Here is a 140,544-nt window from a genome sequence, read left to right as displayed (position 1 = left end):
TGGGGTGCCCCTCTCCCCCGACTCAGGATTGGTTGCTAAGGCTGCTGTCTGAACTTGAAGAGACAGCATGCCAACACACTCACTCGCCCCCAACACACAGTCTGTCTGTCTGTCTGTCTCTCTCTCTCTCTCACACACACACACACACACACACACAACCTGTCACACACTCTTCCTCCTTCCCCCGCACAAACACTTTAGTTGAAAAGCAGCTGACAATCTAGTGGGATGCCCATGGAAAAATGTGATTAAGAAACTCACATCATGTGACACTGTACCTGCTCCATGAGGCATTGCAAATCCTTCCCAAAGCATCCTGCAGCCAGTTGTACAAAGGGTTAGCTACCCACAGTGCACTGCTCTCTGTGTCGATGCAAGAGCTGCTAATGTGGATGCATTATGCTGACAGAAGGAGCATACCGTGACATGCAACAGCGGTTTAATTAAAGCGCTTTAATTAAAGCAGCATAACTTTTGTTGACAAAACCGTAGTGTAGTTAAGGCCTAAGACACTCAAACACGGATGAGCAGCATCTCTGTGCATTAGATGTGAGATGGTGCTTGGCAGTCTATCTGGAAAGAATGAAACCATTTTGTTCATCACCTTGACATAGTCTTTTATGTGGATTGGATGAAAGGTCAGTTGGTCTTCACATATACAATTTCCATGTGGATAACTTCCTGTATTACCATGGTTTATGGAGTAGTTCTGACTATGCCTCCATGGGCATTATAGGCTCATTCAACAAGAGCCCAAGCAATATTAATCACATTTCTCAGCAATGTTTCAATATTGAACATTTGCAGGGCTGCTACATGATCTTCCATGAATGCTTTTACCAAACATTATGCTAGTACAATGGCATCTAGGTCAGATGCAAACTTTGGGAAGGCAGGTCTGCAGTCATTGTTTAAGTAGACCCCAAGCCCCACTGTCTACTGCATCTGATTGTAAGTCACGTGCGTGAAATACATATCCACAACCACCTGAAGAAGAAAAGGTGGTTATGTACTTGTATTGTAAATGTTCTTCAAGATGTGGGTGTGGATGTGTATTCCATGACCCCTGCCCCTCCATCCCCCATGCATTGGCATCTCCAGCTTTGGATTCTGGTGCAAAGGAACTGAGAGGGGATGGGGCCGTGCCAACCTTATATAGACATTGGAGGGGCTATGAGGGTCAGAGGGCACTAGCACCATCCCAACTAAGCAAAGTTCTACAGCTTCGGTGCACTAGGCATACACATGCCTGAATGGAATACACGTCTGCACCCCCATCTTGAAGAACAACAGTTACAATACAGCAGCAAAGAATCCTGTGGCACCTTATAGACTAACAGACGTTTTGGAGCATGAGCTTTCGTGGGTGAATACCCACTTCCTCAGATGTATTCACCCACGAAAGTTCATGCTCCAAAACGTCTGTTAGTCTATAAGGTGCCACAGGATTCTTTGCTGCTTTTACAGATCCAGACTAACACGGCTACCCTCTGATAAGTTACAATACAGGTAAGTAACAATCTTTTGCCTGCTCATCCTGTGATACTTTAATACTTCTAAACAACAGGGACACTAAATGCCTGTTTTGTCTGGGAGAAAGCCACATCCTAGATAGTGAGGTATGCCAATCTTAAGTTGTTGCTGTTGGAGTGTTTTCTTAAAGGTACCTTGAATTCAGAGAGCTGTGACTTACACAAGGGACATTCCTTTCAAAAGTCCCATTCTGCCAGTGTGACTTAACTGTACCCCTAGAACCCAAGCTTCTACATAACTCCTCACCTGAGGGGCATTGATCCACCCAGGTCCCCATTGATCAACCTGTAACTTCTACTGACCATGGCAGGAAGGAGTACTGTTTCAAGACTGGTTCTCAATGCTGATATTCAATGCTCAGTCCTCTAAGACTGACTCTCAGTCTTGGTATTGACAAAAAAGACAGAAGAGCCACTATAAAGGTTCTACTACAGTTCCATCCTTGAAACCTGACCATTAGCAGAGATCTTGCTCTGGCTTTGACACGAACATCAGGCTAGAGATTTGGCACCAACTACATACTGATCATCGTTGCCACAGATTCCAGTCTTTGACTGCCCTTCCTTGACACACATGTCCTCAGCACATATGTCCTTGGCACTGGTAGGTTCCATGCCATTACCCACCACATCAATACCCTTTGTACAAACCTTTATAGCACTGACTGCCTTCATAATATGCGGGAACTTTACCATTACTCCAGAGACAGAGTCTCCACTACATAACCCAGCAATAGCAGTAATTCTTAATCCATCAGTACCAGAATTTAAGGTACCTACATCGAAAATCTCCATCCACCAAGCTTCATTGATGTCCCCTCCATCCAAGTCTCTTTGCCAACAGATGACACTTGATAAAACAGCTACATCTTCTGAAGAAAATTACTTTTCCTCACTGTGATGGGATGGTTGCCCCACATTGGCAGAAAAGGGGTTAAAAGGAGCCCTAAGGAGACTGCACCAGAGCAGCCTATTAGAAAGGGGATGAGAGGAGCAGCCAATCATGGCCACACAGGCTCATAAAAGAAGGGCTGCAGGGCAGATCAGAATTCAGTAGCTGACTGGAGCTTGGGAGCAGACCAGGCTCCCAGCAGGAAGGAGGAGTGCCAGCACTTTGGACAGAGCGCTGCTGCAAGCTAGACAGAGTTCCTAGCTGGCTGCTAGGGCCTGCAGGCTGAGGCCCTGAGGTAAGGGCAGAAGAAGGTGTGGGAGCTGCATCGGAAGCAGTCCTGGGAAAATGGACTGCAGTTGCCACTGAAGGAGTGGCTGGACAGAGGTTGCAGGTCCCCTGGAAGAGGGGAACACAGAGTGTGGCACAGCTGGAGGACAGTGTCACTGAAGACGATGCTGCAGGCCTGGGAGTGGCGCAGGTCCTGGAACAAAAGCGATGGCAGCCAGGCACCACCAGAGGAGAGCACCCTAGCAAGCAGAGCTAATTCCCATGACAGCCAGCAGGAGGGGCCAGAGTGGTGAATCTCACCCCATTACACTCACCATCAAACCAGAGTATGGAGCCATCCCCTAGGGTATTCTCTTGGTCACCTAACTTTGACCCAGAATGGGACTCTGAAAGAAAAGGCAGCCTACACAATAAAACAGAGACCAAGTGTGTGCCAAATTCCATGGCCTCACATTCCTTAATCATATAATATTCAAACCTGGCCCTATTGGCTATCTTAGAATCATCATCATTTTCTATCCTCATACCCCAGCTCTCCTTCCCCTATCAGACTTCTAAGGCATTAAGAGCTACTCCATCTGCAGAGCTGCAAGGCCTAGATCCTGATGAGGTTCAAAAGGAAGGTGACTAGGAAGGAGATGAATTGAACCCCCTGGTTCCTGTGGTGATTTCATTGTGATGGGTACGTGGTAAATAATAATGAAGAGGACAAGTCTGATTTAGAACAATTTGGATCACTTGGTAAACTGGGTGCAAGCAAACAATATGCATTTTAATGTGGCTAAATATAAATGTATACATTTGGGAACAAAGAAGGTAGGTCACACTTACGGGATGGGGAACTCTATCCTGGGTAGCAGTGACTCTGACGAAGATTTGGGGTTCATGTTTGTTCAGCTAAACATGAGCTCCCAGTGTGACACTGTTGGCAATAGAGCTAATCTAATCCTGGAATGCATAAACAGGGGAATCTTGAGTAGGAGTAGTGAGGTTACTTTATCTCTATATTGGGCACTTGTGCAACCACTGCTGAAATACAGTATCCAGTTCATGTGCCCACAGTTCAAGTAGGTTGTTGATAAATTGGAGAGCGTTCAGAGAAGAGCTATGAGAATGATTAAAGGATTAGAAAACATGCCTTATAGTGATATATCCCAGGAGCTGAACCTATTTAGTTTAACAAAGAGAAGGTTAAGGGGTGACTTGATTACAGTCTATAAGTACCTGTAACCCTTCTGCCCCTCTGAGTTGGCAGCAACAAGGGCCGGGTTCAGTATCCAGGGGTTCCGTTTCAATAACACAATGCAAAACCGGCTTGAGCCCCCACCCAGTGACCTGGGACAATTACATACCACCCCCCCCAGGTGCCTCTAGAAGGCAATACTTCCCCACTCGCAAGCACGGAGTCTGAGTGTAACAAAATCCTTTTAATAAAGGAGGGAAACAATGCGGCATGACGTTGGAGAAACACCACAAACAGGATTATAACATAAACCATAAGCAAAAAACCCACCTCCAAGTACATTTGGCAATGTCCTTTCCCCCTTAGGTCTTAAGTATAATCACCCCAAAGTCCAACAACCCGAAAGTCTCTGGTCAGTGCCACCCCAGAGTTCAAGGGTTTATCTGCAGAGTTTTACCCCCCAAGCCTGGGTGGAAATGGGGGGGGGTACACACAGGGTGTTAAGGGGCACCTTACGTGGGCCAGGGCCAACTGCTCCACCTCTCCATGGAGTTCTGCTGCAGCCTTCACCATGACCAGCTCCACTCCACCAGCTGTGCCGCTCCTCCAGCCGACCCATGAGCCACTGCAGCCATCCCCACAAACCGCTCTGCTCACTGTTCTGTGGGCTGCTCCAACATGTTGCACAAACTGCTCTGCTCTGCCAGCCGCTTAGCGATAGATCTTCAGGCTCCCCCACAAATTAACACAGCACTCAGCAGTGATCTCAGCTCAGTAAGCTTAGCTCTCTTAGTGATTTCAGCTTGTAGTAGGGGAGCCCTGGTGCTGGTGCACCATTGGCCCAACGTGAATTCAGCTCAGCAGCCTCTAGATGGACTCTTAATGGAATAAAAATTAGCTCTGCTCTTCAACAGTGGAGAGAGGAGGATGTGCAATTGGTGTTCCAGGCCCCCAAAAGGAGCCCATACCATCAGGTACACACACCAGTCCCCAACCTCTCTCCTCTCACTGGGTTTTGGCACCTATGTCCCTTGTCTAGCAAGTGCTACTTAATTGATGTTGAGACATCTCTGTCATAAAGCAGTCTCACAGGTCCTCATTCACATAATCAGGGTGACAACACTTTATTTCTCCTTCCCCAATAACAAAGAAATTGGGGATCCCAGAGCTGTCAAAATAACCATCCCAGGCTGCCATAGCCTATGCAAGGTGGGGTGGGTGTGCCAATGCAAATACCTGAAATTCTTTTCCACACTCCCCATAATTCACCACCAGATGTCAGGGTAGAGCTCATCCTGATTCTGCTTACATCTCTATATGGGGAACAACTAGTTAAAAATGGGCTCTTCAGTCAAGCAGAGAAAGGCATAACATGACGCAATAACTGTAAATTGAAGCTAGACAAATTCAGACTGGAAATAAGGCATATTTTTTTAAGTGAGTAATTAACCAATGGAATAATTTACCATGGGTCGTGGTGGATTCTCCATCACTAATAACTTTCAAATCTAGACTGGATGTTTTTCTAAAAGTTATGCTTTAGGAATTATTTTTGGTGAAGGTCTATGGTATATGGGAGTCACACTAGATGATCGATGGTCTCTTCTATGAATCTTTATTTTATGAGACCTGTGGAGAACTAGGAAACAGCTGTACTATTTTTTATAAATATCACATACCCGTCGTGTGTCTGTGTGATATTAGATAAAATGGAGTTGTTAAAGAAACCAGGCAGGAAAGATAAAACAATGGCCCAGATAAGGAGCCTCCTCTCAAACACAATAGCCACGCTTATAGCCATGAAGAGGGATTCCTCAGATCCCAATCTGAAAACAAGGCTATGTCATGTCAAGGCTGAGAAGAGAGAGAAGCAAATACACTAGTCTATAAAAAGATGCCTATGGCAGAAAGGCAGGGGTGAAGTGGTCATCTCAGCTGTAAGTGGACAGAGAGAGCATGTTGCAGGCTGACGCAGACACTGACTGCAAGCTAGGGTCTGCAGCAAGCAGGCTACAACTTGGTCCCAAAGAGAATAGGGGACACTAAGGCTAAATTATGTGTAACTAAGACATTGAGGGGAGTGTCATGCATGGGTAAGATAATAAGCATGTCAGCCTCTTTTTTATTTTAAATCCACTTTTCTAAGCACTATGTACCTTTGGGGTAAAATAAATCATACTTTGTTTTGGAGAAGCTGTTTCTGTTCTATCACTGTTCAAAGGCTCCCAAAGGAGAACTCTTGCAGGTGACAAGTCCATTGGGTCTGATAAGCATCAAGCATGCTACCGGGAGGTACAATCAATCTGAAGACTGAGTTGGGGAATGGTTGGGCTGTAGGGCCCCATATCTCAAAGAGTAGTGGAGGCATGCATGGGCCTGCCACTTGAAAGAGTATTGGAAAAGTGATTTCAGCAAGGACAACCTACCCAGGGATTGTGACAATGCCATTAACTCAGCTGTACCTCCCACAACAGATGATTTTAAGGTCTTTCAAGATCTGTTAAAATGCATGGAAGATACATTAGATATCTCTTAAGATTGGCTGTGTTCATTTATGATGGCATCCTTGAACCAAAGACTTGTGGCAGATGCCAGCCTCAATTCTTGACAGCTCTAAAAGAGCTGATAGCTGTTGTCTGGTCCCAACTAAGGGCTTTGAATATTTTTATACTCACTCTATTTCTGATTCACTGGTAGCTGCTGCAGTGCCTGAAAAATCTAAGCAGCAAAGACCTCCTAAGATTGCACCAAAGGAAAAAGATCTGAAAAAGCAGGACTTCTTGGGAGAAAGGTCTGCTTCCTGCTGGCATATATCAAGCATTTGTAGGCAAATCCAATTATGTGCTGTGGAACATTATGGATAGGTTATCACAGGATTTGCGAGATGTATTGAAATCTATTCTTTCAGATAGCCAGTTGATATGAAAGACATCTCTTAAGGCTGTTGTAGATACTTCAGATGGAACTGCTAGAGCTGTGACTACATCAATTGCTATATATTGCTCTTCTCAGTTACAATCATTAGGAATTCCAAAAGTAATGCAAGTTGCTAGTGTGGATCTGCCATTCAAGGGTTCCAAGTTATTCAAGTCTATTATGGGTGAGGCACTTCACTCCTTTAAAGATTTCAGAGCCTTTTTACTCTGTCTCAAAGGAGGACTGTAGTGGGGAAGATGCCCCACTTTGGCAGAGGAGGAGAGCGGCTGCGCAGAACCCAGCCAATCAGAGAAGGGCAGAAAGGTAGCCAGTAAGGGCCAGGCTGGGCCCTATATGAAGGCTGCAAAGCAGAGGAGACAGGAGTCTCTCCCTGACAAGCAAGGAAGGACAACTGGCTCCTAGGGGTAGCATCTTAGATAGAGAAGTGCTGGGCAGACTCAGAGTAGCAGAGGGAAAGCTCCAGCATGATATATGCGGGCTGAAAAGGTGCAAGGGCCAAAGGGAAGTGACCCAGGGAGCGCAAGCAGTAGAGGGGAGAGAAAGAGGGCAGGACATGGCTACCGCCAGAGGGTCCCTGGGCCAGGACCCAGAGTAGTGGGCAGGCCTGGATCCCTCTCTCCCACCTTACACTGCACCTGACCATGGAGGAGCATGGCTGATGGACTGTGCCTTGTCCCTGAGGCAAGGGACTAGACTTTGGGGCAGCAGGTGGCCACGAAGGCAAGTGCAGACTGAGGACTGCTGATACCCCCCGTAAGGGGGTAGGGGGAAATAGAGGTGGGGCACAGCTGGAAAGCTATGTCCAGAAGAAGACGCCGCAAGCCAGGGAGTAACGCGGGTCTCAGACAGCATAGCCGAGCAGGCAACGGGCAGGACACCACCCGCAGAGGGCGCTCCACAGAGCTAATTCCTAGAGCAACCAGCAGAAGGCGCCACCGTGAGTGTGCAACTCGTTACAAGGACACAAAATAGATCTCAAGGCTCCTTTAGATGGTGTCCTTAACTGATATATTGCTGCCAGCAGAAATCCACTGAACCGCCTAAAAAATTTTGTTTCCAGAAAAGAAGTAGTTCAATCTCTTTCTCGGCTACCATTCAGTCTGTGTCTTCATCTAGGCAGCAAGCTTGACATCACAGCTGAGAGCCCTGTTTTGATATCTGTGCATCTGTAGCCCCTCTCCACCTCATTTGGCAACCACCTTTAAGTCACCTCAGAGGCCTGGGCTAGAACCACTATGGGCCATAGGGGCTTTGAAGTTGTCAGTACAGCTATTTGGTCCAGTTTCGGTCCTTGTGACTCCACCACCCTCCTTCCTTGTCTCTCTTAAGGGATGCCTCTAATGAGACATTGTTAAAACAAGATGTAGATTCCCTTTCACAATTTAGGGCAGTGGGGGCAGTGCCCTCTCAGTTCAGGAGCAGGGGAGGTTATTCTCATTTTCTTATTCCAAAAAAAAGAAAAAGAAAAGAAAAAAGAGAAGGGTAGCATCCCATTCTTGACCCTAGTGACAATAAACTCATCCAGCATTTCAAGTTCAAGATTGGCATCCTGCTTTCCATAAATCCTTCCCTAGCTCCTCAGGATTGGTTCATAGCTCTCAGCCTTTAGAATGCATACTTCTAGGGGTCTATTCATCCAGCACATGGGAAATCACTCTGTCTTATGGTGGGAAATGCACACTAGAGTCCTTCCCTTTGGACTTTCCAAGGCACCAAGACTGTTTACCAAGTGCCTATTGGTCATGGCAGCTCATCTAAGAAAACAAAGTCTTTGTATTTACAGGTGTCAGAGTGGTAGCTGTGTTAGCCTGTATCAGCAAAAACAACAAGGAGTCCTTGTGGCACTTTAGAGACTAACAAATTTATTTGGACATAAGCTTTCATGGGCTAGAACCCACTTCATCAGATGCATGGAGTGAAAAATACAGGAGCAGGTATAAATACATGAAAGGTTGCTTTACCAAGTATGAGGTCAGCCTAACATGATAAACCAATTAACAGCAGGTTCTTCTTCGAGTGCTTGCTCATATCCATTCCAGTTAGGTGTGTGCGCGCCGCGTGCACATTCGTCGGACATTTTTACCCTAGCAACATTCGGTGGGCCGGCAGGGCGCCCCCTGGAGTGGCGCCGCTATGGTGCCAGATATATACCCCTGCCGGCCCCTCCGCTCCTCAGTTCCTTCTTACTGCCCATGTCGGTCGTTGGAACAGTGGAGCGCAGCTTAGCTGATCTCCACCATCCTAGCGATTCGCTCGTTTCTGTTGTATTTCTGTATATAGTTCGATTTCTATCAGTATAGTTAGTGTTTAGTTGTTAGTTCTGTAGTAGTTATTGTAGATAGTTAAGAGGGATCGGGGTCTAGCCCCTTTTTCCCTCCCCCGGTACCAGGGCCCATGCCCGGTTCACCGGGTTTCAAACCGTGCTCGGCCTGTCATAGGCCGATGCCCACAGGAGACCCTCACGACTCCTGTCTTAAGTGCCTAGGTGAATCCCACCTGACGGACAAGTGCCGCATCTGTAAGGCGTTCAAGCCCCGGACTAAAAAAGAACGAGACATTCGCCTAAAACAACTACTGATGGAGGCAGCGTTGACTCCCCAGTCCTCAGCACTGTCAGCGGCACCGGGAGCAAGTGCCTCCTCGGCACCGGAGCACACTCCAACAGTGAAGGCTCCTCTACATCAGCCATCACCAGCTCAAGCTTCTACCCAGCACCATTCGCTCTCACCACAGAGCAAGAAGCACAAGCCTCCTGCGGCTGCTATATCTACACCGCAGTCTGAGCACTTAGCCAAGTCGGACTGCCCGGCACTGTCAACTGCTACGGCACCGGCGTCCTCTGCACCGTTGATTCCGGCCTCGCTGGAGCCGTCGAGTCCAGTGCTCACCAGCTCCCCGGCACGCGCCGTGGTTGAGCTTGTCGTGCCCTCCACTCCAGAGAGGTTTTCCACGGCACGGGACTTGATTGCCTTGAGTGACCCTGAGCTGCCTCAACCCCCAGCGCCGCCGGTGCGGGTTCCTCAGTCTATAGGCAAGCCAGCCCTCATGAGACCTTCTTCGCTCGGTACCACAGAACGTCTCCGGTCCCGATCCAGGTCCCGCAGGCATTCCCAGTCCCGCCATCGATCCCGGTCCCATGGCCGCTCGCAGTCCCGGTACCGTTCCCCATCGAGGTACCGGTCGTACTTGCGGCACTGCTCGAGGTCCCAGTCACCGTCCAGATACTACCGGCACCGCTCCAGATCTTGGCACCACTCGTGGCACCGGACTTCTCGCAGCCGATCTCAGCACGGCGATTCCAGGCACCGGTCGACCTCCCAGCACCACGCTGGTCGCAGGTCCCGGTCCCACTCCTGGCACCGTCACGACTTTCAGTACCGTTCTCCAGCACCGCGTAGGGACGGTTCGAGTGGATGCAGAGACATACATCAAATGGTCTCCCCTCCCTCGTGACCGTCTCGTCATCCGTCGATCTCCTCCCATGCAGACACTGCATCATACGGGGATTCAGATAACCACCAGGGACCTCATCAGTGGCCCTTTTGGACACCTTGGGCCTACCACCAAACCCAAGGTGATCCGCATATACCATCACGCTCCGGCCCTTCTGAACATTGGGCGCTAGAGACCACAGTGAGCAGACCTCCCCCACCGAGTACGGAGGAATCTCCAACACATGTGCCAGACCCTCAAGATCCACCGCCTCAGGACATCCCCCAAGACCAGGAGTCGATCCAAGACCCACTGGTTCCCGGGGTTTCATCCTCTTCCTCCCCGGATGAAGTGGTGGCGGGGACGTCTACATCTGGACCGCCCCCAATCGACCTCAGGTCACACCAGGACCTTCCGCGCCACATCACCCTCAATATCAACTTGCCTGTAGAGGAAGTTCCTGAGGTGGATGACCCGGTTGTCAGTATATTGTTGGTGGAGGCTCCAACCAGGGTGGCCCTCCCCTTCATCCGCTCGATACAGGTTAGAGCGGATGCCATCTGTCAATCCCCGGCATCCATACTGCCCACAACCAGAGGAGTTGAATGTAAATACATGGTGCCCTCCAAGGGGTACGAGTACTTGTATGTACACCCCCCTCCTTGTTCATTGGTTGTTCAATCCGTCAATGAATGGGAGTGCCATGGCCAGCAAGCCCCTGCTCCTAAATCAAGGGAGGCCAGGCGAATGGATTTGTTGGGGAAAAAGATCTATTCCGCAGGAGGCCTCCAGCTTAGGGTGGCGAACCAGCAAGCCCTCCTGAGTAGGTACAGTTATAACACCTGGGAGGCAGTAGGGAAGTTTGTAGAGCTCGTCCCGCAGGACTCCTGCCAGGAATTCACAGCTCTCCTGGAGGAAGGGAAAAAATTTGTGCAGACCTCCCTCCAGGCCTCGCTGGATGCCGCCGATTCGGCAGCTAGAACCGTCGCCTCTGGGATTGCCATGCCGCGTATATTGTGGCTGCAAGTGTCAGGCCTGCCACCTGAGCTCCAGTACACGATACAGGACCTACCCTTTGATGGCCAGGGCCTCTTCTCCCAGAAGATGGACCCTCGCCTGCAGAGTCTGAAGGACAATTGCGTAATCATGCATTCACTGGGAATGTATACGCCACAGACTCAGAGACGATCTTTCCGGTCGCAACCTCAGCGCCCCTACCCCCCGCCTCAGCCAAAGCAAGACTTCACCAGAAGGCGAGGTCGTACCTCTTGCAGACGACAGTCTGGATCTCAGGGGGGTAACAATGCCGGTCCCACCAAGCCACCGGCGGGACCGAAGCCAAACTTTTGAGGGTGCACCTGAGAGCACTGTACCAGTGACCTCCCAGAATCCCTTTCAGTTTGACAACCGCCTTGCCGCATTCCTCCCTGTGTGGTCCCAGCTGACTTCGGACCATTGGGTCCTCCGCACAGTGGAGTCTGGCTACCGCCTTCAGTTTATTTCAACCCCTCCTCCCCACCCTCCCTCCTCGTCCCTCTTCAGGGACCCCTCTCATAAGCAACTCCTTCTGCAGGAGGTTTCAAGGCTCCTTGCGATGGGAACTATAGAGGAGGTTCTGGAGGAATTAAGGGGCAAGGGGTTCTATTCCAGATATTTCCTAATTCCCAAGGCAAAAGGGGGCCTCCGGCCTATCCTGGACCTGTGAGGATGGAACAAATTCATGAGAAAGTTCAAGTTCCGCATGGTGTCCCTGGGGACCATCATCCCTTCCCTGGATCCCGGAGATTGGTACGCTGCTCTCAACATGAAGGACGCATATTTCCACATCGCGATTTACTCTCCGCACAGAAGGTACTTACGCTTTGTGGTAAATCGTCGACATTACCAATTTGCTGTCCTCCCCTTTGGCCTCTCTTCGGCCCCTCGGGTGTTCACGAAGTGTATGGCGGTAGTCGCCGCCTCCCTCCGCCGTTGTTGAATACACGTCTTCCCATACCTTGACGACTGGCTTATTCGAGGGACCTCCGAGGCTCAGGTCCCCGCTCATGTAAACGTCGTCAAGGGCCTATTCACCCGTCTAGGCCTGATTATCAACCTGGACAAATCCGTTCTGCTACCTACGCAGAGGATAGAATTCATAGGGGCCATGCTGGACTCCAATCGTGCATCGGCCTGCTTGCCCCCACAGTGCTTTCAGACTATAGTCTCGCTTATACAGTGACTGAAAAGCTTCCCAACAACTTCTGTCCACACCTGCGTCAGCCTCCTCGGTCACATGGCTGCATGCACCTTCGTCACGAAGCACGCGAGACTGTGCATGCGTCCTCTCCAGACTTGGCTCACCTCAGTCTATCGTCCACACAGGGATGCCATGGACATGGTAATCACGGTTCCACCAAGCGTTCTGGGCTCCCTCAACTGGTGGCTGACGCCCTCCCTGGTGTGTGCCAGTCGTCCCTTCCATCCACCACAGCCCTCGGTGTCTCTGACAACAGACGCTTCTTCTCTCGGCTGGGGTGCTCACTTGGGGCACCCCCGCACCCAGGGTCTTTGGTCTTTTCAGGAGCTGGCGCTTTACATCAATGTCTGTGAACTGAGAGCAGTCTGACTGGTGTGCCAGACTTTCCAGCATCACTTACAGGGCCGTTGTGTTGCAGTTTTCACAGACAACACAACTGCCATGTATTACATAAACAAGCAGGGAGGGATGGGATCTTCCCCCTTTGTCGAGAGGCGATGTGACTGTGGGACTTCTGCATAGCCCACTCGATAGACCTGGTAGCCTTCTTTCTCCTGGGAGTCCGGAACTCTCTAACGGACCACCTGAGCAGGTCCTTCCTGTCCCACGAGTGGTCCATCTGTCCGGACATCCTCCTTTCAGTATTCCGGAAGTGGGGCTTTCCCCATATAGACCTCTTTGCATCCCAAGAGAACAGGAAATGCCAGGCGTTCTGCTCCCTGCAGGGTCGCTCCCCAGGCTCCCTCTCGGACGCGTTCCTAATTCCCTGGGAAGGTCGTCTACTTTATGCCTTTCCACCCTTTCCCCTAGTCCACAGAGTCCTGCTCAAGCTCCGCAGGGACAGGGACAGGCTAATCCTGATCACTCTGGCGTGGCCGAGGCAGCACTGGTACACCATGCTGCTCAACCTATCTCTAGCGGACCCGATACCTCTGCCACTCTACCCGGACCTGATAACGCAGGACTTCGGCAGACTTCACCACCTGGACCTGCAGTCCCTCCACCTGACAGCATGGCTGCTGTCTGGCTAAACCAATCCGAGTTGCGCTGTTCCACCCCGGTGCAACAGGTCCTCCTGGGAAGCAAAAAGCCTTCAACGCGGGCGACATATCTCACCAAGTGGAAGCGCTTCTCCCATTGGTGCACCCAGCGTAACCTTACTCCCGCAGGCGTATCGGTCCCCATTATCTTGGACTACTTATGGTACCTCAATGAGCAGGACCTGGTGCTCTCTTCGATAAGGGTGCATCTGGCCGCGATTTCCACCTTCCATCCTGGGGAATCCGGCAGTTGGATCTTCTCTCACCCTATAGTTTCCAGGTTCCTTAAGGGCTTGGAGCGACTCTACCCTCCGGTTAAGCACCCTTCCCCTACCTGGGACCTCAACCTTGTACTAGCTAGGCTCAAGGGCCCTCCCTTTGAGCTGTTAGCCACATGCTCGCTGCTGTACCTGTCCTGGAAGATGGCCTTCCTCGTCGCTATCACCTCGGCCAGATGAGTATCGGAGCTTCGTGCTTTGATGGTAGACCCCCTGTATACGATCTTCCACAAGGACAAGGTACAGCTGCGACTGCACCTGGCTTTCCTTCCCAAGGTGGTCTCTGCCTTCCACATTAATCAAGACATTTTCCTACCAGTCTTCTTCCCGAAACCGCATACATTGCGCTGGGAACAACAACCACATACTCTGGATGTCCGCCGGGCCCTCGCCTTTTACATTCAGAGGACCAAACCCTTTAGACGCTCGCCTCAGATATTTGTAGCGGTCGCGGATCGCATGAAAGGCATGCCTATCTCTTCCCAGAGACTCTCATCCTGGGTGATGTCCTGTATCTGGACATGCTACGACTTGGCCCGCGTTCCGACTGGCCATCTCACTGCCCACTCTACTCGGGCTCAAGCCTCGTCTGCCGCTTTCCTGGTCCATGTTCCCATCCAGGAAATATGTCGTGCAGCTACCTGGTCTTCCGTCCATACTTTTGCATCCACTATGCACTGGTCGAGCAGTCTAGAGACGATGCCGCCTTTGGCTCAGCGATCTTACATTCCACAACGTCTCGCTCTGACCCCACCACCTAGGTAAGGCTTGGGAATCACCTAACTGGAATGGATATGAGCAAGCACTCGAAGAAGAAAAGACGGTTACTCATTTTTGTAACTGTTGTTCTTCGAGATGTGTTGCTCATATCCATTCCACACCCGCCCTCCTTCCCCACTGTCAGAGTAGCTGGCAAGAAGGAACTGAGGAGCGGAGGAGCCGGCAGGGGTATATATTCGGCACCATAGTGGCGCCACTCCAGGGGGTGCCCTGCCGGCCCACCAAGTGTTATTAGGGTAAAAATCTCTGACGAACGTGCATGCGGCGCGCGCACACCTAACTGGAATGGATATGAGCAACACATCTCGAAGAACAACAGTTACAAAGGTGAGTAACCGTCTTATACCAAGGGAGGCAAAATAACAGGAGTACTTGTGGCACCTTAGAGACTAACAAATTTATTTCAGCATAAGCTTTCATGGGCTACAGCCTACTTCTTCAGATGCATAGAATGGAACACACAGAAAGAAGATATTTATACATGCAGAGAACATGAGAATGTGGAAGTAGCCATGCCAACTGTAAGAGTCCAATCAATTGAGATGAGCTATCATCAGCAGGAGAAAAAAAACTTTTGACGTGATAATTGAGATGACCCATAGAAGGTGTGAGGAGAACTTAACATGGGGAAATAGATTTAATTAGTGTAATGACCCAACCGTTCCCAGCCTCTGTTTAAAACTAAGTTAATTGTACCTAATTTGCATATTAATTCAAGTTCAGCAGTCTCTCTTTGGAGTCTGTTTTTGAAGTTTTTTTGTTGCAAAATTGCCACCTTCAAGTCTGTCACGGAGTGGTTAGAGAGGTTGAAGTGTTCTCCCACTGGTTTTTGAATGTTATGCTTCCTGATGTCAGATTTGTGTTCATTTATTCTTTTGTGTAGAGATTGTCCAGTTTGGCCAATGTATATGGCAGAGGGGAAGGGAAGAAAAATTATTTTTGAGCTGGTAAGAGAGTGGCCTATTACAGACAGTTGACAAAAAGGAGTGAGTAACAGTTACTGACCTCACACTTGGTAAAGCAACCCCTATCCATTCATGTATTTATACCTGCTCCTGTACTTTTCACTCCACTTTCATTCCCATTTGTCAAAAATTACTGATCTTCTCTGACTCTCTTTCATGCAGGTGATGCTGTGCTTTCCCCAGTGGCTTGCATGTGGCCCTCCTGCTACAGGATTTGACATATATCAGATTTTAGCAGTGCTCTATTTCTTTGTGGCATATAAAATTACTGGCTCCTCCACCTGGAATACTAACCATCAAAAGTCTTCACCTCTTTTTTTTTTTCATTTTAAACACAGTACTTCTCTTAGTATATTTTTGTTTTATTAGAATTATTTAATAGCATCTGAGTGATTGTATCCCATATGGTGTCATTTGCTAGAGTTTATTTTATATTTTAATCAACTGAACACTACTGCAAAGAGATGACACCATCCGTTATCTGTATAACATCAGCTGTGACTCCAAGTCTATTAAGGTTTCCTGGTTTTCCTTCAATGCTCAGTCACTTCAGGTAACACATGAAGCCAATTCTGTGAGAAATAGATTTTTAAAGGAGAAAGCAAATTCAGTTTTTATCCAATGAAAGAAAGCACACAATGGACAAAATCCAACCTGTGGGTGCACAAAGCTGCAATTGCACCAATTGTATATGTTGGGACTAGTGTGCCAGAAAAACATTCACTTGCAGGAGGAGGCCAAGAGGTAAGTAACCTAGATGTCTTGTATACACCACTTGGTTTATAAATAGATTCAGGTAGCATTTTAAACCAAGTGCAGACTGGGCCATAAAAATTAATGGTGATGAGTTATTTTACAATCCCATGGTTTTTAATGGAAATTAGTTAATTTTGATAATGGGAGTTTGTGCATGACATTGGTGTGTTGTGTAGCTTTTCTCTTCCTAAAATGGACTGTGTAACTAGTTAAACCAAACTATTAATTTTAAAGGATTGAAACACAATATTTTTGAAAGTGATTAGGTTAGATTTACCTGATTTTATTTATGTTAATTTTAAACAAATTGTTAATGTACTGTATTCTGTTTATCTAATTTTACATACCATATGCAGGGAAGGAAGCTCAACAGTTACCAGACATTGAAATTTGTCAGAAGAAAAAGATAGTAAAGAAATCTTCCATTTCACATAATAAAGACCTTAATAAGGGTAACCTTTTTCTTATGTTAACATCACTGCACAAAAATCTCAAACTGTGTCTCATTTTGTATTCCAGTTAGTGTTAAAGGGGCACTGTCACTTTAAAAATCTCACATGTCCAAAAATGTTTTACCATCTTTTCTAACGTGTAGCACCAGAGATTATTAAAATTGAGAGATTAGAAAGAAATAGTTATATTCAGTGTATTTGTTTGTGCATTGGACAATGCTCTGAGAAGAGTTTTATTGCTGTGTTGCTCTGTTTTACATCCTAGTTTTAAGCACCAGCTTAATTACATTACCATAATGAATTGTTTCGGGGAGGAGATCGTGGTTATGTGCCTCTCGACACATACAAGAGACTATATAATAGTAACCCTGGAACTGAAGTGCTGTTGGGACTATAAGGAAGCTATTTTTTCCCCTGGACTTCTGGGAAAGGAAGAGGATCAGTAAGGAGGATAGTTTTTCATTCTCCCAGGACCCTACAAGGTCATTTTCAGCCGTTGTTCCCTTCATTAAGCCAGGGAGGATATCATTCCTCCCTCCCCTAATCATACAGTGAGGTGAGAGAGGGAGGAGGAATGTGAGACTGGCTCTGTTTCTGTCCCGTGGCCTTTCCAAGCGGGATGAAAGATGAAGAGGAAGGGAAGTGGGGAGAAAAACAGCCAGTAGGCCCCCTGGCCTAATTTAAGGATAGGAGAATCAGTGGGCCTTGACGAGTCAGTATAAAACCTTCCCTACCAAATCCTAGGGAGCACACGGAACTTAATGGAGGTAGGAGACTCCTTCACTAGCTGGGCTCCTTCATGGACCCATTGAACCCCATGCACTGTATGCAGCAAGGGTAGTGCGGGGGCTAGATAACAGAGGGCTCTTTCACCACCTGCCCCCAGCCCTTTACTGGCCCAGGAAACACCAGGAGCCTGTGAGGAGGAGCCCCTTCACACCTCTATGAGGCCAGGTGAGGCAGAAAGAGCAGCAGAAATGAGTAAGGGCCCTGGGGAGAAAGACCAGTAACAGCGGGTGGTGGTAGCCCAGAGCAGCGGGAACAGGAGACATACACATCCTTCATATTTCATGGAGAAGATGCAGGGGGCAGGAAGGGACCTCCCCATTTGCCTCTTTGCAGGGTCTGGGGAGAGACAGAAGCAGGGCTGCTGGGGGGGGGGCAGGTGGGGCAATTTGCCCCACGGCCCGCAGGGGCCCCCATGAGAATATTGTATTCTATGGTATTGCAACTTTGAAGGGGCCCCTGAAATTGCTTTGCCCCAGGCCCCGTGAATCCTCTGGGCGGCACTGGCTCCAGAAGTGGCTGAAACAAACATACCCATTCTTATATGGGGCCAGGAGGATGAGAGCAGCTGTCTGGCAACAGGGACAAGAAGGATATCCTTCATCCAGCCACAGGGCTGGGAGGGAAAAGAGTAAGAGGGAACCCACCTTTATTCTTTCCATGTAACCAGAAGAGATATGATAGATCCCCCTCAACTCCTTCATGGAGTCACATGAGTGTCATGAGGGAACACAGTCAAGCACTTATCCTCAACTGTTTCTGAAGCACATGCACAGTTTGACATACTCTAGTTGGGATTGGGCTCCTATTTATTGTCAGTACTTAGAATAAACAACAATTAGTCTGAGAGATGGTAAATAAGCATGGTGACGGAAACATTCTCATCCGGTGAGTGCACTGGGCTCTGGCTGTAGGACCTATGAGGTTGACTGCATTGTAAAATATTTATTCTACGCAATAAGTGTTTTAAATTAACTTGCATGCCAGACTATAAAACTAATGTGCATTAATTTTACAGCATACCAGAATATTTTAATACAAATATTTATATTACAGTAAGATTTAATATTGTACTATATAAGTTTTTTAAACCAACGGTTATCCTTTTTATTACCTCAAATCATAAAATACTGAGAGGTATAGATAAGCTTCTATGCTAGGTATTATATAAGTATTTATTTTGATTTTAGGAGCCTTACAGAGTCGTCAGAACACAGGCAAGGTGAGTAGATGCAACTTATTTAGAAACACGTTATCATTCACCTGCACTAATTCAGACAGCACTCTTAAATAAATGAACACAATTGAGATGGGCTTCTTGAAGAACAGACTGAGTCACTCAAGATGCTTTGAGTATTTAAACTATATATTTATTCTCATAACCCTAATTCTAGTGCCAGGGTCATAGTTCTACCATCTGTGGCCTTTCTTTTGTCCTCTGTGACAGCTGTACTGGAAGGGAAAAGCTAGCAAATGACTGTGGTGCTTAGCGTGTCGCATGCTTTATAAGAAAACAATTGTGATAAGAGATGTAGAGTTCAGTCCCTCCCTACTAGAAAATATGAACTAGGAGGAAAAATCTGTGGCTTTAAGAGATTAGAATAGGTCAGGTAAACCAAGGAACAGATCAGTTCAAGAGCACTGTGGGAGAAATTTGTGACCAGACTTAAATATTTAAAATGTGTCTACATGACTCCCTGTGCTTGGATTAAAAGACAGCTCCTCTGATAACCAGTAATCTTGGAAAGTTATTGTTCTTCTCTTACCCTTGAATCTGTTGCAGATGGTGCACTTGCAAATGATGGTGTCCTCCAGGTTTGCAAGGGATGTCTCAAACACTTTCACTACATATAACAGTACTATGTACATTTATGACTATTAACCTTGTTTTGTGGATCATAGTTAAGTTTGGCTCTACTTTGTGATAGTTCCACGTGTCCTATGCATGTCAGATTAGATTTATTTTTTTTTTAACCAGCGCTCTCTTTTGGGGCCACCACCCCTGTACTTTAGATGTTCTCATACCTGTATCTGAGGGCATGAAGGGTAGAGTAAGCCCAACCATCTCTGTTACTTCTTACCACCTGTGACAGCAAGAGGTAACCCTGTCAGTATGTGCCACCTTCTCTATGCACTGTGTTAGCTTTGAGTATTGCTAATTAAATAATTGGTAATTATAGTCTTTTTGCCCATTGTCCCAAAACAACACCAACCCCCCAAAACTTTGTCAGCTGTTTAGTTTAGTGGCTAGACTTCCCTTTGCATGCAGGAACAATAGGGCGGACGTGAAATCTCCAGGATTCAAAACCTGCCTCTTGTGTGAATGATACTCAAGGTCCTGAAGAAACTGAGGCAAAATGCTGGATTGAAGATCTTGATAGCCATGGCAGTTCTGGCATTCAGATCTGTTGAACCTCTCAGTGAGGGCTCATTCACTTTTCTCACTCTGATCATCAGTCTTCAGAACAGTGAGATCCTACACTCAGATACAGCATTGTTACACCTGACAGTAGTTGGTGACTGGCTGTTATACATTGAAAGAAGTTGCTCATGTGATGGTCAGAACATTTTGCTCCAAAGCAGGAAAACCTCAACTAGACTGTCTTATAAAACTAAGTGGCAAAGGTTTTCTATTTGGGAATCTCAGTGCTCGCTGTCTCCCTTGAGAACACTCATTTCAGGAATATTGGACTATTTATTAACTCTGGAACAATCTGGACTTTGTTAGATCCATGAGTCCATCTAGCGGCAATATCTGCAAATAATCTTCCAGTCCAGGCCCACAATGTGTCTTTTTCATCCTACAGTGGCTAGATTCCATAAGGGCCTTATTCATGTTTTTCCCCACAGTTCAGGAGTCTCCTCCGGACTTCAGTATAGTATTAACAGGGCTGATGCTTCCTCTCCCCTTGGAACCCTTAGCAATCTATACCCTTTACCAACTAAAAAGCACTCTTCATTGACAGTAGCCATTACATCAGCTAAAAGGAGAGGGGAGATTCAGGTCAGGGTTACTCTCAGTTCTTTCCAAAAGCTGTTTCAGAGTTCCAGGTGAATCAGTTTACTCATCTTTTAGTTTCCTTGTCCAAGCCTCATTCAACCCTGGGAAAAGAATCTTCATAAACTTGATGTAGTAAGGGCATTGTCATATTACCATATCAGGACAAAATTATTCAGGAACATACCTAGACTGTTTGTGGCCTTTGCTGATAGGGTTAAGGATGGACAATATCCTCATTAAAATCTCCAACTGTATAAGAACAAGTTACAAAACAGCCAAGTTAGATCCACTTAGCCACATTAGTACTCATTCCACTAGAGCTCAGGCCACCTCTGCTGCTTGTTTGATGAATGCAGCTGATTCTGAAATTTGAAGGGCAACTACCTGAACCTCAGTCTACACATTCACAAGATATTTTTCTTGGGCAGAAAATTCCAGATTGGATGCTCAGATGGTAGGGTTATCTTGCAGTTGTTTAAGTAGGACACCTAGGACCTATCTCCAAGCCCACAGACAAGAGTGGAATCCATGTGGACAATCAAAGAAAAAAGGATTACTTACTTTTACAGTAACTCTGGTTCTTCCAGATGTGTTATCCACATAGATTTCGTGACCTGCCGTACCTCTCTGTTAACTGCCCTACTCTTTTGGGATTTTGAATTGGTGAAGGAACAGAGGGATGGTGGGACCTGCTTTGCCCTTTATGTCCTTGGATGTGTATGTGTGTACTAGGGTGAAGGGTGGTGTGAGACATCTAGAGTGCAGGTGCTGTCCCAATGGACAGTGCTGGCCAAAAGAATCTGATCTTACATGCATGGGGTATACTCTCACCAAGAATTGAATCTGTGTAGCCAATACAACTTAGCTTTCAGTAACTGTGGGTTTTAAAGTAACTGTTCTTATTTTTGGAATGTATAAAGTTAAATTTTATATCAACATTGTTAAGCATGTCCATACATTAAAGCTAATAGTTAGACCAGTGGTCACCAACCGGTTGATTGTGATCGACTGGTCAATCCTGAAGACTCTTCCAGTTGATCACCATCTCTGGTGGTGTGGCAAGGCTGCCACTTAACCAGGCTCGTCTGCACCAACCCCACGCCGCTCCAGGAAGCAGCCAGCGCAGCCTTGGGGCCCTGAGGGGGCGGGGGGCACATGATGCTCCTGCCTGCAAGCACCACCCTTGCAGCTCCCATTAGCTGGAAACAGGGAGAAGTCGGAACCACGTTGGTCCCTTCTGGGAGCGGGGCCACCTAAGATAATTGCCGCACCCTTCAATGAGCAGGTTCTGAGTGACTCTGCAGCATTAAGACCTAGGAACAGCATGAGTACAGCAGGCCCAGCTCTGCTGGACCAGCATTTCTCTTCTTCCACCCAATCTGCAGCCTCCCAGAGCCAGCCCCCAATGCCCCCTCCTGCCCTGAGCCCCCTCCCAGAGCCAGCACCCTGTACTTCCTTCTGCACCCCATAACCCCTCCTGCACCCCACCATCCTGCCCCAACCTAAAGCCCCCTTCTTCACCCAAACCGCCTCCTGTACCCCAACACTCTGCCCCAGCCTGGAGCCCCCTCCTGCACCCAAACTCCCTCTCAGAGCTTGCACCCTTCACCTCCTCCTGCACCCCAAACCCTGTCCCAGGCTCAGCCCAGAGCCCCCTCCCACACTGTGAACCCCTCAACCCCAGCCCAGAGCCTGCCCCCCCAAACCACAATCCCCTACCCCAGACCAGTGAAAGTAAGTGAGGGTGGGCGACAGTGAGAGACGGAGAGATGGAGGCATGGAGTGAGCAGGGCAAAGGGGAAGAGGCAAGGTAGATTTTGGGTTGCCCTTAAGTTCAAAAAGTGATCTTGGGCATAAAAAGGTTGGAGACCACTGAGTTAGACAATAACAAAATAATATAGTAACCCCCCGAGCCATTATTCACTACAGCAACCTTGGCTGTTAGACAATTTTTTATGTGAGAAAGTAAACTGTGTGGTTTTAAATATATATTCAGGTATTCTGTACATTTTGCAGTTCTGTAAAATACAGCAAAACTTTGTTTTGTTTTCAGGAAACACTCTGTATTTCTGGAAAGGGTTATAGTGTGCTGAGCTCAAGGTCTTCAGAATTAAAAAAGGATCCAAAACATTACTGAGGTCGTTCTATCTTACTTGCTCATTGCAGAACAGTTCAGTGATTACAAGCTTATAGTATAAATAAAAAGTCGATCGTAACTGTACTCCGGTTTGGAAGCCTTATTACTTTACATATCAATGTACAGATCAATCTGGCTCTCAGTGCTCATATGACAGTTGTAGAAGAAACTACTTGCACAGAAATGTTAATTATAACAGACAGAACCTGAACACAAAAGCTGAGTAAAGCCATCTTTTTATTTTTAATGATTTAACAGAATTGATTTGATTATACTAGTTCTTAACTAGACTTGCATTTTTGTATCACATGTAGCACTTCCTGCCCTAGGATAAGACAACTGATTGAGAATACATATTTTAGAGTTGGTTCTGAAGTAAGTCTATGGTCCTTAAATGCCTTCTTGCCAAATACTTCTGATTTTAGAAAAACAGCTATTGTACATGAAGACTATATCACAGCAAATTGGGAAGTGCTGCAACATATGCTGTATTTTATGCAGGTGGCTAAGAGAATGTGGTGGGTTTTTCCCCTTCCTTACCATCTTTCCAAGCTAATAAACAAAAAGTTTGGGCCAAATTAATAGGCTTCCAGGCACTCAATATATAAAACGGTTACTCACTTTCTTGTAACTGTTGTTCTTCGAGATGTGTTGTTCATGTCCATTCCAACCAGGTGTGTGCATGCTGTGTGCACGCCAGCCAGAAGATTTTTCCCTAAGCAGTGTCCATAGCATTGGCCTGGGCCTCCCCCTGGAGTGGCGCCTTCATGGCACCTAATACAGGGCCCTGCCAACCCTCCACCCCTTCCGTTCCTTCTTGCCGGAGAGGAGTAGAAGAGTGGATATTGGAATGGACATGAACAATACATCTCGAGGAACAACAGTTATGAGAAAGTGAGCAACTGTTTTTTCTTCTTCAAGTGATTGTTCATGTCCATTCCAACAAGGTGACTCACAAGCCAAAGCTCAGGTGGTGAGGTCGGAGTCATGCATTGATTGGAGCACAGCATGTCCAAAGGCTGCATCGTCTCTGACCTGTTGTGTAATTGCATAGTGTGTCGTGAACATATGTATCGAGGACCACACAGTAGCCCTGCAGATTTCCTGGGTGGGGACTTGTGCCAGGAATGCCACTGAGGAGGCTTGGCCCTGATAGAGTGGGTAGTAGTCAGCGAGGTGGGCACCCTCACCAGGCCATAACACTCAGGAATGCAGGATGTGATTGTCATAACCTTAGTCTCAGATTTGGACCTTAGCGTCCAAAATATGGGGGTTAGCATGAAAACCTCCAAGCTTAGCTACCAGCTTGGACCTGGTACTTGCTGCCACCACCCAAAAAATTAGAGTGTTTTGGGGCACTCTGGTCCCCCTGAAAAACCTTCCCTGGGGACCCCAAGACCCAAATCCCTTGAGTCTCACAACAAAGGGAAATAATTCTTTTTCCCTTCCCCCCTCCAGGTGCTCCTGGAGAGATACACAGACACAAGCTCTGTGAATCCAAACAGAGTGACTCCCCCTCTCCGTTTCCAGTCCTGGAAACAAAAAGTACTTTCCTCTTCACCCAGAGGAAATGCAAAATCAGGCTAGCATATTCAACACACACATATCTCCCCCCCTGATTTCTTCCTCCCACCAATTCCCTGGTGAGTACAGACTCAATTTCCCTGAAGTAAAGAAAAACTCCAACAGGTCTTAAAAGAAAGCTTTATATAAAAAGAAAGAAAAAATACATACAAATGGTCTCTCTGTATTAAGGTGACACAATACAGGGTCAATTGCTTAAAAGAATATTGAATAAACAGCCTTATTCAGAAAGAATACAAATCAAAGCACTCCAGCACTTATATTCATGCAAATACCAAAGAAAAGAAACCATATAACTTACTATCTGATCTCTTTGTCCTTACACTTAGAAACAAAAGATTAGAAAGCAGAACTACTTCTCCAAAGCTCAGAGAAAGCAGGCAGCCAGAAAACAAAGACTTAGACACAAACTTCCCTCCACCCAGAGTTGAAAAAAATCCGGTTTCCTGATTGGTCCTCTGGTCAGGTGCTTCAGGTGAAAGAGACATTAACCCTTAGCTATCTGTTTATGACAGTGATCCATGATGAGATGCGTTGAGAAGAGACAGGGAGACTCTCCATTCTGTCCACCACAGCCACAAAGAGTTGGATGGACTTTGGGAATGACTTAGTCCTCTCTATGTAGAAGGCTAGGACCCTACGTACATCCAGTGAGTGCAGCCTGAACTCCCTATTGGAGGAGTGTGGCTTGGGATAAAACACTGGGAGGAAGATGTCCTGGCTCATGTGAAACTGGGAGACAACCTTAGGGAGAAAGGTCAGGTGAGGTCTGAGTTGGACCTTGTCCTTATGAAAAACTGTATAAGGGGGCTCGGATGTGAGGGCCCTGAGCTCCGATACCCGTCTAGCCGAGGTAATTGCCATGAGAAACGCGACCTTGTATGAGACATAGAGCAGGGAGCATATTACCAGTGGTTCAAATGAAGGGACCATAAATCTGGAGAGGACTTAGATTAAGGTCCCAGGCTGGGACAGGCTGACACATCTGCGGGAAGAGCCTGTCCAGGCTCTTGCGGAAATGACTGACTGGAGGGTTTGCGAAGACCGAGAAGCCATCTGTGCCTGGATGGAAGATGGAGATGGCGGCTAAGTGGACTCTTATTGATGACAGGGACAGGTTTTGTTGTTTTAGGTGAAGGAGGTAGTCCAGTATGAATGGTATGGGGGTGAGCAATGGCAACTGACTGCATTGCTCCGCCCAGATGTAGAACCTTTTCCATTTGGCAAGGTAGGTTGCCCTGGTGGAGGACTTTCTACTACCAAGGAGGACTTGTCTGACTTGATCCAAGCAGGACAGCTCCACAGTGTTTAGACATGGAGCATTCAGGCTGTGAGGTGGAGCGACTCTAGATTTGGGTGCCGGAGTCGGCCATGGTCCTGTGTGATCAGATCCGGGACCAGTGGTAAAGTGAGCAGTGCCACTACAGACATTCCCAGGAGTGACGTGAACTGGTGCTGACATGGCCACATCGGCGCTCTCAGTATGACTTGAGCCCAGTCCCTGTGGATATTGAGGAGCACCTTGTGGAGCAGTGGAATTGTGGAAAAGCATAGAGCAGGCAGCCCCCCCACAGGAGGAGAAAGGCATCCATGATGGACCCCGGACTGCGACTCATGAGGGAGCAGAATAGTTGACATTTCCTGTTGCCGTGAGTGGTGAACAGGTGTATCTGGGGAAAGCCCCAGAGATAGAAGATTGAGCTCACCATGTCCAGCCAGAGGGACCACTCATGGCCATGGAAAGTCCGGCTGAGACTGTACGCCAGCTCGTTCTGCACTCCTGGGAGGTATGACGCCTGCAGGTGGATCAAGTGCTCTATGTAGAAGTCCCACAGCACGAGGGCTTCCTGGCAAAGGGGAGAGGAGCATGCCCCCCCTCATTGGTTGACATAGAACATCGCCGAGGTGTTGTTTGTGAGGACTGCCTGCTATGTGGGTTTTGAAAGCGTGGCATGCCAGGCGCACCACTCTCAGTTCTCTGACATTAATGTGCCGAGCAAGGTCCACCTGAGACCAGAGGTCTTGAGTCCTGAGGTCCCCAGTGAGTGAAATCTGGCTTCCGGGAGGTATGCCCTAGCTTGAGTCTAGTCTAGGACTGCGCCTATAAACTCTGTTCTCTGCATCAGGGACAGAGTACATTTGGCCTCATTTAAGAGGAGACCTAATTCAAGGAAGGTCCTTCTTATGAAGTTGACCTGACTCTCCACTTGGGCTCTGGAGGAGCCCTTGATCAGCCAGTCATTGAGGTAAGGAAAAACCTGTATCCGGCGCTTGCGCAGGAACGCCGCGATGACTGCCATGCATTTTGTGAATGCTCAGGGAGCTGTTGATAGTCAGAATGGGAGAAAGGCAAACTGACAGTGGCCACTGCTCACCACGAATCTGAGGTAGCATCTGTGATGTGGGACTACTGCAATGTGAAAATATGCGTCCTTCAAGTTGAGGGCAGTGTACCAGTCTCCTGGATCCAGTGAGGGGATAATGGAGGTTAGTGAGATCATGCAGAACTTGAGTTTCTTTACAAATTTGTTGAGCTGCTGCAGGTCCAAGATGGGTCTGAGGCCCCTTTTGGCCTTCAGTATTAGGAAATACTGGGAGTAAAGCCCCTTGCCTCTTAGCTCCTGAGGAACCTCCTCCACTGCCTCCACTGAGAGGAGAGACTGCACTTCTTGAATTAGAAGTTGCTTGTGAGAGGGGTCCCTGAAGAGAGATGGGGGAGGGGGTTGAGGGGCAGTGGGGGGGCACAGAATTGGGTGGAATATCCCCTCTCTACCATGCAGAGCACCCAGCAGTCTGAAGTAATTCGGGACCAGGCATGGTAGAAAGGGGATAGATGGGATGAGAAGGTAAGAGGGGAAGGATTCAGAGTCCTGGCGAGCCCTACGCGACCACACCTTCAAAAGGGTGGTCTAGGCCCCGGTGGAGGCTTGGGCTGGCCAGAGTTTTGCCAGGAGGGATGTTGCCTCCTCCTCCTACTTCTGTTTCACCTATGCGGAACGTCCTGGTGGTTCTGTGGCTGGTAAGGCCGAGGGGCAGGCTGAGGCCTAAAATGCCTGTGCTAGGTAGCTGGTGTGTGGAGCCTCAGTGAGCACAGAATAGCCCTAGAGTCCTTCAAACTGTGAAGTCTCATCTGTTTTTTCAGAGAAAAGGGAGGACCTCTTGAAGGGGTGGTCCTGTATGGTCTGCTGGACTTGTGGCACAGTCCAGAGGCCTGTAGCCAGAAGCTTCACCTCGTCACTACCCCTGTGGCCAGTGTATGCAAGGCTGCATCCACCACGTCCAGAGATGCTTGCAGAGAACTCCACCCGAGTGTCCTGAGGCAGGAGCTCTGTGAACTTAGCCATTGCCGAGCAGGTGTTATGTCGGTAGCTGCTTACAATGGCCTGCTGGTTGGCTATGCGGAGCTGCAGGCCCCTGGTCAAATAGACTTTTCAGCCAAAATAGGTCCAGCTTCTTAGCATCCCTATTTTTAGGGGTGGAGCCTTGGAACCCCTGGCACGCTCTCTATTGGCTGCATCAACCACCAAAGCATCTGGGGGAGGGTGGGTATAAAGGTGTTTGTACCCCTTAGATGGTACGAAATAGCGCCACTCAGTTTTCTTGGCCCTAGGGGCCAGAGAAGTGGGGGTCTGCCACAGATTTTTGGACGTGTCAACTACTGTTTTTATCAGTGGCAGAGCAACCCTGGATGGCCGGAGAGAGCAAGGATGTCCATAGGGTCCAAATTCTCCTTTACCTCCTTGGCCTGTATCCCCAGGCTTTGGGTGGCCCATCTCAGTAGTTGCTGGAGAACATGGTTGTCCTTGGGAGCCGGGGCCTGCGACCACTTCATCAGGCGAAGATGAAGATGAGAGGATTGGCAGCGGGCCCTGTTCGCTACCCTCAGCCCCTCTGGGGTCTCTCGGCACATGGTACTCGAGCTACAGTGCCGGTGCTGATGGGGGATTCGGCACCACGGCTGGTGCCAGGGCTGATAAATCCAGCGGTGCTGAGCCTGATAGTGCCGGTGGGATCGAAGCTGGAGTCCTTGGCAGTGCCGTTGCCTGGAGAGACGGTGCCACTGGTGGCAGTGCCGGCGCTGTCTGTGGCACGAAAGATGCCAAAGACACCAACACAGTCCTGAATTGCAGACCGTGGACTTGACCCTGGCTCTGATGGTAAGCCCAGGGTGTCCAGAAGGGCCACTGAGCAGATGGCTGCCACGGTGCTGGGTATGGCTGGTAACTCTGTCGAGACCTGGACCTCCTGCTCTGCAATCTGCTGGAGTGATCAGAGTCTGCCTATGACTCCAAGGTCTCCGAGTCAGAGGACCACGGAGGAGCAGGACCCTGGGTCACCGGTGAGCAGTGCCGTGAAGCCAGGGAATGGTGTGGCCCTTCTGTCTGCACGGGCAGGGGTGCTGGTGATGGAAAATGGTGGGCCATCATGGCGGGCTTGCCCCTGGAGTGGAACGGGGGGCGCATGGTCACCAGTAACTTGTCCCTCCTCTGTGCATCAGGTCTGTAGCCGCCTCGAATGCCTCCAGTGTCAACGGTAGCTGTATGTCCCCTTGGTGGTCCAGGGACTGAGGAGGGTTCTCAACTGGACCTCGGATGCACCAGGAGTCAACAAGACCCTGGGTGAAAGCAAGGAGGGGATGGTCTGTCCTGAAACACTCGTGGACACTGCAGACCCTTTAGGTTTTGAGCAGGGTGATCAACCCCTTACCAGACTCCTCTTCTTTACCGGCACCGGGGATGGAGAGCAGTGCCGTGCTGAGGCCGACTTCTTAGGGCTTGAGCTGTGGCGGTGCTGGTGGGGCCTTAGAGTCCTTAGTTGGGGCCGTTTTGCACACTGTTGGTGCCGGAGTGCTGCACACTGATGAGGATGTGCTTGGTGCTGGTTCGGTGGGTCCCGGGTGGGAGTGTGGCCTCAATGCCGCCTTCACTAACAGAAGTTTTAGTCTCTGTTCCCAGTCTTTGAGGGTTCTGGGATGGAAACCCTTGCAGATATGGCACTTCTCCTTCTGGTGACTCTTACCAAGGCACTGCAAGCAAGAAGAGTGAGGATCACTCTTGGGCATAAACTTGCCACAGACCTCGCAGAGCTTAAACCCTGGAGACCTGGGCATAACCCAGAAGGGGAAACACTGTCAGGAGGGGGTCCCCCCTGTTATAACCTTAGTCCCAGATTTGGACCTTAGCGTCCAAAATATGGGGGTTAGCATGAAAACCTCCAAGCTTAGTTACCAGCTTGGACCTGGTACTTGCTGCCACCACCCAAAAAATTAGAGTGTTTTGGGGCACTCTGGTCCCCCTGAAAAACCTTCCCTGGGGACCCCAAGACCCAAATCCCTTGAGTCTCACAACAAAGGGAAATAATCCTTTTTCCCTTCCCCCCTCCAGGTGCTCCTGGAGAGATACACAGACACAAGCTCTGTGAATCCAAACAGAGTGACTCCCCCTCTCCGTTCCCGGTCCTGGAAACAAAAAGGACTTTCCTATTCCCCCAGAGGGAATGCAAAATCAGGCTAGCCAATTCAACACACACCGATCTCCCCTGATTTCTTCCTCCCACCAATTCCCTGGTGAGTACAGACTCAATTTCCCTGAAGTAAAGAAAAACTCCAACAGGTCTTAAAAGAAAGCTTTATATAAAAAAGAAAGAAAAATTACAAATGGTCTCTCTGTATTAAGATGACGAATACAGGGTCAATTGCTTAAAAGAATATTGAATAAACAGCCTTATTCAAAAAGAATACAAATCAAAGCACTCCAGCACTTAGATTCATGCAAATACCAAAGAAAAGAAACCATATAACTTACTATCTGATCTCTTTGTCCTTACACTTAGGGCTTGTCTACATCAGAAAGTTGCAGCGCTGGTGAGGGAGTTACAGCGCTGCAACTTTGAAGGTGTACACATCTGCAGGGCACCACCAGCGCTGCAACTCCCTGTTTGCAGCGCTGGCCGTACTCCCGTTTTGTCTCGGGTGTAGAGGATCCAGCGCTGGTGATCCAGCGCTGGTAATCCAATGTAGACAGTTACCAGCGCTTTTCTTGACCTCCGTGGAAGGAGGAAGCCTCTGGTAATCAAGCTGGTTTCCTTTCCCGGTTTGCTCTCTCGGTCCCGGAGCCAGCCAGCAAACCGCGGGGAAGGAGACCTGCTTGCTCGGGGTTCCGGGACCGAGAGAGCAAACCGGGAAAGGAAACCAGCTTCGCCGCGGTTTGCTCTCTCGGTCCCGGAGCCAGCCAGCAAACCGCGGGGAAGGAGACCTGCTTGCTCGGGGTTCCGGGACCGAGAGAGCAAACCGGGAAAGGAAACCAGCTTCGCCGCGGTTTGCTCTCTCGGTCCCGGAGCCAGCCAGCAAACCGCGGGGAAGGAGACCTGCTTGCTCGGGGTTCCGGGACCGAGAGAGCAAACCGGGAACGCCGCGGTTTGCTCTCTCGGTCCCGGAGCCAGCCAGCAAACCGCGGGGAAGGAGACCTGCTTGCTCGGGGTTCCGGGACCGAGAGAGCAAACCGGGAACGCCGCGGTTTGCTCTCTCGGTCCCGGAACCCCGAGCAAGCAGGTCTCCTTCCCCGCGGTTTGCTGGCTGGCTCCGGGACCGAGAGAGCAAACCGCGGCGTTCCCGGTTTGCTCTCTCGGTCCCGGAACCCCGAGCAAGCAGGTCTCCTTCCCCGCGGTTTGCTGGCTGGCTCCGGGACCGAGAGAGCAAACCGCGGCGTTCCCGGTTTGCTCTCTCGGTCCCGGAACCCCGAGCAAGCAGGTCTCCTTCCCCGCGGTTTGCTGGCTGGCTCCGGGACCGAGAGAGCAAACCGCGGCGTTCCCGGTTTGCTCTCTCGGTCCCGGAACCCCGAGCAAGCAGGTCTCCTTCCCCGCGGTTTGCTGGCTGGCTCCGGGACCGAGAGAGCAAACCGCGGCGTTCCCGGTTTGCTCTCTCGGTCCCGGAACCCCGAGCAAGCAGGTCTCCTTCCCCGCGGTTTGCTGGCTGGCTCCGGGACCGAGAGAGCAAACCGCGGCGTTCCCGGTTTGCTCTCTCGGTCCCGGAACCCCGAGCAAGCAGGTCTCCTTCCCCGCGGTTTGCTGGCTGGCTCCGGGACCGAGAGAGCAAACCGCGGCGTTCCCGGTTTGCTCTCTCGGTCCCGGAACCCCGAGCAAGCAGGTCTCCTTCCCCGCGGTTTGCTGGCTGGCTCCGGGACCGAGAGAGCAAACCGCGGCGTTCCCGGTTTGCTCTCTCGGTCCCGGAACCCCGAGCAAGCAGGTCTCCTTCCCCGCGGTTTGCTGGCTGGCTCCGGGACCGAGAGAGCAAACCGCGGCGAAGCTGGTTTCCTTTCCCGGTTTGCTCTCTCGGTCCCGGAACCCCCCTTGAAGCCGCCCAACAGCGCTGCAGTGTGGCCACATCTAACACCACTTGCAGCGCTGGTTGCTGTAAGTGTGGCCACTCTGCAGCGCTGGCCCTATACAGCTGTACTAATACAGCTGTAACAACCAGCGCTGCAAAATTTTAGATGTAGACATGGCCTTAGAAACAAAAGATTAGAAAGCAGAACTACTTCTCCAAAGCTCAGAGAAAGCAGGCAGCCAGAAAACAAAGACCTCGGACACAAAATTCCCTCCACCCAAAGTTGAAAAAATCCGGTTTCCTGATTGGTCCTCTGGTCAGGTGCTTTAGGTGAAAGAGACATTAACCCTTAGCTATCTGTTTATGACACGCCCCCCAAATTGCAGACAGTGGGGAAGCTCACTGGCGGCGATTTCCTTCTAGAACTTGAAAATAAACAGATTAATACAACACATGCACCTTTACATATACTAGTAAGTATATAACTAACAGACTTTTACATTTTAAGAACACTTTTTAACTACTGGATTCTGGGAAACTCTCACGGGAGAGTGCATCAACAACTTTGTTAGAAGCTCCTGTGATGTGTTGAATTTCAAAATCAAAATCTTGGAGAGCTAAACTCCAACGAAGAAGTTTCTTGTTGTTCCCCTTGGCAGTATGAAGCCACTTTAGTGCAGCATGGTCAGTTTGTAGTTTGAACCGCCGTCCCCAAACATATGGGCGTAGCTTTTCCAGGGCGTACACAATGGCATAGCATTCCTTTTCACTGACTGACCAGTGACTTTCCCTCTCAGACAGTTTCTTGCTGAGAAACACGACAGGATGGAAGTTGTGATCTGTTGCTTCCTGCATGAGCACTGCTCCTATACCACGCTCAGATGCATCTGTGGTTACTAGGAATGGCTTGTCAAAGTCCGGGGCCCTGAGCACAAGGTCAGACATGAGCATCGCCTTAAGCTGGGTAAAGGCCTTTTGACACTCATCAGTCCACTTAACGGCATTTGGCTGGGTCTTTTTGGTCAGGTCGGTCAATGGGGCAGCGATTTGGCTGTAGTGTGGTACAAATCGCCAGTAGTATCCGGCCAAGCCTAAGAAGGATTGGACCTGTTTCTTTGACCTTGGGACAGGCCACTTTTGGATAGCATCCACTTTGGCCTGTAGGGGGTTTATGGTTCCTCGACCCACCTGGTGCCCCAGGTAAGTCACTCTGTTTTGGCCTATTTGACACTTTTTGGCCTTAACAGTTAGTCCTGCCTGCCTGATGCGCTCAAAGACCTTTTCCAGGTGTAGTAGGTGTTCGGGCCAGGAGTCTGAAAAAATGGCCACATCATCGAGGTAGGCAACTGCAGATTCTCCCAGTCCAGCTAGTAGACCATCTACCAGCCTCTGGAAGGTGGCGGGTACATTTCGAAGGCCGAAAGGAAGGACATTGAATTCATACACCCCCGCATGGGTGACGAATGCTGACCTCTCCTTGGCAGGTTCATCTAGTGGTACTTGCCAGTACCCCTTGGTTAAATCTATTGTAGAGATGAACTGGGCACGTCCCAACTTCTCCAATAGCTCATCGGTGCGTGGCATTGGATAGTTGTCCGGACGAGTTACAGCATTTAGCTTACGGTAGTCCACGCAAAAGCGTATTTCCCCATCTGGTTTGGGTACCAGAACCACTGGAGATGCCCATGCACTGGTAGATGGGCGGATTATACCCATCTGTAGCATGTTCTGGATTTCTCGTTCTATAGCAGCTTGGGCATGAGGAGACACCCGGTAGGGTGGGGTTCTGATTGGGTGAGCATTACCTGTATCAATGGAGTGGTATGCCCGTTCAGTCCGTCCTGGGGTGGCTGAGAACAATGGGGCGAAGCTAGTGCACAGCTCCTTGATTTGTTGCCGCTGCAGACATTCCAGGGTGGTTGAGAGGTTCACCTCTTCCACGCCACCGTCTTTTTTCCCGTCGTAGTAGACACCGTCAGGCCACTCAGCCTCATCTCCCTGGACTGTAAACTGACAAACCTGTAAGTCTCTGGAATAGAAAGGCTTGAGAGAATTAACATGGTACACTTTAGGCTTTAGTGAGGAATTGGGAAATGCTATGAGGTAGTTTACAGTTCCCAGGCGCTCTTGGACCGTGAATGGCCCTTCCCATGATGCTTCCATCTTATGGGCCTGTTGCGCCTTCAAGACCATAACCTGGTCTCCTACCTTGAAGGAACGTTCTCTGGCATGTCTGTCATACCAGGCCTTTTGCTCTTCTTGAGCATCCTTTAGGTTCTCTCTAGCAAGGGCTAAAGAGTGTTGGAGGGTGCTTTGTAGGTTGCTTACAAAGTCCAGAATGTTAGTTCCTGGAGAAGGCGTAAACCCCTCCCATTGCTGCTTCACCAACTGTAATGGCCCCTTAACCTCGTGACCATACACAAGTTCAAATGGTGAAAACCCTAAACTGGGATGTGGTACAGCCCTGTAGGCAAACAGCAACTGCTGCAACACTAGATCCCAATTATTGGAGTATTCGTTGATGAATTTTCGTATCATGGCCCCCAAAGTTCCATTGAACCTTTCCACCAGGCCATTGGTTTGATGGTGGTACGGGGTGGCAACCAAGTGATTCACCCCATGAGTTTCCCACAGTTTTTCCATGGTCCCTGCCAGGAAATTAGACCCTGAATCTGTAAGGATGTCGGAGGGCCAACCTACCCTGGCAAAGATGTCTGTTAGGGCCAGGCACACAGTGTTAGCCCTGGTGTTGCCTAGAGCTACTGCTTCTGGCCATCGGGTAGCAAAGTCCACTAAAGTCAGTACGTACTGCTTTCCTCTGGGCGTCTTTTTTGGGAAAGGGCCCAGAATATCCACAGCTACTCGCTGAAATGGGACCTCAATTATGGGGAGTGGCTGGAGAGGGGCCTTGACCTGGTCTTGAGGCTTTCCCACTCTTTGGCATACCTCACAAGACCGGACATACTTGGCAACATCCTTGCCTATCCCCTCCCAGTGGAAGGACTTCCCCAACCGGTCCTTGGTTCTGTTCACCCCAGCATGGCCACTGGGATGATCATGGGCTAAGCTTAAGAGCTTCCCCCGGTACTTAGTTGGAACCACCAACTGTTTTTGCGGCTGCCATTCTTCCCGGTGTCCACCAGAAAGAATTTCCTTGTATAAAAGTCCTTGGTCTATAACAAACCGGGATCGATTAGAAGAGCTGAGAGGCGGTGGGGTGCTCCGTGCCGCCGCCCAAGCTTTCTGAAGGCTGTCATCCGCTTCCTGCTCAGCCTGGAACTGTTCCCTTGAGGCTGGGGTCACCAGTTCTTCCTCAGACTGTGGACTTGGGCTTGGTCCCTCTGGAAGCGATGTAGGTGATGGGGTTGTTTCCGTTGCTGGTGAACCGCTCTCCGCTGGTGCACCTGAGGGTATTTCAGGCTCTGGCTGAGCCTTTTGGGTATGGCTGTCTTGTGCTTCTGCCAGTTCTGGCTCGCTGGCGCCCTCTGGCGTTGAGTTTGAAGATGTGGTTGCACTTGCTGGTGCTGGTTGCTGTTCCAGTTCCGGGCCTGGGACTGGAGATGCTGTGGCTGTTTCAGTGGTAGGCATGGAATCCGGGTCCACTACCTCTGTCTGGGTCTCTGGTAACACAGACGGGGCCTCTGTGGACGGCTCAGGAACAGGAATGGGTCTGGAAGCTTGCCTGGTTTGGCTACGTGTAACCATTCCCACTCTCTTGGCCCGCCTCACCTGGTTGGCCAAGTCTTCCCCCAGTAGCATGGGGATAGGATAATTGTCATAGACTGCAAAAGTCCACATTCCTGACCAGCCTTTGTACTGGACAGGCAGTCGAGCTGTAGGCAAGTCTACAGCTTGTGACATGAAGGGGTAAATTGTAACTTTGGCCTTTGGGTTGATGAATTTGGGGTCAACGAAGGATTGGTGGATAGCTGACACTTGTGTCCCCGTGTCTCTCCACGCAGTAACCTTCTTTCCGCCCACTCTCAAATTTTCCCTTCGCTCCAAGGGTATTTGAGAGGCATCCGGGCCTGGGGATCTTTGGTGTGATGGTGGTGTAATGAATTGCACTCGCATGGTGTTCTTGGGACAGTTGGCCTTGATATGTCCCAGTTCATTACACTTAAAGCATCTTCCATCTGATGGGTCACTGGGCCGAGGTGAGTTACTGGAGACTGGTGAGGTGGAAGAGTAGGGTGTCTGTGGCTTTACTTGGGTGGTATGTGGGGTCTTTGGCTGTCCTCGGTTGTAGGGTTTATGGTCTGTGTGCCCCCTGTGGTAATCGTTCCCCTTGACAGTAGCTTTCTTGCTTTCTGCCAGTTCCATTCATTTGGCTCCAATCTCCCCCGCCTCAGCGAGATCTTTGGGTTTTCCATCTTGTATGTACCGTGTGATGTCTTCAGGAACACCATCCAAGAACTGCTCCATTTGTATGAGGAGGTTCAGTTCTTCCAAGGTTTGAATGTTGTTTCCTGTTATCCAGGCCTTATAGTTTTTTGCAATGTAGTAGGCGTGTTTGGGAAATGACACCTCTGGTTTCCACTTTTGGGTTCTGAAGCGCCGACGGGCATGATCTGGGGTTATCCCCATCCTGTATCTGGCCTTGGTTTGAAAAAGTTTATAGTCATTCATTTGCTGCTTAGGCATTTCAGCTGCCACCTCTGCTAAAGGTCCACTGAGTTGTGGCCTTAATTCTACCATGTACTGGTCTTCGGGGATGTTGTACCCAAGACAGGCTCTTTCAAAATTTTCCAAGAAGGCCTCGGTGTCATCACCTGCCTTGTAGGTGGGAAATTTCCTGTGCTGTGGAGCAATAATTGGCGCCGGGTTGTTAGGGTTGGCTGGCACATGCAGCCCAGCTTTTGCCAAGTCCAGTTCATGTTTTCTCTGTTTTTCCTTCTCTTCATTCTCTTTTTGTTGTTTTTCCATTTCTCGGCGGTGGGCCGCCTCTTCTTCTTCTTGCTTCCTTCTGTGGGCCAACTCTTCTTCTTCTAGTTTTCTTTTGTAGGCTGCCTGTTCTCTTTGGTAGGCTGCCTCTCTTTCTCTCTCTCTTATTTCCATCTCTGTTTGTTTTATTTCCAGTTGTCGCCTGTGTTCAGCTTCTCTGAATTGGTCTTCGGCCTCAATTTTTGCCTTGTTAGACATGGTTCCTGTTTTCTTGTGTTGGGGTGCCCTCCGGTGTTTCTCTTCTGAACTGCAGGCTCTCTGTTGCCTCCTGAAGTCTGCCTAGCAACAGTGCCTTTAGCTAATCTTCAATGTTAAGTAAACCTGAAAAACCACTTTATTTGCATTTATATAGTGCTGGTATGACTCTCAATAGGAGTGCTATTGTGTGACAAAAGACTCGTGATAGCACCTTAACGACTTCTTGCTTAACATGCAAGCCACAAACTGCCAGAGAGAGCAGAGAAAAAAAAAATTTCTCTCTGGTTCCCTTTTAAAACCAAACTGTTTCTCTCTGCTAAAAAGCCCTTAGCAGAGAAAAGAAAAATATAATATTCCTACTGGCTTCTGTATTCTGTCTGTCTCCCACCCGCATCCACTCATGTTATAACCTTAGTCCCAGATTTGGACCTTAGCGTCCAAAATATGGGGGTTAGCATGAAAACCTCCAAGCTTAGTTACCAGCTTGGACCTGGTACTTGCTGCCACCACCCAAAAAATTAGAGTGTTTTGGGGCACTCTGGTCCCCCTGAAAAACCTTCCCTGGGGACCCCAAGACCCAAATCCCTTGAGTCTCACAACAAAGGGAAATAATCCTTTTTCCCTTCCCCCCTCCAGGTGCTCCTGGAGAGATACACAGACACAAGCTCTGTGAATCCAAACAGAGTGACTCCCCCTCTCCGTTCCTGGTCCTGGAAACAAAAAGGACTTTCCTATTCCCCCAGAGGGAATGCAAAATCAGGCTAGCCAATTCAACACACACCGATCTCCCCTGATTTCTTCCTCCCACCAATTCCCTGGTGAGTACAGACTCAATTTCCCTGAAGTAAAGAAAAACTCCAACAGGTCTTAAAAGAAAGCTTTATATAAAAAAGAAAGAAAAATTACAAATGGTCTCTCTGTATTAAGATGACGAATACAGGGTCAATTGCTTAAAAGAATATTGAATAAACAGCCTTATTCAAAAAGAATACAAATCAAAGCACTCCAGCACTTATATTCATGCAAATACCAAAGAAAAGAAATCATATAACTTACTATCTGATCTCTTTGTCCTTACACTTAGAAACAAAAGATTAGAAAGCAGAACTACTTCTCCAAAGCTCAGAGAAAGCAAGCAGCCAGAAAACAAAGACCTCGGACACAAAATTCCCTCCACCCAAAGTTGAAAAAATCCGGTTTCCTGATTGGTCCTCTGGTCAGGTGCTTCAGGTGAAAGAGACATTAACCCTTAGCTATCTGTTTATGACACCCCCAAACCAACTATAACTATAAGGAACAACTATTAACTCACTGAGAAACTATATACATGCTGTGCTGTCAGACACCGCTAAAGCACTTACTATATGAGCGAGTGAAGTTCCAGCAAGCTGTCATTGTCACTAAGAAGGAACTGAGGGGGTGGAGGGTTGGCAGGGCCCTATATTGGGCACCACAAAGGCGTCACTCGAGGGGGCACCAAGGCCAACCCTACGGATGCTGCTAAGAGAAAAATCTTCCGGCTAGTGTGGACGCGGTGCACACACACCTGGTTGGAATGGACATGAACAATCACTTGAAGAATTAATTGCTGTCATGGTTGGAAAACCTGCCTAACTTGTAGTAGGATTTTTTAGTCAGTTTAGTCAGTATTGAGGAGATATAGCCTGACTTTTAATCCTGTCTGCAAAAGTCACAAACTATCTAGGGGAATTCCTAAAAAGTCTAGGCCTATCTAGATAAAATGGTTGTGCCCACATTCACATCAAGGGAGTGTAATTTAGCTTTCCCTTAATTTGTTAGATCTAGTAGGCAAAGCTTGGAGGTGAATAAATTCCAAAACAAATTTGGGCAGAAACTTCAGGCTTGATTCACTTTATCTTTATGGACTACTGTGTAAAATGGACCAGCCACGAGAGCCTGAATTTCCCCTACGCCCTCTCCCCAAGGTGAAGGCAGTCTTCATGAACAGGAGTTATAAGATTAGGTCACTGGAGGAGACGAGGCAGCTCATTAGATCTGTTAACACTTAAGTGAGGTTCCAAGAAGGCAGAGGCTCCTGTACTCAAGAATAAGTGTATGAGACCTTTGAGGAATTTAACAGCTATAAGATGAGAAAATATGGTATTTGGCTCTGAACGGGAGAATAGTTTGCAGAAACTGGTGCTAAATATATCCTTATAGACTGATGGAAAGTGTCACTAGACTAAAACACCAGAAATAGGATTTTTCAAGGGAGGCAGGTGATGTTTTTGTATTTGGGTAACCAAACAGAAAAACCTCTTCCACTTTGCTAAGACAGTCTAGTTGTATATGGTCAAGAGTAGTGAGGGTACAGGGGCAAGGCCATGTGCATAGATGTTTCATCTGGCTCTGTATTTTTTGTGTGTGTATGTTGGCTAAAGCAAAGAGTGGTTGTTTTAGAATTTCTTTTGTAAAGCCTTTGGGGCCACCTTTTCTGGGGTGCTAATGTGCCCATATGTCTCTTCTACCTGTGAGGGTGAAGGAGCCATTACCAGTATCACAATTTTTTCATGCAGTACTGTTGTGATAATGGTACTGTGAAGTTGGTGCCAGGACAGATGTGGTCTGCAGATTTAGCTGATAGCACAGGCACTTGTTTCACAGTCAGTACTAAGGCATCAGAAGGACCCATCTTAAGCCATTGGCTACTACTTTGATTGTGGTACCTGAGATTAGTCTAACACATGTTAACTTTTTTGTCTTGCTTTCATAAATACCAGAAGGGGTGACTTAAGTCTTGGTTCTAGAGGAGAAGTTGTTCTGCCACTTTCAGAAGCTCTTTTACAAATGAGCTTGAGAGTTCAAAGTTCAGCTGTAGCTCATAGGAGCACTCAGGGATGAAGCCTATTAGAGCCTTTTCCCTCTGGATTTGAGGAGGTTCTGATAGAACACTCCAGGAATATTAAGTTTAAGACAAACCTCTCTCACCTTCTCAGTTCTTTTAGAAAAAGAAAGACAAACTTGTTAGTGTCACAGCCCTAGGCAGCTTTTGCCCTGGCCTCCATGTTCAGGAAACGAGCATGCACGTACTCTCAAGTGAGAAGCATTTCCTGAAAGTAACCGTTGGGGTTAGGCAAATTTTGTGGTCAGCCAGTTCCAGGAACGCGCCCCCCCCCCCCGAGGGTGGTAACGAGGCATCTGTAAATCTCCTAATTAGGAGAAACCTGGCCAAAAAACTAAACACGTCATTACCCTTATAAATTGCCCACCATGCAAGCGGTGGGCAGGGAGAAACGCAGAAACCTGTACCCGTAACCGAGCCTGATCAACTCGAGGTCTCCCTCGGCTCCATGTTCTCTGAAGCCTACCCGGTTGCCGGCGGTGATGAAACTTTTGTGGTTTGTATGTGTAAGTATGCCTAGCTGCTAATTCTGCTAACTGACTGAGCCTGTAATCGTCTGTGTAAGCCGGAGACGAAAGCTGATTCTAGCCGCCCCAAGGCTCCTGTGAAGGGAAACCCACAGACCAGGAAACCTTGAATGCAAGGGGGATTGGCCGGAGTCTCACGGCAATCTTTAACTGTCTTACTGCATTTTTTTACTTAGACAAGTAATTGCATTTATGCTTAATAATAGCACCAATAGCACCTTTACTAACCCTTGGAAGGACCTGAATAACTACTGGGACCTAGAGCGGTACCAGGGTCAGCTTCTGTTTGTAATTGCAGTATTTTTATTATTTGTTCTAGTATTATATTGTAGGCCCAAGTTGTAACTAGTATTAAGTTGTTCCTCATCCGCACTTGGGACCCATTCAATAAACCCTCAATTTTAACCCCACGATTCATTGTTTGCGTTATCCCCATCGCCACCTTCGGGGGCACTTGTCACCCCTTCCGAGGACATCTAGTGATCGAGCCTCCGCCCTATCCCAACGGTAGATAACGGGCACCTTGTGACCATACCGGTGGAGCGAGGGGCGAGAGTAATCAGTGATCAACAAAACTGAATACATACTGGGGATAATGGATTAAATAAAAAAGATACCGAGTGAGAGCTGTTCATTGGACTAGCCACATCACAAGAAGGGGCAAATTTGAACCCCAGGAACTTAGCTTTAGCCATGGAGGTTACTGTGGAGCCTGTGGATCCTATTACCATGGAAGACCATATAATATTAACAGATCTTTTCTTTTTTAAGGCAACAGGCATAAAAATAATCAGAGAAACTAACAATTGTACTATCTAGATGAGGGGTTCTCAGCCTTTTTCTTTCTGAGCCCCACCCAACATGCTAAAATAACTCTACAACCCATCTGTGCCACCACTACTGCTTTTCTGCATATAATAGCCAGGGCCAGTATTAGGAGGTAGCAAGCAGGGTAATTGCCTGGGGCTCCAAACCACAGTGGGACCGGTGAAGGGGGCATATACACATGCCAGAAATGGGATCCATATGGACAATTACTCAAGAGAAAGTTGCATGCTACTTTACATTGTGCATAAACAATATTAATAACTGTTTGAGATGCCAAATATTACTGCTGAATAAATGCATAGAAGGGATTTCACGAATCTCACTGTCAGGGATCATGAGAAGCTTGCAGTACTAGCAGTTAGAAAAATCTGGGTTTGTATATAGCACAAATTGCAAAGCCTTACAGTATAATACTGAATACATTTTTTCAACAAAGTCTCCACATTTAAATCCACAATACTCTACACATTGTATTATTCTTTTTTTTGTCACCACTATAATTCATGCATTTCCCTATAATCAAGAGTACCAGTTCACAAACAGAAAAGAATGGTATAATTACTAGAATAGATTTTACAGGACTAATTTAAGATTGAAGTAAATGAAACAAAAGGTGGTCACGTTACACTACAGAATAAACACTGCTGTGTTAAGTATCAGAGAGGTCCGTGTTAGTCTGGATCTTTAAAAACAGCAAAGAGTCCTGTGGCACCTTATAGACTAACAGATGTATTGGAGCATGAGCTTTCGTGGGTGGATACCCACTTCGTTGGATGCAACTGTTTTTACTGCTGTGTTAGACTCTAAGCATCATCTTCAAGTGGAACCTGATGGTAGAACCTTCCAAGCAGTACCTGTTAGCGTGCACATGCACTCTCTTCTACCCCTCTCCTCAGCATATCTGAACATTCTGTGGACAAAGCTATATAAGGTGGCACTGCACCCTCTATGGCCTCAGTTCCTTCCAACCTCTGTATCAGATGGAAGTGAGCCATTTGGATCAAGGGTGTTTTTTTTCCCATTTATAAGTGCCTTTGATGATTTATAGTTGCCCTTTCTTTTTAGTATAAGATAGTTTAGTATAGTTTGTAAAGTCAGTTCCACATAATGGCAGAACCAGAATAGAGGAAGAAACCAGGTTTTAAGAGGTGCTTCATGCCCAGTTGTCTCCCTGGCAGTGACAACCACATTACATGCCTTATGTATCTTGGGGAAGGCCACTCTCCTTCTGGGTGTTCTATTTGCCAGACTTGCAAACTCAGAGTGCACAAGGAGAGGCAGAACAGACTGCAGGTGCTTCTGCTTAAGGGGGCTTTTGCTTCTAAGCCATCCTGTTCCCTGGATCCAAAACTAAGAAGCCTGTTTTGGCTCTGGTGGCTTACTCCAGTAAGGCAGAGCTGTCTAAAGGTTCCAGGAAGCTTACTAGATCGCAGGCCCTGGTTCTCATGGGAGACTTTAATCACCCTGATATGTGCTGGGAGAGCAATACAGCGGTGCACAGACAATCCAGGAAGTTTTTGGAAAGCGTAGGGGACAATTTCCTGGTCCAAGTCCTGGAGAAACCAACTAGGGGCAGAGCTCTTCTTAACCTGCTGCTCACAAACAGAGAAGAGTTAGTAGGGGAAGAAAAAGTGGATGGGAACCTGGGAGACAGTGACCATGAGATGGTCAAGTTCAGGATCCTGACACAAGGAAGAAAGGAGAGCAGCAGAATACAGACCCGGGATTTCAGAAAAGCAGATTTTGACTCCCTCAGGGAGCTGATGGGCAGGATCCTCTGGGAAAATAACACGAGGGGGAAAGGAGTCCAGGAGAGCTGGCTGTATTTTAAAGAATCCTTATTGAGGTTGCAGGAAAAAAACATCCCAATGTGTAGGAAGAATAGTAAATATGGCAGGTGACCAGCTTGGCTTTACAGTGTAATCCTTGCTGATCTTAAACACAAAAAAGAAGTTTACAAGAAGTGGACGCTTGGACAAATGACCAGGAAGGAGTATAAAAATATTTCTCAGGCATGCAGGAATGGAATCAGGAAGGCCAAATCACACTTGGTGTTGCAGTTAGCAAGGGATGTTAAGAGTAACAAGAAGGGTTTCTTCAGGTACGTTAGCAACAAGAAGAAAGTCAAGGAAAGTGTGGGCCCCTTACTGAATAAGGCAGGCAACCTAGTGAAGGAGGATATGGAAAAAGCAAATGTACTCAATGCTTTTTTTTGCCTCTGTCTTCACAAACAAGGTCAGCTCCCAGACTGCTGCACTGGGCAGCACAGTATGGGGAGAAGGTGACCAGCCCTCTGTGGAGAAAGAAAGAAGTGGTTTGGGACTATTTAGAAAAACTGGACGAGCACAAGTCCATGGGGCCGGATGCGCTGCATCCGAGGGTGCTAAGGGAGTTGGTGGATGTGATTGCGGAGCCATTGGCCATTATCTTTGAAAACTCATGGCGAACGGGGGAGGTCCTGGATACCTGGAAAAAGGCCCATCTTTAAAAAAGGGAAGAAGGAGGATCCAGGAAACTACAGTCAGCCTCAACTCAGTCCCTGGAAAAATCATGGAGCAGGTCCTCAAGGAATCAATTCTGAAGCACTCAGAGGAGAGGAAAGTGATCAGGAACAGTCAGCATGGATTCACCAAGGGCAAGTCATGCCTGACTAGCCTAATTGTCTTCTATGAGGAGATAATGGGCTCTGTGGATGAGGGGAAAGCAGTGGATGTGTTATTCCTTGACTTTAGCAAAGCTTTTGACAGGGTCTCCCACAGTATTCTTGCCAGCAAGTTAAAGAAGTATGGGCTGGATGATTGGACTATAAGGTGGATAGAAAGCTGGCTAGATCGTCGGGCTCAACGGGTAGTGGTCAACAGCTTTATGTCTAGTTGGCAACCCGTTACAAGTGGAGTGCCCCAAGGGTCGGTCTTGGGGCCGGTTTTGTTGAATATCTTCATTAATGATCTGGAGGATGGCGTGGACTCCACTCTCAGCAAGTTTGCAGATGACACTAAACTTGGAGGAGTGGTAGATACGCTGGAGGGTAGGCATAGGATACAGAGGGACCTAGACAAATTAGAGGACTGGGCCAAAAGAAACCTGATGAGGTTCAACAAGGACAGAGTCCTGAGCTTAGGACAGAAGCTGTTACACTGTTACAGACTAGGGACCGAATGGCTAGGAAGCAGTTCTGCAGAAAAGGACCTAGGGGTTACAGTGGACGAGAAGCTGGATATGAGTCAACAGTGTGTCCTTGTTGCCAAGAAGGCTAATGGCATTTTGGGCTGTATAAGTAGAGGCATTGCCAGCAGATAGAGGGATGTGATCATTCCCCTCTATTCGACATTGGTGAGGCCTCATCTGGAGTACTGTGTCCAGTTTTGGACCCCACACTATAAGAAAGATGTGGAAAAATTGGAAAGAGTCCAGCGGAGGGCAACAAAAATTATTAGGGGTCTGGAGCACGTGACTTATGAGGAGAGGCTGAGGGAACTGGGCTTGTTTAGTCTGCAGAAGAGAAGGATGAGGGGGGATTTGATAGCTGCTTTCAACTACCTGAAAGGGGGTTCCAAAGAGGATGGATCTAGACTGTTCAGTGGTACCTGATGACAGAACAAGGAGTAATGGTCTCAGGTTGCAGTGGGAGAGGTTTAGGTTGGATATTAGGAAAAGCTTTTTCACTCAGAGAGTAGTGAAGCACTGCAATGGGTTACCTACGGAGGTGGTGGAATCTCCTTCTTTAGAGGTTTTTAAGGTCAGGCTTGACAAAGTCCTGGCTGGGATGATTTAGTTGGGAATTGGTCCTGCTTTGAGCAGGGGATTGGACTAGATGAACTCCTGAGGTCCCTTCCAACCCTGACATTCTATGATTCTATGAAGCTGGGATCATCATTGGCGAGTTCCTGATTTGTCACCTGATCAACATGTGGCATAGCTTCTGCTTCTTCCACTTCTGAAGATGCTTTGCAGTTCCATGATTTGGTGGACTGCATGGTATCCCCACTGAACTTAACTTCAGTAGCTATGGAGGAAACCTCCCACCCACTATTTGACATCCTTGAGGACAGCGTCACAAATAGGATGTAGATTCTGGATGGTCTTTTGCAGCCTGCTACGACTGTTTGGTCAACACCTGCTTCCTGCCACCTTATTTCCAAAAAAGTGAACAAACTGTATCAGATACCCCATGAAGGGTTTTCTTACTTTCAATACCCATCCTGTGCCTAATTTCCTGGCTGTGTCTGCAGCCAGTACCAGGCTTAGCCCTGGACTACACTACAGAGTTAAGTCGACACAAGGCAGTTTATGTCGACCTAACTCTATAAGCATCTACACTAAAATGTCACTCCCGCCAATATAACTTGCCTGCTACTCTGACTTAACTCTACCTCTGTGAGAGGTGTAGCACTTAGGTAGATGTAGTTAGGTCGATACAATGTCAGCGTAGACACTGTGGGTACATCTATACTACCTGCCAGATCCACTGAGGATTATATGCCATCCATCTGGAGCTGAAGATTTTGAAAGTAGTAGTGTCCATTGGTCCATTCATGTGCCCTTGCTCCACCTCATGGTTTTGTCTGAGGTGATAAAAGGAAGGGTGGATTGACCACTGTCATAAACAGATAGCTAAGGGTTAATGTCTCTTTCACCTGAAAAAAAAGTAACCTGAAGCACCTGACCAGAGGACCAATCAGGAAACCGGATTTTTTCAACTCTGGGTGGAGGAAAGTTTGTGTCTGAGTTCTTTGTCTGTCTGCCTGCCTCTCTCTCAGCTTTGAGAAGTGATTTCTGTTTCCTGCTTTTTAATCTTCTGTTTCCAAGTTGTGAGTACAGAGATCATAAAAACAATAAGGGTTATTGTTTTTCTTTTGTATTTACATGTTTATAGTTGCTGGAGTGCTTTGATTTGTATTCTGTTTAAATAAGGCTGTTTATTCAATATTCTTTTAAGCAATTGACCCTGTATTTGTCACCTTAATACAGAGAGACCATTTTTATGTATTTTTCTTTCTTTTTATATAAAGCTTTCTTTTTAAGACCTGTTGGAGTTTTTCTTTAGTGGGAAATTCCAGGGAAGTGAGTCTGTACTCACCAGGGAATTGGTGGGAGGAAGAAGTCAGAGGGAACTCTGTGTGTGTTAGATTTACTAGCTTGATTTTGCATTCCCTCTGGGTGAAGAGGGAGGTAATTCTGTTCTCCAGGACTGGGAACGGGGAGGGTGGAGTCCCTCTGCTTAGATTCACGGAGGTTGCTTCTGTGTATCTCTCCAGGAGCACCTGGAGGGGGGAAGGGAAAAGATTTCTTTCCCTTTGTTGTGAGACTCAAGGGTTTGGGTCTTGGGGTCCCCAGGGAAGGTTTTCGGGGGGACCAGAGTGCCCCAAAACACTTTAATTTTTTGGGTGGTGGCAGCAGTACCAGGTCCAAGCTGGTAACTAAGCTTGGAGGTTTTCATGCTAACCCCCATATTTTGGACGCTAAGGTCCAAATCTGGGACTAGGTTATGACAACCACACCCTTAGTTCCTTATCCATGGTAAACCAAGAAATCTGCAGCAGAGGGAAGGAGGGCGGGATTGGAATTGCTCTAAGAACCTGCAGTTACAGGTAAGTAATTTCCTCTTCAACAGTAGGGGCCAGGAGTGATGGCCCCTACTGTATTTCACTGAGGGTGATTAACATGCAGTACCAATTTAAGAGGAGTGCGAGTAAGATGATGGAACCGTGGAATGGAAAACAGCCATGCTGAACAAGACCATCCATCGCAGACTTGCACCCAGGTGTAATGGGAAGAAAAGGTATGTACTGAACTCCACGTGGCTGCCGTATACATCGGTAAGTGGTATGTCATGAAGTGCAGTTGTGGTCAATGCTTGCACTCTCATGGAGCAGGCATGTACCCCAAGGCAGGGATACAATCCTGATAATCGCCAGAGTATAATGCATCCTGAAACCCACTTAGAAATCCTTTGAGTAGAGATCGCTTGGCCCTTAATCTTTTCTGCTGTAGTAATAAACAGTCTAGGGGACTTCCTGAATGATCTCATCCTCTGCAGATAGAAGGCTGGGACCCTGTGGACATCGAAGGAGTGAAGGCACTGTTCCTCTGCTGACATATGTGGCTTCAGAAAGAAAGCAGGTAAATGTATGGGTTGGTTGAGATGAAAGTGGGATACAACCTTCGACAGACTTGGGGTTCAAGTTCAGGGAAACTTTGTCATTATGGAACATAAGGGGGGGAGTCTGCCATCCTGGCCCCCAATTGACCTACCCTTCTTGTAGAAGTAATAGCTACCAGGAGGCTGACCTTCATGGAGAGGAGAGACAGAAAGCAAGAGGTTCAAGTCCTATTGGGGACAGATGAGTTGAATGGAAGGATAAGTTCATATGAGGCCCTTCTAAAACCTTGTAGTCAAGGGGTGCACAAAGAAAGATTCTTCCTCCACTAACAGCCACTACGTGCACCTTGATGGGGTTGAGAGTGAGTCCTGACTCCTTCAGGGGCAGGAGATAGCCTAAGAGAAGAGGAATGCCCACAGCCTCAGGGCAAGACCCCCCCCTGCTAGGCCCAAGAGGTGAAACATTTTCACTTGGCCCGATAGGACCACCTAATAGACTGTTTCCCGCTACTCAGGATGACATTCTGTACTGCAAACAAACATTCCATTCTAGCAAAGTTGCCCATCTAAAACCCAAGCTTTCAGATGAAGCATCTGTGAGTCAGGATGCCCAATCCTGCCATTGTGTTGTGTGAGCAGTTCCAGAGAAGCTGGCAGCAGAAGCAGGGGATGTGCTGACATGCAGAGGAGGGGAAACCAGAATTGGTGAGGCCAAAATGGGGTGATGAGGATGATCTTAGCTCTCACCATTCCTATCTTGTGTAGGAAATACAGTAGGGGAGGAAAGGCATAATTGATTTGTTCCAACCAGCGGATGACTAGGGCATCACCTTGGGAAAGGGCACCAAGCAGAACTGGATGCATTTGTTGTTGGTGGAGGAGGTGAAGATGTCAAAAATGTTGGCAATCACAGCATCGTGTAGCTCCCATTTGTGGTCGTTCATAAATTTCCTGCTGAGAGGGTCTGCAATTAGGTTCTGAGTCTCCAGAAGATAGGCTGCTGACAACAGGATCTTGTGGGTGATGTACCAGTCCCATAGACAAATAATTTCCACACAAAGTGACTTCATGGCTTCTTGTTTGTTTATGTAGTAAACAGTGGTGGAGTTGTCTAACATCACGTAAAAGCAGCAAAGAATCCTGTGGCATCTTATAGACTAACAGACGTTTTGGAGCATGAGCTTTCGTGGGTGAATACCCACTTCCTCAGATGCATGTGGGTATGCATCTGAGGAAGTGGGTATTCACCCACGAAAGCTCATGCTCCAAAACGTCTGTTAGTCTATAAGGTGCCACAGGATTCTTTGCTGCTTTTACAGATCCAGACTAACACGGCTACCCTCTGATACCTAACATCATGAGAACATGATGGGAGTGAATGGATGGGAGAACTGTGCAACATGCTCTCCTTGCTGCCCAAAGTTCTAGGATGTTGATCCTAGATTCCTGAGTGCTCCAAGTTCCTTCCATCATGTGCTCGCCCATGTGGGCACCCCATCTGTTGAGTGACACATCTGTGATTGTCCTCGTGCTTGGGGGAGATGGAAGGAAGGGTATACTGGTGCAAACCTGAACTGGCTCCATCCACCATCAAAAAGAGAAATGAACCCTGTATTGGAAGTGTCGAGAGTCTACCATAAATCTCCTATGGGTAGGATGGATGCCTATGTGGAAGTAAGTGTCTTGTATATAGAGAGCTGTAAACTATGTGCCCCTTTCTAGGGAGGTTGCGAGGGTGACCGTACAAAACTTTGGTTTGTGTATGAGGCAGTTGAGATGACAGATCTTAGATTGGTCTCCATCCTCCCTTCTTCTTGAGTACCACGAAATAGCTGGAATAGAACCCTGCGCCTTGAAAGGCTATAGGGCTAGGCTCTATCACTCCCCTTTCCAGTAGGTAGTCCACCTCTAGGGCAAGTATACTGTTGTGAGAGTGGTCCCAGAGGAGGGATCGAGATGGGGGATGTGGATGAGGTAGTGTCGTGAACTCGATCGTATAGCCATGTCAAATGACATCCAAGACATACTTATCCATTATTATCACACTCCAAGCTCGTAAAAAGAGAGCTACATGTTGCAAAAAGGAAAGGGGGTGGGTCATACATATGGTAGGATATGTGGTGGAAAATTAACCACACGTTGTGTTTGGATCAGAACAGCCTGAGGCCCACTTTATTACAAGCATGCAGGGAGACACAGCCAACCTAGCTGGTCTGTCTAACAAAGGAACACGGAAGCTTATATAGCTTAAAACCACATTTAGTCATACACACTTTTCATTTGTAATATGCTTTTAAACAGAAAAACAGCTCCTTATTAGGAATACAAAAGCAACAGGCTTTCCTGTTTATTATCAGGTTGTTTGTTTGCGGTTAATGCTTCTAGCAATTACAGTTACATTTCACAAGACTGACATTTTTCATTCTCTCTCTCCTCCTGCCCCTTGTGCACAGTTATTTTAATCAAAGTTACCTTGGTCAAAGTTTGCGCCTACTTTGTTTTCCCTTACAATCTCCCCTTTTGTGCTTTTAGCACAACTACTAATCTTAAACCCTTATTTTTATTAAATTTTGCATTTTTAATTTCAAATCAAATGGCTCAGCCTTTGGGGTTCTGGTTGAAGATAACAATGCATGCTCAGTTCAAACATGGAAGGTACTATTATTATTACATCCTTTACAACAACAATAACTTAAGCCTAGGCTAAACAATAACAATAAAAGTATCAACGTTCCCATTAATATAACCATGGTGGGGATGCTGAATAGCTTTAGTTACAAAACACAATACATTATTTTTGGTACATAAAGTAGATACTTTATAAGCCATATGAAAAGCATTTTTTTATTTGATTTATATTTTGAAGTATATGAATTTGCTTTTGTAATTCAGAGATTTTCTGGACCTTCGGCAGGAGAGAAAGCAAATATTGGAATCGATTAGGTACTAAGACAGTCCAATTAAAAGGTATCTGAAACTTAAGGGCTATTTGCAAATTTTTGTCCACAGGCCAATAAATAATATTACTGCCAGCAGCAGTGGTGAGATTGAAATGTATATTTTGCAGAATGGTGGCCTGAACATACACACAGCTATTATTTGCTTGGAAAAGCAAATGTCCTGCTACGGCAGTTTCTTGTCCCATACCTTCCCAGCAGACATTGTCATGAACGGTGACAACGTCCCTTAGCTTCAGTTTCTGTACACACTAGAGGTGTCGGGGTTTCTAACGGCCAGAATGTCCATTGACTCCCTATCCCTATCCAAATGTTGGGTGTTTTTCCAGGAGCACTGACTATAAATCAATTAGGCATATCAGGTATTTTTATTTCTCAAATGTCTCATGTACTATCCAATCCCACATGCATCCTCCCCCCGGACCTGGCAGGATTCGGATAGGTGGGAGCCCACATCTCCGCAACTAGTCTGTATGCTTGGAAGGAGCACTGCGAACATATGCACATCCACCCAGAAAATCTCCAAGTATGTCTTCATGGCCACAGATTAGATGATACTCCTGAAGTATCTGTAAGGGCAGCAGGCCAGGCCTGATGTTCGAGATCACTCCAAATGGCCATTAGCTGGTCATTCAGAAAATTTCAAATTTCTGAACATGCCAGATCCCACTGCAATGCCTTCCCAGCCTCAGTGATATTTAGCAACAGTGTTGTCAGCAATTTCTGGGTTATTGAACTAAGGGCAGAAATAACACAGTTTACCAACCCCATCTTGTACTTGGGTCAACCGTGCTCCAGTAATAGGACCTGTGGCCTTTTCCAATTGTCCAATTTTTTTTTCATGTTGTTGTCCTTTGTAAATGTTCCAAATGGCAGGCGCACTCTTGGCACTATCCCATAAGTGTTTGGCCAAGTCTTTCTTTTTCCTAGCGGAAGCCCAGGCCCTCTGCTGTGCTAGCCAATAGTGGCTTCCTTTGAGCAGTTTGAGTATATAGAGGTAACCTGAAAGCTGGATAAAGGTAGTGTGAACCTGACAGTTCCTGGAGTAGCATTGATTAGAGTCCATTGATATCCTAACACATCTTTTTTTTTGGAAGCCAATTAGGGAGAGCAGTGCATTGATGATACTTGTCCGTAAGCGCAGAGCCCAGCCCCCGGAAAACCCCCCACCCCACCATTTAATTCCACATACCCAAGAACGGTCTCCACAAGTCCCTCTCTTCAAATTAACAATACTTTGTCTTTTTCACCAGGGCCAATTCTTAATGTCTTTTGTAGTCAGGAATTCCTGGACTTTGGTGGTTTCAGGAAAGCGAGTGTTCCTTCTTTCTTGGAACAGCCATGGATTAGCATTATTCAGGGGAGAGGTTACTAGCACATCACCCTATAAAGGTTTGGTTCTTCTAGCAAAGTCCAAATGCATAGTAGGTTTGTCAGTAGACAAGAGAGAGGTTGCTAGCACTTCACCTTGTCCTTTTCTCCTGCTGTCCAGAAGGAACAGGAGCACCAGAAGGAGACACAGCTGATCATCAGTTGGAGAATCATCTTGCAGTGGAGGGGCATTTTTGCAGTGCGAAGCATGAGTCCAGGCAGTCAGTTCTTGGCACTTCACAGCAATGTTGGTAATTAACAGGATTTGGTATGGGCCTTTCCAGCGAGGGGCCAAGACAGTCTTTCACTGTTGGACCTTTATGTAGACCCAGTCTCCTAGTTCCAGCGAATGGCAGGGTTACTCTGGATCCTTAGGTCTTTTATACACAGGTAAAAAAAGCACACCCAACACATTTCATTAGTGTCTGGCAATAATTAAGCATTGTGTTATTAAATGACTGTCCACTTGAGCCAGGACCAGTGGGGTGCAGCTGGTAGTTGTATCAGCTGCCCTGTTAGAATCTCATAAGGGCTGAGTCCAGTCTTTTGATTGGGAGTGGCCCTCATAGTCATTAATGCTAATGGGAGGGTATTTGGCCACTTTAAATTTGTCTCAGCACAGATCTTGGCCAGTTTATTTTAAAAAATCCCATTTTGATGTTTCACTGTCCCGGCAGACTGCGGGTGGTGGGGGCAGTGAAGATTGTGTTGGATCTGTAAAGCTGCACATAACTTGTTATAATTTGTCCAGTAAAATTAGGTCCACAATCACTGTTGCTACTCAGAGGTTTGCCAAACTGTGGTACAAAAACCTTAAGTCAAAAGTATTACAACAGTCTTGGCATCTGCCTTGTTACAGGGAAAGGCTTTAACCCAGTTGGAAACTACATTAACTAAAATTAACACACTTATAATTACAACATTTAGACATTTAAATAAAATAAATCTGCATTTTTACAAAGGTCCCCAAGAAGGTGGATGTGCTGCCTGCCTAACCTCGACAGCTTTACCAACATTATGTTGCTGACGGATTACACACTGTTGGCAGTATTGCTGGCCCACAGGAGAAAAAATCCGGTACAAACCAGTCTCGTCTAACTACAGCAATCATTCCTCCTTCGCCCATGCACGCCACTCCATGGTGCACCCGAGCAAAGCACGGTCAGAGCACCTTGAGCACAACCAGGCGGCTGTCCGAGAAGCGCCAAAGGCAATCATGATGCAAAGTGTACTCAGTAACACTTCAGGAACATTTTTCAGCTTTTTGATTGGTATTAGCTTTTCCTTTTTTTTGTTTTTTTTTTGGGTTTTTTTTGTTTTCTTTTGTTTTTTGTTTTGAGAAACAAAGAGAGCATATTTTTACTCCCTTGGGGTTGGCAGATTATTGCTTAAAATTATTTTTGTTTGTTTTTTTGTTGTTTTTTTTACAAATACCCTTGTTGATTGCAGGTAAAACTGAGGAATTACTTCCCATATTTTCCTGTATTTGTTTTATAGGCAGGCCAGGTTTCAATGGCTTCTATCTTTATCATTTAGGTGATTTGCATTAACGCAGACATTCTTGGCTTGCTTTTGGATTCAAAGTTATCAGCCTCTTAGAGACTCTGACTCAAAAGGACAATTAACTTCTGACTTTTAACTCCTGCTTTCAAACATACATTGATTTGAAAAGGAAAACACAACCCATTTTGGCTTCCCTTTGGCAAAGTGATCGTTGATTTCACAGAACTACCTTAAGGCTTACTATGGGGCACTGACTACAGCTTCTATCTGCTATTTGTTACCAAAACAGATTTAAAATCTTTTCCCATTCTCCTGGCTTTGACTTCCCTGCTGCAGCCACAACTTTAGTCTTTATTTAAAACAATTTAAATCTTGTAAAGCATTAAATCACCTTAAGAAATTAAACAACACTAGTTTCTTTTGTCTGACAAAAGTATTTCTCAGTTTTACAACCTTAAAACACCACCAATTCATTTCAAACTTATAAAACAAAGATTGTACACATCAGGAGTGTTTTTTTAGCAAATTTGACTAACTTGTTCATAGTTAAATGGTTCCACTTAAATAACCTCTTGCCTGGATTATTTACAGATATTCCTCCGGAGAAATAGGCCCTTTTTCCAAAGGAATGGCTGCAAAGAAACCAAGAATTTTTCTTTTCATAACACCTCCTTTTAACATTTGCACAAAGTTTCACTGCTTAATTCCCTCCAGTAACTACAGAGTCAACTTCTCACTCTCTTTCTTCCAGCTTTCTTTAACTGTTGTTGCCTGCTTGCTTGGGCCCAGTCCTTTTTCCTCGCTGCATTATTTCTTTCCATGAGCACAGGAATTGTTTCACTACCAATTTAGCAAGGAGGGTGGGCTTTTCGACCACCCCTACCCCTCCTGGTCCCTTTCCTTAACAATATTACTCATAAAGGTGACCCAAATCATCCCCCATGAGGCTTGCCACCTAGACAGAATGCACATGTAATACACAGGGGCGCCCTCCCATGGTGAGGGAGAACTCTCAGACTGTCCCCCACTCATCTTCCAATCACACACACTGGGGGGGGAGGGGAGCCCTGTCTGCTAGCGGCTCATAAGGTAAAGAAAGGTCTCACACTCTCCGGGGAGGGCACTCTGTCCGCTCAGCAGCATTAACAGCATGGTAAAATGAGGAAGGTACATTCACTGACCGTAGGAATAATGACTCCTTGCTGAATTAAGGAGGTGATTACTGGGTAAATTCCTTTCTTGGCCTGTTTTGATAGATGGTACTGCAGCACTTTGGGAAGGGGTCTTGCTGGGGTTCAGGCGAACTTTACCCGATTGGGCGGACCCAATATACCCAACATGGTTGGCATGATTAGTTCACAAGGAGAGGGGGGACTTTAGCCAGCAGTTCCTGTAGCACCAAGGAAGGGCTGGGGTCAGTCTTCCTCTTTGGAGTATCCGCCTGTAAGACTGCCAGGACCTTATTGGGACTGGGACCAGTCATGCCCATATACACGCCATCTGGAGTACAATAGATCGTACAATTTAATTTACACAGCAAGTTTCTTCCCAAAATGTTAATCGGTGAACAAGGACTGAGGAAGAAAGCATGATGGTCAGACAGAGGACCGACAGAAACGGTCAGAGGTGAAGAGACGGGGTGGATATTAGGAATATTGCCCCTACTGCAGTTTAAATATAAGTTTATAGGATCTTCAGATGGAGCTGGGGGGGTTCCCCAAAAAGGCCTTGAAGGGTAGAGAGATATCTGCTGGCCAGCAGGGGCTTAAAAAACCCAATTTCTCTTTTGTCTCTTTTAATTGTGTATTAAGTTTGCCCTGGGAGTCCTTGAGACTCCTCCTTTGAGATTCATGGCACCATTTTTCTGTTTCTTCATACCAATTAAAATATGCATCAAACTGACCTTGCCCGAGTTTGTTGGCAAGAAGTGCGCCCCTGAGGTGCACAGTCTTGTCAAGGTCTAAATATCTCTCTAGGGGAAACCGTAATTTTGGATCATTTCTGCTATACCAATTCCATTTCTATAGAAACTTGCAATTCCTATACATATAGAAACCAGGTGTGCCTTTTGGTGGAACGGTGATTCCTTTTGATCCACCGGCCCCCATTTTTCCCAGCACCTGGCGAAGCGGGAATCACTTTGGAATCCTCGCCCCCCAGTACCTATTTGGGTTTCCTGGCGAAGCGGAGACCTCTTGCCTGCTCCGACCCCCAGAGCCCAGCTACTCCCCTTCGGGTCTTTCATGCAGGGAAGGTTTGTTTAGGACGTTCACGACTTTCCTACAGCCCCATTCAATAAAAAGTGTTGGCTAGTCTCAGAGAGAATGGCACTGCTTACTCTGTTGCTTCAGGCGAGGTGCTCATCAGACCAGTCATTGGCTCACGAACCTCCTTCAGGCGGGGACCAGAGATGGGGGGAGGAAAGAAGGTGTGGAAACAGACCGTCCGAAGATGGTAAAGGATAGGGTCACACAATACTAGACCCAAGCAGACCCCTCACCGGTCAAGCCATACAGAGGAGACTACCTCGGTCAGGGCACTCTTTTTGGCCCTACTAGTTGTAGTCACAGGGCTTGCATTAGAGACATCTCCGGTCACAAGCTTGTGAGCTTCTCAGAGAGCTCTGGGCATCTTCCTGTGATTCTTACACTCCACACTCACACTGTGGCACACATAACCAGAGTCCTACCCATCCATATATGTGGTAATCCAGATGGGACTCAAACCCACCCCCACATGTGGCTCTTCCCAGGGCAACCAGAACCAGAAGGGTGTCAGGCTTGTCTGGCAGCAAAAGATCTGGATCCAGTGTGCAACTGACCCAAACCCAGAGCATAAAGGCAGGCCTTCACCGAAAACCCAAAAAGGAGAATTAAAAGGTTTCCTACCTTTCAGATGGGCCCTGGGTTCAGTGGGGAACAGTCTGTGGTCCTCCGGTCCAGTGGTATGCTGTGGATCCAAGTCACGGCACCAAGAATTGTGGTGGAAAATTAACCATGTGTTGTGTTTGGATCAGAACAGCCTGAGGCCCACTATATTACAAGCATTCCGGGAAACACAGCCAGCCTAGCTGGTCTGTCTAACAAAGGAACACAGAAGCTTATATAGCTTAAAACCACATTTAGTCAAACACACTTTTCATTCATAATATCCTTTTAAACAGAAAAACAGCTCCTTATTAAGAATACAAAAGCAACAAGCTTTCCTGTTTATTATCAGGTTATACGTCTGCGGTTAAGGCTTCTAGCAATTACAGTTACATTTCGCAAGACTGGCATTTTTCATTCTCTCTCCCCTCTGCCCCTTGTACACAGTTATTTTAATCAGTTATCTTGGTCAAAGTTTGGGCCTACTCAATTTTTCCTTACAGATGCAACATAGTTAATGGCTCAGATGCACTCAAAAAATATTGCTTATGTGAATACTGTATGTGTCAAAAACTGTGTGGACGGACCAGGAGGATGGTACCAGTATGTCTTCTGATGCTCACGAGGAGGCTTGTAGGGCACTGATGAAAGAATTGAGGCGTTCTGGACCATTGTGCAGGAGGCAGGTGGTAAAATTTGAACATGGGTGCTGGTGTATAGATACCCAGCAATTGCAGCCTGGCTCTGGAGTCTTTGAAGGACTGCAGGGAATCATCAGTCTTCTGGTTGAAGAGGTGAGATTCATCTAAAGGGAGGTCCTCAAAAGTATACTGTACCTCCCTAGAGAAATCAGATGAATGCAACCAGAATTCCCTCCTCCTTCCTATCCTGTGGTCATAGTACGCAAAGATGTGTCCGCTAAATCCACCAGAGACTGCGGTGTCATTCTGATGACCAGTTTGCCTTCCTCTAAGATAGTCTGTAAGAAAGCATGATCCTGCTGGGGAAGCTTGTCCACAAAGACCACTAACTGACCATTAATTTAGAAAGCCATATTTAGCTAATAATACCAGGCAGTTGGAGATCTGAAACTGAAGGCTGATTGAAGAAAAGACCTTCGATCTAAGACATCCAGTCTCTTTTCCTCCTTGTATGCTGGAGCAGAATGCAGATGTTGCTGTTGAGCCCATTCTGTTGCTGCTTGTATAACCAGGGAATTGGGCAGGAGGTGAAAAAACAGAACTCAGACCTCTTTGCTTGTACATAGTAGCTCTTTTCCGCACCCTTTGGGGTCAGTACACAAGTAGTTGGCGTATGCCAGTCAGTTTGGGCTGTTTGGAGAATGGTATCATTGATTGGTAGTGCCACTCTGGGAGGTACCGATGCAAGCAATATCAAGTAACAGATTTTGGCTCTCCTGCATTTCCTCCAGTGGAACGTGAGGGACTCTCTTTGTAACCTATTTCCTGGAACTGACGATAGTCATCTGGGGTGGGAGGAATGAGTAGATAATGCTGCTGCATCTGGAGAAGATGAAGTGAATCGCTCTGGTTCCAGTGCTACAATTGGAGTTGGGCTAAGCAGTGCATCCTCCAACCCCAGTTCTGAATGCCTGCTTGATGAAGGCAGGAGGTGCAAGATGGGGGATTCTTCTTGGGCTGATCGGGAAGGTTCTAAAGGCAGCTATTGGAGCGAAGACCCCCCAGTACAGCCTACTAGGAGGATCTGGCAGTTGATGCATAGGGCCCTACAGAGAGGGGTACCCATGACTCCTGACCTGAGGCAAGAGAGAGTACTGCCACTGAGCCGGTGGGACCTTTGGATAGTCATGCTGATGGTACAAGAGAGGTGGACCTTGCCTTCTATCCGAGTCCTCTGATGTCGAGAAGTCAGAGCCTTGCTCGAATGGTGGTGCCACTCGAACCCTAGGAGTCATAGGAGGGTGTCAGGAACATGACCCGAAGGACATAAGTTCAAAGCAGGGGAGTGTATTCTCTTACGTGGCTAATGCACCTGAAGACATGGAGACCTCACCTCTTCCAGTGCAAAGAGTTCATGAAATCTGGGTGCTGACTCGAGCCTCCCTGGTGTCAGCAGCATGCACTCTGCAGTAGGAAACAAAACTGGAGCTGGAGCTGGAACAGAGGACTGTCCCAGAACCAAAAAGTTCCCTTGACTTCAGCAGTGCTGATCCGGAAGGGGCACACGGCTTGATTACTGGGACCAGTTAGGTCCAGTGTTCTGTGTGACTTCTTGTTGTGTTTGCAAGCCTTGGAACATGCCATGTATCTGTGGCTGGAACTTGTGGAGGATGCAGTTTCCTTCTTGGGCCTTGAGGAAGACTTACTGCAATGTTTATGCATATGCTTCCTTGCCTCCTGAGTAGGCCCTGTCATGGGATACATAGCTCCAGTGGAACCAAGACTTGAACGCCTCAATAGGAGATGCATGCTTCTATTCTTCAGGCTGATGTACGGGGTGGGTTGGTGTTCCCCGGCCTGGATCCAACTGCAGCCACATGGTGACCTCCATGAGATGCTTCTTGAGGTGGAGGGCCTGGCCTCCCTGGGTATGGCTTGGGCAGGAGAGGCAGATACTGCACCTGGATGCAATGTGGACTTCCCAAAAGCAGAAAAGGCAGAGTTGGTGCTCGTCACTGACAGCAAATGAGCAAGAGCAGGAGGTGCAGATCTTGAACCGTGGTGTCTTCGGCATAAGCCAGTACCCGGTGTGGGCATTGAGGGGGGAATGGGAGGCTGAAAAAACAGTGTCCAAAGTCCTTAAATCCTAAAAAGCTACTGCTACACTAAAAACTACTACCTATAGCCAAGAGTAAAAAGTCTTTTTTCTGTGTTTTACAAAGTGTATCACAAGAGATGAGAGAACAGCAGAGGCTCTGACTTGGACCATGCAGCAGTGAGAAGGAACTGAGAGCATGGTCGGTCTACCCTGCCCTTTATTGCCTCTGCAAAACTAGGAGGCAAAGCAAGGGCATGCGTGTGGACCAACAGAAACTACTGCTTTCAAAATCTCTGGCTCCAGACATATGGAGTGCATTGTGCATTTAACTCTCAGTGGAATACAGTAGGGACCATTTTGCAAAGAACTGTTAAGTCCCATCAGTTTTACCACCTCTCTCCTTTCAGATTTGGGTCCGCTTCTGAATGCCCCCCCCCCCAAAAGAATTAGATCTCTGCCCAACCCAGAGAACTCTTCTTATAGGTTCTATATTGAACTCAATATCCATGAACATCTTTTTTTCTGAGGACAGGTTTCTGAAAACAGAGCAGTCTTTTTCCAAAGGCAAACCTGCCAAACCCAGAAAGAGGGCCTCTTCCCAGATCTCATGAGTCTGATGGCAGCTACAATTTATGTAACTCCGTTTACTCATCTCAGAATGAGGCTGATGCAGATGTCTCAAGTCACAGTCTTCAAATGTTTGTTGCTGTGACAAGGTGTTTGCGCCCACACTGGTACAGCAAGGGTTAACTCTACGCTCTCAGCTGAGGAGGCCATGCCCCATCGGCTCTGGTGGACATGCTCCATCTGGAGACAGTATAAAAGGGAGCAGCCCATCTCATCTGGGGCTGACTGCTGAGGAAGGAGGATGCCTGCTGCAGGCTCCAGTCCAGGTACTGTCGAATCACTAGATGGTGGAGGCCAGAGACACCGTGACACAGGTGAATGCCCAAGCTCCTTTGGACACCCAAGGGCCAATGGAGCTGTTGACAGCCGCACAGGCTGAGGAGCCTATGGACTTTGGAGACACCAGGACTACCACACCAGGGACAGGGTATGAAGTAGTTCAGGGGGACTTAGTCATTGTGCTGGGTGGCATCATCATGTTTCGGATGGATGCCCCGCTGACCCAGCGGTGAGTGCTCCTGCCACTGCTAGAGCCCTGAGCTGCGACCCAGTGGAGCAGGGAAGGCCTGGGTCCTCCTACCCAGCTGCCATCCACCCCTAGCTGGAGGCCTACTACTTCATATTCACTACTAGGCCACACAGCCCTGTTGAACAAGGCAGCCAAACTAACTCTGACTATTGGACATGCAGCCCTGAGAAAGGGCAGCCATATTGACTTTTAGCCCTATGCCACACTATCCCAAGGCAAGGGGGAATCGTATAGACTCAGCCATGGGGAAACAACTGCCCTGACCCCACCTCAAGAGGGATGGGGTGTGCTTGACCTGCAACAGTTGCCATGCCTCAGAATGTCTTCAATTTGTAGAGATGATAGACAGACAGGCCAAATGTTCTTGGAGGCATCCTGTTCAATTCCCCTTTCACCACCAGTCACAACAACTTCAGATGCATCCAATGAGGATGGGGTGTGCATTTAGGCCATTTCAAAATCAGAAGCCAAAGGGCTTTTCAGGAAATGAGCTTGCATATACATGTGTTGGTGTCAAGAGCCATTCATTTGGCCCTCAGATCTTTCCTTCCTTACGTAAAGGGGGAGATTATTCAGGTAGCAGCAGACAACAGAACCACTACATATTATGTGAACGAACAGGGGGCTGTTCATTCTTTTCACTTATGTGCTGAAATGGTCAGATTATGGGACTGGTGCATTCTTCACAAGGTCTATCTGGTAGGCTTGCATTTTACAGGGGAGAGCAATGTGCTAGCAGATCATCTCAGCAGGGACAATTTTCAGAGGCATAAGTGTCTTTAAAAGGTCAAGTAATAAAAGACATCTTCAGTTGTGGTTGGCCTGCTGTAAACCTATTTGCAACAAGATTCAACAAAAAGTATAGTTTCTTCTGTTCATGACCAGGAAGGGCAGTCAGTCCATCTCAGACACCATTCTTGTGTATTGGAAAAGGGGCTTTCCCTCCACTTCCATTAATTCTGAAAGTGGTGAAGATTAATCAGGACAGGGCAAGAACAATACTGACTGTCCCAGCTTGGCCAAGACAACAGTGGTATCTGGACCTGCTTCAGCTGTCACACAGAGTTTGCATGCCTTTCTGTCTCCAGCTCTCTTGCCACAATAGCAAGGCAGGTCCCTCAGTCTCTTCATTTGACTGCCTAAGCTATTGGACTTGGACTAATCTTGAACAATCCTTCTTAGTGCGGAATAGACTGCTCAATTTTAGAAAGCTGTCTACTAGAAAGTGTTGCTTCGATGAGGGGAAACTGATTCTCCAGTTTCAGCTTCTACACCCTGTATTTTGGAGTATTTAACTTGCTTAAAATCTCAAAAGTTATCTAGTTCCTCTTAAAGTTCACTTGGCAACTATCTCAACATACCACTTTTTGGTCAGTAATAGACTGCTGTTTGTGGATGATACAGTTAAAATGTTATGAAGGGGGTACCTAATATGTATGCTCCTTTGAGAGATCCAGTTCCCTCTTGGGATCTTTGCTGGTATTATCTGTATTTATGAAACCACGATTTGAAACCTTGGTGGAATGTTCCTTATTTTATTTATCTATTAAAACAGTATTCATTATTGCTATATTATCATCCAGAAGGGTGAACTGCATGCTGTAAAGGGTGATGAGCCATTTACAGATTTTCCAAAAGGTAGTTCTTAGACTGGATCCCCCAGATTTTTACCAAAAATAGCATCTGAGTTTCTTAGAATCACGTAGATTGTTTCTTATGCTAATAATAATATGGGATCATAGTTAGAGTCCCGCAAATCTGAGGATAACCACAGACCATGTTTGCGGATGGATGCAGATCCAAATTTTGTATCTAGAACCCTGCAAACAGGTGGATATCCCTGGACTATGATTGTGGATTGCGGAGATACATATTTTGTATCTGCACAGGGCTGTAGTCATAGTGTGTCTGCTCAGATTATTCTAGGTGGGTTAAATAATATATCACTGAATGTCACAAGTTAGCAGATATTTCTGTGCCTACTATTATATGACCTCATTCTACTAGAGCTGTAGCAGCACTTAATATGTTCCTATTTTAGAAATGTACAAGACTGCTCCTCGGAATGTTCACTAAACATTATGGTCTAGATTTGGCTTCAAAAGCAGATGCCAAATTAGGCAGAACAATACTTGAATTATTGTTCAATTAAAGCATTGTTCCCACCTCCTGAGTTTTCTGTACTGCATGTCAAAATACCCATAAGTGGGACTATGCAGACCCTTTCAAAGAAGTAGTGAAGGTTACTTGCTTTATCTGTATCTGAAGTTCTTCAAAATGACTCTGCATAGTCACGCTTCCCATGCACATTCCCCTCTGGTTCAGAGTTCCATTATGGCTTCTCTGGCACAGCAGTGGAAAGAATTGAGGCAGCAGAGGGCACAGTACACCCTTACATAGCCTCTCCCTCAAAAAGTTCAGAAACACTGAGGAGAGGGGGCACATGTGCACTCTAACAGGCACAACCTGGAGAAGCAGCAAAGAATCCTGTGGCACCATGCATCTGACGAAGTGGGTATTCACCCACGAAAGCTCATGCTCCAAAACGTCTGTTAGTCTATAAGGTGCCACAGGATTCTTTGCTGCTTTTACAGATCCAGACTACCACGGCTACCCCTCTGATACTTGACAACCTGGAGAAGGTTATAATGTTAGGTAGCACCAGGTGGTGCAACGTAAGTGGGAGTATGCAGAGTCACCTCAAAGAACTCTGGTTACACATAACCAACCTTCATTTTGTGCACAGTGTAAGAATTCTTTTCATTTTACTTCTGAACAAGTAATTTTGAGTTTATTTTTGTATAATTAACTCACTTTCCTGATACTTGGTCCAAAAAGTACATCTGGTATAAATATAACCTCTCTTCCTCCTCCCTCAACTCTAAAATTGACTATCTTAGGAAGCTAGATTTAAGAATTAAAAAAAAAAAATCTCTGAGGAACCCTAACTTTGATACAATTCTGTACATTATAAAGATTGTACAGGTTGCTTGAACAGTATTAACATCCTCAGTGTAGAAAGACAAGATGAGGTTTAGGTGTTTTTAGGTACTTTTAATTAATAAATAACTTCAGTAATAGCACTGTAAAAAGTGAACATCTGTTAAAATAAAAAGGCACTTAAAACAACAAACGAATTTGTAACAGATGCAATCTTAATGTTCAAAGGCAAATATACATGGCACATGTCAAAAATGAAACCTGACAGTGACAGTCATGTCACAGTACAAACTATGCAATCTCAGCTACAGGAGAAAGGCGAATGTACAGCCAAGACTGCAAAAGAAAATAAAGTTGTGCTGATACAAAAATATTACAAAAAATTGCAACCAAATACATTAAAAGATTAGAAAGGTGTCAGCACCAGACTTTAAAAGCAAGGAAACATTACGAAAAAGGACACTATATGAATTAAGGCCCTCATGTATTTAGAGGATATCCTGGTGAGTGCTTCATGGTACTGCAGGCTGGCCAGGGCTTGAATTTACAAAGAAAAAATATGCAAGATACTAAGCAGCAACTTCTTGAAAAATGGCACAAATTTTAAAGCTTTTCCTTCCTAACCCCTTCAATTTGTCCATAACCTGGCACTTGACAATTTAATAATAGGTATGCAGGCATTTTTCACAGCCTTTTGCACCATTGTTTCCAGCCTATTCATCTTACTGTTTCTAATCAGATATATCTAACAGATACCCAGTCATTGATCAACTTAAAAAAGAAATCTGTGAGAGTTTGCAAGGAAATATTTAGTTAACATGTTAACTATGTCTGCAAACTCAAGCCCTGATAACTCTGTAAAGCTAAAACTTCATTTTTAATACTCAGTTGCTAGGCAGAGCCCTCATATTGATTGATTTCACCATTTCCCTCCCAGTCACATAACAGCAGTATCGTACACTTCCCACAGACCACCTACATTTGAACAACACAGTAAGGAAAAGGTCAAAAAGGCACCATGTGACCTTAGCTGATTAGGCTATGCAGCCTCAAGTTTTCTCTCAGTCCCCTGGCACTGATTATTTTATCTGAAGAAAAAAAAATTACATATTGTACATTTTAAAAACCTGCATAGGAAACAAACCTACATGTAATGAGTTAGTAAAATCACTGCAGAATTGTCCTAAATCTATCTTACTGTGACTACAAAAATTGCTACGTTGCATACAGTGTTGTGAAGTAATACAATTAGTGTTCATTTCCCCTCATATTTAGGATTGACCACAGTTGTCACTGCACTCTTGTAAATAGGATTTTCACCCTAAAAAAAAGAGAAATGTTTACATTAGTATTAAAAGTACACACAATGAACACTACATTTATGACAACTGTACAAACAAAAACATATTTTAAGACATTACACATTGATCTGTACTGTTTCCAGATGCAGTAAGTAAATACTAGCTTAAATCATCTAAACAGAGCAAGATTTTCTCTATCAACTTTAGTAAAAGGCATGCTTAGCTAATAAACACTAAGATGTTAGGACAGATCTCTACTTTAGGATCACTCAATGACTACCATTCCAGGGGTGGCCAACCTGTGGCTCCGGAGCTGCATGTGGCTCTTCAGAAGTTAATAAGTGGGTCCTTCCACAGGCGTTGACTCTGGGGCTGGAGCTATAGACGCCAACTTTCCAAAGTGCTGGGGGAGTGCTCACTGCTCAACTCCAACTCTGCCCCAGGCCCTGCCCCCACTCCACCCCTTCCCCAAGGCCCCAGCCCTCACTCCTCCCCTCCGAGCTTCCTGCACACGTGAAACAGCTGATTGCGGCGGGTGGGAGGTGTGGGGAGGCAGGTGACATACTGATTGGCAGGGCTGCCAGCGGGTGGAAGTCCTAGGGGCTGGAGGGGGGCACTAATGGGGGGGGCTGCTGACATATTACTGTGGTTTTTTGGCAATGTACATTAATCAATTTTGGCTCCTTCTCAGACTCAGGTTGGCCACCCTGACCTATTCTGTTCTTTCCCTCTGAAGCACCTGGCACTGGCCACTGTCAGAAGACAGGATACTGGGCTAGATGGGCCATTGGTCTGACCCAATATGGCTGTTCTTATGTTACGATATGCCACATGGTTCCCTTACAGTTTATGAACCACACATGCTCATCGGAGGGCTGAATGGTCAGGCAAAGGCTCTACATCTTTGATCTCATGACATACTGGTGAAGGAGTTGGGGGGAGCATTTCACTCAACATTTTTTGAACTGGAATGCTTAAAGTTAGCCTCTTAAATAAAAGTTGCCCAGGCCCAATAAGGGGGGACAGCCTGGGTGTCACCAAGTGCAAGCCCTAAGCTACTTCCCCCACCTTTAAAGAGAACCAAATCTAAACCGCATGGAGCCTCACCACACTTACAGGTACCACTGCATTTATGTGTCCTAAGAGGATTGAAGTTGATTCCCCTGCAGTTAGCCATGGTCGACTCTCATGCCATTGATAGTTTTATAGATGCAATGGCTGCCCAGAACCTACAAATTCCTCTATGGTCCAAATCTTAACCAGACCCGGTAGAAACAACCAATGGGTCACCCCGTCATCTGATCCAGAAACCCAGGAAACTGTTCTCTCAGGATATGTCTACACTGCAATAAAAAACCTGCAGCTAGCCTGTGCCAGCTAACTCAGGTTCACAGGGCTTGGGATAAGGAGCTGTTTAATTTCAGTGTAGACATTTGGGCTCAGGCTGAAGCCTGGGCTCTGGGACCGTCCCCACTTGCAGGGTTCTTAGCCTGAGCCAGCTAGCCTGGGCCAGCCACAGGCTTTTAACTGCAGTGTAGACATTCCCTTAGAGGCCAGAGTGGGAGAGCACCGCATGTTACTATACTTCAATGTGATCAGCTCTCAGCACTTCCCAATAATACTTGGTATACTGTGTTTGGAGTAGCATGATCCATGTATCTCCTGAAGAGGGAAGAGCATTGACTTTCTTCCGATTATTGCCAAAAAAAGCAGGCCTGTGACCCCCCATGTTAGCCATTGCCTATTTGCCAGGAACAGTTATTACTACCTGAGGAAAAACAGTGGGGGCAAGTGAGAAAGAAACTACCTTGAGCCCAGAATCCCATCTCCCCAAGAAATACCAGGAATACATTAACACTTTACAGGGAAAAAAACCCACATCCCTTCGGTCCCCGCAACAGAACTATAACTGTTCCATAGATTGCAGCTTGGGGTAAAAGCCCTGTATGGACAAATATACACCATATCCAAACCAGAGTGTGGAAGCATTATGCATCTATATCTAAGAAAATCTCAAGAAGGGCTTCATCTGTTAATCTTCCTCCCCAGCAGGGGCACTACTCCTTTTTGTATGAAAGGACGAGGTGCTGTGCATTTGCAAGGACTATCGAGCCCTAAATCTGCAACTGATATCCTCTGCCTCTTTATCCTGGACTTGCTAGATTGTGTGTGAACAACCACAATCCTCATGAAGCTAGACCATCAGGGAGCTTACAAAATAGTGCATGAGAGTCAGGGATGAGTGGAAAACTCTTTCATACACGATATAGATACCTTGAATATTTAGTAATGCCATTTGGCCTAACCAATGCCCCTGGAACTTTCCAACACTTCATGAATTGTGTTAAAGGACACAGGGGAGCAGAATGTCATCATTTATCTCAGTGATATCCTACTGCTCTCAGAGAACCAAGAACAACACCGTTGCCACATCTGATCTGTTCTAGAAAGGCTGTGGAAGCATAGTTTGTATGCCAATCTGGAAAAATGCTTCTTTGACCAGTCTGCCATCAAATTTTTGCGCTACATCATCTTCCCAGGGGATGTTCTGATTCAAAAAAGGAGCCATCTGCGACTGATCAGCTACCCAGAATCCCCTGAAATTACAACACTTACTGGGCTGTGTCAATTTTTATCTGCAATTTATTGCTGAATTCTCAGGAAAAATAGCTCCCCTAACGTCACTCCTACATAAGATTTGTCTGGTGCACAATGACAGAATATTAGATGAGTAGCTGCTTGAAATTAAAACCATGTCCAAGGAGAGATGCCACTACCATGGGAGGGCTTGGCCACTTGTACAGGTGTTCAAAGACAATAAGAACCTTAAGTACCTCTGCAAGGCCCAAATTTCAAACAAAAAGCAGCTAAGGTGGGTCCTGTTTTTCTCTGAGTTCAAGTTAACCATCACCTATCTACCTGAGAAGGCCAATACCTTATTGCAAAAAGGAGAGTACTACCAGGAAGGCAAGGAGCCAACTGCTGAGCCAGCATACTATCTCAAAGCTAGTAATTTTCTCAACATGGCAGTTCACAAAGATCTCATCTCTGATCTCCCTTGTCTGATCCACCTCTACGGAGGATCCTTTGCTTGGGGACCACATCTTAAGTGTTTGGGGACCCGGATGTACCATTCTGAACATGATGGAGTAACATGTTTCAACAGGTGCATGTATGTGTCTCTGAGGGCTTTCCCCCGCTTTGAAATGCTACATCTTTATCACGATACCCCACTGGCAGCACACTTTGGTCATTGTAAGCCCTTCTTTGCAACCTCCCACTTTTTCTGCTGGCCCTGTATGAGGGCCAAAATTCAAGCCTGTATGGATTCATGCCCACACCAAAACACCTCGAACCAAGCTCACTGGTTCTTTGGTCCCCCCAGAAATACCTGCAAAGCCTTAAGATATCCATTTCACTAAACTTCAATGTGGAATTCCCTACATGGCCCACTTCATCCCCTGCAGCCTCTTACTCTCCACTGAGGTTACTGGCCATCTCACGATAAGACACATTATATGTCTTGAAGGACTTCCAGACCACAATGTCTCATGGAGAGAGGACGTTCCTTGCCCAGGAGATAAATTTTCTAATTGTGCCTGCCTCCTCTGCTGGCCATGCAACTTGAATTGGGCTGTTGAGATGCTGTTTGCATCTTGCCCAGTAAAGTTAGTGTCTCCAATCCTATCTGGCTCCTTCCCTGCCTGTGGAAGGGAGACCCTAGGTGACCCCACCTGGTCTGGGCTGAGGGAGGAACTGCTTACTGCCAACAGAGTTGACTGAGCTCCTCAACAAGACACCTAAATAGGCAGTAAAAGCAGATAACATAGACCCTTTCTTTTGCTTCTGGCCTTTTGTGGCCTAGCTCTCTCCCTAAAACCCAGAGAAGCACCAGCTGCTGCAGACACCTCAGAAGTTGAAGTGGAGCTGTGGGGCAATGTCTGCAAAAGGCAAATGCAGCCCTGTGACATGGCTGGGAATTAGCTAGCTAAACTGTTAGTTGGAAATTTGAAATAAAAAGCTGTACACCAGAAAGGTCTGGCTACTATACTGTGGAAGTGATAAAAATGGAAGAAACTTCAGGGGTCGGGGCATTCCATTGCTGCCAATGTTCTTCCCCTGAGCTGAAAAACCCATTGTAATGGATCTGTGGACCTTAGTACAATAAAGAACAAGTGATTTTATTGATTTCTAGAAGTCTGGGTGCATATTTAACTAAACGAAGGCTATAATACAGTGTGTGTATACTACATGTAGTAGGGGGATAGTATATGTAGCTGGTGGCTGGCGCAACAGCCACACACTTGCACACAACAAAGGCAGTCTTGATGCTGTTTCCATTCATATCCGACTCTGGCAAACAATTTTGATATGCAAATAATCCTTAGTAAGGAAGGAGAATCTCAAGCTGTTTAGGCAATATACATATTTTAACTTTGCCCTTATGTAGCTTTTTAAATCTTCTAAACACTTTACAGATAAGTTACCCTCAACACTCTCCAGGGAGGTAAGCAAGCATTAATTCCACTTTACAAATAAGAAAACTGAGGCAAACAGGTTGAATAACTTGCAGCAGGCCACAATAGAGAATCAGTGTAAGAGTTGGGATTAGAACTCAGGAGTTCCCAGGGTCTAATCCATATTCGGTCTACATTTATCCTCTGGAAATAGATGACCAGCTGATATATATTAAATATAATGCTGTAGAAAGAGAGATCAGAGGCTTTGAAGTTTATATACCCCTTCATTTAGCAGATGACCAGTCATAGGGAAAAAGTCAGAGAATATCTGTGCTTTTCTTACATTTGTATGAAATTTAGTGTTTACGTGCAGTGCCAGCAAGAGACTGATGTCCTCTATTAAGTACAAAATAGGCAATAATAATGCAAACTTCCTCGTGCTACCTGACCTGTCTCTCTCAAATCTGAGCTGGAGTAACCACTCCTAGGAATGTGCAAATAATTCAGTCTCTTGTGACCCACTCGATCTGCAGCCTCTCTGCTAAGACTAACAATGTAGTAGTGGATAACTGATCACTAGACCAAACTCATTTCACATTGGCTACCACTGAATGGTACTAACTTTTGGTTATTACCAATCTGTGCTGAATTTTGACTGATAACTAAGATGTGAATGAGTATTTTCCATTATTAACCTCTTAGCTATGGAGTTCCACAGAATATCTTACCTTCTAAGATAAGTGTATTGCCATTTTTATTTAAGGAAGATGTATATTTCATTTATAAAACAGTGTAAATCAAAATGAGCACACATTTAACAGGCAAATTTAGCAGATAAACCATTTCTATCACATGCCCACCTAAACGTCATGCACAGTTTAACTGAAATGATTTTAGAAACACTAGCTGTTCACACGGTATTCATACAGCAGAACTAATTACACTTAACTCGAGACCAAGAATCTTAGGGCTTATCTATATGGTGCATTAGTGTGCACCAGGTGTGGTGTAAATCCTAGAGCACACCAGAGTGTCATGCACTAACTTGCCCACATGGACCCTACTAGAGTGCACTAGAAGTTCCCAACTGATCATGTAGGCCCATTTCAAACAGGACTGCACTGGCAGACTCCTGTGACGTCATAGAGCCCCACTGGCTTCAAAAAGGGCTGCACGCAGGTGTAAGAGACAGACCATGTTTTTCAGTGCAAGATTGGAGCTTTGTTCTAGCTTCCTGGTTAATAGATACTACACCTGTTGAAACACTATCTAGGTCAGGAGTTCTCAAATTGGGAGTCGTGACCCCTCCGGGGGTTGCAAGGTTATTGCATGGGGGATCCTGAGCAGTCAGACTCCACCCCAAACCCCGTTTTGCCTCCAGCATTTATAATAACGTTAAGTATAAAAACAGTGTTTTTAATTTATAAAGGGGGTCATGCTCCGAGGCTTGCTGTGTAAAAGGGGTCACCAGTACAAAAGTTTGAGAATCACTGATCTAGACATACCTATAACATCAATAATGCTCACTTTTATACAAGGATTAGCAGAAGTCAATAGCTTTTGCTTTCCATTTAGATATACTCTATTATTAAAAAATGCAACAAATTCAGATTCATATCTGCCTCATTAATTTAACAATAACTTTACAAATTTAACATTGTATTAGTCTAGATCCCACATGTATTCTGTTTGGCTGGCTAAGATAGAACATTTTCGCATTAACTTGCCCCAATATATATATCAAAATTATGCTAAAAATATTCTCATTAAAACTCTAACACATTGGTACGGATCCATAAAAAGATCTGGGTACCTAAATTCCAGACTTAGGTGCCCAAATCCCAGTTTTGGCTCCACTGGAATCCACAAAACTCCTGTCAAATCTATAGGTGCCTAAACTCACTCAGCACAAGTTTTTCAGGTTAAAGTTTCCCTGGGTGCTTATGTTTCTGCATCTGATTATGTGCACTGCTACCTCCCTATAAGCATCTGAACACTTATCTCCCACCTAAGCCCCGGAGTGATTCACGAACCAGGGGAAGTCAGGCATTTGGCCACTTAAATTGCACGTGGAGCCCAACTGGCAGCCGTGCTAAGAAGGCATTTAAAATCCTCCCTGCAGTCTAGACTTAAGCACCAATCTCTGAGAGGGGGAGGGACTCAGTGCCCCTTCTCCAGTTGGCATCTCCCATTGCTTAGCTTAATATGCTTAATAATCCCTACCTAATATGCTTGCTTTTGTGGATTGCATTCTTAGATGCCTCTCCCCCCTCCCATTTACATTGTACAGGGAGCCTGCTGTGTGAATCTCAGTGTTGTTCCTGAGATTTTCTAGGCACCATGATGTCCAGCATTGTAATCCGTAAGTCTCTTTGTGGATTCCCACACATTTTGCTTAAAAATCTTAAAAGGAAACTGCAACTGCCATAGCTGTATAAGAGAGACAAGCTGAGTGAGGTAATATCTTTTACTGCACCAACTTCTGTTGGTGAAGAGAGATAAGTTTTGGGCTTTCATAGGTGACCTGAAGAGGAGCTTTGTGAAGCTTGAAAGCTTGCCTCTCTCACCAACAGAAGTTGGTCCAATAAAAGGTATTACCTCACCCACTTTGTCTCTGAAATGCCCTGGGACCAACACTGTTACAACACTGCAGATGACTGCAGAAGTAATTTTTCCATTCATACCCTCCGAACAGTACTGTTTTAAGCACTTGACTGGTTTGTACTTCATGCAAGAAACTATTAACTACCTCTTAGATATCAAGGTGATATAGAAAACCTAGGATAGATCATTTAAAGCTCACAAGATATATAATAAAGGTTCCTGCAACAATATTCTCTCTGCTACATTACACAGTGTGTAGCATTTTAGATTACTGTTTGTTAAATACCTTGCTATATACGGTATGTTTCATTGGCCTTCTTACTACTTTTTTCTCCATTGACATATTGTTTCAATTTAAACAAATCACAGAACATCTAATCACAAAAACTATATGCATATGTGCAGTTAGTCTGAGTTCTGACCCAAGTGACTGTGGGAAACTTATCTCTAGAATCTTTTGACATTTGCTCAAGAACTGGTTCTCACTATCTACTCCATTTCACAAATATCATCAGGTCTTCTTGAACAACACCATTATGTGGATCCCCTGCCAAGCTTCAATGTTGGAAACTGCACCCCTCTCAAAAAAGGCACATCCCTTTTTCAGAGAGTACAGAAAGGAAGAGACACATCAAGCATGGCTGGAAGGCTAGAGGACAGGAGTTAACCCCTTGGATAAAGTAGGGTGCTTTTCACTGACACAGATCTAAACTGAGCATCACAGTGAAGAACGTGTGGTAGGGCCCTGTAGAAGGAAACCCTAGGAGTAGAGTGAAGTGGCTTCATCCTGTGGTGACACAGCAGCCAGTTTCCCTGGCATGGCAACAGTATATGGCTCTTCTCCAAAGGGTTTGAGAGGAACCACTATGATCTGCATGAGTTAAAAGTTATTGATGGAAGCCTACTGCTACTGTAACCTCGAGTGAAGCATCCATTACTGGAGAGGTTCTCTACACTCCATTTCCTTCCTGAAAACCCACTCAGTCTATCCACGGCACCCTCGTCCCCTGCTCTGAACAGATTCACAGCAATAGAGCTGAGGCCATCCAGCAACGCCAGGGAAGACCCTGACATTCCTGATATTTCTAAAGTTAAGAAAAAGGCAAAAAGTTAACTTTAAAAAACCAAGCCCCCTCGTGCCAATAAAGCAGCAAAAAAGCAGAAGCCAATCTAAAAAAACCCATAGGTCTCTTAGGTAAGAACAGGAAGGTTATGTCAAAGTTTTCTGAATTGCTTGGGAGATAAACATTTTCGGCTCATTTTTTACATCCTAGAGATGTCTGTCTAATCAAGTTGCTCACAATAGACATGATTGCAGATAAGCTAAATGTAATAAATGGGTTTAACAGAACTTTCAACAGCTTACTCAAGATTTAAGACACACTGATGGTTTAAAAATTGCAGTAAAGTCTCTGTTCTTTAGAAGTTAAAACCATTTTTTTTTAGAATATCATAATTTGTTTAACCCCAGCACTGTGCAAGCCAAAATAAGCCTCTGCCTCAAAGAATTTAAAATATACACAGACAACTCATCAACAAAGAAAGGGGGCGGAAAAATGACCCAAGCCATAAAACTGAATGATGACATTTAGTACCATCTGAGATCTGCCAACTTAAAATGTCATTCAGGAAATTTCAGGAGAGCTGTGAAAGGACTGGAAATGGAGCTGGATATGGTTCAGAGTGAGAGACAAGGTAAATGATTTTTACAGCTAGGTTTTGGATAGATTGAAAAGAGTATGTGTTTCATGAGGCGAGAGTTTAGGAAAACAGACAGGATTACAATAGTTGAGAAGAAATAATCAGGGGTTGAGAAAGGTTTTTTATGGTTGGAATGGAAGGATTTTGGAGATATAAAGGAAAAACTGGGAGAGAATGAGGAGTTGATGATAATACCAGGGTAAAGCCACATAAAAAAATGAAAAGGGTCCAGATAGGAGAGAAATCAAGTGATGGGTCCAGGGTCTTTCCCGATAAAAAAAACTCCATCACTGTGAAATAATAGATGCAGTACTTAGATTCTATTGTGATGGACAAATTCTTCCTTTCCCATTTTCATTATTAGCCCCCTCTTCTGTCTCCCCCCTGCAAGATTTTCCATCTCTCTCACCCTCCCTGCCCTTCTCCTGTCATCTATTTCCCTACCCCTCCTCTCTATTCTCATGGCCCTCTCTGGAGACCCTGGGGTAGGAGGAGAACAATCTCACTTAAGAACCCTTTCTTCTAATCTCCCTTAGGCAACTCAGCCCCTCTGGCTTCCTGACCTGTGCATCAGTGTGAGGCTGTCACTGTCCCTGCTTCTTGTGCTTTAGATTGACAAAATAAGGTCTTTGGGCTGATGCCATTCACCTCCTTCTGCCTATCTCCTCAGTATCTGGCATGGGAGGAGAGAAGATCTAAGCTACTACCAGCTAAGAATCTCAGAATCCAGTTTCCTTGTAATGGGCTTAATGTTGAGCCAAATGGAATGATGCAGCTCCTGCTTCACTGCCCCATGGCTAGTGGCTGTTATAACAGTGGAGCAGGGACAGTCAGCAGCACAGAGCTGCAGTCCACTGTTTAAGACAGAAGATTGGAGTGTTCTGCCTCTCTTTCCCTCCTGAAACTATGGCTGAAGGAGACTAACAGTTGGCTATGGAAGAAAATGCCCTTCCCTCATTCTCACAGATCAGGGTCGGCAACCTTTGGCACGCCACCCATCAGGGTAATCTGCTGGTGGGTCGCGAGATATTTTGTTTATGTTGACTGTCCGGAGGCATGGACCCCCGCAGCTCCCAGTGGCCGCAGTTTGCCGTTCCCAGCCAATGGGAGTTGCAGGAAGTGGTGGTCAGCATGTCCCTGTGGCCCGCTGCTTCCCGCAGCTCCCATTGGCTGGGAATGGCAAACTGCAGCCACTGGGAGCTGTGGGGGGCTGTACCTGCGGACTGTCAACCTAAACAAAATGTCTCGCAGCCTGCCAGCAGATTACCCTGATGGGCCATGTGCCGAAGGTTGCCGACACCTGCCAGAGATGACATCTGAGAGACAAAGGATTATGATATTGCCAGTGGTGATGGGAAAATTAGGAATGGGTTGCATATCTAATCATGACATTATTAACGAACATACTTCACACTTAAAGGGTATGTTTAGACAGGGTTTTTTGTTTTTTTACCTTGAGCTAACTGGCTGCCCATTAACTGAGGTAATTAAATACATTTGTAAACGCTAGTCTGGATACTCCACAAAAGTTTGTTCCAGTAAAGCCACAAATATTTGTATCCCAGATAAACTGTAAAGGCTAGTCTGGATAGTCCCTAAAAACTACCTTGAGTTAACTGACAGTCAAAAAACCCCTACTGCAGAAAAGTCCAAAGAGATTCTTGTTCCTCCACCACCCATCTAAATTGTTGTTCTATTTTCCTTTATATAAAATACTGTTCTTCAACTTCACATATAAACTCATTCTCAAGCAAGTACTATTGATATTAATAAATATGCAATGTTGCTGTTAATACAGATTAAAGATTTTCAAGCTCCACTCTGTACAATTTCAGAACTGAAGCAGAAGCAGATCAACAGAATAAGGCACAAACTGTGATTAATTGGCAATGACACTGAGTCTGAAAAGAGTTAAAAGTGACATGCAAAGAAAAAAAAGAAACTGAAAAGAAAATACAAACTGAGACTTAGAGACCAGCTTTACGTCCATAGTTTGGATTCTTGAAATTATTAATAGGACTCTTGTATATTGGATTTTCTTGCTGAAGTGAAAGAAATGGTCAATGTCGAATAATTCAACAGAAAAAAAGAAAACAACATTCTCAACGATCATAAAAAGAGGGAAAGATCATGCTGTATCGAAAGGAAAATTATGTTAGTAATTTTCTTTTAAAATTATTTAGCAGTGGAACTCTAATACAAATCTGAAAAACCCTCGGCAGATCAATAAACAAGGATAAAGCCCTTCTAAGGAAATAACTGAAGCATAACACTGCTTATAAGGATTTGTGGGTGTTGAGTCCCACAAGATTTCAGTACATCAGCACTGAGGTTTGATGTTCAACCATTACTGACCCTCCCTCCCCACAGACCTTAATGAATATATATTTTTAAGGTCTTCTTGCAAAACCAAAAACCCAGTTACTTACCTTTCCATAACTTGCTCTTTGAGATGTGTTGTACATATCATTCCACTATAGGTGTGTGCATGCTCACAGTCAGTGGAAATTTTCCCGTTATTCCTGTTGAGGTGGCATGGGCACCCTCTGATGCCATGCACTCATAGTGCTGGTACAAAGGGTCCAGGCGACCCCACGCCCCCTCAATACCTTCTTTCTGGCCAGTTCTGATGTAGAGGGGTAGGAAAGCGAGTCGTTGAATGGACACGTGCAACATATCTTGAAGAACAGTCCAGGAAAGGTAAGAAACATTTTTTTCTTCTCCAAGTGCTTGCACATGTCCATTCCACTGTAGGTGACTCCCAAGCAGTTGCATAGGAGGTAGGATTAATGTTCGTGGACATGCTGACTGCAGAACAGCTCAACTGAATCTGGAATCGTACCTAGACTGTTGAGTAATGGCATAATGAGCAGAGAACGTATGTACTGATGACCAAGTCACTGCTCTGCAAATGTCCTGAACAAGAATCTGTGGTAGGAATGCCATTGAAGATGTGTATGTGCTCATGGAGTGGACAGTCAGGGTAACTGGTGGAAGAACACCCGCCTGCTCGTAACACATGAGAATGCATGATATGATCCAAGAAGAAATTCTCTGTGTAGAGATGGAGAGACCTTTTATCCTGTCAGCTATTGCTAGGAACAGTAGGGGTAGATTTACGAAATGGTTTGGTCCTTTCTACATAGAATGCTAGGGCATGTCTTATGTCCAATGAATGAAGCCACTGTTATTCGCTGTTTGCATGTAATTTTGGGTAGAAAACTGGTAAGAAGATTGCCTGATTGCTATGAAATTAGGAAACCACCTTTGGGAGGAAGCTGGAGTGAGGACATAACTGCACCTTATCCCCAAACAAGACTGTACAGAGGTTCTACTGAGAAAGCTTGCACAGCAAGGAGAACAGTTCTAGCGATTGTCAGTCGGTAAGAAGAAACTGAGGGTGTGCCGGGTCAACAGAGCTCTTTATACGGCGCTATGAGCACACAGCACCAGAGGAGGCTCAGCTGCCCTGATGGGTACCACTGAGGGAAAAATTTCTGGTGACTGTGCCCAGGGTGCGCATACACCTACAGTGAATGAACATGTATAAGCACTCAAACAAGAAGATTTTTGCTCTTCTACAGTATGTAAATGAAACTCCCACCAACTTTTAATGGAAGCTGTCTGATTATTTGAGGTTAACAGTTTGGTACACAGACAGGGTGTGGTACCCTGATGTCACAGTAACAAAGTTGGGCTAGTCTATCACTATCACTTCAGTCTGTTTCCTTTTCTACAAGCGTGGCCCATATTATTTAAGTAATTAGAACTCAAAACCTAAATCTTTGAGTACATGCTGGCTTATCTAGTCAAGTTATATATCCTTGGCGAAAGATGTTCTTTTACAATTCATCGCTATTGACAGTATATACAGGATATGTTTAAGACCAACTCTAAACAAAGATTTTTTGTATTCCAGTTTTTATCCTATAGAGGAGCACCTTGAAATATTTGGGGCACACAAAACAAAAACTTTTGTACTTTCCGTAACAACAGTAGCTTTATTGAATTTAAGTTCCATGACTCACCGTGTCCCACTTCGCATTCATCTTCTCCTTTTCAAATTTAGCAAATTCTCTTCTGTCATGAATGATCATAAGTAGTTTCCAAATCAATAATAAAGCAAGACCAATCAGAACAATTCCAGCAACCACACCAGCTACAATGGGAATGATGTCTGGGCCAGTGGGGCATTCTGGGGAATAGAATAATTACAGTACAGTTTTAGCACAATGTAAAAGAAGCACAATTGCTGAAGAATTTAAATTATACTGTGCAACATTCAGAGCCTCCAACTTGTAAAGAGCAATATTAACAATTTCTCACATTTAAAATGCATCTGTGAATAATAATCTAAATTAGAGCTACTGAGATACACAAAGACTCTTATTCTAGTATTGAGACACACAGATAGTGAGAAAGCAAGTTTTGATGCCATGGAGAAATGACGTCTGTTGACCAAATCAGCTTTTAAGACCACACTGAGCTAAGAATTTCATAGCACTTGAAACCTTAAGATTAGACCTCTAGACTACTTATGAACAAGCTGATTATGAATTGTGAATGTAACGAGACAGGAAATTGACTTTATGAGTGTAAATGTGGATTAACCAGATAGTCCCAAAATACTTCTCGCTTTATAGAAAAAGTGTGGCCTAGTTTCTACCTCAAGTTGCAATATTTATACAAAGCCAAATTGTAATAGCATGATCTCTTGAAGCAGAAGGATCAGAATGTTAACAGATTTTTACAAGACTTCTTCAACATGGGAATCCAGTGCTTTGTTGAACTAGGAAATGCAAAAATGATTGACATTTTCATTCATAAGGATGAATAATTGCAGAACAAAAATGGTACTTGTAAAATTAACTAAAACCATACAGAGGAAGTTGTGTGGAGAAAGTAAGGCAAGGATAACTAGCACTCTTGTAAAAAAGATACCTGTTTTGCTAAATACAGAATTCTGAATAGTCACCTAAACTAAGAGATTGATCCTGCTCCCCTTCTAGTCAATGGAAAAACTCCCATTAACTTTACTGGTGAAAGATCAAGCCCCAAGTGAACTGCTGGAATCTGTCAAGATGCATAGTTACTGTACTGAATCACCCCAAGGGACGGATTTTGAGTCCTGCTCCTATTGGTTGGGCTGAGATTCCTACAGAATGCTAACATTATTAACCAATTTTTAAATTTTATTTTAAGGAAATAAAATGAGAAAGTCCATTAATGAACTTTACAAAATTTTGAAAGTCAGCTGAGACAAATGAACATTCTGCTGAGACTGTAAACCCTTTGGGATGAGGTTACCTTCATTACACATGGGCACAGCACCTAGCACAGACCGATAAGACTGCCTCTCCTCCTCTTCCTTTCCCTATTCTCTCCTGACTCCCTCTGATCCCTTTTGCTCCCCATCTAGGTGAGCTGAACTCATGTGAGCCTTAAGTGGCCAGGTCAGATATTTTGTAGTAACAGCTATAGGCTAAGTGACTGTTGGCTTTTAAATTCAGTTATTTGAGTTAGCAAATAGCTGTCTTTAAGGTATAAAAAATTATGCTCTTCATCATGGAAAATTTCAACCGTAAAAGGAGAAATTTTGGGAACATTACCAAAGAAATAGTGAGTTAATGCAAGTTTCCATACAATGTTCACGGTCGTAGAGAAGTTATTCCATGAATCTTTAAAATGCTGTACTAAGCAAAACACATACAGCTCTCTGGGTCAACATCATACTAAACTAGTAAACTAGGGGAAAATCTGGTCTTCACTGAGTAGATAGATTGCAATAATTTTCCATTAAACAGAAATAACATTTAAAATTAAATAAAAAAGCATAAACAAATCTCATACTTCAGGGCATAAATTTCACCAACTGGGATGAGGAAGGACTGTCATTCAAAGCTGCAGCCTTGTACAAATATGCGTATTAATGGGCAGTAACACATTTATGTCTGAAACAGGGGGTGCTGGCCACTGAACTAAGCAGACTATTGATCTTGTCCGATTTATCAATTCCTATAATCCTGCAGAATAAGATATTGCTTTCTACCTATCGTGTACAATTAATAAAAGGTATATTTTATATTAAGTCACTAACTTAGTCAGGAACCCACTACTACGGTTCGAAGTAAAGGTCCTTTTCAGAAGAGATGTTAGCTTGATTAGACAGTAAACCATCTGCCCATTAATCTAAACTAGCCAATTTCCTAGAAATTGATCAAACCACAGTTGAATCAATTTTTCCTCTGCCAGTAGATATTTGATGGAACCACCTCCAGGAAGTCTGAGTATTATGGATTAATTCAATAAAAGGCCTGTCAGAACCATGCTTGAAGGTAAGTGGTCTGAGTAAAGCAAGGACTGATAAGAGAAATAATCAAGCATAAACAAAGGAGGTTTTTGCTGTTCTGTACAAAGCTGGACATATAATGCGACATTTCACTTAATTGTGTGGTTTTTGTTTTAACCTGCAACATGTTTCTAACCTGAACCAAACCAGAAAGATTTGTATCAATGTATTTAGGACTTGATTAAAAGAGATTATAGAAACACGATTAAAGTACGTCAACAGGGAGAAAAAAACTTATTAAATATAACACATACGGCAAGTCATGTGAGCAAATCTGTTTCGGTCAGCGTAGGAGTCTGTAAATAGTGTCGATATCTGAGACACAAACACCAGTCTCAAGCAGCCCTAGTTTCAAAGCAGGGAGCGAGGATACTACTTCGGGATACAGTTTGAAGGTTCAGAAAGGTCAATGCAACTGTGTTGAGTACAGAAGGAACAACAGAGAGCTGATCACAAAGGTGAAGGAAACATGCAATAAAGGGTTTGTACCTGGTGTCTCCACCACATGAACAATGGCTTCATTGTTTGCATTGATGGAGTATGTGAAGTAGAACCAGCAGTCATCAACATCCTTCTCTTTACAGTGAGACAGTGGATCAGGCTGGCCAGGCTGTGGTAACTTATCTCGACTTTCTACTAGTGTCATGTTGAAATGCATACAGTCCCGAGAACATGTGTCCTTCTTTTCTCCCTTTTTGAAAGCTCTGCACTGAACACAGTCCCTGTTGAAATACAAATTAGTAACACCACTTTTAAACACGTTCATGAAAGGGAGATCTCTAGTATATTAATTTCCATCTCATTGAAAAATCTGTTGGCAAAGAAGGCAGATATATCATCTGGAATGAGAGAGTGTCATCTATCATTTGCCCCTCTCTCTACCCCCCCATGTGTCCTTTTTCCTCCTCATCTCATTTCTTCTCTTTCCTATCACTCTCATTTTTACTTCTGTTTAATAAGAGTCTGGCTTAGCTGACCAAGACTGTATATTTTGCAACACTGCTGTAAACTTGTGACCATAAAGAGGAAACTAAAAGCAATGTCCTAAACAGCCTGATGCTGGTACAAGTTCGAGAAGTCTTAGAGTCCTGGTAAAACTGTGTGCTCTGCCTGTTTCTCTCCAGCAGTGAGATTACAAGTGAGACAAAAGCTGCATGTTCTATCTTTGCTATTCTTTTCTCTTTTATTTTATGTGTGTCTTGTTTTTGTCTTCTAGGAAAAAGGATCCGATTTTAAGAAAACAGTAATGAGCTCTAGCCCATCTTAACTAACTACTCTTTTCTTCAAAAAAGGACAGTTATTACTCTCTTTAATACCATCTAAAAGACTGTCAAACAAGGGGTTTTTATTCTAAAACCTGTCTCCATCTAAAGAGAAAAGGATCAAAAGATATTGTTAAAATGAAATCCTTATTTAATAGTTTACAATGCTTCAACTGTTTTTCTTTCTCTTCTGCATCTTTAATAAAAGTTTTTAAAGGTTTGCCATGGTACTAAGCAGGGTACTAAGAGAGTGGTCTCTCTATATCAAACTCTGAACCTTTCTTAAAAAGGTTTAATCATAGAATATCAGGGTTGGAAGGGACCTCAAGAGGTCATCCAGTTCAGCCTCCTGCTCAAAGCAGTACCAATCCCCAGACAGATTTTTACCCCTTAAATGGCCCCCTCAAGGATTGAACTCACAACATTGGGTTTAGCAGGCCAATGCTCAAACCACTGAGCTATCCCTGCCCCTCAGACAGTAAGTGGGTTATGACCCATATATTCTCTCTTAATGAATATAAGAGGTGTAAAAAAGTGTAATGCCCTTTTATCTTGGCTTTGTCTTGCTTGATCTTGTTTATCATCTTTAATACCAAAGGCACTGGACAGAATAAATAAAGGTGGCCCCTCATCCACAGAACAAGGAAAGCATCTCCCAGAGTGAGGACCGCCCCCCCCCCCCCCCGCAATCCTCCTTTCAGACAAAATTGTTTGCACTTTCTGGTGGTGGTGATGGCAGCAGCAAAGAGGTCCACTTCTGGAAATCACCAGGTCAGAAAAATGTGATTCAGAGTTCACGAGTCCAACTCCCCATTCATAATCTTGGAAGAAGTGCTTACTGAGATCATCGGTGCTCTACAGGCTTGGAAGGTAATTGGATGTGATTGGCAATACACTAGTTCCATAGCTTTACTGCTTCAGCACAAAGGAAAGGGGATCTGACCCACTCACCCTTATGGTTGATGTAGAACATGTAGATTATATTGTGTCATGAATTTTATGGATTTATCCTTGATTAATGGAAGGAAGTGAACACAAGCATTTCTGGCTGCCCTCAACTCTAGAAGGTTAATGTGAGGACATGCTACTTGGGCAGACCTACCAGAAACCAAAGGAATCTCTTGTGAGAAGGATGAATTGTGACATGAAAGTACCTGTTCTGAAGGTCAAGATCCAATCTGCCAATGCCAGTGATGGAATTATAGCAGTGGCAGTCACTATTCTGAATGTTTGTTTTTTCACCAAGTTGTTTAGGAGTCTTAAATCTAGAACTGATCTCTATCCCTCGTCTCCCTTTGAGATCAAAAAATACTTGGAGTGCTGAGCTAGAACTGATTCTATGGCTCCTATGCATAGAAGGAAGTAAATTTCCTGTCTCAGCAATTGCTCATGAGAAGGGTCGCTGAAAAGGGACATAGAAGGGGGATGGATGGAGTAACATGGTTTTATAATCTCTCACCCACTTGTCAGATGTACCACTTGTCAGATGTAATCTACTCCCACACAAGTTGAAAATGGGAGCCACAGTTTGCAAAGGATGGGGGGTGGGTAGATAGAATGGTGTAGTTGCAGCTTGGTGATGTGAGGTGGTTCCAGACTCTCAACCAATCCATCAAAACTGTCATTTTTATGACAGAGATGGTTGATTGACAGACAGATCTTTCTCTGAAATCTTGGCTTCTTTCTGGACAACTTTGTGTTACTTTGAAATCCTGAAAATTAAACGGAACAGTATCTCTGTGCTGTTTGAAATCAGCTAAACATTTGTTTACATGTAGGCATATGCAGTGGTGTGGTGGTTGTCCCTCCACCTTTGGATCGGAGGGAGGTCACACTGCCTCACCATGCCATCAGGACTGCCATGAAGTATCAGGGGAATTAGCGTTAGGCATTAGTGTCCCGACCAGTCTAACGGGGCTGAGCAGCCAATCATTTATAGTCCCTGGGCCCTTTAATCAGAGACCAGGCAAACACTGATGGATTGGGTGGCTGGTGGGGCCCTGACCCAGGGCCCTAACAGTGGTGGAGTGATCCGCCACTGGGTCAGTGGGGAATCCAGCTGCAACACGCTGACTATGCTTCTGGCAGCGCTACAGCCAGACTGAAGTTGGCTGTTCCTTGGCCACTTCCACCCCACTCTGCTGTGTAGGTCTGGGTGAGCATGCAGATGATGATGGGGTACTATTCTCACTCAGAGGCCAATGTCCACTGGGGGTCTCTGGGCTTGGATGCGATTCTGGATGGAGAGAATGCTCCATCATTAAGAGCTTAAGTTTCACCTCCCAATTCTTCATAGCTCTGCTTTGAGGGACACGTAACTCCCCCTAACAGCAGATATACTGGAAGTGTGCATCACTAGCTGGGATGGCTTCCCAGTGTGACGCAAGATAACACTTGAAGCCAAGAGATCCTGGCATATCCCAAGACAACAGGGATCTCAAAAGAAAAAAAACCCTCTTAAGAAGAAGGGATTATAAAGCAAACTCTACAAAATAAGAGAGATTTAAAATAAATTACAGAAAATAATTAGTCTAAAGAATAAGCCCGCCCATGCAGCCTGATACAGCTTCGGTGCAGGGCATGAGGAGGCATAAAGCACATGCACTGACTGAATGGGCACTTTACTGAAAATTTCTGATCAAAGGCACATGCACTCCAGGTTGGACATTACACAGAGAAGAATCTCTAGCATCTTATCTATGAAATGAGGGTCCTTGCCCCTAGGGTAGGAATATTCATAGATTCTCAGCCCAGAAGGGACCATCTAGTCTGAGCTCCTGTATAGCACAGGAGTCCTTAGTCAAAAATAGCGGTTGTGAAATACACAGAAATATTAACTGCAATCATTGGATGAGGAGATTTGAACTCAGTCTCCTGGATGCAATCCAGGGTACCTTTGGCTTTACATAGAAACCAGGTTGCAAGGTTAACTATGATGCAACAGTCACTGTCCCATAAATAGAGTCATACCAAAAAAAGCCAGTCTGAACTGATTTTTATTTATCACAAAGCACACTGTGATACAAAGAGAAGAAAGTTAAGGACTAAACTATCTTAGCTAAGGTATCTAGTCAAAGTTGTGTATTTTTTTGTGTGTTTGTGACTCAAATTTATTTCATCTCCTCCTATTGCCCCAGGGGATTATATCCCTGTATTTCAGAATGGAATATGAAAATGAAGCAGCAATGAATATCAAGGACCTCATTTTCAAAGTTGAGAATGTGTAAATATCAAAAACGCACATATACACAGCATCTCTGAAAGCCTCGCCTTTGTTGTACTGACACTTACTTGTGTGCTGCACAGACACCAAGGCAGGTCTGACACATTTCACACGTAGGGCCTTGGAATTTGGCATCTGTGCAGTTACAGGTTCCACACTCACAGGTTCCTCTTCCATTGCAGATTTGCCCATTGGAAGCCATACATGAAGACGTATCCAAAGAGCAGTCACAAGCACTGCCAGTGAAATTGGGGAAACACTCACATACTCTACATTTGCAGTTACCATTTCCTGCATGTTAAAAAAATATTTTAGTAAACTTAAGTAAATATGCATATTATGGCGCTGAGAAATACTTTGAATAATAGCAAAAAGAACAGAAGTATTTGTGGCACCGTAGAGACTAACAAATGTATTTGAGCATAAGCTTTCCTGGGCTAAAGCCCACTTCATCAGATGCATGAAAAGCTCATGCTCAAGTAAATTTGTTAGTCTCTAAGGTGCCACAAGTACTCCTGTTCTTTTTGCTGATACAGACTAACACGGCTGCTACTCTGAAACCTGTCATTTTGAATAATGTTTGCCATCAGGGAATATTAGAAATATAAACTGACTGATGCAAAGATAAAAAGATGACAAGTAGAACTAATGTTGCCTCCTTCGAGAGTTTTTTAGTTTCCCTCCTCACAAAACCACAATCAAAGAACCGAAAAGGCTGATGAAAGGTCACTCATGGAGACCATTACAAAATGAAGCCCTATCCCCACAATAGGTAATCAGCATATTGGCAGCATCAGTGCAATCTCTCTCTAACAATAATTTAACATGTACATCATGCTAGTAGCCTAGGTGCCTCAATCAGGTCGGGGCCCTACTCTCCTAGGCACTATACAAACATATGGTAAACAACATAATTTGCACCTCAACCTTGTTTTAGAAGAGCTTAAAGCTCAGGACAAAAGGTCAGTTACTCTTCATGGTTGATTAAGTCCTTGGCCTCTTCTCAGACTGCTTGGAAGGATACCAAATAGTCACCAGTGGTTTATACAACATGAACAATATCCACTAGTATCTTGGCTAAGATTACCAGCTCATTTTGTACTGGTAGAGGTTACAGTAAGACAGTATAGTAGTACAGTATCAAGACACTTGACTCAGCATTTACTACACCCATCTTGTCAGAGATGCCCAAAGTTTCTTAGATGGGGCATGTAGTAAAAACAAGTGGAAAACTCTCCCTCAAATATTGCACTGGAAATTTTCAAATAATAAACTTGATTTATGCTTTCAGCTCTTTAATAATTTATAATTTACTTTATCATTTTATATTAATACATATTTTAGGTATTTGCCTAGTGTCAGATTTATGAGATGTACAATAAATCCTGGTCTCCTTTTAAAAGACAAACGTGTTTTAAATTTTTGAAGTTCTCATAGCATTTCACAGCTTTTGTCAAATTCACTTTACATCACAGACTGGAGCTGTGATGGCAGGGAAGATATTTAATCTGAAGTGTTAGCATTTCTACTAGCACATACCATATCCTTGGCTACAGACTGATCGCCATTATATTATTAGATAACTATTTTCAGACATTATCTGCTCAGGCCAGATTCAAGTGGCTCTATATTCATTTATCATATCCTCTAAGTCACCCAGCTGCTGTTGAAATTTGTCAGCCTCACCCTGTAATGTATTTGCAAAGTTCTGTACAACTATGAATTATATTTCTCACCTCCACAAATTAAGCCATTAGATCTATCACAGTTGAAGTTATCACATTCACAATATCTGCCAGAGTAGACTTCATTGGTGTTTTCCCTTTTCCTGCATACACATTGTCCGCAAACACACTCCCCATTGTTACTGCATATTTCTGTACTGTTCTCTCTTCTACAGTAAGCATCCATATCTTCACTATTTACTTCATCTGTGCTGCATTCACACTCCTTTCCAATACGTCCTTCGTTACACCTAGAGGAAAAATATATGCCTAAAATTTAAATTGAGTAAAACTCATGGGAACTGAAAACGTTTACATACAATATTATATATATAAGAAATAGATTCAACAGGATAGAAGGCAGTAGTCACAGTCATTGTTTCTGCAGGGAATGGTTTGAGGTTCAAACTAGATGCCAGCTGAGACTTAAGTGTAACCATCCTTGGACCCTAACTATGCCATTAAGCAGTTTCTGAGCTGCTTACTTGTTCCAGGTGAAAAGCTGAGGGCTGCAACCTGTGACAACATGGCTATATAGCCATTATTTCTGTAAAATGAGATAATGATTACTTATTATTTTTAATATAAAAATAGTGCCAGTGGCTATTTACTATGGCTACTACCCTCTACCCCACTTAATCTCCATCCAGGAAACATTCTCGCTTGGACACTGGGCATTCAAGGGCTGGATTCTCAGAGGTTACTGAACACCTGCAGCTCTCAATGATTTCAGTTGCAGTGATGGGTTTTCAGCACTTCAGAAAATCAGAAACAAGTGTTTATGAATAAAAGGTGGCTTCTTATGGTTATCACAAACAACCCTGAGAGCCACTTAAACCAGAGATGAAGCTTTAATCAGGAAATCATTCAAGAGTAGAAAAGAGCAAGGAACTATTCTTAATACTGAATCCATTATCCTTTTAGTTCTTGTATGTGAAGTCATAGAGATGTCAGTGGCAGTGATGTATAAAAGTAATCTCTCTCCCTGCTGGCAAACATAGGAACTTTGCTTTGTTTATCGAAAGGGAACATGGAGAAAAAAACCTCTCTCTTGAAAGTGAAGCAGGTAGTACTTCAGGCAGGTAATATTTGATGACACCCCTTTTCCAAATGCTTACCAGTTAGAGAAACATGCCCCAATCTGCAAGCATTCAGTGCACACACCACTTCCACTGACTTCAAAGGGAATTCCATAAAAAGTATCCTGGCAAAAGGAGGTCCTACATTAAATATGCTCCTGAAATCTTTCCATTAAATCAATACCTATTGCTCTTTGTCGTTAATAAATAATTGCATGTGAGCGAGCTGGGAAAGGGGTTGAAAACTTCATAATTTAAAAATAATGGTTAGAGACTCAAGATGGGTGAGGTAATAGCTTTTATTGGACCAACTTCTGCTGGTGAGAAAGACATGCTTTCAAGTTTACACAGAGCTCTTCTTCGGGTGTCAGGGCTTGCCTGTACTTCTGGCTAAATTGTTATTGCTGTGATGGATGCAGTGGTGTTGATTTAGTGGGTCTGGTGAAGATAAGCTAAGTGGATGGCAGAGCGCTCTGCCATTGATATCTGTACTCCACCTGCCCGAGAGGTGGAAGATAAGTCGGTGGGAGAGCATCTCCTGTCAACATACAGCGGTGTTCACACCGCACTAAGTCGACCCAAGTTACGTAGACTTCAGTTACGCAATTTACGTAACTGAAGTAGCGTAACATAGGTCAACTTTCAGCGTTAATGTAGACCAGCCCTCAGATATGTACTCTAGGGTATGTCTACCCTTAAAATGCTATGGTGGCACTACTGGTGTCTACACAGGGGCTCAGGTCAGTTTAACAATGCCACTCGGGGATGTGGATTTTTCACACCCCTCACTGATGCAGTTAAACTCACCTAATTTTTTGGTATAGACCAGTCCTCAGTGCTACACTAAATACAAGGTGGAGCAGATTATTTAGCAGAATTGGTTAATCCAGCTTTCCCCCACCCCATGACAGGATAGGTGTTAATGGTCCACACCACTTTGAATAGCCCCTTGAAATATGAATTAATTACTTATGCTAAACAATCTGTTGCACCTTGTATTTAGCTGTGACACTCTGGGTATGTCAATACAGCAAAGAAAATCTGTGGCTTGCCTGTGCCATACAACTCAGATTCACGGGGCTCAAACTGCAGGGCTATTTCATTGCTGTGTGTACTTCTGGGCTCAGGCTGGAGCCCGGGCTCTGGGACCTTGCGGGGTACGAACCTAGAGCCCAGGCTCCAGCAAAACCCAGAAGTCCACACAAGAATGAAACAGTCCTGCAGCCTAAGACACATGAGCCTGAGTTGGCTGGCATGGGACAGCCATGGGTTTTTCTTTGCTGTGTAGACATATCCTCTGAGTAATTTCCCAGACTTGAAGGAGCACTCTGTGTAAGCTTGAAAGCTTGTCTCTCTCACTAACAGAAGATGGTCCAATAAAAGATATTACCTCATCCTCTTTGTGTCTCCAATATTCTGGGACCAACCTGACTAGAACAATACTGCATACATATAATGTTTGGAATGTATTGACTAGCACCAGAGTTGTTCACTACTCTGAGAGCTTGAATCCTGCTTCCCTAAAGGTGAAGTTCTTAGGAGTTGAGCACATTGTCAGATTGTCTTTCTGGTTTTCAAGAACGAATAATCTTTATTTTAGATATGTTTCTTTGAAAATGAAGAGCCCAAACTGGGATTATTGGGTGGATGTCAAACTGGTCCAGTTCTAGGGCCAAATGCTCTTTTAATATCCACTGCAACTCCAGTAAAGCCAACAGAATTAAGTCTGACTTTCACTGGTGTAATAAAGCAGAATTTGGTTTATAGTTTAATTTCCATAGCTTGTACCAAACACTAATAAATGTAATTAATGAAAGGGAATTTCAAATATACTTATAAGCACATAATTCTATATAGCCTAAGGGATTTTAAAACATGTAAAATTGAAAATATCTACATAATTAGAGCCCCAAACATTAGGAATAAATAAAAAAAAGAAAGTGGATGAGGAAAATCACAGCATCTTAAAAGCCTTGTCTGTTAATACTGATTGGATTGAATTTTCATTCATCGCTGGTCTTGAGCAGCTGGTGCCCGCTTACAAGGCACTCCTTCCAAGGCGTCTTTGCACTCCTTACAAAATGCATTGTGAACTCCTTGGAAGAAAATCCAGACTTCATGTCACAAAGGTAAACATTAGGTCAATCTTAAAGCTCACAAGAATATTATAATTTATGCTCCATTTTTATTTGATCCTTGCAGTATTTTTCATATAAAATGGGTCTTAACATTTAAATAAGGAAACAGGAAAAATACTAAGGCCTCCATATTCTTTGAAGGACCAACTCATGAAGGGCCAGATCCTGATACTTTGACTCATGTTTGGTAGTGCCTTATTACATGAATAATCTCCCTTATTTCAGTAGGACTATTTGTGGAGACAAGTTAGTATTCAACACGGGTAAGCTCTAAGACGACCAAGCATGTTTCTCCCAGCCAACCTGCTCAAAATAAAAAGAAGTCTGATTAAAGAAACGATGTGCTCATATTTCCCGTTTGCCTAAAAGAATAAAAGGTCCATTTGTTTACCTGCAAGCACCACACTCAAATGTTCCATTCCCCTGATGGCAGTCTGGACTATTAGGAATTCCCTCATTTTGACATTGACATTCACAGATGAACTGAAGATTAATTTCCACTTCTTCAGTGAAACCTAGTGGCTTAATTTTAATGGTTTCATTTTGTCCTTTCTTTGGACACTCGTTAGCGGTTACACTAATCTCAAATTTAACCTGTAAGCAAAACAAATGGATTCTTACATCATTACTAAAAGGTGCTCTGTCTAAATTATGAAAAAGTAAAATATTTCAAAGAACTGCAATCTTGTTCCATTCTTTAGATATTAAAAATGTATGCTGTCACCTATGAATTGCACACTTCAACTGAACAGAAAAATTACCTCATCTCCAATTGAAATGTTGGAACACTTTCTGCCATTTTCTCCTGTGCCATTAACTCCATTCTTGCAGTAAGATTTATAATTGATTGTTACTCCTTTTGGTAACTTGCTGTTTTCCAAGATAACCTCTGAAGACAAGGACTAAAACAAAAATTAGTTATTAGGTAAGTAATAAACTACCATGTAGCTTTAAAAGAGTTGACAAATAAAGGTGGAGCCTATTAAATGGCCCACGAAAGCTTATGCTCAAATAAATTTGTTAGTCTCTAAGGTGCCACAAGTACTCCTGTTCTTTTTGCTGATACAGACTAACACAACTGCTACTCTGAAACCTGATTTCCTGAAGAGAAACTTTCACAAAAATACATTCTCTACACACCAGCCTCAAGTATAGTAAAGGAGAACAAAATCTGGAAAGGAATAAAATTGCACATACAATATCCTTATTAGAAGACACTTTTCAGAATGTTCTGTGGAGGGTCGTTAGGTTTTATCAGTCCTTTCTCAACCAGAGTGTTTTCTTAACAGTTCCTCAAAGTTTCACTACTTCTGTTATAACTCGCTTTCACTATTCTTTGAAGTACTACCATCATCATTCAAGGATCAGATGTAGCTTCCCTCCAGAACTTAACAACATGGTTCAAAGATTATTAAACATAAAGGTTGCTGAAGTGAAGAAAAGCACAGCTTCCTTCCTCTCCTTACAATAAGGAAAGATCATGCAGGGAAAAATAAGCATGTCCTCTTGATCACACCAGATGCAACAAAACACAATTAATGTTAGATGGGTTTGAAAAGAGAAGATAAAGTATCAAATAAGAAAAAAACTTATTAATAAGATTATGCAGTGGGAATGCAAATCTTTACATACAGCTATGCACTTTTCATCAGAATTTGACAGGATTATGCATTATCAACATTCCATCTTCTACTCCATTCACAAGGTTTCAGAAAAAGAGCATATCTCAGAGGGCTTCTCTAGAAACTGATGCCAATATAGTTTGAGAGGAACAAGAATAAAAGTTACGTGAATTAAAAATAAAACTTACATTGTACGCATCAATAATCAGTTGAATCACATTGCTGGAATTTGCAGACAGAGTTCCAACTGCTGACTTTGGGATCAGATTTTTCAGTTCCTTTTAATATTAAAAGTAGAAAGTGTAAATTCCTTTTACACAAATATAAATCCCACTCTAAAAGCTTCTTTATTATGTACACTGAGATACAGTAGATCATAAGAGTTATGAACACCAGAATTACGAACTGACCAGTCAGCCACACACCTCATTGTATTAAATGAAAACTGTATTAAATGTAAACTACTAAAAACAATAAAGGAAAGGCAGCATTTTTCTTCTGCATAGTAAAGTTTCAAAGCTGTATTAAGCCATTGTTCAGTTGTAAACTTTTGAAAGAACAACCATAAAGTTTGTTCAGAGTTATGAACATTTCAGAGTTTGAACAACTTCCATTCTCTGGATGTTCATAACTCTGAGGTTCTACTTTACACAGCCAGGAACAACTCCCAAGACCAAGACAAAAATGTTGCTAATAGTTTCAGTAACTTGTGAAGGAATAAAAACAGTGACTGTAATATTGGAAAGAAAATTCTGCATTCTTTTAAAATTCTTCTCATATCTTTTGATTGAATAAAAAAGGAAGGCATTCGCCTTAAAAATTATTTTTAAAAATATTCTCATTTAAGTTAAAAAAAATTCAGACATATTTAATTAAGAAGATACTTCTGTAACTATAAAAGGTTTTAGAGCCATAAGCCATATTTGCTTCTGCTGCATTAAAACAGACAGGGAGATGGAGATCAACTGTCATCAAATGAAGCTGAAAACAAGTCAGTTCTGTTGGTAAAATCATAAAGTACAAAAAATGGCAAAATCACCTTTTCAAGCTCTCTAAATCAGGTATTCACAGGACTAGTTTTAAAACACGTTTAAGAGTTATGTGTTTTTCCAAAACTCCTTTCCCTTAAACTCAGCTCTGCACCCCCCACAATTCTCCTTTGACTCCGTTTTCCCATGCCCCTCAGGTATTTTGAAGCAAAAAGTAGGTTCTGCACTGTTATTTCTAATCTAAATGTAAGAACGATTAAATCACTTTCTGCTTGAAAAACAAAAGCAGACTGATAGGTTTGATATTGGGATAGGCAACTGCTCAAGAAGAGAGTGCTTATTAATTAGCAGGCATGGCAAAAATCATGGTCACCAGTTTTCACACAAATTTTAATTTCAAATCAAATTAGTTTTGATGATAGCATACTGGATCATTAGAATCAGACTCTCAACTGGCTGGAAAAATAGACAGAAGCTTATCTCATGTGATTTTTTTTTTTTTTTTACCTTGTAAACTGCCTGAAACTCCTCAGTAACGGCAAAAATTGTCTGAATGTTGTTCTCACTAAGCTTCTGTACCAGGTGAGCAATGGAGGGATAATCCTGTAAAATTAGACATGAAACTTAATTCAAATTTAGCACATGCCAGAACAATCTCATTTTTTTGACCTTACATAATATTAAATTGCCTTTTGAATTTAAAAAGCATAGGCTTCCAACCAGACAACAACAGTTTAGTTAAAGGATAAGCTTTTTTAAAAACACAAACAAAAAACTCCCCCCAAAACAAAAAATCCACAAAACATTTTAAGGCAACACTGAGTCTACCAGCAGTTAAGTATCGTATAAGCACATTTTAGACAAGACTATAATATAATATAAAACAAAACAAATCTTCACATTCCTAATCGCTTCCTATAAAGTCTGATTTAATCCCGAATGTTAGTGTCCTCAAATATATCTCCTATCATGTTTCATAATACATTTGACTTAATCAAAACCATCAGCCTTGTGTGGTGTTTTATCTGTTTAAAGACGAAACAAACTGTGAAGCAAATGTAGTCTTGTATTAAACAAAACATTTCTATTTTAATCTATGTAAAATGTGTTTGGGAACGTGTACATGAACACACTTTTTACAGCTACTTGTCTTTAGCCAATCCAGTACTTAATTATCTACACACATTTTATTTTATCTATTTACCAAAAAGCTTCAAAAGCATTGTTGTTAACCACACTCTTGTCTTACATGTATTACATGCTACATATCATCAGGCCTGAATAACTTGCACCTGAAAGTCCTAAAAGAGTTAGCTAAAGAGATCTCTGGTCCACTGATGTTAATTTGGAATAAATCGTGGAATAATGAGGAAATTCCACAAGTCTGGAAGAGTACTAACATTGGGCCAGTATTTAAAAAAGGCAATGGAATGACCTGGGTAATGGTAGGTCAGTCAGCCAGACATCAGTGCCACACAAAATAATAGAAACACTGATTTGGGATTCAATTAATAAATAATTAAAGTATAGGAATACTAATGCCAGTCAACATGGTTTTATGGAAAACTTATAGAGCCACATGGGAAGGTCCTGCTGACCCCAATATGTCCACCAGTCTGTGGGAGGAATCTTGCACCATCTCCAACTGTATGTCCAAAGAGGAGGTCACCCTTGTTTGCTTTGTAATCATCCTGCAGAGGGGAGGACACCTCAGACACCACTGCATCATCCAGTAATGAGGAGGCTGCATGCAAAGGTGGTTGAAAAGGAGTCTCTTCAACCTCTTTTGCAGGAGGCTCCAGGAGGCTCATTTGATTTCACTTGGCATTGACATCAGTACTGAGAACAACGTCCCGAGTCTCTTCTCTTGGAGGGAGAAATATGGGAGGAAACCCCTAGGAATTCCAATACGGCCACTGGTCAGGCATGGGCCCCCCCCAACCTCTACTAGCACATGGAACCAAGTCTCTAGACCAATGCGGACCCTCTGTAGCATACCAGGAGCGCAACACTCTTGATGAAGGTGAACAATACCTTCGATCCCAAGATTAAGGGGCATAATAACCTACTTCTGACTAAGGAAGAGACCAAGTCTCCTGACCAGAGAGGTGCCGTACCACAGTTACAAGGTCTGGCAGTGCGTCTCCAAAGACTTAAGCAACAGGGACAGCATGCTGGGCTTGTCTTTTGAGGGTGTCTGGTGAGGAGGTGCCAGATGGTCTGAAGTAGGTACTGGATCTGAATAACAGTGGTAGGTAAGTGCAACAAAGACTAGATATTAACTGGTAATGGATCAGCAACTCCTGCACCACCACAGAATCTGGTAGCGAAAGGCACTAGAGATCTCAGACCACATCACAGGCTTCTGGTGTGATTGGGACCGAGAGGACTGACCTGATGCTGTTGTTGTTGCATCGAAGGGGTTGGTACAGTGCTCCAGCAGCGGTCAGTCTTAATGCCACAGGCCCCAGCGCTGGCATCCATGAACCTTCATGAGGTACTGCTGGTACTGGGGAGTGCCTCCTTTCTGAGGACACTCTACCCTGTTTCCCAGCATGCCTACCGGATTTCAGTGCTGGGGATCTTGATCCCTTTCTGACCTTAAACTTTATTAATTTACTTTGGTTTAGGCATGAATACTTACATAGTAATGACTCATTGTGTACATGTTATTTTCCAGATGACATCGCCCATCATTTGGTAAAACAATTCCACCAAGTTTACCATCTCCAGCAAAGTGGAATCCAGCATCCGTAGAAAATACCAACAATCGTGTCACATTTCTCCATCCAATTTGTGTCTTACGGGAAAAAAAGTTATGATTTTTTTTCATTTTTTAAAAAACTAACCCACCCCACTAATTTGTTTAAACCAATGCAACATACACTTAGATTTAAATACAAGAAGGCAGACATGACAAATATTCAAAAACTAAAATAAGCCTTAAAAAGTTAGAGTTAGTTTATGCACATATTTTGCTCAAGCCTGTCCTGTAATATTATCAACAATAGCACTTGTATAGCACCTTTCATCACAGGAGAACAAAACACTTTCTGACCTAGACGCTTGTCTGATCTGCTCTCTAAGAACTATCTGAGTTGCGCAAAGGATGAAGAAACTGCCCATATCACCCCAACTGTGGCGTTTCCATAGGACATAATACTGACATAACCAATTCCCATACCACTACCCTGTAGCCCAGTGATAGAGAGCATGTTTGGGGTAAAAGTGCACAGTGTGCTCTGGCAAGCCCTTACTGTCAGATGGTACCAAGGGGACCATTATCAGCTGGTGATATTAAAGAATCCCCTAGGATACCCTAAGCTGCACAGGTTCTACAGCCAGTGCAGGACAGGCCAGAGAATCAGGGGAGCTATAACTAGATCCCTGACATCCCCTCTTCTCCTCTCTACTCCATCAATTGCAAATTGGGCACAGAAGTTGTTTTGAGCCTATAAATATGGGGCTCAATCCTGTAAAATTTCTCGGCCATCTACAGAAGTTATTACAGGATTGGGGTCCTAATTCATTTAAGAAGGAGGGGGAAAAAAAAAAGCAAAATATCCATATTAGAATCTCAGAAAATTCATAGTTAAAGCTGCAATTCTAAAATAACGCATTGGCTTCTCCTTTAAATAACAACAGCAACTTTAACGCTGACTTACTAGTTTAACAATACAATGATATTGTAAAAAAGCAATAGCTAGTGCTTGTGTTCTGGAATTTTGCATTGTGCAGGTGTGTATCAGTATCAATAACTGTGGGCGAAATTGTTTGGGAAATAACAGAATGAGAAGGAGGCACATTACAATCTCTCAGGTTTATTTTACAGTATTATGTTTAACTTAGAGCTTCAAGTGTAGACCCGATGGTTGTACATATCAATAAGTGCTGGAGTTTCACTATTGAAATGGCCTGGAGTGAATGTTTTTTTGTTAGTGGTTTTAGAAGTACTGAGTGACAGAGTATCTACATTTCTATGTCCAGAATGCTAGCGGTATGACATTTTTACATTAGCTTTTAAGTTAAGGTTTCTAGAATATTTCTATTACTAACAGGTCTTTCCTATTTTTTTGTGAGTGTGGTGGGCAGTACACTTAAGATGTCACTTTCTTTTTTTTATCTCTACTGGGGCATTAAGGCTGTAATTACTTGAATAAGGATGACAGAGAAAAAAAGGAGGAGGGAGTGGAAAAAGTATAGAAGGTTGTGCCCTGGCCAAACTTGAACCAGAACAAACTACTGAGGAACCAAGGAAGTTTTGTATGCAACTGTTTTCCAAGCTCCCATGTGGAGGTTTTGAACTCTGAATCCACTGGTCCATAGAAGTCCTCCAAAAAGTAGAAAAAATTAAGAAGAGGAGAGTTAAGTTCCATCTACTCAGTATAAGCAGCTTGTAAAAAACTGCAATACACAGAATTGTTTTGCATATATTTTAAAAGAAAATTATGAAGGATACATTACATGCAAAAGTCATTTGAGAACACTTGTTTTATCTTGTTAAAAACATCCATGTGCTGCAAAGATTTCATGATTTTGACTCTTCTTTTACAGAAACTTCTGGGAAGATAATGTTCATGGACTGCCCTCCCCTCCAAAGAGGGCTCATATTCCTAATTTCAAATTTCCCAAGAGGGGCCTTCAGTGAGTGGAATGTACATACTGTATAAGATAAGTGCAGGCTTCCAATTCTGTTTGCTCTGTCTCCACCTGCTGCCCTCAGGATAAATCTCTCAGTCTTCGTTGGTAAAGTGAAATGTAGATTTGTTTTTAAACTTAGGTCAACAACAGTGATACACTCAGATTGCAATAAAATAGTTTGATCTAATATAGTAGTAAATAAAATTGATATACACTTACTCCACAAACTGCAACTTGCATTATTGCATCAAATCCACCTTCAGGAGAATCCAAATTGCCAGAAATGTGTTGTTTACCTACAAGTTCATTGAACAGCTTTCCCTCGCTGGTAAGGTTGAGCACGTTTTTGTAACTAAATGGACTTGTACAGTTTTGGTCCCCTGTACAAGGGTTCCTGAGTTTGGCTGGTGTGGTACTTATATAAGGCATCACAGTTTTCTCCACAAAGGAGCCAAATCCTATGACAGAACAACAAAACCCCTCAGTTAGAGTGTAATTCTAGTATATATAATCATGATGGAATATTGCACAGTTCAAAAAATTTCAATTTTCCCCCTCAATATTCCAAGTATTCTTTGGGATCAGTTTCTAAACTGTCCTTTATTAGAAGAATAGAAATAATATGAATATTGCTTATTTTTCTTTTACTATTTTTCAGACAATCCAAAAACACATCAGTAAATTCAACTTTATTATTTTGAAATCTACAAATGAGATTTTTCCCTTTTCCCATGCCCATAAATAATGAAATCTTTCTTACCAATTCGAAAATCTGAAGTTATTTTCTCCATTTCTCTCATTAGAGCAGTACCAAGACTCTTCACGTTTTCTAAATCATCCTTCATGGAGTAAGAGAGATCCATAAGGTAATAAAGATCAATGGGGTAGTCTTCAGCTCTCTTAAATTTTAATGAAAATGTCTGTGGTTCCCCTAAATCAACAAAAATAAACCCATTCATTACAAAATGCAGAGTAACAGAACTGACATGAAATCTACATTCTTTATCAAAGGTCTTTCATCAATGTCCTAAAAAAAGGTTCACTCCAACCATGAATAAGGTTACTTCTACAACTGGAAGTGATTAACTGCAAATTAATATGTCCAGGATTTTCAAAAGTGACTAACAATTTTGCATGTCCCATATGAAACACCTTAAAGAAGCCTGATTTTCAGAAAGGTCTAAGGCCAACTCTCTGAAATCAGGTCCCTTTAGATTGTCTTATGTAGAATACATGAAAATCTGTGACACCAAAAATCAGTAGTCACTTTTGAAATCTTGACCTACATATTAATTTCAACAAATGTTCCTGCAAGATAAGTAGCACAGCCTTTTTTCCTGTCTTTTATACAACTAAAACACACAAACACAAAAGGCTATGGATATGTAAAATTAAGGAGGTAAAATAAAACCTTAAAGTAAATTAAGAGTTGGTTTACCTTTAATCCCTATCTCACCCTGTTGTGATTACTTATTACAGTCTTAAAAACATGGGGTGAGTTTATATAACATGTAATAAAAAATCCAGCAAAGAAAGATCCCCTTTACATGAAAAAATTCAAGGATGAAAGACTTATTCCAAGATTCCTTTTTGCAGAAACATTGACAAATATAGTCGACTGAGTGTCTCACAGTTAATCTAGAATTAGAATTCCACTGCCAACTCTAGCCAAGGAAACACTGGTTACCAAGATTATTACAGATTGCAGCTTGTCCCCCTTAGATCTGCATAGGCTTCATTAGGGCTCTGTATAACCAGATCCTACCAATGTGAAGGTTTCTGCCTGGAAGTGCAGAAACTGACACTTGGAACTTAGGGCTATGCTCAGGACCTTACTGATATTCTAATGTCTTGAAAAGATTTTACCCTAAGGGTATGTCTACACTACAGGATTACTCCAATTTTACAGAAATCAATTTTTGGAAACACATTGTATAAAGTCGAGTGCACGTGGCCACACCAAGCACAATAATCTGGCGGTGTGCGTCCATGTACCAAGGTTAGCATCAACTTCCAGAGCATTATGCTGTGGGTAGCTCTCCCATAGGTATCCCATAGTTCCCGCAGTCTCCCCAGCCCATTGGAATTCTGGGTTGGCCTCTGATGAGGCCAAAAATTTGTTGCGGGTGGTTACGGGTAAATGTCGTTAGTCAATCCTCCCTCTGTGAAAGCAACGGCAGACAATCATTTCACGTCTTTTCCGTGGATTGCCTGGGCAGTTGCCATAGCACAGCAACCATGGAGCCTGTTTAGCCTTTTTTCACTGTCACCGTATGTCTACTGGATGCTGCTGACAGACGTGGTACTGCAACGCTACACTGCAGCATCCCCTTGCAAGTTAGCAAAGACGGTTACCAGTCACACTGTACCATCTGCTGCTGTCATGGGTGCTCCTGGCCAGTCTCGGTGAGGTCAGTTGGGGGCGCCTGGACAAAAATAGGAATGACTCCCCAAGTCATTCTCTTCTTTAAGTTTTGTCTAATGGAGAGTCAGTCCTGCCCAGAATATCAGGCAAGCCTATTAGAGAATCAGAGAGGCAAACAGCCGCTCCAGGTCAGAGCTCCAGACATCCTGCAGAAATGATGAGCAGCATGCCATTCTAGGGGGTGCCCTTACAACAACCCCACTTGTTGCTTCCCTCCTCCTGCACCCCTCCAGGCTACCGTGGCAGTTATCCTCCCATTTGTGTGATGAAGTAATGAAGAATGGATAAAATTGAAACAACACTGACTTTATTGTCTCTGCAAGCAGAGATCAAAGGGGGGAGGGGAGGGCGGTTGGCTTACAGCAAAGTAGAGTGAACCACCATTCTGCACTTGCTCTGCCTATAGCTGAAAATGGGAATCTGTGATAAGCACTAGGATAGAAGCACAGGCAGGACTGAATGTCCATTTGTGTGTGGGCCTTTGGTTGACACTGGTAAAATACAAAATGTCCCAGGATATGTATGTTGGGGGACAGTTCTAAACAGCAGCTTAATTTTTTTATTGGCAGCAAAATGTAGAGGTCTAAGTACCTGACTGTGAGTCCTGGTAGCAAGGGGTAGGCTGAGATAGGTGCGACCACGCGGTGCTGCCGACTGGGAGAGCAGCCTGAGGCAGAAGCCTCCAGATGGCATGATATTCCAGGCATGACTGAATCTCCATTACACAAAACTTAAAGAAGAGAATGACCTGAAGTCATTCCCAATTTTGTCGAGGTGCCCCAGAGCGACCTCACTGAGGCCAGCCAGGAGCACCCACGAGATGACGATGACGGATACCAGTCATACTGTACTGTCTGCCGTCCGCAAGGCAAGGCAAGGCAATGCTGCTGCATAGCACTGCAGCACTGCGTCTGCCAGCAGCATCCAGCAGACATACGGTGACAGTGAAAAAAGGCGAGAAACAATTGTTTTCCTCTTTGCTTTCACGGGAGAGGGAGGACTGATGACATATACCCTGAACCACTCGCAACAATGTTTCTGATCCTTCAGGCATTGCGAGCTAAACCCAGAATTCAAATGGTTTTTGGAGAGTGCGGAAACTGTAGGATAGCTACACTCGTCAGTTGCCCCTCCCTCTGTGAGCATCCATTTGATTCTCTGGCTTTCTGGTATGCTTGTCTCAGCTCCTTAAGTTTCACGCAGCACTGTGTTGAGTCCCTGTTGTGGCCTCTGTCCATCATGGCCTTGGAGATTTTTTCAAATGTTTTGGCATTTCGTCTTTTGGAATGGAGTTCTGATAGAAAAGATTAATCTCCCCATACAGAGATGAGATTCAGTATCTCCCGCAGTCCATGCTGGAGGTCTTTTTTGATTCTGGGACTGCATGGTCATCTGTGCTGACCAGCGCTCCATGCTGGGCAAACAGGACATAAAATTCAAAAGTTCGCGGGGCTTTTCCTGTCTACCTGGCCAGTGCGTCTGAGTTCAGATTGCTGTCCAGAGCGGTCACAATGGTGCACTGTGGGATAGCTCCCGGAGGCCAATAGGGTCGAATTGCGGCCACACTAACTCTAATTCAAAATGGCAATGTCGATTTCAGTGCTACTCCCTTCGTCAAGGAGGAGTACAGAAATCGATTTTAAGAGCCCTTTATGTTGACAAAAATGGCTTTGTTGTGTGGACGTGTGCAGGGTTAATTCAATATAATGCTGCTAAATTTGACATAAACTCGTAGTGTAGACCAGGCCTAAGATTTAGAAGGATTTAGAAAACCTTTTGCTAACGGTGTTAAGAGTGAAATCTAGTTCCCCTTCATGAGTCATACAAGTCAGTTCTAGTTTCTTCTTGACTATTTTAAATTACCCACAGGCCAAGGCCATGCCTTTGAGGCTCTGAAACTCAGTAAGACAGACATACTGACTGTTTCCCTTCATACTTCCTAAAAGTTATTCCCAATGTGAAACTTCAAGTCAAAGCGCCACCTGCAATGGTAAGTCACTTTAGTTTCGCAAACCCCCATGAAGCCACCATTCAAACCCTCACAAAGCTCTCTCCTCCATCTGACTCTTAAAGTCTCATTTTGGCAGCCATTACTTTGTCTTGCAGAGTTTCTTAGTTTGCAGCTGTCTCAACTAGAATCCTAACTTTAGTTCTACCCAGCTAAAGTAGTTCTTGGATGAGTTGATTCCTAAATCAATTCTCCATTTTATCCAAAAGATGGCAAGACTTTTCATTGAGCCTACCAGATTCCTAGATCTCTGGAGTACTATTATAATTTTCTCTTGTAAGAACTCAGTTTTCCTGTCCAAAAGGAGGCAAGTCTCTATTTCAGGGATGAAAATGGCTACACAACTACCTTGTGGTTTGTGCTCATTCATCTAGGTCTGTATCCACTTCTTTGGCCTCCTAGAACAAGGTATCTTATATGTAAATCTGTAAATCTGGCTGCTGGGCTTCTGCTCTCATGGTTACCAAACCTCAAAAACTAGTTCTCAACTAGTTCAGCCTTTGGGCACAGAGTGCTTTGGCAGACCGCAGTGCTCTCATAACTTTTCATTCTGTGTTTTTCATCTTAACCTCCCTTTTATTATTAATCATCTACTCTATTTTCCAGATGGACACATACCAGGATGACAGATCAAAAGTACTACAAAATGGGACAATTATGTCTTAACCTGTAAACTAGTCTTTTTGTATGAATACATTTACTAATGCAAGCCCCATACATTTTCTTTGTTATCTTTTGTTTTTATCTCAATATTCTGTGTAAATTATGCCCATAGTATCTAAGCTTTACCCTCATTCACCAGGTTATCTGAGCACTTGGAGTTACAGGGATGGGACTGCTCTTCTTCAAATCTCTGTGCTTCCTAGCAACAATCATCATTATTGCAGAAAGATATATGTAGCATTCAAAATATCAAATTCATAGATAATACTGAAAAAGTCTAAAAATATAAGAAGATAAGAATGAATATCTCCATACCTGTTCGCAGCTTCAGTACTAATTGCTGTGGCTGGATCTGGGTAATGTCCTCTGGTTTGAGCTTTTCTGCAGTACCTTTGCTACGATTTGTTACCTCTTTATTTTTGAGGACTCCTTTGGTACCTCTAGGATTTTCTATTTCATCTGGAGAGCAGCCCTTACTCTTTAGTGCTGCCAAGTCATCACATCGGGCAGAAGTTGGCTCTCCTTCTTGTAAAAAATTCTAGAAGATATGGTGAAGAACATCAAACTCACAGCAATTTACAATCTGCAACACATGGCTTGAGCACATAATGCTACTTTTGGTATTTACCATTTTTATGCACCAAGAACCTCTAGAGACACTAGGGTGACCAGACAGCAAGTGTGAAAAATCAGGACAATGGGTGGGCGGTAACAGGATCCTATATAAGAAAAAGACCCCCAAATTGGGACTGTCCCTATAAAATCAGAACATCTGGTCACACCAAGAGACATGGCAATTTTTTAAGTGTATTTTAAATTGTAAAACATAAAACTATGAAATACATTTATGTACTAAACTTAGTAATGATGACATTGAAAAATTTATCTAGTACAGTAGCTTATGGTTAACTTTACTGAAGTCAATCTGTGCATGTGATTGAGGCAAGGTTAAAAAAAAGGGTTCAAAGTCACTCTTCCAACAGCAACATGAAGTCACTATTCAATTAGCTACTCTGACTAAGATGCTCAAAAACCACCACCAGCAAATGAGAAAAGTTGCCTTTCCACAACTAGCCTACAAGAAACTGAACATATATAATTGATATGTGCGGCAACAGAACTTTAGTTTTGCCTTTTTTGGGAAACCTTGTAATTAAATAGTACACCACAGTATTTCGGTAGACTATAACAGAATTACAGTGCTTTGACAACTCGAAGAAGAGCTCTATGTAACTCAAAACCTTGTGTCTCTCACCAACAGAAGTTGATCCAATAAAAGATATTACCTCACCCACCTTCTCTCTTTAGTGATGTATACAACTCCTGGCACATTTGGGAAAAGTTCCATGAGGAGGAGGTAGAGTGAGGGATGTACTTCTGAACTAAAAGAGTCTTGGAAAACTTTGTCTTGAACAAAAGCTACCATCCCACAATACATAAAAGCATTTTGACCCGTAAATACAGTATGAATACATGCACTCATATGGTTTCTAGTATGAGGCATTTTTAATCACTGGAAGAAATGGGAAGTTTTTTCAATACATAAGCAAAAATTGAAGATATTTATGCACAGCTCCTAAAATGTGTCAGACATATTTATTGATGTGAAACTGGCCAAAAGATACATGAATCTGCAACCAAAACAACAAAGTTTACTAAATATATTCCAATATTTATGGAAGGTATGTGTGTGGAGCAGTTAATAGGTACGGCTTCGTGTCTTAAGTATAAGTCTTATTACTAAAAATCAGGAAACTTACATTATAACTTGCATTTGGCAGCAACCACTCTAGTTAAAGTTGTAAAACACTCTCTATTAAAATTCCTGTTTTCAGTTTTGTATAGTTTTCTGAAACTTTCAAATTTCAGGTTGCGATTTTCCATACCTGATCCCTGTTCAGGTTTTTTGTTTTTTTTTAGTTGGAACAAACAGTTCAACATATGTGGCTAAGACTGTAGAATAAATTGTATGATATTATCTTGTATTATTTGATACATAAGATCAGACTCTGTACATTCAATTTTAAATTTTGCACTTCCTGACTTGAGTGATTAATTACATAACCTTGTATTATCTCTCTTTTTTTTTTGTTATGAAATATAAACCAAAAACACCAATCCACCCTAAGAATCAAATATTGAAACTTCAACCTCTTGAACCTCCCCCTCCCAGCTTCCCTCTTCCACTGTGTCTGTATCTAAAATTACCAATCCTCTAATGTTACTGGGAGAATATAATTAAACACATCCAGACAGACTCCAGGCTGGAATGATTTTGAATAACTATGAGACAGATCTCCTAAAGTCTATGTGCCCTTAATATTTGGCAATGAAAGAGAGATCAAAATCTCTAAAACTTTCTGATGGCCAGACCTAGCCAATCCAGATTTTATCCATTTATTTAGCATAAGATACTTAAATTGTTCTTCAGCTTTGATTTAGACATTGCAGATACTGAAGTAAATGGCTACTATTGAAATAAAATAAAAAAAATAAAATAAAATAGGGTAATAATAGATAGTTTTCAGGGTACTAAACACCTAAGACAAAACATCAGAGAAAGCATTTCACAAATATACTCACTTGAGCTTTGCACCAGCCACAGTTTGGTCCTGCTTGTATACATTCCCCACATGATTTTGCATTAGCTTTTATACAATCACTTCCACCTATCAGGGTACAAAAATAAATGAATTTCATTTTAAAATATGCTGGTAATCACACAATTTTAAATAAATTCCTCGCTACTAGCCACGTAACTCAAGGTTAGTCCAGTTCAAACAGGCCACCAAGAAAAAGCAAAATATGAGCTATTATTTTATTATTATTATTATTATTATTACTGCTTCTCTAACATGTTACTATGATGTGCATGAAGGCAAAAGTGTGCTATATTAAATGAAACCGTGGTAAAAATATACAGTTCAACTTTACTTTAAATCAATCTATTACCGAATTCAAGGTTGTTACAACATTTTAATGTACCTGGTTGGGCAAATCCATCCCAAATCGAGCAACACAGTAGTACAACCCAGAAGAGCGAATTGAAATTTGTCTGAAAAATAAAAGGTGAGTAGTTGAGCTACTAATATACCAAACGTAGCAGGACAGCATGGTAATATGGACATACAAATGTGATTCAGACATTATTGTAATGACATGCCTCAATTAATCTTCTCAAATAGGTTAGGTGAGTGTGTTATGACCTGGTTAAACAAAATATGATTGTACTTCTAGTATATGCAGATTGGATGTTATGCCTGGAAGGTACCACTGTGGAAAGATGATTTCCAAATTATTATTTTTTTTAAACAAATTATTTTTTTTTAAACTTAATACAGTGAAGTTAGAACCCTGTAAGGCATATGAGGGCTTTCCTACATGAACATTCAGTTTGCAGCAAGCTAGGGTGTGAATCTGCCCCTCCCTAGCCTGCTGAGCACTAACTATCTACACGGACCCTGCTGATACACACTAACAATTCCTCGGTGTGCTCTGATCTACCCTGCTTTGAAACAGCAGTAGATCAAAGAATACTAACCATTAGTGCAAGTCAGCAGGGCCTATATGGACAGTTAGTGAACAGCAGGCTAGTGAGGATAGACTCACACTCTAGCTTGCCGGAAACTAAATGTTCAGATAGACAAGCCGTAAGTAGCACAATTTTTTTCCTCCAATATATATTACTTTGCATTTATCAACACTGAACTTCATCTGCTATTGTGGTGCCCATTCATTTTGTTTGGTTAGCTCCCTCTGACCAGAGCCAGCTCCAGGCATCAGCTCAGTAAGCATGTCGGGCTCTTCGGCGGCGGGTCCCTCAGTCCCTCTCAGAGGGAAGGACCTGCTGCTGAATTGCCGCCGAAGAAGAAAGTGGCAAAGTGGAGCAGGAGTCAACCACGGTTTTGTTTTTTTTTTTGCCGCTTGGGGCAGCCAAAACCCTGGAGTCGGCCCTGCCTCTGACGTTCTTCATATTCTTCTCTGAACTGACTAACCTAATCAATGCCATCATCTGCAAAACTTTGCTACCTCACTGCTCCCCCCTCTGTCAGATTGTTAATACATACATTAAACACTGCACTTAGTACAGAACCTGGAGATATCCTGCTGTTACCTTTTGCCATGATGAAAACTGCTAATTTATTTCTTATTCTGTTTCCTGTCCTTTAGTCAGGTTTTGATCCATGACAATACTTTGCCTCTCATGCCAGGACAGCTTCATTAATTTAGTGGCTTCCAGTTAGAGATCTTATCCAAGGCTTTTCAAAAGCATAAATAAATTATATCAGTTGGTTCTCCTTTATATATTATATTATTGACACTTTCAGGGTATTCTAACAGATTTGTGAGTCATGATTTTTCTTTGCAGAAACCGCATTCTTTAGAACCTATCACATTATGATCTTCCTGGTGTTTTATTTTTCTGTTTTTAATTGTTTCAACAAATGTACCAAGTATAGATGTAAGGCTTACTATTTTGTAATTCTCTGGATCCCCCCTGAAATCTTTTTCTAAATATAAGGACGATATCTACTATCCTCCAATCTTCTGGTAGAGTAGATGTTTTTAAAAAGAGAGTGCAAATTTTTCATAGGTTAGCCCAGGGTGACTAAAAGTAGATGATTTAAAAAAAAATAAAATTGAATTTTTTAAATTTAAATCAAATAGAGGGGTTTAAAATTGATTTTGATATTATATCAACCTAGGGTAATACCTAAACTTACTATAATTTATTAACATCATTTAATTATAAGAAATAAAATTAGGCAGTACATGTTTGTGGCTAAGTTTTAAAGAAAATCAAACCACTGAGTTGGTAGAGGTCACTGGCTAAACACCTGGAACCAGAATTTGTTGAAATGATAAACAGCATCCTCTTCTGCAGGTGCAGAGAATATTTTCTTTATTTCAGTTTATTCAACTAGTTCAGTTCAAGTATTTGCTCCTTCAAAATTTAAAAAAAAATGGAAATTGAAAAAGCAGGAAGACTTGTTTTCCCTCTTCCAATTTATGAATTAAAACTAGGTGTGACTAGTTCTAAACTAGCAACTAGTTCTAAAAACCTGAAGGACATGGTGACCAAACAAACAAACAGCTCAATTCGCTAATTATAGATTATTCACACTTTGTTTAATAAATTGGTTAATTTTAAATGCAAAACATGTTTTGATTAACTTACATTAGAAAAAAGCATCCAGCTCATTTAAGGTAGCTTTATTTAATCAATACAAAATTAAAAATGCTGTTTGTGCATTTTAATTGAATTTTAATTTCCATCCAAATAAAGCTTGACACAAATCATAAGTAATAAAAAAAATTGATCAAGTAAATAAGTGTTTTTTCTACCATAATCAAAAAGATTGTAAAATTAAGAATCTGAATAAAAGCAAATTCTGCTTCATAATTGCTTAAATAAATATGTATAGTTATTGTGTATCCTTTTGGGTACCAAAAAAAGAAGCATTAAATTTAATGTAAAGGCTATATTTAGCTGTAAAATAACATGATGTAATGGTTAAAAACCAACGAGAATCAATCTTTCTTTAGGTAAAGAATAAAAAGTACAAATCCAAAACAGGATTAAAATCAATTATTTAAATCAAGGTTCCCTGCTTGCCAATTTAAATCATGATTAAAATCAGTGATTTAAAATGGCTTGGATTTAAATCAATCTACCATGCTTCAACCACTTCATATTTAAGCTCCATCAAATCTATCGGATGCATACCATTCGGGCCTGGTGATAGTATCTAATTTTTATTACCAATAAAGGGCAGTTATCTCCCTGTGGTGATGACTGATGCACAGAAATCATTTAGTTTTTTATAAACATCCTTAATTGGTCCCTTTATCTCTGGTGATCGAGCAGACCCACCAATTTAAACTAAACATTAGAAAAATGTCCTGATTTTGTGGTATGTTGGACTGAATAATAGTCTCTCAAGGAAATTTGTGGAAGCATCACTTTTCAGTTATTTAAAACCAGACTGGGCAAAAGCACTGTATAATATACTAAAGAGAACAGGCCAGCATTTTGATATGACCTAACAGGTTTTTCCTCCTTATTCATCTTCTAGTCAATTGTTATTTTAGGAAGATACCACAGTGATGAAAACACTCTTTTCTGTCATTTCATTTAGTCCAAATGGCCATAAACTAGTTAAATGCATGCACCATTTTCAAATAAATTACTCCTTCTGCTCTCAAAATGAAGATTGGAGAAGGTCATAATATAGATAATCCTAGGTTAGAGTGCAGATTCTATTGTGTACAATAATGCTCCATAGTCTGTTGGAATATAAATAGATATGAAATGTTTTTATTTCCATGGTTTCATACCATAGGTAGTTATTTGAAGCCCTCCCAGACATCTCGAAAGTACCAAAATTAGATGTAATGGAATTTAGTAGGAAGAAATCAAGTTTAGTAAGATATTTTACTGTGCAAATGTAAAAACTCAGAGAAACTATTAAAAATGAGACTCAGTGATGAGTTGGAAATAAAAACACAAACAATTTTCACATAACTATTTACAAAAGACATGTCTCATTCTGAGTGACTTTAAAATGACTTTAAAATTGATCTGAAAACGTCAGGAAACAGGCAAGACAAAAAAGGATTGAGTCTTTTCTTCACACTACAAATCTTAATAAAGATATCCCTAAAAAATATGAGCAAGCTACATATTATGCACATTTTATAAGAAAAGAACAGAATTTGAATGCTTATAAACCACTGTATCCAGAAAATTATATGGAAACATCTGGTAGTTATTTCATAGTGTTCTAAAATGGAGCATATGGTCCTGTTTTCTCTACAAGCATATAGCCAATCAGTGTGAAATTTCACTTCTTAGGCACTTTAAATTTTCTATGTAATTCTTATCTGGTTTCTCTTCATAACATTTTTAACAGAAATTACAGTATTTGGAAATGGGCTCTGGCTGCAAATTTTCTTTGGCAGTCTTACATTTCTTTGCTGACAGATTTCTTTTAAAAATTGTCTATTTTTCAAAAATATTGGAAGAGAAGAGACTTATTAATAGATCTGAGGCAGTGGGGATAGGCTTTTTGTTTTCTATAAAGGATTTAGGAGCATTTTTAGTTGCTACTGAAAGTTTACATACTCTGTACCCAAGCCTGATTGACAGGGGATAGGTGCACCGAAGATGGACTGACAATCTTCTCCATCAGGATCCACACTTTTTTATCCAGTTTTATACAACAATGGAAAAGGTTTCACATGCTGGCACAGGAGCTGCATTTCTGTCCCTAACAGAATTGCCTTCCCCATCAAACTCCTAACCCTAATTTAAACATTTAAAAAAAAAAACAACCTATGAAATTAAGACACAAAAAAATAATTGTGCAGCAGTTAGGGCTCTCTCTCTCTCTCTCTCTCTCTCTCTCACACACACACACACACACACACACACACTCTATACCTGACACAAAAAGAAATTGAAAGTTAAGCTACCTAACAGTGCATAATCCTCTAAGTCCCATACACCTTACCAACATCCGATAACTGTACACCAGAGACTGCATCCTGAATTCTGCCCCACTAGAGGTGTGCATCTTTTGCCAAATTATCCTCTCAAAGACACACTGTCAAACTTAACATCCACAACTATTAACGTTTGGGGGAAATAATTGGATAAAGGGGTCTGTGCAGAGTGCGATAGAAGGGAAGAGTTAAGGTTGCAGTATGTAGTCTGTGGTGTACTGTACTTGTGGTAATGGTAATGAGTGTGCCTGTGGGTAGAGAAAGGTAGGTATTCTTGGGTAACTTTTAATTTCCTTGCTTTTGTGGGTTTGTACCAGATATATTGTGCATGTAGAAATCCTGTTTCACAATTAAGTTTTTTGAGTATTAATTTACAAAAAGCTTCAGTTTAAATACAATATATGCTGCTTCTTTTAATTGTATTAAATTCAATAAGTACAATTAAATTGCTGGCACCACACAGCCTTTACCGTTAGTGGAAATGAGAAATTATAAGCAGATCACCTTTTTAGGGCAGCCTAACTGGACGAACAGCAAATCCATGCAGACTATATAAATAAGTCTACAAAGATGTGACACACTGTTGAAGCTATGACTAAGACAGCCTGGAACAGAAACATTCCTGAGGAAGTGCAGCTCTGTGATGAATGTAGTTCTGGGCATAGATTCCTCATAAAGTTAACAACTAAAATGTCTTTTTCCATATATGGGAAGGCCAATGACTCTCCTGAAACAAGTGGCCTACCCAACCTATACATACTAGTTCACTTCCTTTAACTATATTACTTAACAGTTTTTCCATCTGGATTGTTAAATAAAACATTTCAACAAAGATTTGTATCTCTGATACTTATGGATCCAGACACTCTTAGCAAAGTCACAATCACCTTCAAGCTCCAAGCGCCTCACAGCACTAAACCACAAGATACTGTACCAGAATATAATTGATTGCTACTGTTTAGGTATTTTAAATAAACCACTTCTTTTTTTAAAAAAAAAATCTGCTTTTTCTTAATATGCTGCTATGATTTTTTTTTCTGACTTAATCATTAAAAAGACTAAACCTGCAAAATGTTGAATCCTCACTGCTATTTACTGATTATTTTCCAGCTATCAAATCATCCGGTTTTGTTCTTTCCTACAAAAACAGCTTAAACTATGTCCTCATGAGAACATGATTTAAAATTAGGATTGCCAACTTTCTACTCGCACAAAACCCAACACTCTAGCCCTGCCCCTTCCCTGGGGCCCCGCCCCTCACTCACTACATTCCCCCTCCCTAGGTGGCTCTCTCTTCCCCACCCTTACTTTCACCAGGCTGGGGTAGGGGCTTGGGGTGCAGGACAGAGTGAGGGCTCTGGCTGGGGGTGCAGGCTCTGGGGTGGGGCCAGGGATGAGGGGGTTCAGGGTGCAGGAGGGGGCTCCAGGCTAGGGGGTTGGGCTGAGGGATTCAGAGTGCAGGAAGGGACTGTGTGTTGAGGCAGGGGGTTGGAGTGCAGGAGTGGGTGAGGGCTCCGGCTTGGGGTGCAGGCTCTGGAGTGGGGCCATAAGGTAAGGGAGGGGCCTTTGGTCTGGGGCAGGGGGTTGGCGTGCGGGGGGTGTGTGAGGGTTCTGGCAGGGGGTGCAGACTCTGGGGTGGGGCTGGGTATGAGGGGTTTGGGGTGCGGGAGGGGGCTCTGGGTTTGGGGGAGGCTCAAGGCTGGGGCAGGGGGTCGGGCTTACCTCAGGTAGCTCCCAGGCAGCGGCGCAGCGGGGCTAAGGCAGGCTAGCCCCCACCTGTCCTGGTTCCAAGCTGCACCACGGAAGCAGCTGGCAGGTCTGGTTCCTAGGCTCCCAGTGCTCAGGACATGGGCAGTGCGTGGAGCCCCTTGGCACCCCCACCTAGGAACCAGACCTGCCGGGGCGCAGTGCGCAGCCAGGACAAGTAGGGACTAGTCTACTTTAGCCCTGCAGCATCTCCGACCAGATTTTTAATGGCCTGGTCGGCGGTGCTGACCGAGCCGCCAGGGTCCTTTTTCAACCGGGCATTCTGGTCAAAAACCAGATGCCTGGCAACCCCACTTAAAATATTTCTGCACATTAACAACTGTCTAATGGTATTTTAGCAGAGTGTGTGTATGTACCTATTTTACAGAGGAAGGTTTGTATATAGCCTTGGGCCTTTGAACATGTGGCTCTCTGAGTTTCCTTGCTATTTGTATTTATCTGTATTGAGTTTACTTGGAAGGCTTTATAAAATAAAATATAACAGTGAAAAAGTTTTGAGGCGACTACTTGTAATCACTCATAAGGTGTGTTCCACTTGTCAAAAAGGATGAAGGCTCCTTTGTAACGTAAATATTTTTTTAACTGAGAATCAAACATATGCATCTTGTTTAAAGTGCCAGTTCCTGTGACATCTAGGTGCCAAGGTTCTCCCTCAGGAAAACCCAGGCATCTTGAAACTTTTTTTCTTCTCCTACATAAACAGTTAGCAATCATTTATTAAATTAGTGGTAGCATAAATGTGCTTGATACAGAGGATAAGAACTTTTCCAAGCCACCTCATCCCTTCCCATATGTTCAGCTTGTTGGAAGTATTGTAGTCTTAACACATATAATGTTTGTTTTACACAATGTATATGTGATACAGTATACAACCTGCCTGGGATGTGGATCAGGAAGCTTCAGGATTCTGGGAGGCAAAGATTAATGGGCAGACACCAGAAGCAGGTGGAGCCCATTAAGTTAGTTGCTGACACCACTAGGAAAGCTGAACAGCTACAGGGAGCGAAGTTGGCTATCCATCTTCAAAGAGGATACAGCTAAAATGAGTGAATTTGTTTTGAAGCCTGGGTTAATGGTAATTGGGGATTTCTGTTTATCTTTCTGAAAGAAAACTAGAGATTTTTGTTTACTAAATACTGAGACAGGGAAATTTGGAACTGGGTGCAGGGCAATCCCTAGAAGAGAATTTTGTTTTATTGATTTATATTCCTGAGGATTTATTTATTTATTGAGGTGGTGGGAGAGGTGTTCAAGACCTTTTGCCCATCCTAAGTACAACACTGTTGCAATTTACTCTACCCTTGATACTAACTGTGGGTATCCTTAAGTTACGTGACCCCAGACTTGGCAGTGGGCTGAGCAGCTCAGCCAGTCCACTGCCGCTTTGGGGTTTTGTCTGCCGGCTCCTGCCAGCCAGGGTCTGGCTCCTGGCCTCGCTCAGCCTGCTGCCGGTCTGGGGTCCCGGCCCTGCCCACATACAGTGGGTACCTACCTTCTCCCTGGTTTAAGCCCATTCTCTTCCTCTCTCTCTGTACTGAGCTCAGAGCTGGGGGTGAAAGAGCAGGCTGGGGGCTGGGGTGCAGGGTCTAGCCAGGAGCTAGAATGAGGGAGTGGGCTCAGTGTTTGGGCAGGAGGTTTGGGTGTGGAGCACTTACCTGGGACAGCTCCCATTTGGTGCGAGGAGTACAGATGGATGGATGGATGGGTGTGTGTGTGTGTGTGTGTGTGTGTGGTGTGTGTGTGTGTGTGTGTGTGTGTGTGTGCGCGCGCGCGCGCGCATGCGCACGCGTGCAGGAGCTCATGCTTGGTGCTCAGGATGGGGGTGAGGATGTGGGGGGGTGCAAGTGTAAGGGCATGGGGTGGGGAGGGCTGGGTATGTGTGAGGGGTGCAGGAGTCAGAACAGGGGCTGGAGGTGTGTGAGGGGGTGCAGGAGTCAGGATGTGGGATGGCTGGATATGTGTGTGAGGGGTGCAGAAGTCAGGGCAGAGGGCTAGGTGTGTGTGTGTGTGGAGGGTTCAGGGGTTAGGGCAGAGGGCTGGGGTGCTTGGCTCAGGGGAGCAGCTCACGGCAGGGGGCTGGAGGGGATATGCCCCATCCCCACCCCTTTCCCCAAGGCCCTGTCCCCATCTCTTCTCTGCCTCCTCCCTGGAGCAGCGAGCATGCTGCGGCTCTGCTTCTCCCCCTCGAAGGGAAGGAGAGGAGGAGGGGCAGGAAAGCAGCACGTTGGGGGAAGAAGCGGGGGAGGTGGGAGCTTGGCTGCCGGCAAGACCAAGCTTCTGCCTCCAGGCCACCACCGTTCTGGGGTTTTGGTTGCCGGCTCCTGACAGCCGGGGTCTCGGCCTGCTGCCAGCCTGGGGTTCCTTCACCCAGGCCAGCAGGGGGCACTGAGTGGGACCAGTGGTGGGACCCTGGCTGGCAAGGGGCCAGCAGCAGGAACCGCAGAGCGATGGCAGGCTGAGCAGCTCAGCCCACCGCCATGTGCCATCAAAAATCGGCTCGTGTGCCATCTTTGGCACGTGTACCATAGGTTGCTGACCTCTGAACTAATAGATTTCACTGTCCCCCTGCCCTTTCTTATGCCTTCCACCCAAATGGAGTATTCTCTCTTTGTTTAGGACTGCAGTTGACATGACTTAAAATTTGTCCACAAAAATCTCAATCAGGTTTCTAGCAGTATGTTATATGCAAGGCCCCCTCTACTCTGTAACAAGCTTGATGCAAGTTCTTCAAGAAGGTGCCCACATTCTGAGGCAAGCCAGAACAGCAATTTGGAAAGTCTGTAGCAGCTTCAGCTACTTAAAAAAAAAAAAAAGTATTGAACTAAATATCAACACTAAATACAATTAGCTAATGTTTTCCCTCTACTGAACCTTTAGATGGTACCCTAATTCAAATGGTAACCTCAATTTAACTGTTGCCTTTGACCGTGACAGCCCTGAAACAAAAGGAATGTTTTAAATACAAACTGGCTTACACTAAGTCACCTCAATTTCATGCGACAGTTTTAGATGATTATAATAAAAAGATTGCCTGAAAGGCAAAACCTTTATCAAAACTTTAGAAAACTAACAAACAAAGTACCCAGGGGCACTGGCAAGCAGGGGCATGGACCCCCCACAATGATCAGTGTGGGCACACAGCTCCTCCAGCCCCAGGGCCGTGGCAGGAGAGCACAGAATGTGCCCCTCCAAAAGCGGTCAAAATTTTATTCCTATGCCTGCCCCTGAAGTACCAGTCTTTCATGTGGATATTAGTACTATATTCTACAGATGGATGCACTGGAAATCCCCAACATACAGATATTTACATTGGTAAAAATATAGGCAGTGATAAAATTAAACAGGCTGCCTTACAGTTAAAACAAAGGGCTTCTTTATGATGTTCAAGTAGTATTGCCATATTAATTTATGATACTATGACATGATGTATGCTTGACTGAAAAGATACTGGGTGTCAAGAACCACAGTTCTCCTTACCTTTGTTTTGTGAGAGCTAGGTAAGAAATCCCAAAAAAAGATGAAGTGACACTTAAGTTCTCCTGTTGCCTTTTCAAATTAACACATTACCAGAAGGGTGCACAACCAAGAAGTAAAACGCTTCACAGAGTAAAGAGTTATTCGCTCCATGACCTCTTTGCACTCAGCTCCCCAAGCACTCAGTTCTACTCCAGCCTTCCTCATTCAAGTATTTTTGTTTGGCATACAGCAACGCTACACTAAGTTGATCAGGCTCAAACATGGGGGGAGAGTAGTGGATGCAGGGTACATCACAGCTCCAGAGTTACACAGAAACCCTCTCCCTTTATATACATTACACATTTCATCGCATTTGCTATACATTGCATCACACATTCTTGGATTGGCTTGTTTACTTTGCAGGAACCAATCACATTCCACACACTATCCAGGGTTCCACTTCCTCTTTATCTCCTCTCTACATTCCTAACTTATTTTGACCCTTCATGTGTTAATCACTCATGACAGGCCAGGCCTCAGCTACACCAAGAAAGGGGTAATTCACTCGAGTGCTGAACTGCCATTTTCTTGGTTTTACTAATACTATATAATGCTATTGACACACCAAGTTCAAATTCTCTGGGTGGTTGGGGAAAAAGAGGTAGCTGGCAAACACTGAACAATTCCATATTCACAGAATTTCAATTTTAAAACCACTGGGCCAAATAACTACACAATGGACTTTTTTCACAGGAAAGGGGACGTGCATTTTACAGTGAGTACTGAGAGCTGAAAAGCAGGAAATCTTGATATAAACAAATGTCCTCCTGACAAAAGGAATCTTTATAAAGCTGATGAAATGAAGGGGCTTAATTGTCTTATGCCAGGGAACTTCATTTCCTACATTTTTGTATCCAAAAGCTCAGTATAGCTTTTGTATAGCGCGTCCACATGACATAAGTAAATTGAAATTAAGACTCAATTCTGATCTTGTAGTAGCACAAATAAATATCTTACACTAGGGTAATCAATAGGCAGACTGTGGGCCAAATCTGGAACACAAAACTCTTTCCACCAGACCCCAAAATCTTTTTATTTACTTTTTATCATTTTTTAATTATTATTTTCTCTGAAATCTGGACCTTGACAAAAAAAAATTTACTGCCTTACATCAATTAACTATTGACTTAGTTCAATGAAGATACCCAAAGTTGACAGTGAGTGTTGTCAAGAAGTATTCTCTTCACAGCATCGCAATCCATAGGGAAAATATGCGAAAGTGAGCTCTGTATAGAGTAACATTTGTCTATAGATTATGGTGCCAACTTGTTTTTAGCAGTTAGCACAAACATTTGAAAATAAAAATGGATTCCAACCCTCAGACACGAACTGAACTATCACCTGTTAACATGGAAAAACTGGAAAATTGCTTTCCCATTAATTTTGAAAACAGATTTCAATTTAGACAGTTTACTACATGAGATTAATCACTCCCAGGGTGCTAACTCAAACACGCTACAAGACAAGGTTTGTTGTTTAGGGGACAACTGAAGCATGTACTGTGAAGCTACACCTCTACCTCGATATAACGCTGTTCTCGGGAGCCAAAAAATCTTACCATCTTATAGGTGAAACTGAGTTATAATGAACTTGCTTTGATCCGTCAGAGCCCCCTCGGAGTGCTGCTTTACCACATTATATCCAAATTCACGTTATATTGGGGTAGAGGTGTATAAACAGAATATTCAACAATATTTGTTGAATCCGATTTTTGCCCATTATCCTCTATCTTGTTATAAGTGAAAAATAGAACAATGTGGTTTCTCAAACTCTGCTTGATAAAGTTAGAAATTTAACTGAATGACTCTGTTTCTTAATACATATTGTGTATTTGACTGTATCCCCATTACAAACTCACAAAAGAAACTAGGTTTAAATTTTATTCCATGTGAAAAATTTCTGTATAAAGAAAGTTAAAATTAAATAGGAAACAACTTCCTGTTCAGTTTAGACAGAACAATTACAATGTACAAGTACCTAGTTTAGAAAACCCTGTGTAGAATGGGAGACAAGGAGAAATAGGAAGTTTAACTGTTGTCTTCTAGCCATGCAGAATCATATCATGGTTCTGTAGATCATACTAGGGAAGCATTATGTCCATAACTCTGAAGCTTAACCAGAAGGAGACAAAGAGTGTGTGTGGGGGGGAGGGGCGGGCGTTGGATGGGTTGAAGTTTCTGAGGGGAGCAGTCAGGTGGTGGGAAGTGGGAGGGGGTAGATGGGGGGGCAGGCTGTTTGGGGAGACGCAGCCTTCCTTACCCAGCCCTCCATACAGTTTTGCAACCTCAATCTGGCCCTCGGGCCAAAAAGTATGCCCACTCCTGATATAGTTGGTTCAGAATAGAACAGCTCATCTTACAGGCTATAACGTCTTGATCATCAGACTCCTGTTAAAGTCTCTGTAGGCTTGCTGTCATTGATTTCAAAGTAGTTCTATCCATATTCAAGATTCTTGAATGGATACCGCATAGCAAGTCTTTCCAGCTGAATACTGTGGTCAGAATTAACTTGTATTGCCTTAGTTGTAAACTGAGCTTCAGGGCACTTTGTTTCTATGTATTTCCATATATCCCTCACCCACCCCCACCTACTCTTCCCCTCACCCCCCAAGCTATGAAATTCACTGACTAATGCAGGGGTCGGCAACCTTTCAGAAGAGGTGTGCCGAGTCTCCATTTATTCACTCTAATTTAATGTTTCACATGCCAGTAATACATTTTAACATTTTTAGAAGGTTTCTTTCTATAAGTCCATAATATATAACTAAACTATTGTTGCATGTAAAATAAATGAGGTTTTTTAAATGTTTAAGAAGTTTCATTTAAAATTCAATTAAAATGCAGAGTCCCCCAGACCAATGGCCAGGACACAGGCAGTGTGAGTGCCACTGAAAATCAGCTCGCATGCTGCCTTTGGAACGCGGCCATAGGTTGCCTACCCCTGGACTAATGGAACTGACGATGCTAAACTTCACCTAATTCAGAGTCCAAAGAAATATTCACATAATTCAAAAGCTATACTAACTAGTCAGCTTTGAAGGACACACATATAGATTATTGTCATGATTGCAGCTGAGGAAGCATCCTAAACAGATCCCTTATGTTGACAGAAATCATGTGTGCTGTGAGATACTTCATATTAGAAGAAATTAACATAGGTACATTACAGGCAGAAAAAAGGAGTGCAAGAGAAGCAGAAAGAAGTAGGGAGGATGGAGTGACAGGAAAGGAGGGCACAGAAAATGTTGAGAACAAAATTAGCATAGTATGAAAGATGAGGAACCCAAACAGGGCAATAGAAGGGCAGAAATAGAATGAGCAAGGGAAAAAACTTCAAATGGGCCACACACAAGCTGGGAACAACAGTACTTTGAAGGAACCAGGCTGCAAGAGACAATGTGGGGACGCTGCAACTGGCAGGGGCCTATTTCTTTGTTATGAGCCCAGTAAACACTGTCTGCATCCCCGTATATGCCCCATCATTCAGTGCACTGGAATGGCCTCCTAGAAGGAGCAATGTGGATTACACTGTTCCTACTTCAAGACCTTATAACCTTTTTTCTATCTTTAATGGTTGCACAGTGCCCAGCACAACAGGGAGATGGTTCATTACTTGAGCTCTTAAGGGCTACTATAATACTAGTAATAATTTAATTTAATACACTTATGCAGATTCTATTATGTTAAGTGGTTTTTGAAACGTTAACCACATTTACACAGTTTAGTTTTGTCCTCGATTTTGGGGTCTTTTTCTTATATAGGCTCCTATTACCTCCCATCCCGTCTCGATTTTTCACATTTGCTGTCTGCTCACCCCAAGCCCACGGGATCATTCTTCCCAGCCCCCGAGCTCCTGGTCTGAGAGGCTAGCCCTGGCCCCTCCCATTCTGTCTCCCCTCCCCCACAGCCTCAGCTTGCCCCGCTGCCAGCCCAATGCTCTGGGGAGCGGAACTGTGAGCTCCTGGGGCAGTGCAGCTGCAGCGCCTGGCCTGACCCGGTGCTCTGTGCTGCATGGTGGTGGCGTGGCCTGGCTCCAGCCGGGCGGCGCGGCTGTAGCTCCGCCAGCCCCTGTGCTACAGGCAGTGTGGTAAAGGGGCAGGGGTGTGGATAGGGGTCAGGGGGAACAGGGGGTTGAATGGGGGCAGGGGTCTCGGGGGGGTCAGGAAGGAGGGGGGAGGGGTTCCGGGGGCAGTCAGGGGACAGGGAGAAGGGGAGGTTGGATGGGGCAGGGGTCCTGGGGGGGGGGGACAGGCCACCAGCCCCTCCCCTAATCAGCCCTCCATACAATTTATGAAACCCGATGTGGTCCTCAGGACAAAAAGTTTGCCCGCCCCTGGTTTAAGAAGTTATTCTGCCAAACATATCAATGTTAGAAAGGGATGTACTGCTTATAGACATGGGGGATTTTTACAGCTTATAAATTATGCATAAACACCGCACAAAGGAAATTAATTAGAACTGAATTGAGACTTAATTCTTGGTGCAATTGTTAATACTTTATTTCTAGGGCTGTCAAGCAATTAAAAAAATTAATCGTGATTAATCACGCTGTTAAACAATAGAATACCATTTATATAAATATTTTTGGACATTTTCCACATTTTCAAATATATTGATTTCAATTACAACACAGAATAAAAATGCTCACTTTATATTTATTATAAATAAAAATAGTATTTTTCAATTCACCTAATACAAGTACCGTAGTGCAATCTCTTTATTGTGAAAGTTGTACTTACAAATGTAGAGTTATGTACAAAAAAGAACTGCATTCAAAAATAAAACAATGTAAAACTTTAGCACCTACAAGCCCACTCACTCCTACTTCTTCAGTCAATCGCTCAGAGAAACAAGTTTGTTTACATTTGCAAGAGATAATGCTGCCCGCTTCTTGTTTACGTCACCTAAGACTGAGAACAGGAGTTTGGTTTGCATGGCACTGTTGTTGCCAGCGTTGCAAGTTATTTGTATGCCAGATGCGCTAAAGATTCAACTGTCCCTTGTATATTTGTAAGTTGGGCTTTCACGATAAACAGATTGCACTATGATACTTGTATGAGGTGAATTGAAAAATATTTTCTTATTTTTGCAGTGCAAATATTTGTAAAATAAAAATAATACAAAGTGAATACACTTTGAATTCAGTTGCAATGCTATGATTTCAGTTACAAAACAGAACACAATATATTTGAAAATGTAGAAAAACATCCAAAATATGTAATAAATTTCAGTTGGTATTCTATTGTTTAACAGTGCGATTAAAACTGCGATTAATCCCAATTACTTTTTTTAATCGTGATTAATTTTTTGAGTTGAATTGCATGAGTTAACTTTGATTAATCAACACCCCTATTTATTTCTTCTACTCTTATTCAGGTATCTTAAACCAGGGGTTTGGCCATTTCTTGTAGTTATACTATTAACTCTATTACATTTCTCCATTGACAAGCTCTGGGTTTTTGTGTTCTAAACAATCAAAATCTGAATGTATCAAAATTTAAAACTGAATTTTAGGTACTTTAGATGTAAGTGAACAAAGAAAAAGATGAATATTTTCCCTAGCCTATGCAGTTCAAAAGCTTGGCAAGCAGAGGTCACCAGTTATATCTAATTAAAATGCTAGTGATACAAATTCATTTACTATTTTACTTGTGGGTTATGCCTAATCTCAACTGCAGCATCTGCATCCTTTGCTGCAAAAACTGCTTTGGAACGTCACAAATGCAAAGTCCTTGCTATCCTAGAACTCAGATGACTTATCCAACCACTATATTAGAGAGAAAACAAGAGAAAGAAGCTCACTTCTGTTATCATCTTCCTCCTGCGTGTCCCATCTTGTGTTATTCTGTAGTCTCCTTGAGGCTAGGATTATTACAAGAATAACGGCAGTCCTTATGTGATACATGGCTAGAAAGGGTTAAACATCCTGCAAAATAAATAACCCACAGAAGACATGTGGGGCGATAATGTTTGTGTTTTTGTGTATTTATGTATATATGAGTAGGGTCTACAATGTAATCAACAGTCCCTGTCTATGCTGTATACTGACATCATTTAAATGAATTGTAAACATGAGATAGCTCGGTATTCTTCTCTCTTTGAAACGTACTGTGCATGGTGGAGGAAAAAGCAAATGGCCTTATGTTAATTCATATAGCTAAGTACAGGTGATGGACCTCCTTCCGAGTCATCTTAACTACCTTTTGTTCCTTTAGGAAATCCCAGCTTGTCAAAGAGGACATGAAATTGTATAAAAGATCCTTGGGTCCTGATTCTGTCATCTCAGATCTGCTTAGGCTTCATCAGGGGAAGTTTGAGTCACAAGACTGAGTTCCCAGTTATGCTGGTATGCCCTGAGTATGATATTTGGACATTGGACTATGACCTATTAACTATTTCTGACAGAATTCTTTGCAACTACAAAACTCACCATCTATGCTATAAATCTGAACTTCAATGAATTGGACTCATGTCTGTATGTATATTGATCTTTTAACCATACTCTCTCTCGTTTTTTAATAAATTTTATTTTAGTTAATAAGAATTGGCTGTAGAATATATTTGGGTAACATTTGGAATATTCAGTAACCTGGGAGGTAATGTGTCAGATCCTTTGGGATTGGTAGAACCTTTTCTTTTATATAGTGAAATACGATTTTCAGAAATCATCATACTTGACGTGGGTACCTAAATTGATTCCTTAGGCTGGATCATTTTAAGGGAACTGTGTTGTTTGGTCTTGTAAGTAACCAGTAAGGTAATAAAGAAGCTGTTTCATGCTGTCTTGGTAAATTTAAGTATCAGAATATCCACCAGCTTTTTAGGATTTGGCCACTCTATTCTTTGCAGTTCACCCTAATTCAGCGACCACAGCTGGACCCCCTATGACACCGGTCACAGTGGCGTAGTCGTGGTTGGATACACATTACGACAGGTTAATTAGGGTTTTGGATCAGAACCACACGCTTGTCAAAATTTAATTTTGATATTGCAGAGTTTAAGGGTTAAAAATCAGTTAGAATGAGTGACCCATGATCAAGATCCTGACAGCAAAAATCTGGAAGAATTGTGCTCACAGAGGGGGTTGTCTTTTAAGAAAAAGGCCCAAGAGTAGGAACTGAAAAATCTGTTAATTGCCAGGGATAAGGAAGCAGACCTAGCAAAAATGCTTGCAGTGAGAAACCAGCAGCTCGAAGAAGAGCAAAAAATAGTAGATAAGGAAGGAGAAGTTGCTGAAAGAGAACACCTGTGTTTTGAACATGAACAAAGAATGGCATATATTCAACTGCAGGAGCTAGAAGCTAAGGCAAAAGTGGACAGACTTAAGCTCCAACTCAAGAGAATAAAGGAAGAGGAACTGTATCTTCCTGAAAAACTAGCTCCTCTCAACAACAGAGATGGGGATAGAATCTATCCAGTTTGTAAGGATGTTGGTATGTTGTTTGACTCTAAGCAGTTGTTTGTGTGTAATCAAATTTACCCCAACACTGCCATCTTTTATGTAAATGCTTCTAGTGTGAGCTCGACTGATGGTAACCCCATAACTTGTGCAGAGAATGTAAAAGTCAATGGTAAAAGCTGTTTAGGGCAAATTACAGCTTCTAATATCACTCTTGTTAAAGCAGATCTTGTCAGAGAGGAAGATTATTTACTAAAGCAGCGTGTGAATATTATAATTCTCTGTGAGTTTACTGTAAGTGTGCTTTTAGCGAGAATCCATCTTGAACGGAATGGTGTTAAACAAAGTTATAGATGGTGTAAGGAAGTTGCTGCCTAAGGATCTTTTGATTGGGGATGATGTTAAAGCTTTGTTCGGTTAGGTTGACATAAATCAATTAGTCACAGGAAAGAAAAAATCCTGAACCTGTGTCTATTACGAAAAGGATTTGCCTATGGAGGTCTTTCTATTTAACAAATTTATTTCAGCATGAGCTTTCGTGAGCTACAGCTCACTTCTTCGGATGCATAGAATGGAACACGCAGACGGGATATTTATACATACAGAGAACATGAAAAGGTGGAAGTATGCATACCAACTGGAAGAGTCTAATCAATTGAGATGAGCTATCATCAGCAGGAGAAAAAAATTTTGAAGTGATAATTAAGATGACCTATAGAAGGTGTGAGGAGAACTTAGCATAGGGAAATAGATTCAATTAGTGTAATGACCCAACCATTCCCAGTCTCTGTTTAGGCTTGAGTTAATTGGATCTAATTTGCATATTAATTCAAGTTCAGCAGTCTCTCTTTAGCACGGCTTAGGTTATGGGGCAAGTGATACTGCTTTTCCACAATTTCAGTCTGTTTTTGAAGTTTTTTGCTGCAAAATTGCCACCTTCAAGTCTGTCACTGAGCGGTTAGAGAGGTTGATGTGGTTTTCCCACTGGTTTTTGAATGTTATGATTCCTGATGTCAGATTTGTGTCCATTTATTCTTTTGCATACAGACTGTCTGGTTTGGCCAATGTACATGGCAGAGGGGCATTGCTGGCACATGATGGCATATATCACGTTAGTAGATGTGCAGGTGAACGAACCCTTGATGGTGTGGCTGATGTGATTAGGTCCTATGATGGTGTCACTTGAATAGATATGTGGACAGAGCTGGCATCGGACTTTGTTGCAAGGATAGGTTCCTGGGTTAGCGTTTATGTTGTACGGTGTGCGGTTGCTGGTGAGTATTTGCTTCAGGTTGGGAGGCTGTCTATAAGCAAGGACTGGCCTGTCTCCCAAGATCTGTGAGAGTGAGGGATCATCTTTAAGAATAAGTTGTAGATCTTTGATGATGCGCTGGAGAGGTTTTAGTTGGGGGCTGTAGGCTAATGGCGTTCTGTTATTTTCTTTGTTGGGCCTGTCCTGTAGTAGGTGGCTTCTGGGTACTCTTCTGGCTCTGTCAATTTGTTTTTTCCACTTCAGCAGGTGGGTATTGTAGTTTTAAGAATGCTTGATAGAGATCTTGTAGGTGTTTATCTCTGTCTGAGGGACTGGAGCAAATACGGTTGTATCTTAGAGCTTGGCTGTAGACAATGGATCATGTGGTGTGTCCTTGATGGAAGCTGGAGGCATCTAGGTAAGTATAGCGGTCAGTGGGTTTCCGGTATAGGGTGGGGTTTATGTGATCACAGCTTATTAGCACAGTAGTGTCTAGGAAATGGATTGCTTGTGTGGATTGGTCTAGGCTCAGGCTGATGATGGGATGGAAATTGTTAAAATCACGGTGGAATTCCTCGAGGGCTTCTTTTCCATGAGTCCAGACGATGAAGATGTCATCAATGTAGCGCAAGTAGAGTAGAGGCGTTAGGGAATGAGAGCTAAGGAAGCATTGTTCTAAGTCAGCCATAAAGATGTTGGCATACTGTGGGGCCATGCGGGTACCCATAGCAGCGCCACTGACTTGAAGGTATATATTTTCCCCAAATGTGAAATAGTTGTGGGTGAGGACAAAGTCAAAGTTCAGCCACCAGGTTAGCCACGATATTATCGGGGATACTTGATGGCTTGTAGTCCATCTTTGTATGGAATGTTGGAGTAGAAGGCTTCCACATCCATACTGGCCAGGATGGTGTTTTCTGGAAGATCACCGATGGATTGTAGTTTCCTCAGGAAGTCAGTGGTGTCTCAAAGATAGCTGGGAGTGCTGGCAGCATAGGGCCTGAGGAGAGAGTCCACATAGCCAGACAATCCTGCTGTTAAGGTGCCAATGCTTGAGATGATGGGGCGTTCAGGATTTCCAGGTTTATGGATCTTGGGTAGCAAATAGAATACACCTGGTCGGGGTTCTAGGCATGTGTCTGTACAGATCTGTTCCTGTGCTTTCTCAGGGAGTTTTTTGAGCAGGTGGTGTAGTTTCTTTTGGCAATCTTCAGTGGGATCAGAGGATAATGGTCTGTAGAATGTGGAGTTAGAGAACTGCCCAGCAGCCTCTTGTTCATATTCCAACCTATTCATGACGACAGCACCTCCTTTGTCAGCCTTTTTGATTATGATGTCAGAGTTGTTCTTGAGGCTGTTGATGGCACTGTGTTCAGCACGGCTTAGGTTATGGGGAAAGTGATACTGCTTTTCCACAATTTCAGCCCGTGCACGTTGACGGAAGCAATCTATGTAGAAGTTCAGTCTGTTGTTTCGACCCTCAGGAGGAGTCCATGCAGAATCCTTTTTATTATAGCATTGGTAGGAAGGATTCTGTGGGTTAACATGTTGTTCAGAGGTGTGTTGGAAGTATTCTTTGAGTCGGAGACGGCGAAAGTAGGATTCTAGGTCACCGCAGAACTGTATCATGTTCGTGAGTCTGGAAGGACAAAAGGAGAGGCCCCGAGATAGGACAGATTCTTCTGCTGGGCTAAGAGAATAGCTGGAAAGATTAACAATATTGTTGGGTGGGTTAAGGGAGCTACCGTTGTGGCTCCTTCTGACATGTAGTAGTTTAGACAGTTTAGTGTCCTTTTTCTTTTGTAGAGAAGCAAAGTTTGTGTTGTAAATGGCTTGTCTAGTTTTTGTAAATTCTATCCATGAGGAAGTTTGTGTAGAAGGTTGGTTTTTCATGAGAGTATCTAGTTTTGAGAGTTCAGTCTTAATCTTCCTGTTTGCTGTATAGGATGTTGATCAGGTGGTTTCGCAGTTTCTTTGAGAGTGTGTGGCACAATCTGTCAGCATAGTTTGTGTGATATGTAGATTGTCAGGGATTTTTTTACCTTTAGTCCTTTTGGTATGATGTCCATCTGTTTGCATTTGGAAAGGAAGATGATGTCTATCTGTATCTGTACGAGTTTTTTCATGAAGTTGATGGATTTCCACTCCATACGGCTAAATGCAGTGCCTTGCATAATGACAGGTTTCAGAGTAGCAGCCATGTTAGTCTGTATCTGCAAAAAGAACAAGAGTACTTGTGGTACCTTAGAGACTAACAAATTTATTTCAGCATGAGCTTTCGTGAGCTACAGCTCACTTCTTCGGATGCATAGAATGGAACACGCAGACAGGAGATATTTATACATACAGAGAACATGAAAAGGTGGAAGTATGCATACCAACTGGAAGAGTCTAATCAATTGAGATGAGCTATCATCAGCAGGAGAAAAAAAAACTTTTGAAGTGATAATTAAGTCTCTACGCAAAAGAATAAATGGACACAAATCTGACTTCAGGAATCATAACATTCAAAAACCCATGGTAGAACCATATCAACCTCTCTAACCGCTCAGTGACAGACTTGAAGGTGGCAATTTTGCAGCAAAAAACTTCAAAAACAGACTCCAAAGAGAGACTGCTGAACTCGAATTAATATGGATCCATTTAGATCCAATTAACTCAGGCCTAAACAGAGACTGGGAATGGTTGGGTCATTACATTAATTGAATCTATTTCCCTATGTTAAGTTCTCCTCACACCTTCTATGGATCATCTTAATTATCACTTCAAAATTTTTTTTCTCCTGCTGATGATAGCTCATCTCAATTGATTAGACTCTTCCAGTTGGTATGCATACTTCCACCTTTTCATGTTCTCTGTATGTATAAATATCCCGTCTGCGTGTTCCATTCTATGCATCCGAAGAAGTGAGCTGTAGCTCACGAAAGCTCATGCTGAAATAAATGTTAGTCTCTAAGGTGCCACAAGTACTCCTGTTCTTTTTGCGGATACAGACTAACACAGCTGCTACTCTGAAACCTTTCTATTTAAGTGGGCCAGGAATGGTAAATTTAAGTCTTAATTGCAATTTGACACTAACACTTTCTGGAGACTCTTGCGTTGGGTATTTAACTCTTTAAGTCCAGGTTGTAGAGGCCTTGTTAGCCTGCAAGACACACATTCCATCTTAACATTTCCACTTCAGTTGGATAGAAGATAAAAATCCCACATAGCAATTTATGCTTTTCTAGTAGCATACATGAATGTCCTTTGTGCCAATATAAAATAATCCTGTTACGTTGTCCAGCCTCCACTCCTCCCATTAGGAGGCTATTTTAGTTTTGTGTACCTTACAGGCTGAATTTATTCACACACAATATTTAGTTCAGCATATAAATATAGTTCTTACACAGCTGACCACAACTGGTGCTCATGACTCAGTTCTGCCTTTGAAATATACCTTGTTCTTCATAACGGCAAGCTATCTATCCTACCTTCATTGTAAAGAAATAGCAAGGAAAAAGTATGTATTTTTATTTTTAAAAAACTGTAGAAGCTTAAGCAAGCCAGGTTTATTAGCTACTTGCTTCTTACAAAAAGGTCTAGAAACATTTCACTGCATATTACCATAGTGACATTTTGAAGGAAGCTATCAGTTGGCAGATGACAGAGTAACCCAATATTTAAATAGAAATCTTGTTTTACATAGCAATGTTCACCTTTCAGTGACTGGCACAAACACATGATCAAGTAACCTCTTCTTTTTTCTAGACATAATTTACCAGATTTTAACTGACTTACATTTAACCATAATTTTAGGTACAACCCAAATCCCCAGAATAAATCAATGGGGTTCTGCAGTAGTTAACAAAAACTTCTCTTTAATTATAGTGCAGGGGTCGGCAACCTTTCAGAAGTGGTGCCGAATTTTCATTTATTCATTCTAATTTAAGGTTTCAGATGCCAGTAATACATTTTAATGTTTTAAGAAGGTCTCTTTCTATAAGTCTATAATATATAACTAAACTATTATTGTATGTAAAGTAAATAAGGTTTTTAAAATATTTAAGAAGCTTCATTTAAAATTAAATTAAAATACAGAGCCCCACCGGACTGGTGGCCAGGACCCAGGCAGTGCGCGTGCCACTGAAAATCAGCTTGCATGCTGCCTTCGGCACACGTACAATAGGTTGCCTACCCCTGTTCTAGTGGATGTTCACTGTTGTTTCTTCTGCTACAAGACAATCTTGAAACAATGAAACATCCCATTTTAGTGGGATTGCCTAGATCAGGGGTTCTCACAACAATTTCTGATGACCTCAGAGTGCGGCCACCAACTCTTGCTAGTGGCTGCTTCAACAATTTTTCCTAAAATACTTAATTAACTTTAGGAAAAACAAATACAGGTACACATACACATGTCCGATCATACTAATTTATTTATGAGGGAGTGTTTTTCAAGACTCAATAACAACAACATACAGTTGTCTCTATTCTTTACTGGACTAAACAGAATGGAAACACAAATAAGGTGCTTTGCGTGTTGTTGTTTCTTTTGTTTTTTTGATTGTTGGGTTTTGTTTTGTTTTTAGACCTGCTAGCTAGTAAGTCTGCTTCTGTGAAAAGTGATACACCTCTACCTCAATATAACGTGACCCGATATAACATGAATTCGGATATAACGCAGTAAAGCAGTGCTCCGGGGGAAGAGGGGACTGCGCACTCTGGTGGATCAAAGCAAGTTCCATATAACGCAGGTTCACCTATAATGCGGTAAGATTTTTTGGCTCCCGAGGACAGCATTATATTGAGGTAGAGGTGTATTTGTATGTTTGTTAATATCACTTTTCACAGCAAAGACTTGTTAGCTAGCTGGGAGGCAGTGAAAAGTGATATTAACAAACATGCAAGTTATCACTTTTCACAGCAGACTTACTTGGCCCTGGCAAACGGGGGACAAATTAAGACTTGGATGGGGAGGTGGGTAGGGAGGCAGTAGGGGCCAGGAGTGATGGGGTGAATGGGTGAGGGGCCAGGAGCAGCAGCGGGGACCAGGTGCAATAAGAGGGGGGAGGGGAAGGCTGAAGTACAATGGCCAGGGGACGGAGCTGCCACTGTGCAGCCAAAGCCAGATCCCAAAGCCCCACAGTCAAAGCCCACTGCCGTGTGGCCAGAGCCTGCCGCCTGCCACAGCCTCACCACCCCTGGGAGGGCGGGGAACTGTCCTCCAATGTTTGTGGCTCAAGAGGGAGGGCATGGCCCAAGATCACCTTGCTGACCCCCTCCTCCAGCCCACAATCACTGCCTAGGAAGTTTTGGCAGCAAGAAAAGCCCCTAGCCACATGCGGCCACAGTGCATGCATTTGAGAAACACTGGCCTAGAGAGACTTAAAGGCCACAAACTTACTTTAAAATATATCTTCACAATCTTAATTTGCAAGTTTAAGCACACTTCACAGAATTTGCAGAATGAAACAGCAACAAGGGTGATTCTATGGATAAGTGTTTTTTAGTTAGAGCAGCAAAGAATCCTGTGGCACCTTATAGACTAACAGACGTTTTGTAGCATGAGCTTTCGTGGGTGAATACCCACTTCGTCGGATGCACGTAGTGGAAATTTCCAGGGGCAGGTATATATATGCAAGCAAGAAGCAAGCTAGAGATAACGAGGTTAGTTCAATCAGGGAGGATGAGGCCCTCTTCTAGCAGTTGAGGTGTGAAAACCAAGGGAGGAGAAACTGGTTTTGTAGTTGGCAAGCCATTCACAGTCTTTGTTTAATCCTGAGCTGATGGTGTCAAATTTGCAGATGAACTGAAGCTCAGCAGTTTCTCTTTGAACTCTGGTCCAGAAGTTTTTTTGCTGCAGGATGGCCACCTTAAGGTCTGCTATAGTGTGGCCAGGGAGGTTGAAGCGTTCTACAGGTTTTTGTATATTGCCATTCCTAATATATGGTTTTTAGTTGTTTCCCAGCAATGGCACAGCCAAGCTGAAGTAGATTTTCATTAGACAAGCTTCAGGCAATTCACTGCCATGTATACAGCAAAGCTAGCACCAGTGCTTTAGGCATGTTTGCACAGCATCTAGACACTGATCCTGACTGGGGATCCAGGCACTCTGTAATAAACAAATCCCATTCTCAATGTCCTTCAACAGAATTTAACCACTGTCATTAACAAACTACTCTTGGTTGTTTGCCATTCTGAGTTTAACTGAGGTTGGACAAAGGTTCAACATGCCATCTAGCTCAGGGTAGAGACTGAAAAGAATACAAGGCTGAAATTATTTATTCCCAGTTCCTTTTCAGGCTCCCAATTAATTGTTCAAAGGCTAAAGTCAGATATTTATTTCCCAGATTTCAACTGCAAACTTAATCATTCATTATTCTAAAATGATTTAGAATTGCATTTGCAGGAAACACTGAGACTATTCACACACACCATTAGGTAAATGCTCGGCAATTTGAGCATTAAGTAACAAAAAGCTCTCAGACCACCCCATCCCCAATGTATACATATAACCTTAAAATTCTGGCTAGCAAATGACATTCTGCTTCCTGATCTCACTTACGTTGGTTGTAGGACCCCATGAGCTAATGTCTCACATGCACCAGGTACCTATTCACAGTGAAAATTAGTTTCATGGTGCAGATAGCTGTCTGGTTGTGTCAGAACACTTACACTCTAGATTCCTACAAATATGTAAACCCACAATTCTAGTATAAATATTTGCAAAAGTACAACCTGATCTGATAGAAAACCAACTTTAACCTTTGAATAAGTTATTTATTTGCACTATGGCAACACCCAAAGGCCCAGATCAAGACTGGGGCTCACCAATATGCTAGGTGCTTTACAAAACTTAAAATGACACTCTCCAAGAGGTGGTCTTATCTAATCTGAAACAAGATTCAACAAGTAACTTTTACATTGCCACCTTCTCACTTGTGCTCAACCCTACCTGGGGCCGGGCTGCAGCTCCAGGAGGGTATACAGACAGGAGTAAGGGGACAGGCAGCTGGGGCGCACGGCTAACAGCCAGGGCACTGGGCCAACAGCTGGGGTCAGCAGCCAGAGCCAGGAATGGAGCTGGGTAGCATTCCCTTCTACCTCCCATGGGGGGCTGGCCCAGGCCCCAGGTGTGTCCCTCTGAAAATTCCTCTGGTGCCCTCCAGGGGGCACACTCCACAGTTTGGGTCTCAGGGTTAGAGCATAGTTTGAAGGTCTCTTTTATGAACTAGAGCATTTTTTAAAACTCAGGTTGGCTCCATCTGTGCTAGCCAGCCAAACAGAACTGGATTTAGCCACAACTAACTTTTAACCATAAGATGGAGGTACCTCAGTTGAACCTGTGTAGACAGGACATTAAATGACCAAGTGGGCACAACAGCCTTTGCAATTAAAAACTGCTTCAAGATAGACAGCTGTAACAGCAAATTCCAAAATACATGCATACTCAAACAATTAGGGCCTTCCTTACATTGGAAATTAAGTCAATTCTAATTATTATACTAACAGTGTATGTCCCCTAGTGCTAGGACCAGTTAAGTGCTAATGTAAGCCATTTTACCTCTAACTACACTAGCTCCAAGCAGCCTCAGTCATAAACATGAACATGATCTACACAAATAATCAATCATGTTAGAGCAAGGATGGAAATATTCTGCAAAAACTGCTAGAATCAATACAGCCCAAGACATTAAGTAAGTCAAGACAGCTTGTTTTTGGTTTGTTTTCTGAAAAGCTATGCAAGCAATTGCACCCAAAGATGCAAATTCACAACCTGCCCACCACATCCTTAGATAAGAGAAAAAACTCTCTGCGTTGGCATTGCTATGTTTGTGAAGCCTACTGCTTTACGATACAATTTAAACAATTTGCATCAAATAACCTGCATAGTGTGTTCTTCAGAAAAAGAAAACTCGTCATTTCCATTTTTTTGGTTTGGTTTTTTTACTCTGATCAGGGATTTCCCCACCCAAGAAAAAGTAACACTGACATCCTTGCTTGTTTTCCACACTGTGGTAGACTTGCCTTTGTGCAATTCAATTACAGTAACTCACTTAAAGTCATCCTAGTTAACATTATTAGGTTGCTGATGAGTTAGAGAACATGCTCGTTTACAGTTGCACAATGCTCCCTTATAACGTTGTTTGGCAGCTGCCTGCTTTGTCCACTGCTTACAGAAAGAGCAACCCATTGGTGCTAGCTGGTGGGGGCTTGGAACCAGTGTGGACCGGAAGCCCCCCCATCAGCTCCCCATTCCCTTAAGTTCCCTGTGCGGCAGCCACCCAGCAGGCTATCACTTGCTGGGCAGTTCAGCTGTCCCTCCCGCCACTGCCATGGAGCTGCTCCTGGGAGCCTCCTAATTGCTGTGCAGGGGTGAGGGGAGAGGGGTGCTGTCTGAGTGTCCCCCTCTCTTTTGCCCCATCTCCACAGAACAGAGGACATGACAGGGCTCAGGAGGGAGGGAGCTTGCTGGCAGCAGCTGTTGTCTCAACTTGGAGATCTACTTAAAAATGCAGTGTACTTAGAGTGGGGTCAGAGTACTTAAAGGGGCAATGCACGTCTCTCTCTCACAGCGTCTCTCTCTCACAGCGTGTCTCTCTCTCTGCCATGCACTCTCGCCTATCTCCATTCGTGCTGCCTTATAGAGTGTGAGGCTACATTAACAACAATGCGTTAACCCTTGAGGGCTCAGCCGCATGCTAGATCATCATTTAGCATATTCCCTAAGAAATATCTCACCCTCTTTCACCCTCTGACTCCACTACCTCAACCAAGCTTCACAATCATCATTGCTGTGTACAGTATTAAATTGTTTAAAACTTATACTGTGTGTGTGTATGTATATATATATATTTGTCTGGCAACCTACTCCCCCCCACATTAATTCTTATGGGGAAATTGGATATGCTTAACATCATTTTGCTTAAAGTAGCATTTTTCAGGAACATAACTAAAACATTAAGTGAGGAGTTACTGTAGTGTATTCTGGATCATGTGGAGGCTATTTTTAAAATAATTAGACACTAGCTCCACAACTGTTTAGTAAAATCAATGAGCAAGTATTTTAAAATGCTGTGCTTAAGATATTCTGTATTTGCTGACATTTTGCATATGCACATAAGTTGCAGCCTTACACAATAACAACACATGGATAGATATTTAGCATATCCTTAATGAACCAAGACTAAATTCCCCCCTCAAGCATGCAGCTCATGCACTACTTGCCTATCATGACTAATGGAGTTGATCTAACATGCATCATAAAACATTTATCTCAGGAACAGGACAACCCTGAACCAATTGCAGGAATAAAGTATCTCAGTTAACACCAAATCAAATCTGTATAAAACTAAACTTTGCAAATATTGTTCAATCCTTCTTCTGTTCAAATTTTTAACAGGACTGTGTTCATACAGTAAGGACTTCAGAGAAAATGACTGATCTAGCCAAAACATAAGCTCAAAATTATGAATAACTTGCTGCAGGTTGAAAAGAAAAAAAACAGCAAAACAAGCAAAAAGTCTTCTCTATTCTTTGGGTGTCAAATAATCTGTCTTGACCTACTGCTTTACCCTAATTTAATCTGGTACAGACTAGTTATCACAGTGGTCTCCTTCTTAGCCTCACCCTTTCATCAGTGAAAGAATACTTGTGTTCCAACTCATCATACCACTGTCCATTGGGCACTTACTTCAGCCATCCCACCATCATTAGATTCTTGAAAGGTCTGGTTAATGCATCAGTTCAGAGAACCTGTCCTTATGTGGAATCTGAGTTTACTGCTGGCAAAGTATGCAGATACACTACCTTTTGATCCTTTTGGAGAGCGTTCTTTATCTCACACTACTAAACATCACATTCTTAAGTCTTTGCGGAAAGAGTTAACTCAAGCTGCTACCCAAATGCTGACCCTAATCTCACTTCCTGTCCACACACCAAACCCTTTCACTTGAGTTCGGTAGTGCTTTAAACCTGGGCTAGCTGGCCCGACTGAATGTAGGCTAGAGCTCGCTTTTACTCAGGCTGGTATTGTGCTCATTTTGCAGAGAGGATGCAGGCTAAACAACTCAAGTACTGACAGTTCTCCATTCCCTTCCCACTAATCCCAGCTTCCTCCTCAACCCTTGGTGTGTCCAAATGGACAGGCGAGACTTCCTACAACACACTGGGAAACAATCAGAGTGGTACGGCTTACTGCAGCACAAAGGGCACACATGGGCAAGTGCAGCACCAGTGATGGCACAGTAACTCTAGTATGGCTTTACTCACACCCAGGTGCCAATCACCAGGCTAACTGTGCAGTGAAGATTGACTCAGATATGGATTTAGTTCCCTGCTTAGGTCTGCTACTAGCTTTCTGTATGATTTTTGGCAAGTTGAGTCTCCGCTCTGTGCCTCAGTTTCCTTTTCCGTGAAATGGGGATAAAGATACTGACCACCTTTGTAAAGTGATTTGAGATCTACTGATGAGACACACTATATAATAGCTAAGTTTTTAAATTTTGATAGGACTAAGAATTTAGGGTCACAGTTTAGGTGAGGTGCTTTCCAACAGCTACAAAAAATTCTAGGAGGGGTACTAATTCCATTCAGGGTCTGTTTAAATGAATTATGCACATAAACATGTTACGCTTAAGGTGGGATGTCAGTACCTGAGGGTCTTGAAATTCACTGTACTAGAGCTAAGATGGCACTAATGGCTTTTCTTTAATGCCTCTACCAAGAAATCTGTGGGGCTGTTACCTAAAGTTCTTTAGCACAAAGGTAGCACAACTCTCCCTTGATCTGCATATAGTTCTGTTTGCTTTGGAGAACCATCCTGCATCCCTTATTTAATTAAACACCAGTTCGTCTTTCTACTTACAGATAAATTAGCACAACTTTGACAGTGGCTCTGAGCACATCTTGCAAGAGGAAATATGCAGAGGCAATACTTGAAGAGCCATCGTTTCTATAAGTAAACTTTCTATTAGATGGTAATTATAAGAAATTTATGAGCAAATGTATGACTGGAATGGTATGACAGGATTACTTGTGACAGTGGAGAGCAAGACTCAGCAGCCCTAGGGTTCACTTCCAGTCTATGTCTTAGGCCATGTCTACATCTAAAATTTTGCAGCGCTGGTTGTTACAGCTGTATTAGTACAGCTGTATAGGGCCAGCGCTGCAGAGTGGCCACACTTACAGCAACCAGCGCTGCAAGTGGTGTTAGATGTGGCCACACTGCAGCGCTGTTGGGCGGCTTCAAGGGGGGTTCCGGGACCGAGAGAGCAAACCGGGAAAGGAAACCAGCTTCGCCGCGGTTTGCTCTCTCGGTCCCGGAGCCAGCCAGCAAACCGCAGGGAAGGAGACCTGCTTGCTCGGGGTTCCGGGACCGAGAGAGCAAACCGGGAACGCCGCGGTTTGCTCTCTCGGTCCCGGAGCCAGCCAGCAAACCGCGGGGAAGGAGACCTGCTTGCTCGGGGTTCCGGGACCGAGAGAGCAAACCGGGAACGCCGCGGTTTGCCCTCTCGGTCCCGGAGCCAGCCAGCAAACCGCAGGGAAGGAGACCTGCTTGCTCGGGGTTCCGGGACCGAGAGAGCAAACCGGGAACGCCGCGGTTTGCTCTCTCGGTCCCGGAGCCAGCCAGCAAACCGCGGGGAAGGAGACCTGCTTGCTCGGGGTTCCGGGACCGAGAGAGCAAACCGGGAACGCCGCGGTTTGCTCTCTCGGTCCCGGAGCCAGCCAGCAAACCGCGGGGAAGGAGACCTGCTTGCTCGGGGTTCCGGGACCGAGAGAGCAAACCGCGGCGAAGCTGGTTTCCTTTCCCGGTTTGCTCTCTCGGTCCCGGAACCCCGAGCAAGCAGGTCTCCTTCCCCGCGGTTTGCTGGCTGGCTCCGGGACCGAGAGAGCAAACCGCGGCGTTCCCGGTTTGCTCTCTCGGTCCCGGAACCCCGAGCAAGCAGGTCTCCTTCCCCGCGGTTTGCTGGCTGGCTCCGGGACCGAGAGAGCAAACCGCGGCGTTCCCGGTTTGCTCTCTCGGTCCCGGAACCCCGAGCAAGCAGGTCTCCTTCCCTGCGGTTTGCTGGCTGGCTCCGGGACCGAGAGGGCAAACCGGGAAAGGAAACCAGCTTGATTACCAGAGGCTTCCTCCTTCCACGGAGGTCAAGAAAAGCGCTGGTGAGTGTCTACATTGCATTACCAGCGCTGGATCACCAGCGCTGGATCCTCTACACCCGAGACAAAACGGGAGTACGGCCAGCGCTGCAAAGAGGGAGTTGCAGCGCTGGTGATGCCCTGCAGATGTGGACACTCTCAAAGTTGCAGCGCTGTAACTCCCTCACCAGCGCTGCAACTTTCTGATGTAGACAAGCCCTTAGATTCCTAAAAGTTTTTGCTTCAGGGTTTCAGCTGGCTACCTGTGTGATCAGGAGAGGATGTTTTCTACCCACAACTTATTTTGTTTTGTTTAGTTTTTTATCTCCTTCCTCTGAAGCATCAGCGATGGACACGGCTGGAGATGGGACACTGGGCCGGATGGTTAACATGTCTGGCTCAACAAGATAGGGTTCTGGAAGTCCCAAGCTGGCAGGAAAAATGGGCTCAGAGGTAATTTCAGCACATCAGGTGACAGTCCCAAGGGGGTTTCAGCTATCTGTGATGGGTTCAGTCACAAAGTAGTTGTGCAATATTCTATAGAAAAAGGATATAAATAACCTGTCTCTCTAATGGTCCTTCAGTTCCTTTCATTTCAAGGTTCTAGTGCAAGAAACTATCAATGCCAAGACCAGACTACACTCCTGTAGACATTCCACTTTCGGCCACACTGGTTCAAGTGTGATTTTCTCCTGCTGCCACATGGATAAGAATGTGTTTGTAAATTGAAAACTGGCTAACCTATCAAATGAGTAATGATAAATAGGAGGGAGATCCATCTATTTAATGGGAGGAACTGTTCCTGTTTATGTATCAGTTTTGCAATGTTTTGGGCTGCTTATACAAACCAAACTCTCACAGAGCAAACATTTAACAGCCCACTTAATGGGCTTTCTGGTGCAACTACACCTGAAAATGTCAATTCTAGATATCATGTTACCATAAAGATATTGACAGCTACATAGCTGAGAAGATCAACAAGTCTGATCATGGTGCTAGAAAGACTGATTTATTAGGAAAGACTGAAGAACTAAGTATGTACCACATACCTTTTACTAAGCCAGGACATAGAAGGAAGGGAGACATAACAACTGTTTACAAATATGTTTACACTAAAGAGAGTTCATACTAAGGGTAATACAGGAATTATTTAGTGTAGTAAAGAGGAGTAAACTAACAGAAAAGGAATAAAACTGTGAACAAGACGACTTATTCTGAACATCGGGAAAAACTTCCAGAGATTGAGGTGTATTCAACTGCGGGATCATTTCCCAAGTTAAGTCACTGAAGCTCAGTAAAGTGGGGCATTTAAAACTAGACTGAACAAAAACCTCAGGGAACAATCATCCCCTGAGATACCTGAAGATGCATAAATACTTCAGAAAATAACTTGCAGCCCTTTTCAACTGGATCTCAAAGCCTTTTACAAAGGTGGATACAAATTAACATTTTTACAGATTAGGTTAATGATGCAAAGACACAGCGACTTGCCCAGAATCACACAGCAAAACTATGACAGTCAGGAAAAGTTACTCAACTGGAGTATTGTGTACAGTTCAGAAAAGATGTGGACAAATTGGAGAAAGGCCTGAGAAGAGCAAAGAACATCATTAAAGGCCTAGAAAACATGACCCATGGGGAAAGATTGAAAAAATTGTGTTTAGTCTGGAGAAGAGAAGACTGAGAGGGACATGATAACAGTTTTCAAGTACATAAAAGGTTGTTACAAGGAGGAGGGAGAAAAATTGTTCTCCTTAACCTTTGATGATAGGCTAAGAAGCAATAGGCTTTAATTGCAGCAAGGGTGGTTTAGGTTGGACATTAGGAAAAACCTCCTGTCAGGATGGTTAAGCACTGAAATGAATTGCCTAGGGAGGTGGTGGAATCTCCATCATTGTATACTTACTCCTGCAGTGAGTGCAAGGGACTGAACTAAATGATCTCTCAAGATCCCTTCCAGTCCTACAATTATATAATTCTATGAAAAGAATCCAATTCTTCTAACTACCAGTCGAATGCTCAATCCATTAGTCCAGAGCTCCAGTACTGAAAAGCTCACAAACCTTAAAGGTGTTTTCTAGCTCTACATTTTATTAAGACAGGATTCCAGTCTCCATAGCTGTCAATCTTGCACTTCTCAATATATTTAATTTAAAACATTTTAAAGGACTAAGGGCATGTCTACACTTGCCATTTAAAGCAAAAAAGTCCCTTTTTTGCGCAAGAACCGTGGGAGCATCTACACTTGCCAATGAGTTTTTGCGATGAAACTCAGAAGTTTCATCGAAAAAAGAAAACCACCTCCATGAGAGGCAAACAGCTCTTACTGGTGATGCTTTTACAGTGATGTGCAAGTGAAGGCATGTTCTTCCTATTTACAGCACTTTTAGCCTCCACAGGATATCCCACAGTGCCTAGGTGACCACTCTGACCAGCAGCTCTGCTGCTTTGATGCCAAGTAAGCAGACATCCACCCTTTCCCCCCCTGTAAAGCCCCGGGAACTTTGAAACTGGAAACTCCCCTTCCTGTTTTCTTGGCAAGTGCTCACTTATCACCTGGCCAGGTGATAATGCCTGCTTAACAGAACAAAGGATCCCCGGCTTGGAGCAATGCTGAGCTACTGGAGCTGATAAGTGTTTGGGGAGAGGAGGCTGTGCAGGGACCCAGGATGTCCCGCCATCAGCCTCCCTTCCCACAAGACCTATCATTAAAATGGAGAGAGCTTCACTGTGGAATAGCTGCCCTCAGTGCACTGTTCTCATCAGCCACAATGGAAGTGCTGCAAATAGAAACACTCTCTGATACTTGTGGAATTGAGTACACAAACCAGCGCTTTTCTTTCACCAGTTCACTATCACTAGTGAAACTGACAGTGCAAAAACTCTGCAAATGTAGACCTAGCGTAAAGTTAACAATGTGTCATCCTTAACTCACCTGGTCTTGCCCATCTACTGCTAGTTGCTCTCCATTTTCACAGGCTTTACATGCGGCTTTAGGCAGCCTTGCACAATGCTACTTAACCACTTGCCTGAGGTAACTAATTTTAGTGTGTGACAGGAGAGTGAATCATCAGTTTTATTATCAGTAGGGCAGATGTATAGACTATGTCTTTGCTACCATGTATTCATGATTTTCAAAGGCTTATTTAAATTTAGATATTTCTGAATTTACTTGGTAGTGGCATTAGTCAAAGTACTTAAGGAAAATAAAAAAATCCAAAACCTCAGTCCTTCAAGTTTTCTCTCTGTTTTTTGTAAACAAAGAATAATCTCCTCTTGAATTTCTAATGCATCAAAACCAGAGATGGCCTGGACCTATTTGTAATCCAGTAAAGCCCTACTTACACCAACACATACACTGTTACTCAATTTTAAGCACATGAGCAGTCCAGCTCACCTAATGAATTACTCATGCACTTAAGTACGGGCATGAGCTGGGCCTTACTGACATACTAATGACAGATACAGTAGATAAATCAAACCATTCAGATTTTATTTTACAATTTTTTAATGACCACTGGGTGGATTTTTAGACATTTCCCACCAAATTAGTCCAAATTTTGACATAATATATAGTAGCTCTACAAAAGCAGCAAAGAATCCTGTGGCACCTTATAGACTAACAGACGTTTTGGAGCATGAGCTTTCGTGGGTGAATACCCACTTCCTCAGATGCATGATCTGAGGAAGTGGGTATTCACCCACGAAAGCTCATGCTCCAAAACGTCTGTTAGTCTATAAGGTGCCACAGGATTCTTTGCTGCTTTTACAGATCCAGACTAACACGGCTACCCTCTGATACTTAGTAGCTCTACAGTGACTGAAGGAAAAATGCCCCCCCTTATTTTCTTCAAGGATCAGGCCATACTGAGGAAATAATTAATATTTTAAAAACTATATTGCTTTCATACTGCTGCAGCTAGAATATTTTTCCAAAAAGCATGTAATCTGTTGAATACATTGAGACCTAGTATTCTTTCCCTGCTCTCCTTCAGACTGCAACAAGTTTCTATGGTAGTTATAAAATCCTGAAAAACACACACTTATGAGAGAAACAACAACAAATCCTGAACTATCAAGCAGTCAGAATGTCACATCATCGGGCAAAATCACAATGTATTAAATCAGATTTAAATGTTACACAAGCTTGCTTTCACTGATGTACTTCAATATACGCAAGGAAATCAGGTCACAATTAAAAAAAAGTGATAGGGAACTTCCCAGATCTGCAAACTCCTAAGCGGAGTCACTGTATGATCTTACTACTGTAGCTGTCTGTCTGTCTGTCCGTCCATCCTCTCTCCCTCCTTCCTTGTTGTCTGCCGCCTCCGTGTCTAAAACCTTTCCGGGGCGTGGGGAAGGGCCTTGTCTTTTTAGTAGTTTCTTTAAGGCACCTTACGAACGCGGCTGCTAGTATCCAAGTGAGTTAAGAAGTTAGCTAGTATTGCTCGGCTGAACAAGGATTAATACTGCATTCACAAAGCGCCTCCCTTCAGCCTCTAGACTCCTACCGCATTTCACAAATGCCACAGAAAAGCAGCACCTCTGGGTGCGTCCAGGACCCTCCACAAGGCAGGGAGCAGAGCAGATGAGGGTCGCTCCCATCCTTCAGAGAGGCAGTGGGATAAAGCCTCTACCCTGTGGAAAGTGCCACGGGGTATTGCGCGGCCGCTCGGCACGGGCAGACCTTGGGCCGAGCCCCCACAGCGTTGAATGGCTGGGAGCCAGGCGGACAAAGGGCCGGGGCATTTCACTGTCTGGCTTTAGGGCCGGGAGCCCTGGCCACGCTGACACTAACCGGAGCCCATGAGGGGCAGCCCCGCCTTGCACTGGGCCGGGGAGCCAGCGCTGGCACTGCTCTGAGGCGGCCCGGACTGGCTCCCTGCCCTGCGCGCCGCCCGCGCCCCGGGGCGGACAGAGCCAGCACAGCCGGGCAGCGCCCCACACTTTAGCCGCCGGGGACGCAGCGGCCGGTGCCCTGCCCAGTCCCGCTCGCCATGGGGGTGGCCAGCGCCGTCCCTCCCAGGCAACGGGTCACGCAGTCCGTGCCCCGAATCTCGCCGCGGGGCCCGGAGCTCGGGCTCCCCGCACAACGGGCCCGTGTTGGGCCGCGGATCAAACGGGCGGAAACCCGCAGCAGCAGCGAGCGCGGCCCCACAGCCCCGTACCTTGGCCATGGCTCCGCGGGAGAAGGCGGCGGCAGAGGCGCGCTCGGAGCCCGCCCGGTTCAGGTCTGTCCCCGCGGGGCGGGAGCCCCTGGCGCTGTCCCCTGGGTGTCTCTGCCCGGCGCCGCTCCCTCAGCCGTGCTGCTCGCTGGGAGCCCGTGTGCGGGCCGCAGGGGGGTGGGAATTGGGTCGGGGCCCAGCTGCCGCTCCTCCTCCCCCTCCGGAAGCGCATTCCTTCCCGCTCCCGCTAGGCCCGGCCCCTGGGCGGGGGAGCAGCCTGGCGGGGGCTCCTCGTGGGCACTGGGCCCGGGAGCTGGGACTAGGGCCCGGGCCCGACGGACTCGCCTACCGCTAGGGACACCCTCCATAATACTGTAGCGCCAGGGCAAGTGACACAGGCGCTGCCCAAGTGTAAGAGACTCGTGCGCCCGGTCCCAGGCTGCCGCAGTGTGTGTTGCTGACACTCCTGCTTTTAATTACAAGCCTGGCGGGTTTTGGTAGGTGGTTTTATTTATTTGTTTTTGTTTATTTATAGCCCCACCACCTGGTTTCAAGTGACTGTATGAGACTCTCAGCTAAAAGGAAAAGTAAGCGTCCAGCCTTCCTGCTTGTAGACTAGGGTTGCCTAGTGTCTGGTTTTTGACTGGAACACTCCGTCCAAAAGGGACCCTGGCAGCTCTGGTCAGACCGCTAACAGTCCAGTTGGCTGCAGCGAGGCCAAGGCATGCTCCATCCCCAGCTCCATGCAGAATGGGAACGGCAGAGCCGGTGCTTGGAGCAGCACCTGCAGGTGGGGCAGCATGTGGAGCCCCCGGTTGCCACTTTGCCTAGGAACTGGACATGCCACTGCTTCTCGGGAGCTGCGCGGACTTCCTCCATCCCCAGGAAATGGCAGGGCAGCGCTAGTGCAGCTGCTATTTAAGGGGCTGCCTGAGGTCAGTGCCTCCTGGAGCCGCCCAGAGCCTGCATCCTGAATCCCCTCCTGCACTCCAACCCCATACCCCAGCTTTGAACCACTCTCCTGCAGCC

At 44.1% G+C, this 140,544-nt stretch overlaps 1 protein-coding gene across 2 annotated transcripts; it reads right to left on the bottom strand.

The window, feature by feature from the left end:
* Positions 1 to 62,701: 62,701 nt before the first annotated feature.
* ITGB1 (integrin subunit beta 1) lies at positions 62,702 to 139,646 on the bottom strand. Of its 2 annotated transcripts, XM_030550194.1 has the most exons (17): positions 139,519 to 139,646; positions 103,777 to 103,846; positions 103,375 to 103,460; positions 101,107 to 101,329; positions 96,456 to 96,626; positions 95,915 to 96,153; positions 93,699 to 93,854; positions 91,562 to 91,657; positions 90,254 to 90,343; positions 89,205 to 89,345; positions 88,835 to 89,037; positions 85,239 to 85,477; positions 83,571 to 83,793; positions 79,507 to 79,739; positions 76,697 to 76,863; positions 74,630 to 74,710; positions 62,702 to 63,923 (listed from the first exon to the last, which is right to left on the bottom strand). In XM_030550194.1, exons 1-16 carry the CDS (start codon positions 139,525 to 139,527, stop codon positions 74,636 to 74,638), a joined length of 2,421 nt encoding a protein of 806 aa, XP_030406054.1. In that variant the 5' UTR covers positions 139,528 to 139,646; the 3' UTR covers positions 62,702 to 63,923; positions 74,630 to 74,635. The 2 variants fall into 2 exon arrangements, with proteins under 2 accessions (XP_030406054.1, XP_030406055.1); XM_030550195.1 differs by lacking the exon at positions 74,630 to 74,710 and having other exon boundaries at positions 139,519 to 139,644.
* Between the last annotated feature and the right edge of the window lie 898 nt (positions 139,647 to 140,544).

This window comes from Gopherus evgoodei, chromosome 2 (assembly GCF_007399415.2).
Source record: "Gopherus evgoodei ecotype Sinaloan lineage chromosome 2, rGopEvg1_v1.p, whole genome shotgun sequence".
NCBI lineage: Eukaryota > Metazoa > Chordata > Testudines > Testudinidae > Gopherus > Gopherus evgoodei.
Note: the sequence above shows the minus strand (reverse complement) of the source record. Positions and strands in the feature narration are given on the sequence as shown.

Excerpts from the sequence above, each read along its gene's own strand:
- ITGB1 (XM_030550194.1), bottom strand. Across the intron at positions 90,344-91,561 it reads AGTTTCAGGCAGTTTACAAG|GAACTGAAAAATCTGATCCC; the intron begins GTAAAAAAAAAA and ends TAATATTAAAAG. Across the intron at positions 79,740-83,570 it reads GGTGTCTGTGCAGCACACAA|GGACTGTGTTCAGTGCAGAG; the intron begins GTAAGTGTCAGT and ends GTATTTCAACAG.